This window comes from Engystomops pustulosus, chromosome 2, assembly GCF_040894005.1.
Source record: "Engystomops pustulosus chromosome 2, aEngPut4.maternal, whole genome shotgun sequence".
Lineage (NCBI taxonomy): Eukaryota > Metazoa > Chordata > Amphibia > Anura > Leptodactylidae > Engystomops > Engystomops pustulosus.
This window is the reverse complement of record NC_092412.1, coordinates 7,968,225-8,090,120: the sequence shown is the minus strand read 5'-3', so window position 1 is coordinate 8,090,120 and position 121,896 is coordinate 7,968,225. Positions and strand designations below refer to the sequence as shown.

The 121,896-nt window shown below is 47.8% G+C and overlaps 2 protein-coding genes across 2 annotated transcripts; one reads left to right on the top strand and one right to left on the bottom strand.

Annotated features, from left to right (window-relative positions):
* Nucleotides 1-1,131: 1,131 nt before the first annotated feature.
* Nucleotides 1,132-22,359, top strand: LOC140116862 (uncharacterized). Its single transcript, XM_072133297.1, has 4 exons — nt 1,132-1,138; nt 2,076-2,785; nt 19,145-19,247; nt 20,848-22,359. Exons 1-4 carry the CDS (start codon nt 1,132-1,134, stop codon nt 22,314-22,316), a joined length of 2,289 nt encoding a protein of 762 aa, XP_071989398.1. The 3' UTR covers nt 22,317-22,359.
* Nucleotides 22,360-30,688: 8,329 nt separating this feature from the next.
* Nucleotides 30,689-111,741, bottom strand: LOC140116861 (uncharacterized). The gene is made up of 10 exons (XM_072133296.1): nt 111,084-111,741; nt 110,102-110,970; nt 63,226-63,307; nt 51,445-52,554; nt 48,133-48,287; nt 41,452-41,631; nt 41,244-41,367; nt 40,838-41,130; nt 33,125-33,173; nt 30,689-32,576 (listed from the first exon to the last, which is right to left on the bottom strand). Exons 1-10 carry the CDS (start codon nt 111,166-111,168, stop codon nt 31,789-31,791), a joined length of 3,735 nt encoding a protein of 1,244 aa, XP_071989397.1. The 5' UTR covers nt 111,169-111,741; the 3' UTR covers nt 30,689-31,788.
* Nucleotides 111,742-121,896: the final 10,155 nt, after the last annotated feature.

Genomic DNA, 121,896 nt, shown 5'->3' with positions numbered 1-121,896 from the left:
CGAGGCCCAATATATGTGCGATGTTCTCCACATGACGAGGCCCAATATATGTGCGATGTTCTCCACATGACGAGGCCCAATATATGTGGGATGTTCTCCACATGACGAGGCCCAATATGTGCGATGTTCTCCACATGACGAGGCCCAATATGTGCGATGTTCTCCACATGACGAGGCCCAATATGTGCGATGTTCTCCACATGACGAGGCCCAATATGTGCGATGTTCTCCACATGACGAGACCCAATATGTGCGATGTTCTCCACATGATGAGGCCCAATATGTGCGATGTTCTCCACATGACGAGGCCCAATATGTGCGATGTTCTCCACATGACGAGGCCCAATATGTGCGATGTTCTCCACATGACGAGGCCCAATATGTGCGATGTTCTCCACATGACGAGGCCCAATATGTGCGATGTTCTCCACATGACGAGGCCCAATATGTGCGATGTTCTCCACATGACGAGGCCCAACATGTGCGATGTTCTCCACATGACGAGGCCCAACATGTGCGATGTTCTCCACATGACGAGGCCCAACATGTGCGATGTTCTCCACATGACGAGGCCCAATATGTGCGATGTTCTCCACATGACGAGGCCCAATATGTGCGATGTTCTCCACATGACGAGGCCCAATATGTGCGATGTTCGCCACATGACGAGGCCCAACATGTGCGATGTTCTCCACATGACGAGGCCCAATATGTGCGATGTTCTCCACATGACGAGGCCCAATATGTGCGATGTTCTCCACATGACGAGGCCCAATATAAGTGAGGTTCTCCACATGGCGAGGCCCAGTATATGTGGGCAGGGGAGAAGCCGTACTCATGTAATGAATGTGAGTAATTCCAGGGGAGGGGCTCAGCCCCTGTGTTTTTATTGAAATCCATATAACGAGTACCCAATGTTTTCCATTGTTCACATTGATAACATCCCTTTTTTGGGGCCCTTCTGATATAGAAAACGACCACCAGCCCCACAAAGAGGTCCAGAAATAGGACCTGCTCTATAATGTGCAGTGCAGGCAATCGGCTTCTAATACAAAGTAACGTGATTGTGAGTTATCTGCAGTTTGTGAGGCCGGAGGCAACAGAAAAGTCTTCACTGTCCTATACCGGCGCATGCGCAGTAGGATCATCCAGTCCTAGAACTGCCGACATTGTGCGAGCACGGTCCGTTACCCCAGTCATGTGCCGGTGACACATCAGCTCTCCGGATCAGCGCATGCGCACGTGGCGCTGAATAGAGACTCCAATACCCGAGGAACGGAATAGACGATAGGTAAGTATGAGGCGAGATCTGAGACCAGAATATTTAGAAATAAATAACCATTACAGGAAACTGGCGATGAGCCGGAAATATAAGATTATACCATGAAATGTATAAACAGAGACATAAAGTGACGGAGGAGGAAGAATTACCAGAACCTGAAGAGTCAGAAAACACATAATGAATAAAGTTCTAGAGTGCGAGACAAAGAATCTGTTATACTAAAATATAATACAATATAAAGGAGGATAAATAATGCATAAATCCTGTATGACTAAAGTCCCCACCACATTGTACATGATAATATAGTATATACATGTGTATAAATATATAACTGCATAAACCAGCAGCCGTACAGCTAATATACAAGTAGCACCTGATAAGTGGTGAATCCTCCAGTAGAAGCCCCTGTATATACGGCTGCCGGGGGCTTCTCCCACCCACTTTACTGGTTTTCTAGGACTACGAGGCTCCGCTCCAGGGGGGGATGGGAATCTCTGGTTACACAACCCTCTTATGTCTGGGAAGTAGAAGCGGTTAAGGATATGATTTCTTTGGATGGATTTTATTCACATTATATGTCAATGGGGTAATTAATATTCATGATCTCTCTCCATAGATGACTGTATGTTACTGACTGGCTGCTTCACTTCTACCTGTAACTGGAAAAGGAAACTTATAATATTGATTTCTTTAATATATTTTTCAGGAGATGAAAGTACAAGAGGTTCCCATGGACGTCCCCCCTCATCTCCTTGTGGTGAAGTAGAAGACAATCAGTCACATCTTTCCACAGAGGAGGGAAATCATGGGGATAAGGGGCAGTTATCATCTCCGAAACATGAGAAGAGTTTTATCCAGAAATTAAGTCTTGTTATTAATCAGAGAATTGAAGAAGAAGTAAAGCAGCCATATTCATGTTCTGAATGTGGGAAATGTTTTCGTGGGAAATTAGATTTTATAAACCACCAGAGAACTCACACAGGAGAGAAGCCATTCGCGTGTACTATATGTGAGAAATCTTTTTCCCAGAAATCAAGTTATATGCTACATCAGAGAATTCACACAGGAGAGAAGCCATTTACATGTACTGAATGTGGGAAAAGCTTTCTACAAAAATTTAGTTTTTTGAGACATCAGAGAACTCACACAGGGGAGAAGCCGTATTCATGTACAGAATGTGAGAAATGTTTTCGTACAAAATCTAATTATTTGCAACACCAGAGAACTCACACAGGAGAGAAGGCATTTTCATGTATCGAATGTGGGAAATGTTTTAGAGAGAAATCCCATCTTGTTACACACCAGAGAACTCATACAGGGGAGAAGCCATTTTCATGTGCAGAATGTGGAAAAAGTTATAGCTATAAGTCAGTTCTTACTGTACATGAGAGAACTCACACAGGGGAGAAGCCATTCTCATGTCCTGAATGTAGTAAAAGTTTTAACAGGAAATCATATCTTGTTTTACACCAGAGAACTCACACAGGAGAGAACCCATTTCCAGTTTAGATCTCGATTACATTTCTTTCCTTAGAAATGCTAAGTTACTCTATACTTCTTATTATTTTGCCTGTTCCTCAACTCTAAAACTAAAGGCATCACAAAAACAGAAAAACATTTTGTTGGTTGTAACCACCCAACTGATTGATCCAGAAGGCTGTTACATCTCTCTAAAAGGGATCTTGCACCATCCACTGTACCCCTGGTTGGGCTTGTATGCTCCCAATGTGGGCCGAACTACCATGGATCTCCAACTATTGTGCTCATGTAGTGAGGGAATGTGTCTAAGGGTCTATTGCTACCCTAAAGTCGCTCTTAGACTCCTCTTCCCAAAAACCTACTCCTAGGCCCCACGCATACGCACAAGGAAGTTTGATGCGTCCAGCTCGCATTGTGTGCTGTCTGGGACGTCTGACCTGAACAATCATAACTGAACTGGACTGGAACATCTGGCCCGAATGCTGACAACCAGAACTGAACCGGTTGCTTAGCGTTCGACATACACATTCTGTGAGTGTGACGTGAGTTGGACGCAACCCACTCGCTTGTGTGCAAGGGGCCTAGGAGACTAACCCTCCATCCGAGACCAGTCATCCCATTCAGCTCCACATAACACATATTTGTATCACACAACATCTCCATTCCATCTCCAGGGTCCATACTGGTCGTATAACCATCTCTGATCTCCCCTTGCTGGTCATTGACCCCCTTAGTGACCACCCATACAAATTTCTCCGTCGGTCACTAAGAGGCCTCAGGCTAGGCCGACGGGTTTCACCAATGGCCTAACCTAAGGTCTGCACTGGCCCCTCATCCAGGGAACACGTGACAGCCGGGACCCTGCTCTAACAGTCCGCATTGGAACGGAGTTCCGGTCTGGCTGTTAACCTCTTCACAGCGTTGGCCGCGGGATCAATGTACCTTCTCCTTCCCTCTCCTCCTGGAACCCCACGATGTAATCACAGGGTGCCTTCTTCTTAGCCGGGCAGCCAGGGACCTAATGAAGGTCCCCGGTGCTGCCATCGGCACATGCCGGATCGGTCTGCATAGGCTGACCCTACTAATTCACTGCAATACATGGCTATTGCAGTGCATTAGTATGCAGTAGTGAAATATGATCACTAGTTCATATGATAGTAATGTGAAAATTAAAAAAAAAAAAACTAAAAAAATAAATGTATAAAAATGAAAAATAAAATTCATCCTGTGCCATAAGCCCCTAACACACATAAAACAATAAGTAAAAACAAAAAAACACTTATCAGGCATCACCGAATGTCCCAAAATGTCCAATCAATAAAGATATAAAAACCCGTAAGGGAAAACTGCTCTCAAATATCCGAATCGCCACTTTTTTGCCATTTCGCAACACATAAAAAACTTCATAAATATTGATCTAAAAGGTCGCACAGTCCCCAAAATGGAAGCAATGAAAACGTCAGCTCGTCACAAAAAAAAAAAAAGTTTTTTCAAGATTTTTGAATTTGGGGAGCGATATACAGAAAGTAAAATGTTAAAGAGGGCCATCAGTGGCGAGGGGTTAAAATGCCCCCGAAACAACATGATAAAAAGTTTAAAAATTCTCTGGAATAAAGGTTTGAGGCCACATACACACCTGGCATTTTGGTAACGTTTGGAAACACAAAGGCTCCACCCGTGATCACGTATTTTGGTGACAAAGTAAATGCAATCTTACCTCAACGTGCGATCGCGGGTGGAGCTTTGTAAAAAAATTTATAAAAAATAAAAGGTTAAAGACCAGAATCTCATCCTTCAGAACTGGGCCGTGAGCCACAGAACCGGAGAAACAAGGACACGGTTGTAAATGGAAGCTGCGGACAACAATGTAATTCCCTTCATTCTCCTGTGATGAGATGTAATCCTGAGGAAGAGGCTTCTGTTACCTCGAAACGTGGAGATTCTTTTTAATGGTGAAACATTTTGTTAATCAGATAAAGCTTTTCAAACCTCTGGGATGATGCGGGAGAGTAATAGACTGTAAGCTCTTGGGAGCAGGGTCCTCACTCGTATGACTATGTGTGTTATGTATTATTATGTATGTTTCCCCTAAGCGCTACGGAATATGATGGCGCCATATAAATAAAGATTATTCGATTATTATTGATGGTGATTGGCAGCGTCTGGAGATGCTCCAGTATCCTAGGAACAGCTCTTATTTTTCGGATTAAAAACTTCATTTTCCTGCAGCGCAGAGAACAGTGTCAGGCTGGGATACCTTGGGCCCACCAGTAAAATCTGATCTTGGGGCCCACCACAGCTATAAGTATGTTAAATAATCTATTAATATAATCGTATAAATACATAGGATAGTTAAGATGCTCTATGCTAAATATATGTATAAATTACAGAGAGGATACGTTGTCCAGCACTACTTGTGCAGGGCCTGGGGGCCCACCGGTGGATCCACCTGTTCACCTGTGGGCCAGTCCGAGCCTTTCAGAGAACCACAAGCCCCATGCGAACCAAAAGACAAGACACATCTGTCATCCACAATATGACACCAAAGGCAGGTTCAAGATACCACAGAACCAAAGACAGATGCAACACTCCCCTCCCCCCCCCACCACAGCACCCAAACCAGACCCATCCCAGGAGAACGTGACGCCCCTCCCCCGGTAGTATCCACCTATTATTCCCAATGTCTGGGATTAGTTTTCTCACTTTGACTTTACCCTCTTTTTACACCGTCGAGAACCCCCTAGTACGGTATGAGGGAACTTTGGGTCTTGGTCTTCCCAAGAGCGCGTGGAGCCGCAGCCATTTCCGGTCGTGCTCGGCGACGAGGTTGCTGATGGGGATGTGAGAAAGGGAGAAGAATCCCAGATCAGAAGGTTTAGATAGAGACACAGTGCGGGGGATGTATTAATGTGTCGGACATAAGACCAGGGCAGAGCACGATTAGACAGATCTCCGGTGCTCCAGATGAATCCCTGTGTCTGATGATGATTTATACTCTGCTCCTCCTATTAGTTGACCTCTGTATTGATTAAGGTTCCGAATTAATAATAATTGGCTTAACTCCTCTTAGACCGCCCAATGACTTTAGAAGGTCCCGATTCTAGTTTTCTATCGGTCCCGTTAGAGTAGGACCTGGTCTTCAGGTGCCGGAGACCCTAGGGAGAAGGGAGATGAAGTTTGTTACCGCTACCCCTGTCCCTCAGGGGTCTTTTATGAACTCCATGGGGGACATTTAAAGTAAAAACACAAAAAAATATTAATAAATATTCATAAAAATACAATGACATTTCCCTGTATAATACAAAAACACACACTACACCCGTTTGCCCGAGACTATTTATAATATATATCAAAACGACCCAAACAAAATAGGGAATTCATTAATAATGTTCAATTTGAGTCAATTTGAAAATTAAAAAGAAAAGTACTATTTTTTCTAAAAAAAACTTTATTGAATTTTTTTCACAATACAAAAATATATAACAATAACGATGCGCTGTATTACAAACCCTAATAATATGTACAAAGTGCAAAGAGAAACTCTATAATATTGCATCATATCCAATATACATTAATATACTTCCATATAACCCTCACCCATACCACCCCAGAGGCGCCAATCAGGGAGAAGAAAAATACAAGAAAAAAATAAAATTAAAATAATAATAAGATAAAAATTTAAGCAAAATTATATAAAGTCGACAAACAGGAAATTATTTTTTCACCTAATATCTGATCTATAGATCCCTCCGGTCCATCCCCCATGTAAACAATCAGGGGCATGGAGGTTGCGCTCAGCTTCAGGCCGGTGTGGTTGGAAGCTGAGCGTACGAGAGATCACAGCGCTGGAGGCTGGGAGGGCGCCGAAGGGTAAGTACATGTTTGTTTTTTAACTTGCCCCATCCCGGCCACCCAATGGTTTTTTTTATAGCCCTGGACAACCCCTTTAAGGAAGCATTATGGAATAAAAAGTAGCACAACATTTTCACCATTATGGCATAATTATTATTTGAAGGAATTTCATGGAAGGATTTTTTTTGAAAAATAAAGGTATTAATCAAATTTCACAACTTTTTTTTTTTAATAGATGGTAGACTACCATATATACTCGAGTATAAGCCGAGGCCCATAATTTTACCACAAAAACCTGGGAAAACCTATTGACTCGAGTATAAGCCGAGGGTGGGAAATGCATTGGTCACAGCCTCCCCATTATATAGCCTGCTGGACCCTACCCCATAGTATATAGCCAGTACCTGCCCCCCAGTATATAGCCTCCCGGACCCTACCCCATAGTATATAGCCAGCACCTGCCCCCCAGTATATAGCCAGCAGCGGGGGAAGCCGGAAAGGTGAGGTTTGATATCTTTTTTTGACTCGAGAATAAGCCGAGTTTGGGTTTTCAGCACTTTTTTTTGTGCTAAAAAACTAGGCTTATCCTCGAGTATATATGGTAATATCTTTCACTATGATGAGAGAATTATATAACTCCGGTGAGAAAAGCCTTTTTCCAATATATGCAGTTATCTCACAGAGGTAGAAATAAAAGGAGAGAAGCAAATTCTAAAAGTAAACAAAAGGGTTGGATTTTCTAGAAAAAATGAGTCACAGATGTTCCCGTGACCCATATCCCTTGTCGCGGTTTCACCCGTGCCACTCGCTGCCTGCAGGTGCCACGCTCATGCTACTTACCAGTCCTTGCTCAGGTCCCAGCCTCAGCATCCCGGTCGGGATGTACAGGATTTTGTGGGTTCCTGCACTTCCTGTGCTCGTAATAATCCATCTCGCCTTAAACCCGCTGGTCTACTACTGCCGTTACCAATACCCAGCCGCCCCTGGCTGCACGGGGCAATGGATTTCATCACAGACCTTCCGCCTTCCTCTGGCAATTTTCACGGGTGCCCCCCCCCCCGATCCAAGTCACAGTGGCGGGGGTCACGCTGCCCTGGCCATGGACTTCCCTCTCCACGTTCCCACGCACGCGGCCTAGGGACCGGTACTCTGGGATTTAAAGGGCCAGCACACATGTGATTCACTTCCGGGTCTGTATTTAATCCGGCAGCTCCCATCATTCCCCACCAGATCTTCAAGCCATTCCTGTGAAGAGAAAGCCCCTCTGTGTCCCCTGCGTTCCCGTGTCTCCTGCGTTCCCGTGTTCCTGTCCCATGATCCAGTCCGTCCCTGCGTTCCGTTGATACCGGGGAGGGAAAAATGTCTCACAAATATGTAATTTTTCTGGTGAACTGAGAATGCGTACATCATGATACACATATGCCCCGAACTGGAAATCCACCTGCATCTGACTGTATTCTCACACCTTAGAGAAGACAAGTTTCTTATATGTACTCAGGATAACAAAATAACACATTCTTTAATTCACTGTTATTAACGAAAATGCAGCATCTCACAGCAACCTGTCTCCATCAGCCCTGCTGTGCTGCTGAGATTTCCTTCTGTAGCCCCGCCCCCTGCACGGAGCTCACACTGATTACTTCCTGCCAACACATCGTGAGCAGAGAGAAGCTGCAAACTACAAGCAGATAAGTGATCCAGGGGAAGGGGGAGGCAGGCACACATCTGTGAGAACAGAGATGTAGCAGAGCTGACAGTGTAAAAGTCTGTCACCCTCTGTGTAATAGGCATCTCATGCATCTCTGCTCTGTATCATCTCTCTTTCTATGTGTCAGTACAATGTCAGAAGCCATATGAAAGTGTATGTACCCCTGTACCCTGATAATCTAACCACATTGTCAGCCCTCAGAACTAGATGGATCATAATGTGTCTGCTTAGAGAGCCCCCCCCCCCCACACCCTGGGATTTGCACTGACCATCACTGAGTGATAGGACTAAAACTGAGTAAGGCTGCATTCACACGACCGCAAGGGGGGCGTATATACGGCCATGGGCGCGCGGCGCCCTTCGGGAGCGGTACGGTGCCGCACACGTCCTATTTTTTCAGGGCATACGGCACCATGTATCCCTATGGAGAGGGATGGGGGTGAGCAGCGCTCTCCCCGCGCGCTGCGGTGTGCCCGCCGTGCTATGGTACGGCGGGCACCGGTCGTGTGAATCCAGCCTTACATTGTAAAGTAAGGGGTTAAAATGATCTGTTCTGTGTTACCATCACCAGGGGATTGAGATGTGAGAATTTTCTTCGTGGGAAACCCCCTTTTAATGCAAAAATCACTTCTCACCTCTCCGCCCCTCCCACAATGTGAATAGAAAAGCGCAGGCCGCATGGATATTATTCTCCTTTTATGGGTTAATAAGGAAACAGGATTTCGCTTGTTTACCCAATGGGAATCTTGTACCCGGACAGAATATCCCGAATACTTCCCTACCCCAAAGGATTTGTTCTTTGTCTCCTCCTCTTTTCATTTCAAATTGTTCTATTGTATAAATTTCCACATCATCGGTTTTACCTTCATGTCTCCCATAAAAATAACACATATTATAATAACTACCCCCCCCCCCCGCCTCCGGAGCTGTCTGCTGGTTCTGGTACATTACACAAGTATTTATGTGGTAGGTACACGTGCCGGTGATATTCTCATCAGCTTTAGTTACATAGTGACGCGTCTTACAGGGGTCTCTCCACATTTATAGACCCCCTGACGTCAGACAGGTAGCAGACTCAGAAAGCCCGAGAGACTATTCCCAATAATCATGGAGTCTCCATTATCTAAGACTTGTAGTTGTGGAGAGTCTCCCGGTGACGGTCGTGGTCTCCTGGTGACGGTCGTGGTGGCGGTCGTGGTCTCCCGGTGACGGTCGTGGTGGCGGTCGCGGTCTCCCGGTGACGGTCGTGGTGGCGGTCGTGGTCTCCCGGTGACGGTCGTGGTGGCGGTCGTGGTCTCCCGGTGACGGTCGTGGTGGCGGTCGCGGTCTCCCGGTGACGGTCGTGGTGGCGGTCTCCCGGTGACGGTCGTGATCTCCCGGTGACGGTCTCCCGATGGCGGTTGCGGTGACGGTCTCCCGGTGATGGTCGTGGTCTCCCGGTGATGGTCGCGGTCTCCCGGTGATAGTCTCCCGCCAGCGGCCGTGGAGTCTCCTTACTACATGACATCCCCGGGTTTCTCCCCTCAGTGATATTATGAGGTGATTGTGGAGGAGATTTCTGTAAGCCGGTGACTATAATCCAAGCCCCGGGTCCGGTCCCTTCACCTCAGCGAGGACAAGCGGCGCCTGATCCGTGCACTGGCCGCAGGATCCACCTCTACACAGGGGGAAGACTAGGAGAGACCTGAGGCCTCCGCCATCACTACCAGCGCGTCACGTGACAAATCAGCCCCGCCCCCAAACACCTCATCAGTGTCCTCCCGCCTGTACTGGAGAATAACCCCGCCCATAGATCCCCAGTAACACGTGACCAGCCACATCACACCCCCACTACTGGTAACATCTACCAGAGGAGGCCCCGCCCCTCAGTGACATCACACTCACGGGTCACATGACTAGTGGATAGTGAGAGGTGACGTGTGTTCTGCACTGAGGAGAGAAGAGGTAAGTGACCAGAGGAGGGACTACAACTCCCAACATGCTCCAGGAGCACACATACTATATGGAGGGACTACAACTCCCAGCAGGCTCCAGGAGCACACACACTATATGGAGAGACTACAACTCCCAGCATGCTCCAGGAGCACACACGCTATATGGAGGGACTACAACTCCCAGCATGCTCCAGGAGCACACGCACTATATGGAGGGACTACAACTCCCAGCAGGCACCAGGAGCACACACACTATATGGAGGGACTACATCTCCCAGCATGCTCCAGGAGCGCACACACTATATGGAGGGACTACAACTCCCAGCATGCTCCAGGAGCACACACACTATATGGAGGGACTACAACTCCCAGCATGCTCCAGGAGCACACCCACTGTATGGAGGGACTACAACTCCCAGCATGCTCCAGGAGCGCACACACTATATGGAGGGACTACAACTCCCAGCATGCTCCAGGAGCGCACACACTATATGGAGGGACTACAACTCCCAGCATGCTCCAGGAGCACACACGCACTATATGGAGGGACTACAACTCCCAGCATGCTCCAGGAGCGCACACACTATATGGAGGGACTACAACTCCCAGCATGCTCCAGGAGCGCACACACTATATGGAGGGACTACAACTCCCAGCATTCTCCAGGAGCACACACGCACTATATGGAGGGACTACAACTCCCAGCATGCTCCAGGAGCACACACTATATGGAGGGACTACAACTCCCAGCATGCTCCAGGAGCACACACACTATATGGAGGGACTACAACTCCCAGCATGCTCCAGGAGCACACACTATATGGAGGGACTACAACTCCCAGCATGCTCCAGGAGCACACACGCACTATATGGAGGGACTACAACTCCCAGCATGCTCCAGGAGCACACGCACTATATGGAGGGACTACAACTCCCAGCATGCTCCAGGAGCACACACACTATATGGAGGGACTACAACTCCCAGCATGCTCCAGGAGCACACACACTATATGGAGGGACTACACCTCCCAGCATGCTCCAGGTCCCTCCATGTGGGGTCCATTATCTGCTATTAGTGAGGAGCTGTAAGATAAAAGAGAGCACAGGCGGCGCCCCCTAGTGTGATATGGTAATTAGAGTAATTATGTTGTGGCTGTGATAGCTGCTCACCTTGGGACACCTTGTGTCTTGTGCTTTGGAGCAGATATCAAAGGTTCAGTCTGGTTTTTTGTTTTCCGTAGTTTAGGACTGCTGCGTCTTCCCGGGATCCAGTACTGTAAATAGTAGGTAAAAAACCGGGTTGTTGTCAGACGCGCTGCCCGATATATTGTTGATTCAACACCAATTTCTTTGGTTAGAAATTTTTTTTTTGTATGGATAGTGGACTACGCGTTTCGGAGGTGGTCCACCCCCTTCATCAGGTCCGTATAAAATGCTAAGTAAAATAGACAAATATGTAAAATACAATATAAATAAAACTTGCGCGTGTGCTTGTACTGGTACACCGGTGTTAGATATATGTACACATAGGTAGTATGGTTGAAGTACGGTAAAGTGATCTACATAAATGAATAAATAAATCGGTACATGAACATTTTCTTCTATATATACACATTGTTGTAAGATAGGGAATTGAATATATAAAAATACATAAATAATTGATGTGTAATGTACACTCACCGGCCACTTTATTAGGTCCACCATGCTAGTAACGGGTTGGACCCCCTTTTGCCTTCAGAACTGCCTCAATTCTTCGTGGCATAGATACAACAAGGTGCTGGAAGCTCCTCAGAGATTTTGCTCCATATTGACATGATGGCATCACACAGTTGCCGCAGATTTGTCGGCTGCACATCCATGATGCGAATCTCCCGTTCCACCACATCCCAAAGATGCTCTATTGGATTGAGATCTGGTGACTGTGGAGGCCATTTGTGTCCAGTGACCTCATTGTCATGTTCAAGAAACCTGAGATGATTCCAGCTTTATGACATGGCGCATTATCCTGCTGAAAGTAGCATCAGATGTTACAGGGTACATTGTGCTCATAAAGGGATGGACATGGGCAGCAACAATACTCAGGTAGGCTGTGGCGTTGTACCAAGGGGCCCAAAGACACCATGACACCACCACCACCAGCCTGAGCCGCTGATACAAGGCAGGATGGATCCATGACACCAGCACCACCAGCCTGAGCCGCTGATACAAGGCAGGATGGATCCATGACACCACCACCACCAGCCTGAGCCGCTGATACAAGGCAGGATGGATCCATGACACCACCACCACCAGCCTGAGCCGCTGATACAAGGCAGGATGGATCCATGACACCACCACCACCAGCCTGACCCGCTGATACAAGGCAGGATGGATCCATACTTTCATGTTGTTGACCCCAAATTCTGACCCTACCATCCGAATGTCGCAGCAGAAATCGAGACTCATCAGACCAGGCAACGTTTTTCCAATCTTCTACTGTCCAGTTTCGATGAGCTTGTGCAGATTGTAGCCTCAGTTTCCTGTTCTTAGCTGAAAGGAGTGGCACCCGGTGTGGTCTTCTGCTGCTGTAGCCCATCTGCCTCAAAGTTCGACGTACTGTGCGTTCAGAGATGCTCTTCTGCCTACCTTGGTTGTAACGGGTGGTGATTTGAGTCACTGTTGCCTTTCTATCAGCTCGAACCAGTCTGCCCATTCTCCTCTGACCTCTGGTATCAACAAGGCATTTCCGCCCACAGAACTGCCGCTCACTGGATGTTTTTTCTTTTTCGGACCATTCTCTGTAAACCCTAGAGATGGTTGTACGTGATAATCCCAGTAGATCAGCAGTTTCTGAAATACTCAGACCAGCCCTTCTGGCACCAACAACCATGCCACGTTCACAGGCCACAAATCACCTTTCTTCCCCATACTGATGCTCGGGAGAACTGCAGGAGATTGTCTTGACCATGTCTACATGCCTAAATGCACTGAGCTGCCGCCATGTGATTAGAAATTAAGTGTTAACCAGCAGTTGGACAGGTGCACCTAATAAAGTGGCCGGTGAGTGTATATGGGGGCATAGGAGATGCTACGCTGGATAAACAATATACAAGGGTGGGGAACAGGTGATTATGTAGAAGGGTGGACATGGAAGCTAGGTGTTTGAAATATATGGAATATGTCAGATGAGATGGCTAGGTGTGTGTGCAGAGGCAGATAGAACAATGGTTGATTGTGATTGCAGTGGGATGTAGAGGGCTATGTGTGTGTAACAGAAATATAAACCATGTGTGGGCAGGATCAGTTTACCTTTGCGGATGTGTTGATTATAGATCGGCAGAGGTGCCGTCAGGTGGCGGCCCACAAAACTGGATAGAATGGAAATGAGAGGACAATAAAAAGTGGTCTGGTAAACAGTGGCATCTAAGGAAACTAGATGGGCGCTTACTCTGTCCGGAGTCGGAGGCTGCCTGGGGTGGCGCGCGTGATGTGAGCGTCCCGAATGGTTCAGGGGAGTTTATATGCTCGCGGAGCGGAAAGTGAAACTGCACGCATGCGCAGTAGGTGAGAGTGCCGCTCTGGGAGTTACCCCGAGTTACGCAAATGTTTTCGTGGGGTGTTTCGAACAGACCCACATCACAGGGAATATTACTTTCAATCTCCAAAGCCGCTTTTTTAAGAGATATATTGACGACCTCTTCATAATCTGGAAGGGTACAGAAGCTCAAGCCAGAAATTTTGTGAGGGAGATCAACCAAAAATACTTGGGCAATCGAACTCACAGTAAACACATCCCCAAAAGAAATAGAATTCCTGGACCTTTTAATACATGTGGATGAACAGGGCTCACAACTTATCACCAAGACGTTCAAGACTTCTCAAGTTCACATTACAAGAAATGGCTGTGCAACGTCCCATACGGGCAGTACAAAAGAATCCGTCTAAACTGTACCAATCATAGCACTTTTCAAACACAATCCCAAATCCTCAAAGACAGGTTCACGCAAAAAGGTTACCCACCACAACTATTAAAAAACGCCTACCAGAAAGTCAATCGACTAACACAAAAAGACTGCCTTGCTCCACCCCAGAAGAAAGATAATGCACTCTCCCACAAACTCAACTTTAGATTGTGAGCCCCATTGGGGACAGGGACTGAAGTGACAAGCTCTGTGCAGCGCTGCGTCATCTGTGTGCGCTATATACATAAAGAATTATTATTATTACTTTATTACTACATACACTACGGACCACAATCTCATTAGACAGACCCCAGACAAACATTGGTACAAACACCCACACATTGCAGAATTGCTCCCACCCTCAAGAATATCTTGGCCCCAACAAAAATGCGTACAGAAAGGAGCAAACCGCAACTTTTCCTGTTTCCAGAAATCAAAGGCTGGTGCCACACGCACCGCTTTGTCTGCGTTTGAAAACACAGACAAAGCCGCGCCTACCAGGGCATGTCGCGGCCCGATCGCATCGCTGATTCTATGGAAACGCCTGCAATCGCGAACGAGCTGCCGGTGTTTTGCATTGAATTAACACAAAACACCGGCGGCTCGTTCTCGATCGCAGCCGATTCCATAGAATCAGCGATGCGATCAGGCCGCGGCATGCCCTGGTAGGCGCGGCTTTGTCTACGTTTTCAAACGCAGACAAAGCGGTGCGTGTGGCACCAGCCAAAGGCTGTTACAAATGTAGCAAAGACAGGTGCAAAACCTGTGAAATTATGTGCAACAAAACGAAGGAGTTTAGGGCAAAGTCTACAGGCGAACTATTCAAGATACATTCATTTATAAACTGCAGTTCGGACTTTATTATCCATGTCCTGCAATGTCCATGCTCCTTACAATATGTGGGACGCACCATTCAAAGCGCGAGAGAACGCATGAACACCCATCGAAGCAAAATCAAATCCGGCTTCCCCTTACATAGTGTGTCCCGCCACTTTGCTTCTTACCATAATAAAGACCCAACCCCACTCAAACTAATTCCGATCGAACAAATTCCAGCCTCACATCCCGATAGACTCAATCAATTGATCCGCAGAGAAAATATCTGGATCTTTAAACTCAATACCCTAACCCCTAATGGCCTAAACGAAGGTGCCCTCATTTCACACTAATGTTTACCATTATATTCTATTCTATTTTATAACTCTTATCTACTCTTTTATACTACAGTACCCGAATAGTGCATTTCCAAACATTGTACCAATGACCGTATCAAGGATTGTTATACTATATATAAAATTATTTTTTTTCTATATTTTCTATACTGTATATAACACAAGTGTTACATTACTCATTTACTCTCTTCTATTTACTTTGCACATTATATGCATTATACACACAATACCATTTTTCATCATTATTTTTCTTCTCCCATCAATATCAATTCTCATCATCATTTTCTCCCCTTTATTTTCTCTCCCATCAATACCGTTTATCATTATCATCATCTTTCTCCTCTCACCTTCTCCCCCACCATTACTATTTCTCATCATCATTATTATTTTTTCTCCCAGAGCGACACTCTCACCTACTGCGCATGCGTGCAGTATCACTTTCCGCTCCGCGCGCATATAAACTCCCCTGAACCATTCGGGACGCTCACATCACGCGCGGCACGCCAGGCAGCCTCCGACTCCGGACAGAGTAAGCGCCCATCTAGTTTCCTTAGATACCACTGTTTACCAGACCACTTTTTTATTGTCCTCTCATTTCCATTCTATCCAGTTTTGTGGGCCGCCACCTGACGGCACCTCTGCCGATCTATAATCAACACATCCGCAAAGGTAAACTGATCCTGACCACACATGGTTTATATTTCTATGTTACACACACATAGCCCTCTACATCCCACTGCAATCACAATCAACCATTGTTCTATCTGCCTCTGCACACACACCTGGCCATCTCATCTGACATATTCCATATATTTCAAACACCTAGCTTCCATGTCCACCCTTCTACATAATCACCTGTTCCCCACCCTTGTATATTGTTTATCCAGCGTAGCATCTCCTATGCCCCCATATACACTCACCGGCCACTTTATTAGGTGCACCTGTCCAACTGCTGGTTAACACTTAATTTCTAATCACATGGCGGCAACTCAGTGCATTTAGGCATGTAGACATGGTCAAGACAATCTCCTGCAGTCCTCCCGAGCATCAGTATGGGGAAGAAAGGTGATTTGGGGCCTTTGAACGTGGCATGGTTGTTGGTGCCAGAAGGGCTGGTCTGAGTATTTCAGAAACTGCTGATCTACTGGGATTTTCACGCACAACCATCTCTAGGGTTTACAGAGAATGGTCCGAAAAAGAAAAAACATCCAGTGAGCGGCAGTTCTGTGGGCGGAAATGCCTTGTTGATGCCAGAGGTCAGAGGAGAATGGGCAGACTGGTTCGAGCTGATAGAAAGGCAACAGTGACTCAAATCGCCACCCGTTACAACCAAGGTAGGCAGAAGAGCATCTCTGAACGCACAGTACGTCCAACTTTGAGGCAGATGGGCTACAGCAGCAGAAGACCACACCGGGTGCCACTCCTTTCAGCTAAGAACAGGAAACTGAGGCTACAATTTGCACAAGCTCATCGAAACTGAACAGTAGAAGATTGGAAAAACGTTGCCTGGTCTGATGAGTCTCGATTTCTGCTGTGACATTCGGATGGTAGGGTCAGAATTTGGCGTCAACAACATGAAAGCATGGATCCATCCTGCCTTGTATCAGCGGGTCAGGCTGGTGGTGCTGGTGCCATGGATCCATCCTGCCTTGTATCAGCGGTTCAGGCTGGTGGTGGTGGTGTCATGGTGTCTTTGGGCCCCTTGGTACAACGCCACAGCCTACCCGAGTATTGTTGCTGACCATGTCCATCCCTTTATGAGCACAATGTACCCTGTAACATCTGATGGCTACTTTCAGCAGGATAATGCGCCATGTCATAAAGCTGGAATCATCTCAGACTGGTTTCTTGAACATGACAATGAGGTCACTGGACACAAATGGCCTCCACAGTCACCAGATCTCAATCCAATAGAGCATCTTTGGGATGTGGTGGAACGGGAGATTCGCATCATGGATGTGCAGCCGACAAATCTGCAGCAACTGTGTGATGCCATCATGTCAATATGGAGCAAAATCTCTGAGGAGCTTCCAGCACCTTGTTGTATCTATGCCACGAAGAATTGAGGCAGTTCTGAAGGCAAAAGGGGGTCCAACCCGTTACTAGCATGGTGGACCTAATAAAGTGGCCGGTGAGTGTATATACACCTCAATTATTTATGTATTTTTATATATTCAATTCCCTATCTTACAACAATGTGTATATATAAGAAAATGTTCATGTACTGATTTATTTATTCATTTATGTAGATCACTTTACCGTACTTCAACCATACTACCTATGTGTACATATATCTAACATGGGTGTACCAGTACAAGCACACGCGCAAGTTTTATTTATATTGTATTTTACATATTTATCTATTTTACTTAGCATTTTATACGGACTTGATGAAGGGGGTGGACCACCTCCGAAACGCGTAGTCCACTATCCATACAAAAAAAAATTTCTAACCAAAGAAATTTGTGTTGAATCAACAATATATCGGGCAGCGCGTCTGACAACAACCCGGTTTTTTACCTACTATTAGTGAGGAGCGGCACAGTCCAGCGCCATCACTCCTCCCTCAGTCCAGTGACCTCCCCTCCAGTGTCTGGAGAATCCCCATCTGGCACATCACACATGTCATGGACACAATTGCTTCATATAGAGTTTGCTCTTAGTTCTTCTCATGTTTCCTCAGGTTCTATAGATCCAGGACTCCCAGAGGTTTCTCCTAAAGATGATCCTTTCCATCAATGATCCCCCAGGGATCCGGGAGAAGGACAGAGAGCAGATGGCGGCCAGGATCCTGGAGCTCACCCTGGAGATGATCTCCTTGATAACCGGAGAGGTGAGAGTCTCCCAGGACACGGCTCTTATCTCTAGGAATAACAGCGGGAAATGACTGGAGAGGTGAAGGATTCTTAGGATCTATGTAGTGATCAGTGTCTCCCCATACACAGGATTACACAGTAGTGAAGAAGTCGTCTGGTGAGTGTGTGACCCCCCGTGTGTCAGGAGGATGGACCCAGAGCCCCATCACCGAGCCTCCACCTCATTCACTGATACATGAGCAGAAGATCCTAGAACTTACCTCCAGGATCACTGAGCTGCTGAGCGGAGAGGTGAGCGCTGCCGGGAATGCTGGGACATTGTACAATAACACAAGGGAGGGGCCTGGGTGATGACTGTGTCATTGTGGGTGTCAGGTTCCTATAAGGTGTCAGGACGTCACTGTCTATTTCTCCATGGAGGAGTGGGAGTATATAGAAGGACACAAGGACCAGTACAAGGACATCATGATGGAGGACCACCAGCCCCTCACATCACCAGGTAAGAGGAGACCTTCCTGATTATAGAGGACAGAGCAGGTGTGAGGTCACCTCCTCCATCATCTCATCATCACATATAGACAATGTATCAGTCACTGTGTATATTTCCTATAGATGGATCCAGTCAGAGAAATCCACCAGAGAGATGTCCCAGTCCTGGAGATTCCCGGGATATTACACAGGAACCAGAGAGATGTCCCAGTCCTGAAGATTCCCGAGATATTACACAGGAACCAGAGAGATGTCCCAGTCCTGGAGATTCCCGAGATATTACACAGGAACCAGAGAGATGTCCCAGTCCTGGAGATTCCCGGGATATTACACAGGAACCAGAGAGATGTCCCAGTCCTGGAGATTCCCGAGATATTAAAGAGGAGCCGGAGGAGAATGTCCCACTGGACCATCAGGTAGGTGGAGCTGAGGTTCCTGTGAATCCTCTATAGATTAATTTAACAAGGATAATTTCTGGATCCTTTTTCTCATGTCCTTCACGTTGGATCTTTCCAGGAAAGTTGTGGTGGAAGGAGGAGCGGAGAGGAAATCCCCTCATCAGTGACAGAGGAGGGTAAGAGCCTTTCATGTATCTTGTGGGTTATTCTTCCCTTATACATTGCAGGGAGAGGTCACATCCAGGGGAGGAGATGGAGATGACATGTGTCTCTGGTCTCCTCCTCCCGTCAGTCGGATCTCCACATGTTGTGTTATCGTAAGCCTGGTAGATATATTATCAGATAGTTCCGGTCATCAGACATTTCCGCTGACAGGTAATTCCAGGATTACTCGGCTCCGCTACAGCGAGGGATAAAACCCTGTACAGATACAATAACAACAAAGTGCAAGAGACAGAAGCTGAACCGTATGAAGTAACATCTTACATCCAAGCTCTCACCTTATCCTGTTGTGGTGTTTGGCTTAGTTTACCATCTTGGGATATCGGGCAGAATTTACCAGTCTTTAGTGGATATTAAGAGCGCATTGGTGGCCTCTGCTGTCAGGGTGCGGTGGTGGTCGTATCCAGGGACAGCTGTCTTGTTTCTAAGGGACAACATGAATATCCCTTTAAGTCGCCTGACCGGTGAATCTACCCCTCAATGTTTCTCATCTGCCTTGTGTCACTGCCCTCTGACCTAATCAGCCAGTACTGTACAATCTTTATAGCACCTTCTACTGCTATCTGTACCTATCACAACCATCTCCAGAACGTCTCCCGTACATCACCCATAGGCCTTGTGAACATGACCATAAATGGGCGCCATGAGCTTTCCATAAAAATGGCCGCTCTCACAGCCGCCATTTACTTCTGTCACCAGTTGCAGTGATGATATCTCCACCAGACCTGAAACAGGCCACAAAGTCTCCCCGATTGCAGAACGCATGTGGTCATGAGGCTGTACTCCGAAACTTTCTACCCAAACATGACTGTTCCCCATCTTCTGAATCTTCAAACATCATATGAAAACACATCTTTAGGATGCCCTACGCACAATAACTGCTCTGCTCCCTCACCTCGTATCTCCATCTCCCCTCCATATAGATTGTGTCCTCACCTCGTGTCTCCATCTACCCTCCATATAGATTGTGGCCTCACCTCGTGTCTCCATCTCCCCTCCATATAGATTGTGTCCTCACCTCGTGTCTCCATCTACCCTCCATATAGATTGTGTGACCTCACCTCGTGTCTCCATCTCCCCTCCATATAGATTGTGTCCTCACCTGGTGTCTCCATCTCCCCTCCATATAGATTGTGTCCTCACCTCGTGTCTCCATCTACCCTCCCATATAGATTGTGTCCTCACCTGGTGTCTCCATCTCCCCTCCATATAGATTGTGTCCTCACCTCGTGTCTCCATCTACCCTCCATATAGATTGTGGCCTCACCTCGTGTCTCCATCTCCCCTCCATATAGATTGTGTCCTCACCTCGTGTCTCCATCTACCCTCCATATAGATTGTGTCCTCACCTCGTGTCTCCATCTACCCTCCATATAGATTGTAGCCTCACCTCGTGTCTCCATCTCCCCTCCATATAGATTGTGAGGCCTCACGGGCAGGGTCCTCCTCTCACTTGTTCCAGTTCAATCTAGTTTTGTGTCTGTGAAGTTTCCGTTTCTCTGTTACAAGCAGAAGTAAAGTAACGAGTCCGTAACATTTGGTCATATTTTCCAGGAGATGAAAGTACAAGAGGTTCCCATGGACGTCCCCCCTCATCTCCTTGTGGTGAAGTAGAAGATAATCAGTCACATCTTTCCTCAGAGGAGGGAAATCCTGGAGATAAGAGGCAGTTTTCACGGCCAAAACGTGAGAAGCGTTTTACCCAGAAATCAGATCTTATCAGTCATCACGTGAAAAGTCACAAAGGAAAGAAGCCATTTTTATGTCCAGAATGTGGGAAACGCTTTAAGTATAAACCAAATCTTGTTAATCATCAGAGAACTCACACAGAGAAGAAGATATTTCCATGTTCTGAATGTGAGAAATGTTTTCCTTATAAATCACATCTTGTTCAACACCAGAGAATTCACACAGGGGAGAAGCCATTTTCATGTCCAGAATGTGGCAGACGTTTTTCACATAAATCATATCTTGTTCAACACCAGAGAATACACACTAAAGAGAGTCTATTTCCATGTCCAGAATGTGGGAAACGTTTTAAGCATAAAACAAATCTTGCTAGCCATCAGAGAATTCACACAGAGAAGCAATTTTCATGTCCTGAATGTGGGAAATGTTTTTCTTGGAAATCAGCTCTTGTTCAGCACCAGAGAACCCACACAGGGGAGAAGCCATTTTCATGTCCAGAATGTGAAAAATGTTTCAGTAGGAAAACACTTCTTGTTCAACACCAGAGAAGTCACACGGGAGAGAATCCATTTTCATGTCCAGAATGTGGGAAACATTTTAGCAATAAATCAAATCTTACGAGCCATCTGAGAATTCACACAGGGGAGAAGATATTTCCATGTTCTGAATGTGAAAAATGTTTTAACCGGCAATCGCATCTTGTTAAACATCAAAGAACTCACACAGGGGAGAAGCCATTTTCGTGTACCGAATGCAAGAAAAGTTTTATGTATCAATCAAGTCTTTTTAGTCATCAGAGAAATCACACAGGAGAGAAGCCATTTTCATGTAATGAATGTGGTAGATGCTTTAGTCAGAAAGTAAATCTTGTTCATCATCAGAGAAGTCACACGGGGGAGAAGCCATTTTCATGCACTGAATGTGGGAAATGTTTTACCCAGAAAGCCGGTCTTGTTCAACACCAGAAAATTCACACAGGAGAGAACCTCTTTCCATGTCCACAATGTGGGAAGAATTTTAAGCATAGAACAAATCTTGCTAGCCATCAGAGAACTCACACAGAGGAGAAGCAATTTCCTTGTCCTGAATGTGGGAAATGTTTTCCTTGGAAATCACTTCTTGTTCAACACCAGAGAACTCACACAGGAGAGAAGCCCTTTCCTTGTACTGAATGTGGGAAACGTTTTATGTATAAATCAAATCTTGCTGTACATCAGAGAATTCACACGGGGGAGAAGCGGTTTTCATGTACTGAATGTGGGAAATGTTTTACACAAAAATCAGCTCTTGTTTACCATCAGAGAACTCACACAGGGGAGAAGCTCCATTCATGAACTTAAACGTTTTATTCATAAAACAAATTTTGTCAGAGAATTCCCAATAATATTCATAGTGTAAGAGATGTTTCCAGTTTAGATCTACTGTTGGATTCCCTTCAGATGACCTCGGATGTGCAGAATATATTCGGTGTATAGTGTGACTTAGTAGTTTTAGCGCAGCATTAGCCTGAGATAACAATTCCTGTGATACCCATATCATGCCGCTGGCTTCTTCCTAGCATGACATTCGGCCTGCATAAATATTACCCAGGGGACACTGCGGTGTAATCCGGAATCGGGATGTACGTCAGGGAGTGTTGTCCACGATCTCCTGATGCTTCACAAATTCTTTTGCACTTTATTTGGGATATACGATTGTTCTTCTAGGCTCTTTCATGCCCCTTGTTACCCATCGGCATACGAGCAGGTAGTCGATACTTTTCATACATTTTTAGGCTACTATATTTAATAAAATAACTTTTATTGCAATCTTTGTTTTGGCCGATTTCTCTCTCTTTTTCTTTATCGCTATATTGTAGTATTAACTAAGAGATCCTGTCTGCCTTTCCAGCTTCTCCTGAAGTGGGCGGGTACTTCCTGGCCGTGACATCAATTAAAGAACAGAGCAGATTCCCTCACTTCCCATAATGCTAAGCTCTTTTTGTTGGCTGGAGGAAGCCGGGGTCTGGAATACCGGAGTGGCTGACAGGGTAGCTTCCGCTGGGGCAATCCCCGTGTATAGATAGGGAATCCCTGGGGATGAAGGATGGGGGCGCCCGTGATGCTGTACAGCCTGATCCAGGGATCACTCAGGGAAGTATAACTTACAGTTCTTTACTGGAACAGGCAACGGCCTTAACAGCAGCAAAATCTCAGCTGGATGGAGGTAGCTGGTTGTAACTCTGGAAAGTGTGCACACAGTCTGGTATATAGCTTCAGGCTGGGCTAAGAGAGTTGGAGCAGAGTCCTTGTGGTGGAGCTCCGCTGTGGATCTGGTCTTCTGTAGGCCAAGGTTTCAGGGCAGCTTGCCTCAGACACTTTTGCTTCCTGTGCGCTCCTCCTGGACTGACTCCCTGGTCAAGGACTTCTGGAAATGACCTAGAACAGTGATGGCGAACCTTTTAGAGGTCGAGTGCCCAAACTGCAACCCAAAACCCTGCATATTTATTGCTAGGTGCCAACCAAAAATTAAAGCAGTAACTTATTGCTTCCTGTTCAACATCTTTCAATCATATTGGCCTCCTGGGGACAGCAGCACAGTAGGAAGATGGAAGATTTTCATCATTTTAGCTTCTTTCCAGTATCCCTCTGTACACAGCATGAAGATTCTTTGAGTCTTGTCTGGGCTGCTGGGGTGCCCACAAAAAGGGCTCTGAGTGCCACCTCTGGCACCCGTGCCATAGGTTCGCCACCACTGACCTAGAACTTCCAGCCACAAGGGACTTTATAACCTCCCCTTGTGAGCTGGCAGCTCCCCTGGCCAACCAGCTTGCTCCTACCATCTCAGTAACACAGAGCATATAATTGGATAATACATTTAACTTGTGACCTCCCAGGCATAATCTTACAGCAGCAATTACCAAGTTACTAGTGAGGTGCGTAGGGTCACCAGAAAGCTCCCAACATGGAAAGGGACACTTTCGCAACACCTACCTACCGTATTCATCGGCAGGGGTGTTGCACAAGCAGCCCAGCCAATCAGGATACAGAATCCCAGACTGAAGCCTCTCCTCAGCGTTGCTGATGTACTGGCTTCTTCCTATGGTAATTCACTAAAAAAAAAGTTTATCAAAATCTAGTTCAACCAGAGCCTCCTACTGTATCTGGCGCGGCGCTTCTCCACTTCTCCTGAAAGTGCACATCCAGAAGTCATAGAGCACCCCCCAGAAGGGTGTAACTGCAGGGGTAGCAGGCATAACAGCTGCTATGGGACCACTGAGTCAGGGGGCCCCAGTACCTGACCTGCCACACTAAAGACTGGGTGGTGGACACCATTATAAACATATTCTGCTGCACATTTTACAGCATATTGGGGGTCATTCGCGGTTTCCCGACGTGTTACCCGAATATTTCCGATTTGCGCCGATTTTCCCTGTATTGCCCCGGGATTTTGGTGCACACGATCGGATTGTGGCGCAGCGGCACTGGCATGCACGCGACGCAAATCAGGGGCGTGGCCGAACGAAAACCCGACGGATTCGGAAAAACCGCCGCATTTGAAAAAAAAAAAAAAGTGTTGCGGGACTCACGCTTACCTTCACCAGGTATAGGCCGGTGAACTTCAGTGCATTCCGGTGGGCCTCGGCGGACTTTAGCGCAGCAGCACCACCTGGTGGACGTCGGAGGAACTACCTTAGTGAATCCCGGCTGGACCCGAATCCACCGGACCGGGTAAGTAAATCTGCCCCATTATCTATATAACAGTGCAAATCTTCCGCAGTACACAACGTTAAAAAAAGTTGAGGGAGGAGATAGCAGGACCAGCTATCTCTCATCTCTACTTCCTGCCGCTTACTGGGCTGCGTGAAATCAGATTTGTGGCCTCTGTCCTGCTACAGTGAGTATTTACATATGTCTGTGTACCTGGATTTAGGGATCCTCTGCCATTTTTCCTCTCCAGTTTTTAGGTTGGATGGTTAACATTGGTGGAGTCTTTTTTGGTATCACCGTGACTGTACCAAACTAAATAATAAAGTAGAAGTATAATTTGGAGCGCATGTTCTGCTATACACATGTAAGAGACACAGACATCAGCTACACAAGTACCTGACATGTTCTGCTATATACATGTGTAGCTGATGTCTGTGTCTCACACAACTACCTGACATGTTCTCCTATACACATGTGTGAGACACAGACATCAGCTACATTAGTACCTGACATGTTCTGCTATACACATGTGAGACACAGGCATCAGCTACACAAGTACCTGACATGTTCTCTCCTCCTATATACACGTGTGAGACCCAGACATCAGCTACACAAGTACCTGAACTGTTCTGCTATACACGTGTGAGAGACACAGACATCAGCTACATTAGTACCTGACATGTTCTGCTATACACATGTGAGACACAGGCATCAGCTACACAAGTACCTGACATGTTCTCTCCTCCTATATACACATGTGAGACCCAGACATCAGCTACACAAGTACCTGAACTGTTCTGCTATACACGTGTGAGAGACACAGACATCAGATACACAAGTACCTGATATGTTCTCCTAAAAACATGTGAGACACAGACATCAGCTACACAAGCACCTGACATATTTTGCTATACACTTGTGTAACACAGACATCAGCTACACAAGTACCTGACATGTTCTCTCCTCCTATATACACGTGTGAGACCCAGACATCAGCTACACAAGTACCTGAACTGTTCTGCTATACACATGTGTGAGACACAGACATCAGCTACACAAGCACCTGACATGTTTTGCTATACACTTGTGTAACACAGACATCAGCTACACAAGTACCTGACATGTTCTTCTATACACATGTGAGAGACACAGACATCAGCTACACAAGTACCTGATATGTTCTCCTATAAACATGTGAGACACAGACATCAGCTACACAATTAACTGACATGTTCTGCTATACACATGTGAGACACAGACATCAGCTACACAAGTACCTGACATGTTCTACTATACACATATGAGACACAGACATCAGCTACACAAGTACCTGACATGTTCTGCTATACACGTGTGAGACACAGACATCAGCTATACAAGTGCCTGACATGTTCTGCTATACACATGTGTGAGACACGGACATCAGCTACACAAGTGCCTGACAAGTTCTGCTATACACATGTGTGAGACACGGACATCAGCTACACAAGTGCCTGACAAGTTCTGCTATACACATGTGAGAGACACAGACATCAGCTACACAAGTACCTGACATGTTCTGCTATACACATGTGTGGGACACAGACATCAGCTACACAAGTACCTGACATGTTCTGCTATACACTTCTGCTATACACAGGTGAGAGACACAGGCATCAGCTACACAAGTACCTGACATGCTCTGTTATCCTTTACACATGTGAGAGACATACTCTCTTCTCCCGTACACATGCCTGCATCCCGTAGCAGTTGTGTCTCTCATATGCACAGGCTGCAGGGGACGTGGCCTCCAGAACCAAGAAGTATAAAGAGGCAGCCAGCAGCAGAAGTGTCACATCATTATACACGCTCTTAGTCAAGAACTGGGGGGTATGGCTGTGCCTGACCCCAGGGCCAGCTCCAGGTTTCAGCAGGCCCCTGGGTGACAGAGCCTCAGTGAGCCCCTTAGCTGTTAAATGTGGTGCCATTAAAAATGCTGAATCTGAAGATACCAATATACCATCCATTAATTAAGTATATAAAGCCCCCCAGACTCCATTAATTAAGAATATACAGCCCCCAGGCTCCATTAATTAGGTAATTACAGCCCTTTGGTCTGTTAATTAGGTATATAAAGCCCCCAGGCTGCATTAATTAAGTATAAACAGCACCCGAGGCTCCATTAGAATACAGCCCCCTGGTCCATTAATTAGGTATATAACTGGTGCTGGCCATGCCTGACCCTCATGAATAAGCTGGACTGCTGAATATGATAAAGGATCATTTGCATTCAGCTTGAAGACCTGATTGTTTATGTTTACAGGCATGTAACGGAACAATGTAGTGATAGGGGACAACGCTTTCTAATGGCAGTTTAAGAAAATATATTTAGTTTGGGGGTTAATTTTCCTGACGGGTTCTCTTTAATGAGCAAAAAAACAAAACAAACTTTTTTCTGCTTACTAACTGGCTGCAATGAAACAAAGAGTGAAAAACAGTCAAGGGTATGAATACTCTATGTGCCCACTGCATATACTGCATGTGTGTGCATATATGCTGTATACATGTATATGGTACTGTATGCATGTGTGTATAGTCTGTATGTGTCTATGAGATATGTATATACCGCATGCATAAGTGCATAAATGTGTATATGAGTGCAAACGTGTGTATGTAAGAATAGAAATGTATGTGATTGTATAAACATGTGCCGGTGTACAGATAAGTATATTTTTTAAGGTGAAGGGGGCCCCATTCAGAAGTCTGTGCTATGGGCCCTAGGCTCTCCAATCTACGCCCCTGCACTAATTATTAACTACCGATTTCTCAGACACCTCTCGCACACACGGATTCAGTAGGGTCTCGAGTTGTCCACACAAACCTCCAGTAAGGCTAAACACTTTCCCACAGCCCTAAATTAGAAGTCCCTTATTACTAGCTTTAGTGAACCCGAGCTCTTGCAGCAACTTCCCCGCGCTCTTGTTAGATATAACCCAATGTGATTATCAGTTCAGAACACAACCCAGGTAACTAATATATAACCAACAACATGGACATAAGAGAATGTTTTGTGTAGTGTGAAATGTACATGAAATCCTAACGTGTGGCCTTCCCCTCATCTTATGCTATTGCACTACACCCCATGCTCTAGGACAACCTTTTAGCGGCTGAGTGCCCAAACTGCGACCCAACCCCCCCCCCCTTATTTATTGCGAGGTGCCAACCAAAAAGTAAAGCAGTCACTTATTGCTCCCTGTTCTTCAACAACTTTCGATGATATTGGCCTCCTAAGGACAAGATAGAAAATTTGCATCATTTTGGCTTCTTTCCAGTTTCCCTAGAGGTCCTCCTCTAGCAGGAGGTCCTCCAAAGATAATTCGGCCCTGTCTACTACTTCTCCCTCTTCCTACAGTGCCAAGTTGCGAAGTAATTATCAATGTGTCCGGTCTTTGAGTCCGGTCTGGTGTGCTAGGGGGATGGCCTGAGTGCCCACAGAAAGGGCTCTGAGTGCCACCTCTGGCACCCGTGCCATAGGTTCGCCACCACTGCTCTAAGATCACTCTCCTAGCTGGGATTCTGTGGGCCATCCACCTGCCCCTGCCCCAGACAAACTTCCCAGATGCCCAACAACTTGAGTTAGAGGCTAAGGATGTGGCAAGCGAACCATTACAGATGAGGATGAGACCCAAGTGCTGACTGCTGTGGAGTCTGTTAAAATGAAGAGAGGAGCAAATATGACAAAGGGGCGTTGTCATCCGTTCTGCTGCTGCTGGTGGAGCTTGTACTGCAGGGAAAGGACGGGTCACATCTGTACACAACAACTTGTGTTGGAGGATGAATATAGCAGACCATTGCAGGATATCTACTATGAGGATGAAACCCAAGTTGCTACTGCAGCACGGCTTGGGCGACGTGGACAAGAAGGATGGGACGCCTCCCTCTGAGGACATATTGGGCCACATTTACTTACCCGTCCGGAGGAGTTCATGAAGTACAGAGTGACAAATGACAAAGCACTGTGCAGGGAGTCACTAAGATCAGCAGAGAGCAGCAGGAAACAGACTCCGGACCTTAGACGTCAGCGGGCGGTACAAATAGAGTTAATGGCACTAGAGTCGTTTCCAGGACTTTCACAAATAGCTTCAAATCCCAATACAATAAGGAAACAGGATCGGGATTAGGACACCAAGGAGAGTCTTTTCAAGGTTTGAGGACAACTGTACTAGAAGTCCGAGGGGTGTCTTTGGAAAGTGAAGGACCCAAAGGCAGCTGATAAAGCCACTGCAGGTCCAGTACACTAGCGATTTTTTTTGTAATGGGCTACAGAAAAACTATTGGGCCTGGGCTTTGTCTGTATTTCCTAAAGGTCCCTTCCACTATTACAATAAGTGGTGGCTGGAACGTCTGGACTGAACGCTGACAACCAGAACTGAAGTGACCAAGCCTCGGGCCGGTACACACTGTAAGTGTGATGTGACCTGGAAGCATCAGACTCGCTCCTATGTATGGGTTATAGGGGCCTCCATTGCCTCGGACTCCTCCATGTTCTAACATCAGGATTGGGAGTCTGTGATGTAGGGTGCTCTTCGTTCTTTTGAGTAACTTTTCTAGTTGGGCAAGTTCTGATCTCTGAATTTCAAGTCTTTATGATTCAACCTTGACCTCACACTCCGTCATCGACTCTACCACCGGGGTCACCAACGATTTCCCGGAAACAATCGCTGACATTTCAGCCACCCTGTGAGGGCATCAGATTAGGACACATAGGGGCGTAACTTGGGGGGGTGCAGTCGCAACTGGGCCCATGAGGTTTAGGGTGCCCTTATGTTGTCAATTTCCCATATGAGAAGATTATTACTATACACCACCATACATTATAGTCAGGGGCCTTGCACAGACTTTGCCCTGGGGCCCAACAGCTTCTAGTTACGCGACTGAGGATACAGTTACTTAGGTGTAAGTTACTGTACATCTCTCCCCAGGCTCAGGCATGCGAGCTCCTCGTGGGAGTAGGAGATCGTGTAGGGAGTTCACTGGTTTATTGCCTTCCCTGACAAAGGGGTTACATGTGCATCTGCCTTCTAATAACCTTTACCCTCCTCCATATATGTGTCCCTGGCCTTCCTTCCTCTCTACATAGCATATGTGTCCTCGTGCCCCCCCCCCCCATATATGATAATTCCATTATTTATATGGCGCACACACAGAGCTGCCAATTTGGTCATATAAAAACTTTCTCCAGTTCTCCTCTTTTCCACATTCATGTCCATGTAGCCCCTATATATAAACGTGTCCCCCACACTCCTCCATACCTAATAACAATGTCCTCCAACCACCTCCCCTGTAAGTAGTGTCCTCCTGCTCTCCTACAGCTATTTATAAGAAAGAAAACCATCCGTATTCTTATTTTAAGCTCATGTAACCCCTACGCGCACATGGACTTAACCTAGACCTGCTATTATGTTTCACTTCTGAAACCGATTCACAAGCAGAGGCGGTGACAGAAGCAGCGGGTGTCAGCTGTATATCGCAGCTGACACCACACTGTAACACACACGATCGGAGCTGTTGATGGGTGTTAACTGCTTACATGCCATGGTCAAGCATGAACACTGCATGTAAGCAGCTTTCCCCTAGGGGTCAGACCCCCCCATGCTGCTTACCGTTTCAGGGCAGCCGAGTCCAACGGGGCTGCCCGATGTCCGGGCAGTCAGATCCCTTCCAGGTCTGACTGTAAACTGTCTGCGCATGCGTCTGCACACTGCACTACAACACATAAGTATTGTAGAGTAGCGTCTTGGACTTGAACCAGCGATCAGAGCATTACTGGTTCATGTCAAAGGTTGTATAAAGTGAAAAAAAAAACCAAAAAACAAACTTCAAACAATTTAAAAATAAAACATAAACCACTAAAATGACACATTCCCATACAAAAACAATCAAAAATATAAAAGAAATCTGTATAATAAAACAGAATCGTTATTGGACCGGCAAGGTGAACGGCATAACATCCCCCCCCCCCCCCCCCAAAAAAAAAAATGCTCTTAAATGCAATCAAAAATTAAATGTGCCCCGAAATAAGACTGCTACAAAGAACAACACAAAAAAATAGCCCTTAATCAGATATTTCAGCCAAAAAATACAAGAAAAGTTGTGTCTCTGAAAAGATGGTGAAATTAACAAGATTTTCTCCAAATTTCTTTTATTCAGTAAATTGGGGGAAATTTTTTTTTTAAAAAGCCATATAAATGAGGTATTTCCGTGATCGTGGACGTAATCCATTGCAAATGTTTCATTTTCCGCCTAAAATGAGTGTATTGTCCAAAAATATTACAAATTTCTAGACCGCACCTCCATATTGTTTTAACCCCTATAAAACACCTAAAGGGTTAACAAACTTCTTAAAAGTAGTTATTTACACGTCAAGGGGTGCAGTTTCCATAAGGGAATACTCTACGAGTCTTGCTATTATTTCGGCCTCTCACAGCCAGTTGAAAGTTGAGCAGGTCCCTGTAAATATAAGTTTTGGCAGTTTTCTAAAAAATGTGAACAGTGGCCCCCAAATGCTAAGCCTCATAACGTTCTAGAAGAAATAAGTGGATAGCGACACAGTCTGGATTTTATTTTTTGCCAAAATTGCCAGGCAAAGTTAGGACTACAAGACTTTATGGACAATACTGATCATTTCAAAAACAGGGAGCGGCGGGCCCTGGTCACAAAGACACCCCCACCCCCGGGGAACGGCAGGCCTTGGCCGTAAGGATACCGCCAGCCTTGGGGAGCGGTGCGCCCAGGCCATGAGGACACCCTAACTCCCAGGGAGCGGCGGGTCCTGGTAACGAAGACGCCCCCAGAGAGTGTCGGGGCCATGGCCACAAGGATACCCCCACCCCCGGGGAGCGGCAGGCCCTGGCTGCGAGGACACCCTAACCCCCGGGGAGCAGCGGGCACTGGCTGCGAGGACACCCCTGGGTGCGGCAGCCCCTGGCCCCGGGGACACCCCTGGGTGCTGCGGACCCTACCCTAGAGCTTGAAATTGGTCACATTTCCTACAATCTAAACACCAACTCCCTTGTGTAGACCTCAAAGCATGATCTGCCCTGTGTACGTTTGTGCCATGGCACTGCCCATATTTTGATCATGTTGATGCCTTCTTCCCTGTATGGATTATCTTATGTTTCTCAAAAGAGCGTTTACATATAAAACATTTCCCACATTCAGCACATGAATATGGCTTCTCTCCCGTGTGAATTCTCTGGTGCTTCTCAAGAGAGCGTTTACGCATAAAACATTTCCCGCACTGCGCACACGAATACGGCTTCTCCTCTGTGTGAATTCTAAGATGATCACTAAGAGCAGATTTCTGACTAAAACACTTCCCACATTCAGGACAGGGAAAGGGCTTCTCCCCTGTGTGAGTTCTCCGGTGATTATCCAGACCAGATTTCTTGCTAAAACGTTTCCCACATTCCGCACACGCAAATGGCTTCTCCCCCGTGTGAGTTCTTAGATGTTCCAATAGATTCGCTTTCTGGCCAAAACATTTCCCACATTCGGGACATAAGAACGGCTTCTCTTTTGTATGAGTTCGCAGATGATTACCGTAAGACGACTTATGGGTGAAGCATCTGCCGCATTCAGAGCATGAAAACGGCTTCTCCCCCGTGTGAGTTTTCAGATGTTCCACAAGAACCGATTTTCGGCTGAAACTTTTCCCGCATTCCGTGCATAAAAACGGCCGCTCGTCCCGATGGCTTCTCTCGTGCATCGAAAGATTTGATTTCTTTTTAAATTGTTTCCCGCATTCAAAACATTCATAGATTTTATGTCCCGTTCTTTTTTGGGTAATCCAAGCATGAAAATCTTCTAGGTCAGAATAGGAAGCTAAAAGAAGGTCTCCGTGGGGGCCTCTTATCCAGCCCTCACCTGAAAAAAAAATTTGTTTCAAAAATTAATCATCAGAGAAAAAAAATTTCCAGATTGAAGCCACACACAGAGTCTCAAAAATGGAAATGACTCAAAGGGAACCTGTCAGCAGATTTTACCCCAGCTAAACTATCAGCCCCATGTAACAAGGAGCAAAGAAGAGTCAAATTTTGTGTGTGTGTGTGTGAATTCAGATGCCTCAATCTGCTGTTCTCTAGTACTCAGAAACCTGCTATTGGTGTCATATTAAAGATAAGAATCTCATGTTACAGATGGCACCGGGATTGTGGTTCTGTGAGCTACAGAACCCGAGATACAGGCAGCTAAAGAAATCGGTGGAAACTGAGCTTGGCTTTCCAACTATGTATCTCTGGTCCTGAAAATCACAGAACCACAAGCCTAATGTGCCGTTTATTTAGGTGTAAAGGTGAAAACCTGATGACAAGTTCCCTTGAAAGAGGAGGGCATTGGGAAGATTAGTAGGTTCTGTCCATCATAAAGTCCATCTACAACATATAAGATACATAAGATAAGTGACAGGATCTTACCATTCCCTAACGCCGATAGGAGTCCACTCGTCCTTCCCACAATATGTTCCTGCAAGAATCCTACAATTAGTTTATCTTATATTTAGGAAAAATCCCAAACCCCAAGAAGCCCCGATCTAGTCTGCCCTAAAAGGAGAAGTACCGTCTGATCAGACGGGATCAACATTGCATTACACATCAGTAGTATCATAGTATACAAGGCTGGAAGGAGACGCAAGTCCATCAAGTCCAACCTTTAAGAATTAAATAAATGTTTTATCCCCATAACCCGTGATATTTTTGCTCTCCAGAAAGTCATTCAGGCCTCTCTTGCACATGTACATAGAGTCGGCCATAACAACCTCCTGCGGCAGAGAGTTCCACAGTCTCACTGCTCTTACAGTAAAGAACCTCTGTCTATGGTGATGGTAGAATCTCCTCTTCTCTAGGTGTAGAGAACACCCCCTGTCTATGGTGATGGTAGAAGCTCCTCTTCTCTAGGTGTAGAGGATGCCCCCTGTCTATGGTGATGGTAGAACCTCCTCTTCTCTAGGTGTAGAGGATGTCCCCTGTCTATGGTGATGGTAGAGCCTCCTCTCCTCTAGGTGTAGAGGATGTCCCCTGTCTATGGTGATGGTAGAGCCTCCTCTCCTCTAGGTGTAGAGGATGCCCCCTGTCTATGGTGATGGTAGAGCCTCCTCTTCTCTAGGTGTAGAGGATGTCCCCTGTCTCTGGTGATGGTAGAGCCTCCTCTCCTCTAGGTGTAGAGGATGCCCCCTGTCTATGGTGATGGTAGAGCCTCCTCTCCTCTAGGTGTAGAGGATGCCCCCTGTCTATGGTGATGGTAGAGCCTCCTCTCCTCTAGGTGTAGAGGATGCCCCCTGGCTATGGTGATGGTAGAACCTCCTCTCCTCTAGGTGTAGAGGATGCCCCCTGTCTATGGTGATGGTAGAGCCTCCTCTCCTCTAGGTGTAGAGGATGCCCCCTGGCTATGGTGATGGTAGAACCTCCTCTCCTCTAGGTGTAGAGGATGCCCCCTGTCTATGGTGATGGTAGAGCCTCCTCTCCTCTAGGTGTAGAGGATGCCCCCTGTCTATGGTGATGGTAGAACCTCCTCTCCTCTAGGTGTAGAGGGTGCCCCCTGGCTATGGTGATGGTAGAACCTCCTCTCCTCTAGGTGTAGAGGGTGCCCCCTGTCTATGGTGATGGTAGAACCTCCTCTCCTCTTGGTGTAGAGGATGCCCCCTGTCTATGGTGATGGTAGAACCTCCTCTCCTCTAGGTGTAGAGGATGCCCCCTGTCTATGGTGATGGTAGAACCGCCTCTCCTCTAGGTGTAGAGGATGTCCCCTGTCTATGGTGATGGTAGAACCTCCTCTCCTCAAGGTGTAGAGGATGCCTCCTGTCTATGGTGATGGTAGAACCTCCTCTCCTCTAGGTGTAGAGGATGCCCCCTGTCTATGGTGATGGTAGAACCTCCTCTCCTCAAGGTGTAGAGGATGCCTCCTGTCTATGGTGATGGTAGAACCTCCTCTCCTCTAGGTGTAGAGGATGCCCCCTGTCTATGGTGATGGTAGAACCTCCTCTCCTCTAGGTGTAGAGGATGTCCCCTGTCTATGGTGATGGTAGAACCTCCTCTCCTCTAGGTGTAAAGGATGCCCCTGTCTATGGTGATGGTAGAACCTCCTCTCCTCTAGGTGTAGAGGATGACCCCTGTCTATGGTGATGGTAGATCCTCCTCTTCTCTAGGTGTAAAGGATTCCCCCTGTCTATGGTGATGGTAGAACCTCCTCTCTTCTAGGTGTAGAGGATGCCCCCTGTCTATGGTGATGGTAGAACCTCCTCTCCTCTAGGTGTAGAGGATGCCCCTGTCTATGGTGATGATAGAACCTCCTCTCCTCTAGGTGTAGAGGATGCCCCCTGTCTATGGTGATAGTAGAACCTCCTCTCCTCTAGGTGTAGAGGATGCCACTGGCTATGGTGATGGTAGAACCTCCTCTCCTCTAGGTGTAGAGGATGCCCCTGGCTATGGTGATGGTAGCCCCTCCTCTCCTCTAGGTGTAGAGGATGCCCCCTGTCTATGGTGATGGTAGAACCTCCTCTCCTCTAGGTGTAGAGGATGCCCCCTGTCTATGGTGATGGTAGAGCCTCCTCTCCTCTAGGTGTAGAGGATGCCCCCTGTCTATGGTGATGGTAGAGCCTCCTCTCCTCTAGGTGTAGAGGATGCCCCCTGTCTATGGTGATGGTAGAGCCTCCTCTCCTCTAGGTGTAGAGGATGCCCCCTGTCTATGGTGATGGTAGAACCTCCTCTCCTCTAGGTGTAGAGGATGCCTCCTGTCTATGGTGATGGTAGAACCTCCTCTCCTCTAGGTGTAGAGGATGCCCCCTGTCTATGGTGATGGTAGAGCCTCCTCTCCTCTAGGTGTAGAGGGTGCCCCCTGGCTATGGTGATGGTAGAACCTCCTCTCCTCTAGGTGTAGAGGGTGCCCCCTGTCTATGGTGATGGTAGAACCTCCTCTCCTCTTGGTGTAGAGGATGCCCCCTGTCTATGGTGATGGTAGAACCTCCTCTCCTCTAGGTGTAGAGGATGCCCCCTGTCTATGGTGATGGTAGAACCGCCTCTCCTCTAGGTGTAGAGGATGTCCCCTGTCTATGGTGATGGTAGAACCTCCTCTCCTCAAGGTGTAGAGGATGCCTCCTGTCTATGGTGATGGTAGAACCTCCTCTCCTCTAGGTGTAGAGGATGCCCCCTGTCTATGGTGATGGTAGAACCTCCTCTCCTCAAGGTGTAGAGGATGCCTCCTGTCTATGGTGATGGTAGAACCTCCTCTCCTCTAGGTGTAGAGGATGCCCCCTGTCTATGGTGATGGTAGAACCTCCTCTCCTCTAGGTGTAGAGGATGTCCCCTGTCTATGGTGATGGTAGAACCTCCTCTCCTCTAGGTGTAAAGGATGCCCCTGTCTATGGTGATGGTAGAACCTCCTCTCCTCTAGGTGTAGAGGATGACCCCTGTCTATGGTGATGGTAGATCCTCCTCTTCTCTAGGTGTAAAGGATTCCCCCTGTCTATGGTGATGGTAGAACCTCCTCTCTTCTAGGTGTAGAGGATGCCCCCTGTCTATGGTGATGGTAGAACCTCCTCTCCTCTAGGTGTAGAGGATGCCCCTGTCTATGGTGATGATAGAACCTCCTCTCCTCTAGGTGTAGAGGATGCCCCCTGTCTATGGTGATAGTAGAACCTCCTCTCCTCTAGGTGTAGAGGATGCCACTGGCTATGGTGATGGTAGAACCTCCTCTCCTCTAGGTGTAGAGGATGCCCCTGGCTATGGTGATGGTAGCCCCTCCTCTCCTCTAGGTGTAGAGGATGCCCCCTGTCTATGGTGATGGTAGAACCTCCTCTCCTCTAGGTGTAGAGGATGCCCCCTGTCTATGGTGATGGTAGAGCCTCCTCTCCTCTAGGTGTAGAGGATGCCCCCTGTCTATGGTGATGGTAGAGCCTCCTCTCCTCTAGGTGTAGAGGATGCCCCCTGTCTATGGTGATGGTAGAGCCTCCTCTCCTCTAGGTGTAGAGGATGCCCCCTGTCTATGGTGATGGTAGAACCTCCTCTCCTCTAGGTGTAGAGGATGCCTCCTGTCTATGGTGATGGTAGAACCTCCTCTCCTCTAGGCGTAGAGGATGCCCCCTTGTCCTGGTCACAGGCCTAGGTATAAAAAGATCTTTGGAGAGATCCTTGCACTGTCCGTTCAGGTATTTGTACATTGTAATGAGGTCTCCCCTCAGTCGTCTTTTTTCTAAACTGAATAATCCTAAATTTTTTAATCTGTCAGTGTATTCTAGTTCCCCCATTCCCCTAATAATCCTGGTTGCTCTCCTCTGCACCCGTTCCAGCTCTATTATATCCTTTTTATACACTGGTGCCCAAAACTGTACACAATATTCCATGTGTGGTCTGACCAGGGATTTGTATAAGGGCAAAACTATGTCTTTATCATGAGAATCTATTCCTCTCTTGATACATCACATAATTTTATTTGCTTTAGCAGCAGCCGCCTGGCTCTGGTCACTAAAATTAACTTTACCATCCACCAATACCCCAAAGTCCTTTTCAGCTCCAGTTTTACTAAGTAATTGACCGTTTAGAACATAATTATACTTTTTGTTTCCATGGCCCAAGTGCATAACTTTACATTTATCTACATTAAACCTCATCAACCATTTCTCTGCCCATCCCTCAAGCTTCCACAAATCCCTCTGTAATGCTAAATTATTAACCTCAGTATTTATTACTTTACACAGCTTAGTATCATCTGCAAATATTGAAACTTGACTGTGTAAACCCACTACAAGGTCATTAATAAAAATATTAAAAAGAAGTGGCCCCAATACTGACCCCTGTGGCACTCCACTGGTAACATCAACCCAATCTGAGAATGTGCCATTAATGACCACCCTCTGTTTTCTATCACTAAGCCAATTACTTACCCAAATACACAGATTTTCTCCTATTCCCAGCAGTCTCATTTTATATACCAACCTTTTATGTGGCACGGTGTCAAATGCCTTTGAAAAGTCCAGATATACAACATCCACAGCGTCCCCCAGATCCAGTCTTGAACTTACCTCCTCGTAGAAACCAATCAGATTAGTCTGACAGGACCGATCTCTCATAAACCCATGCTGACGCTTGGTTATAAGGTTGTGCACAGTGAGATACTCCAGGATAGCATCTCTAATAAACCCCTCAAATATTTTCCCTACCACAGCAGTTAGACTCACGGGTCTGTAGTTTCCAGGATCGCTATTTGTTCCTTTTTTGTATATTGGTACCACATTTGCTATGCGCCAGTCCTGTGGAACATAACCAGTCCTCAGTGAATCTTCAAATATTAAAAATAACGGTTTGTCTATCACCGTACATAATTCATGCAGAACCCGGGGGTGTATGCCATCTGGCCCAGGTGATTTATCTATCTTAGTGGTTGCGAGGCGGCGCCGTACCTCTTCCTGGGTTAAACTGTTGACATTCCAGAGAGAATTTACATTATTCCTCATTGTGTCTTCCACCAGGGGATTTTCCTGGGTAAAGACAGTTGAGAAGGCGACATTCAGTAGATTGGCCCTTTCCTCATCTCCTTCCACCATGACCCCCATGTTATTTCTAAGGGGACCCACACTCTCTGTTTTTAGTTTCTTACCATTAATATACTTGAAAAATAATTTGGGATTATTTTTGCTCTCCCTGGCAATATTTCTCTCAGTCTCTATTTTTGCGGCCTTTATCTGCTTTTTACAGGATTTATTTTTCTCTCTATAATCCTGTAATGCCTCATCGCTACCTTCACGTTTTAGCACCTTAAACGCTTTATCTTTCTCGCTTATTGCTTTCCTTACAAGACTAGTTAGCCACATAGGCTTTTTCTTGTTCCTCTTTTTCCCATAAGGTATGTGTTTCTCACAGGACTTTTTCAGAATATATGAGAAAAAGTCCCATTTTTGGGGGGGGCTTTTGTCTTTGAGAACATTATCCCAGTCTATGCCTTTAAGGTCTTCCCTTAGTTGCTGAAAATTTGCCCTCCTGAAGTTTAGAGTGTTGGTTGCCCCTTCACTAACGTGCTTAGTAAAGCGTAATACAAAATCAATGATATTATGATCACTATTCCCCAGGTTCCCCCCAACCTGTAGTTTTGATACCCTATCAGGTCTGTTGGTTAGGATAAGGTCCAGCAGTGCCCCCCCTCTTGTTGGCTCCAGGACTAGTTGCGACAAGTAATTGTCTTTTGTTGTTGACAAGAACCTGCTGCCTTTGAAGGACCTGCAGGTTTCTGCCCCCCAGTCAATATCTGGGTAATTGAAGTCCCCCATGATAAATCCTTCATGGGCTTTGAAGCCGCATCCATTTCACTTATCAGCATTTCCTCTGCTGCCTCCATTATATTTGGAGCCTTATAACAAACCCCTAGTAATATGTTATTATTCATTTTCCCTCCCCTTATCTCCACCCATAGGGACTCCCCATTTGCGTTACTGATGTCATCTCACAGGACGGGCTTGAGGCAAGAATTCACATATAAACAAACCCCTCCCCCTTTTTTATTTATACGATCCTTTCTAAAAAGACTATAACCATCTATGGTAACAGCCCAGTCATAGCTTCTATCCAGCCACGTCTCGCTGATTCCCACTATATCATATTTCCGCTCCAACATCAAGAGTTCCAGTTCCTCCATTTTGTTTGTGAGGCTTCTGGCATTTGTGTACATACACTTTATATGGTTTTCCCTGTCCGTATTCCTCTTGTCCTTATTCCCCAATCTCATTCCAGCCCCCCTTCCTCCCCCATGGACTATGACTCTTCCCAGCTCTCTATGTACACCGTCTATTTGCCCTGCACAAGTGTAGTTGCCCTCCCCCCAAGTCTCTAGTTTAAACACTCCTCCAACCTTCTAGCCATTTTTTCCCCTAAAACAGCGGCCCCCTCCCCATTGAGGTGCAGCCCATCCCTACTGTAGAGCCTGTAGCTAACAGAAAAGTCAGCCCAGTTCTCCATGAACCCAAAATCCTCCTTCCTACACCAACTTTTGAGCCACTTATTTACCTCCTTGATCTCCCGCTGCCTTTCTGGTGTGGCACGTGGTACAGGCAGTATTTCGGAGAAAATTACCTTTGAGGTCCTTGCCCTGAGCTTATGGCCTAAATCTCTGACATCATTTTTAAGGACCTTCCACCTACCTGTTACTTTGTCATTAGTGCCAATGTGGACCATGACCGCTGGTTCCTCACCAGCCCCTCCCAGTAATACGCCAACCCGATCCGCAACATGCCGAACCCGAGCACCCGGCAAACAACACACTGTTCGGTATGCACGGTCTTTGTGACAGATTGCCCTGTGTGTTCCCCTAATAATCGAATCTCCCACTACCAGCACCTGTCTGACCTTCCTGTGCTCCCATTACCCTTCTTACTGGAGCAGACAGTCCCCTGGGGCAGACAGTCCCCTGGTTGCTAGAGGCCACGTCTTTCTGCAGCATTGCTACCCCAGAGCTAATATCCCCCTCATCCGCCAGCCTGGCAAACTTATTGGGGTGCACCAGATCAGGACTAGACTCTCTACAACTCTTCCCTCTACCCCGCCTTCTATATGTTACCCAACTAGCTGCCCCCTCACTCTGCACCTCCATACTTCCTATTACAGTCCTATTACAGCATGATATGATCATCGTTGAAGGTAAAAGGTGTCACGAGACCAATGAACACCTCATAACGACCTTATATCTAAAGACCATGGGAAGCCATACATAAATCAGGTGTATTCGGCTAGTTCCGAAGGACAAATCAGTGGAAACAGCATCCTATATGGACAATAGAGGAGAAGACTTGGTGAACCAAGAGGAGCCCAAACATAAACTGCAATTACAGTCATAGAAATACAGATCCACAAGAACCAGAAGACATACGGAACCACAAAGCCAGGTGAGTGGATCACGGAGAGAAGAATAAGAATACGTTTCTGTATAGTGTAGAAAACCAGATTGGATGGAGGCGAGATAGTGGCCAAGTCCAAGACATCACCTTATTTTACTATAGGTTAGGAAACCAGGAACGATTCCAAGCCAAAATCTACCACAGCCACCGACACCATCATCCCATAGACCCTCCACCCACTGCTGCTGGAGAAGGTCAGTAGCTTCATTACATCCCTCTATAGAGGATTCACAGGAATCTCAGCTCCATCTACCTGATGATCCAGTGGGACATTCTCCTCCGGCTCCTCTTTAGTATCCCGGGAATCTCCAGGACTGGGACATCTCTCTGGTTCCTGTGTAATATCCCGGGAATCTCCAGGACTGGGACATCTCTCTGGTTCCTGTGTAATATCCCGGGAATCTCCAGGACTGGGACATCTCTCTGGTTCCTGTGTAATATCCCGGGAATCTCCAGGACTGGGACATCTCTCTGGTTCCTGTGTAATATCCCGGGAATCTCCAGGACTGGGACATCTCTCTGGTGGATTTCTCTGACTGGAACCATCTATAGGAAATATACACAGTGACTGATACATTGTCTATATGTGATGATGAGATGATGGAGGAGGTGACCTCACACCTGCTCTGTCCTCTATAATCAGGAAGGTCTCCTCTTACCTGGTGATGTGAGGGGCTGGTGGTCCTCCATCATGATGTCCTTGTACTGGTCCTTGTGTCCTTCTATATACTCCCACTCTTCCATGGAGAAATAGACAGTGACGTCCTGACACCTTATAGGAACCTGACACCCACAATGACACAGTCATCACCCAGACCCCTCCCTTGTGTTATTGTACAATGTCCCAGCATTCCCGGCAGCGCTCACCTCTCCGCTCAGCAGCTCAGTGATCCTGGAGGTAAGTTCTAGGATCTTCTGCTCATGTATCAGTGAATGAGGTGGAGGCTCGGTGATGGGGCTCTGGGTCCATCCTCCTGACACACGGGGGGTCACACACTCACCAGACGACTTCTTCACTACTGTGTAATCCTGTGTATGGGGAGACACTGATCACTACATAGATCCTAAGAATCCTTCACCTCTCCAGTCATTTCCCGCTGTTATTCCTAGAGATAAGAGCCGTGTCCTGGGAGACTCTCACCTCTCCGGTTATCAAGGAGATCATCTCCAGGGTGAGCTCCAGGATCCTGGCCGCCATCTGCTCTCTGTCCTTCTCCCGGATCCCTGGGGGATCATTGATGGAAAGGATCATTGTCTGTTGAAGAAAACCTTATCAGAGTCTTGTACATAAGGAACCTGAGGGAGAATCAGTAGGGCACAAGATTTCCGGGTTTGGAACCGAATGCGCAATATTCCTATTACGGTAGATCCGGTGGGAGGTTCAGCTCCAGGTAGCTGAGCGCTGAAGATCTCATAGTAGTTGGATGGAAAGAGGCTACTGGGGCGTGGAGTAGCCGCTCAGTGTAGCTTAGGCTCTGGCTACTCCGCCCCCAGTAGCATATTAGGGCAATAAAACTTTTCCAAACTCAGCGGCCACCCAAGGATTCGCCCTAAAAAGGCTTTCAATGACATTTATTAGCTGACCCTGCCACCAGATATAACTTAACCCCTAAACAACCGGGCCCTTTTTTTTGTTTTTTCATTTCCATTTTTCACTATCGAACTTCAAATAACTATAACTTTATTTCTCCATGTAGAGAGCCCAGTGACGGCTTGTTTTCTTCGTAACAAATTACACTGCATAGTGATGGTATTGAATATTCCATGGCGTGTACTGGGAAGCGGGAAAAAAATTACGAATGCAGTGAAAGTTGTGAAAAAACTTATTTGCGCCGTTTTCTTGTGGGCTTGGATTTTACGGCTTTCACCGTGCGCCCCAAATGACGCCTCTACTTTATTCTTTGGGTCGGTGCGATCACGGGGATACAGGTTTCATAATGTTTTTGTATTGAGCTGCAAAAAAGTAGCACTTTCGACTTTTGGCACTACCGGGAATTCATTGTAATGAATCGGGTAAAACGAGACAGTCTGGGGGTCCTCGCAGGACCAGAGGCTGGCATGGTGACTGATTGGCGCTCCCCGATGGCGTCATGTACTATTACAGCGGGTGTCGGTAAGGGGTTAATAGTTAGATCCAAGATTGGGGGTTTCCTTTAAAGATAATAAAATGATCCCAGAAATACCCAATTCTTGGACTGACAACTTTGTTTGCATCTTTTTGAGGCTTTTGGGTCCCCAGCACTGTGGATGGGGCACAAGGGGGACGCCCTGGAGCCTCCTGGCAGGTTACAGCTGATATACACCGGCTCCATGAGCGCCGATCAGTCTCACATCGGTTTCGTCCACCACGTCAGGATCCATGAACGCTGGATCAGGGCGTCAGTCTCACATCGTTCCGTCCACCACGTCAGGATCCATGAGCGCTGGATCAGGGCGTCAGTCTCACATCGATTCCGTCTGTCAGGATCCATGAGCGCTGGATCAGGGCGTCAGTCTCACATCGGTTCCGTCTGTCAGGATCCATGAGCGCTGGATCAGGGCGTCAGTCTCACATCGATTCCGTCTGTCAGGATCCATGAGCGCTGGATCAGAGGGTCAGTCTCACATCGGTTCCGTCCACCACGTCAGGATCCATGAGCGCTGGATCAGGGCGTCAGTCTCACATCGGTTCCGTCTGTCAGGATCCATGAGCGCTGGATCAGAGGGTCAGTCTCACATCGGTTCCGTCTGTCACGTCAGGATCCATTAACGCCGGATCAGGGCGTCAGTCTCACATCGGTTCCGTCTGTCACGTCAGGATCCATGAGCGCCGGATCAGGGCGTCAGTCTCACATCGGTTCCGTCTGTCACGTCAGGATCCATGAGCGCTGGATCAGGGCGTCAGTCTCACATCGGTTCCGTCTGTCACGTCAGGATCCATGAGCGCTGGATCAGGGCGTCAGTCTCACATTGTTCCGTCCACCACGTCAGGATCCATGAGCGCTGGAACAGGGCGTCAGTCTCACATCGGTTCCGTCTGTCAGGATCCATGAGCGCTGGATCAGGGCGTCAGTCTCACATCGCTTCCCTCTGTCAGGATCCATGAGCGCTGGATCAGGGCGTCAGTCTCACATCAGTTCCGTCAGTCACGTCAGGATCCATGAGCGCTGGATCAGGGCGTCAGTCTCACATCGGTTCCGTCTGTCAGGATCCATGAGCGCTGGATCAGGGCGTCAGTCTCACATCGGTTCCGTCCACCACGTCAGGATCCATGAGCGCTGGATCAGGGCGTCAGTCTCACATCGTTCCGTCCACCACGTCAGGATCCATGAGCGCTGGATCAGGGCGCCAGTCTCACATCGGTTCCGTCTGTCAGGATCCATGAGCGCTGGATCAGAGGGTCAGTCTCACATTGGTTCCGTCTGTCACGTCAGGATCCATGAGCGCCGGATCAGGGCGTCAGTCTCACATCGGTTCCCTCTGTCAGGATCCATGAGCGCTGGATCAGGGCGTCAGTCTCACATCGGTTCCGTCTGTCAGGATCCATGAGCGCTGGATCAGGGCGTCAGTCTCACATCGGTTCCATCTGTCAGGATCCATGAGCGCTGGATCAGGGCGTCAGTCTCACATCGGTTCCATCTGTCAGGATCCATGAGCGCTGGATCAGGGCGTCAGTCTCACATCGGTTCCGTCCACCACGTCAGGATCCATGAGCGCTGGATCAGGGCGTCAGTCTCACATCGTTCCGTCCACCACGTCAGGATCCATGAGCGCTGGATCAGGGCGCCAGTCTCACATCGCTTCCCTCTGTCAGGATCCATGAGCGCTGGATCAGGGCGTCAGTCTCACATCGCTTCCCTCTGTCAGGATCCATGAGCGCTGGATCAGGGCGCCAGTCTCACATCGCTTCCCTCTGTCAGGATCCATGAGCGCTGGATCAGGGCGTCAGTCTTACATCGGTTCCGTCCACCACGTCAGGATCCACATCCTCTCACATCGGTTCCGTCTGTCAGGATTTATTCGATACTTGTGGTTAGAAGGTAAAGAGGAGTCGGTTATATTGTTGCGAGAAATGTCTGAGGAGAAATATTTCCCGGAGGTGTCCAGGTCTCACCCCAGTCATAGCCACGTGTAGGACACATCTGCCGCTCACAGCCAAGGACAGGAGATTATAACACACAAAAAGAAACACAACAATGGCTGCTACCCATGTGGGGGAGGGGAGGGGGTTGGACTGCACGGGATATTGTAATGTTTAAAGTTCAGGGTCAGGTCCGGGAGAACTGAACCCACAAACTAACCTAAAAAACGTGATCATGATCCATAGACGTCCCACCACCGGAACCAATCGCAAGTGTTACCTCATCATAGTGTAAGGGACTGAGGAGGAAACTGCACAGTGTGACCGGAGCCCTAACAGCGCACTACAACTCCCACTGTACAATGTGTGCGCTCCTGGAGCATGCTGGGAGTTGTAGTCCCTCCATATAGTGTGTGTGCTCCTGGAGCATGCTGGGAGTTGTAGTCCCTCCATATAGTGTGTGTGCTCCTGGAGCATGCTGGGAGTTGTAGTCCCTCCATATAGTGTGTGTGCTCCTGGAGCATGCTGGGAGTTGTAGTCCCTCCATATAGTGTGTGTGCTCCTGGAGCATGCTGGGAGTTGTAGTCCCTCCATATAGTGTGTGTGCTCCTGGAGCATGCTGGGAGTTGTAGTCCCTCCATATAGTGTGTGTGCTCCTGGTGCATGCTGGGAGTTGTAGTCCCTCCATATAGTGTGGGTGCTCCTGGAGCATGCTGGGAGTTGTAGTCCCTCCATATAGTGTGGGTGCTCCTGGAGCATGCTGGGAGTTGTAGTCCCTCCATATAGTGTGTGTCCTCCTGGTGCATGCTGGGAGTTGTAGTCCCTCCATATAGTGTGGGTGCTCCTGGAGCATGCTGGGAGTTGTAGTCCCTCCATATAGTGTGTGTGCTCCTGGAGCATGCTGGGAGTTGTAGTCCCTCCATATAGTGGGTGTGCTCCTGGAGCATGCTGGGAGTTGTAGTCCCTCCTCTGGTCACTTACCTCTTCTCTCCTCAGTGCAGGACACTCTCTACCTCACACAGGTCTCCTGCTCAATATCCACTTGTCATGTGACCCGGGGAGTGTGATGTCACTGAGGGGCGGGCTCCTGCTCACTGTCCACTAGTCATGTGACCCGGGGAGTGTGATGTCACTGAGGGGCGGGGCCCCCTGCTAGTCATATTGTAGACTTTGATGTGTACAGGACCTGTGATGATGTCATGATCATGTGACCAGGCTGTGGGCGGAGCAGTGGTAGAGGTGACAGGACTGTGAGGTGATGGAGGTCGCTGAGGGTCTGGGAGGACAAGGTTAGGCCCCGGGCACACGACCATTGTGCCCACCGTGCCGTAGCTGTGGGAGAGGAGGAAGGGGTGGGCGCTGCTCCCCCCTCCATAGGAAATAGTAGCTGCAGGGCTGTAGATGCACTCACCGTATAAAGTCCGGGCGCCATGGCTGTCTATGGGCGGTGTATGTACAGGCGCTTACACGTGGGGCCTCCGTCAGCTCCATAGAGATGAATAGAGCGAAGGGTCATGCGAGGCGCCTGCTCCATTCATCTTACAGAGCGAGGAGGGGTCTGACGGAGGTACCTGGGACCCCCGTTATCACGACCTGTGGGGGTCTCGCTTGGCGAAAATCCCCTCGTTCACATGTTCCGCTAGCGTCGCATTCATCTCTGAAAATGCACATGCGATCGGCCTGAGCCCCGCCCCCTGTGCGCCAGCACCGCGTTATGAACGGACCCCTAGCGCAACGCGTGAACACGTCCTCAGGGGATGATAAAACCCTCTGACACCCCCAGTGCCGCAGCATTCACCACTCATGGCGCCTCCTCTTCTCTCCTGCCATCCATCGTTCTGCTTCTTATCACTCGTCTTCTTCTTTCAGTGCAGCGTGGGACACAAATGTGTTTCGGACCCTTCTTACATGCATGTGCAATCAGTTTGCCGCAAAGTTAGACAGAAAACTGGCGCAGGGGCTTTAACCCCTTACCGACATGTGAGGTAATGGTACGTCACATCCCAAGTGTGGGTGTATGGAGAAGACTCAGGGGCTGAGCAGTATGGCAGTATATGATAGGACCGATCAGACAACCTATGGTTAAAGTATCCAAGGATTCTGAAAAATAGTAAAAATAAAAAAAAGTTGAAAGAAAAAAATAATTTGAAAAAATCTAAAAATTCAAATAACCCCCCCCCTTTCCCTGGAACGGATATAAATAAACAGTAAAAATCATAAACACATTAGGAATCGCCGCAAAACGAGCAAAATCTAATAAGTTTTTCACTGCGTTTAACCCGGTAAAATAGCGCCCAAAGTCGAAAATGGCACTTTTTTGCCATTTTGAAAAATATAAAAAATTCTATAAAAAGTGATCAAAAGGTCATACAACGCCATTAAAAGTCGCAAATAATGACACCACCCACAGCTCCGGGCACCGAAGTATGAAAAAGTTATTAGCGCCAGAATTTTATTTTTTTCTACGGGAGGTTTTAATTTTTGTACATGTATGAAAACATTATAAAACCTGTACAAATTTGTTATCCCCGTGATTGCACCGACCCAAAGAATAATGTAGACCTGTGATTTGGGGCGCACAGTGAAATACGTAAAATTCAAGCCCACAAGAAAACAGCGCTAATGTGTTTTTCACCAATTTCACTGCATTTGGATTTTTTTCCTGCTTACCAGTACACGGCGTGGAATATTCAATGCCATCACTATGAAGTTTAATTTGTTACATAGAAAACAAGCCGTCACACAGGTCTGTACATGGAACAATAAGAAAGTGATAGATTTCTCAAGTTGGGGAGTGAAAAATAAAAACGCAAAAATGAAAAAGGGCTGCGGCGGCAAGGGGTTAATAAATGTGCCCCACAGTTTTTTTTTTACAGCCCCATAGATTTTGATGGGAGCGCAGAGCCACAAACAAGGCTAAGCATCGGGCGTGCTCAGAGTTTTTTCTAAGGGGTGCGAGGCTGAGGAATCCTCCGCCGTGTGTTTGATCCCATAGAAATACATGGAGACGCCAAACAGCCGCAAAAACATCGGCCGTAACCCCTGAGAAAAAGATGTTCGCGAGTGTGAGGCCCAGGTCCTATTCCTCCTACGTGTCTGTGGCCACTACACGGATGACACACAGCAACGTGCTGGGTGCAAATCACTTACTAGATAACACAGTCATGTGACCCTCCAGGGGTGGGAACGAAATTTTCCTGGGACTTGGCAATGAATTCCACACTGATGACGTTGTTTGCAATTTGAGTGAACGTTTCTGTGTAGGGAGCCTAAAGCAGTACAAGAAAGAGAGGACAAGGGGTATTATGTGTGTGGGGGGGGGGGGTCTATTGTCCCGAATGTAGAGGGTTTACTTGGGGGTCTGTCTATGGTGATGGTACATCCGCCTTTCATCTAGGTGTAAAGGTTGTGCCTCCGAGATCTAATACTAGGAAATATTGTCCACATTCTTGGGCACTTCGGCCACTTGTCACAAAATGTCCCATTACATCTTTGTCTCTCTTTGGTCTGATGGTGCTCCAGACCCATTGGACAAGGATGCAGGATTGTTCTTTCCAGTCTCTTTCCATGAATGATGAATGAGACTCGTAGCGAAGGACAAATATTTTTACAGCCAATTGCCCATGGTAGTCCTGATCCAACCCTGGTTAAAGGGGTGACCCAGCAGTTAATACAATAGACCAAGCCAACTGCTATCCTTATTCCCCTTCTATGTTAACCCCTTAACGATCTGCGCCGTAGCTCTACAGCGCAGAGGTATAAGGGATGTATGAAGAGGGCTCACGGGCTGAGTCCTCTTCATACAGAGGTGGGGGTTTTTGCATTTTGCACAAAACCCCCACCGCTAATAACCGCGGTCGGTGCTTGCACCGATCGCGGCTGTTAACCCTCTAAAAGACGGCGAACGGTTACCATGGTAGCCTCGGGTCTTTTTTTGACACGAGGCTACATGGCTTATGCAGGTTCGTTACAATGAGCCAGTGGCTCATTGTAATGTATGACCTGCAAAAATGCCATATATTGCAATACTGTAGTATTGCAGTATATGGTAGGAGCGATCTGACCATCTAGGGTTAATGTACCCTAGATGGTCTAAAAAATAGTGAAAAAAAAAAAGTTTAAAAAATAAAAAAAATTAATAAAATATTAAAAGTTCAAATCTCCCCCCTTTTCCTAGAACGGATATAAAACATAACAAACAGTAAAAATCACAAACATATTAGGTATCGCCGCGATCGCACCGAACCAAAGAATAAAGTAGGCGTGTTATTGGCGTGTGGCCAATATATAAAAAGGGCTCTAGAACTTCGCCTGGCAATTACAGGCCTGTAAGCTTAACTTCCATTGTGGGGAAAGTGTTGGAAGGGTTAGTAAAAGACTATATACTGGAGTATGTGACATCAAATAGCATAATAAGTGACAGCCAGCGAGGGGTTACTAAGAATAGAAGTTGTCAGACTAACCTTATCTGCTTCTATGAAGAGGTGAGCAGGTGCCTGGATAGAGGAGCAGCTGTGGATATTGTGTTCTTGGACTTTGCAAAGGCATTTGACACTGTCCCTCATAGACGCCTGATGGGTAAAATTAGGGCTATTGGTTTGGCAGAAATCATTTGCAATTGGATTGAAAACTGGCTGAAGGATCGTATCCAGAGAGTTGTGGTCAATGATTCCTACTCGGAATGGTCACCAGTTATGAGTGGTGGACCTCAGGGTTCTGTGCTTGGCCCACTACTATTTAATATATTTATTAATGATATAGAGGTAGGAATTAATAGCACTGTGTCTATTTTTGCTGATGACACCAAACTGTGTAGTGTAATACAGTCTATGGAGGATGTTCATAGGCTGCAGGTGACTTGGACAAACTGAATGTTTGGTCATCCACTTGGCAAATGAGGTATAATGTGGATAAATGTAAGGTTATGCACCTGGGGGCCAATAATCCAAAGGCAAAATATGTCCTTGGGGGAGTAAATCTGGGAGAGTCCCTTGTTGAGAAGGACCTGGGGGTACTAGTAGATCATAAATTGAATAACAGCATGCAATGTCAAGCAGCTGCCTCTAAAGCTAGTAGGATCATTACATGTATCAAAAGTGGAATGGACTCTCGTGATAGGGATGTAATATTACCACTATACAAGGCATTGGTTCGGCCACACCTGGAATATGCTGTCCAGTTCTGGGCACCGGTCCATAAAAAGGATGCCCTGGAGCTGGAGAGGGTTCAACGTAGAGCCACAAAATAAGGGGTATGGAGGGTCTGAGTTATGAGGAAAGATTAAAACAACTAGATTTATTTAGTCTGGAAAAGAGACGACTACGAGGGGACATGATTAATTTATATAAATATATGAATGGTCCATACAAAAAATATGGGGGTAAGTTGTTCCAGATTAAATCAAATCAAAAGACGAGGGGGCACCGTCTCCGTTTGGAGAAACGAAGGTTTAATCACCGGAGGCAACAGGGCTTCTTTACTATGAGAACTGTCAATCTGTGGAATAGCCGAGCTCAGGCGCTGGTCACAGCAGGGGCAGCAGAGAGCTTCAAGAAGGGTCTAGATGCCTTTTTACACCTAAATAACATTGATTGTTATGCTATATTGGATTGTTTCCCCTAAATCCCTTCCTTGATTGAACTTGATGGACAAGTGTCTTTTTTCAACCGTATAAACTATGACACTATTTGGAGCGAAGAGTGAAAGTCGTAAAAACTGAGCCCACAAGAACGTGACGCACGTGCGTTTTTTTTTCAATTTTTCCACATTTGGAATTTTTTTTCAGCTTCGCAGTACACGGCATGTTAAAATAAATAACATCACGGGAAAGTAAAATTTGTTACGCACAAAATAAGCCTCACACAGGTCTGTACACGTAAAAATGAAAAAGTTATGGATTTTTGAAGTTGGAGACCGAGAAATCAGCCGAAAAACCCTGCGTCCTGCTTCCCGATTCCTGTTCTATGTACAGGTGATCGGGTGAGGCTTGGTAGTCGGTCACCCACCAAGTAGATATTGATGAATAGGTGGAGCAAACTGTATCCCGAATCCCACACTATGTTATTTCCAGGTGGTACCGGTGATCGAGTGGATAATCACAAATTAGATATTTATGGGCCTCCCATACTAATCATAACAATAAAATATTTTTATTTATATGGTGCCGTCATTTGATCACAGTGCTTTACAATCATGGTTAGTTCCTGCACTTTTAAGCAGTCAGGCATTTCAATCATACAATGGGGCACATTTACTAAGGGTCAGCGGACCGCGATTCTGTCGGGTTTCCCGAACATTTCCTTTTTGAGCCGAAGTGCCCCGGGTTTTTGGCGCAGGTGATGGGATTGTGGGGCATCGGCGCCGGCTTGCATGCGAAAAAAATGGTGGGGGGAGGGGGCGTGCCTTCAGACAACCCGACGGAATTGGACAAACTGCAGAATTTAACAACGAAATTGTGTCGCAAGATCAAGCACTTACATGCACCAGGAAGAAGAAGGTGAATGAACTCCGTCAGACCTGAGCAGGGAAGCGACACATGCACCAGGAAGAAGAAGGTGAACTCTGTCAGACCTGAGCGGGGAAGCGACACATGCACCAGGAAGAAGAAGGTGAACTCCGGCGGATCTCCGTGGGGAAGCAACACATGAAGGAAATTGGACGCACGACCTTAATGAATCGTAGCAGACCCGAATCCTCGTCGGACAACGCACCACGGGAATGGCGACAGTGACAGGTAAGTAAATCTGCCCCATTATGTCCTACCTCAGAGCGGACACATTTCTAAGAAACTGAACCTTAACATGGGGTCTCCCCTGTATGACTTGTGTGATGTCTAAGAAAACTTGATTTCTGGGTAAAGGATTTCCCACATTCAGCACATGAATACGGCTTCTCTCCTGTGTGAGTTCTCTGATGCCTCAAAAAACTCGACCTCTGACCAAAACATTTCCCACATTCAGCGCATGAATACGGCTTCTCCCCTGTGTGAGTTTTCTGATGCTCCATAAAGTGAGATTTCTGACAAAAACCTTTGCCGCATTCTGAACATGAATATGGCTTCTCCCCTGTGTGACTTCTCTGATGTATGAGAAAATTGGATTTGTGTGGAAAACTTTTCCCACATTCTGAACATGAAAATGGCTTCTTCCCTAAGTGACCCCTTATATGTTTAACCAGTTCTAATTTATGGGTGAAGCTTTCCCGACATTCACTACATGTAAATGTCTTCTCTGCTGTGTGAATTCTCCGATGTTTTACGAGACTTGATTTAAATGTGAAACTTTTTCCACATTCTGAGCAGGAAAACGGCTTCTCCGCTCTGTGAGTTCTTTGATGTTCCATGCAAGTCGATTTCTGACTAAAACTTTTCCCGCATTCAGGACATGAGAATGGTTTCTCCCCTGTGTGAACTTTCTGATGTCGCTCAAGATTATCTCTTTGTCCAAAGGGTTTTCCACATTCTAAGCAGGAGAATGGCTTTTTACCTGTATGAATCCTCTCGTGTTTAAAAAGACTTGATTTATAGGCAAAACTTTTCCCACATTCTGAACACGAGAATGGCTTCTCCCCTGTGTGAATTCTCTGATGTTCTCTCAGATGCGATCTTTGAATGAAACACTTCCCGCATTCCAGACACAAAAATGGTTTCTCTCCTGTGTGAATTCTCTGGTGTTCGACAAGATGTGATTTACAAGCAAAAGATTTTCTACATTCCAAACATGAATATCGTGTTTTATGTCGGTAAATAATTTGGGGTATGGAAAAGTTCGATTTCTTTTTAAAATGTTTTCCACTTTCAGAACTTGAAAATATTTTACCCGGTTTATGCCCATTTCTTTTTAAGCTAATTTGTGATTTATCTTCTATGTCACAAGGAAGGTGTGCAATGGATCCTCTTGTGTTGTCATCACCTGGGAGCAAAAGAAATATTTTACTAAATCATTTCTACATCACAATCCAGAAAATTAACCATATGTGTATAAAAATACAAAAAATATAACCTACAAATCATCAATCCAACTCAACGGTATGGCGAGAGATGGAAGAGAAATTGCGCTGATAGGGTAGTATCGTTTTCTAAGGGAAAAATTAATCAAATAGTGGCAATACTTGCTCACCTTAGGTTGTGCAGGGTCAGGCACAACTGTGAGACGTCTTTTAATAGTCGGGGTGCAGCCTACCTCCTCTTGTATTGGAAGGTCTTGATCAGTGTAATTGTGGGGTAATAGTTGAGAAATATATGGGGGCGCACACCTCTAATAGTTGTCTTAAAAGGGGTTAATTTTGTTTAGTTGTCTCTGGATACAACACATTTCGGAACTCTAAGAATCAGGACTCAGGAATATCGAGCGCATGAATCAAGATTCTAGAATAAGTCTCTAATTTTACTTAAGAAAGGAACCTTAAAGAGGACCTGTCACCCAGAAATTGGGCACTGGGAGCTGCTTACTAAAGTAACTAAAGTAAGCAGCTCCTAGTGCTAAAGCAAACGCAGCGGTGTTACAATGATGGCGTTATAGGAGACACCGCTGCAGAGTACAGTAAAAACACCGGACCACTCTCAAAGTGGTCCAGCGTATTCATGAGGGGGAGGAATTGTGGGTGGGCGTGGCAGTCACTGCTGAGCTATGGAGCGAGTGGGCGGTCCAGGGAAGAGGCAGCGCCTCGGACCACCCCCTCATTATTATATACGCTGGACCACTTTTAGAGGTTTCGATAACGCTATCATTGTAACACTGCTGCATTTGTTTTAGCACTAGGAGCTGCTTACTTTAGTAACATCTCCTAGTGCCCAATTTCTGGGTGACAGCTCCTCTTTAAAATCCCTAAATGCATTGTATCCAGAGACAACAAAATAAAGTTAACCCCTTTTAAGAAAACTATTAGAGGCTTGCGCCCTCATTTCCTCCTACACTTTTACCCTACAATTTAAACAAGTCCGCTCCTCCTAAAGTCTTAACTCACTTTTAAATCTCTGCTGAATCCATCTTGCTTTCTCAAGAAATAGTAAACTAGTCACCTAAAAAGTCCTAATAGTAACTGTGACCCTTCCAGTACTGACCCCTGTGGTACACCACTAGTAACTTTGAACCCTTCCATTGCGGACCCATGTGATACCCCGCTAGTGACTAGTTCTCCTCAAAGTGAGTGATCTGATTAATGCGAAAGTAATTAACAAGATGTACAACATGAAAGGCTCTTACCCTCCTCTGTCACTGATGAGGGGATTTCCTCTCCGCTCCTCCTTCCACAACTTTCCTGGAAAGATCCAACATGAAGGACATGAGAAAATAGAAGAGAATCCAAATTCAGATAGCGGAAACCTATTTGCACAGAAGGGAGCAGGATCTCCTGAAGTGACTACAAGACGGGATCAACAAACGTTATCGGAGTAATTTTTTTTTAACAACTCAAGAATTAACAGCCAGGAGCTGATCACAGCAGGAAAGGGAGACAACATGTTTAATTTTTAGTAATTAGTAGTTAGTAGTTGTTTTCTTTTGCCTTTTCCTGGATCATTGGGGAATCACATTTCTCACATTTATCCATACAACAACCCCTGATCCATGTCCTCTCCGATCCATTGTTCAAGTAATGTTCTTAAGCAGCTTGATAAAGACTTATGGCAAGTTGGAACATGGTGATGTTGGGTGAATAAAAGAACATTACTATATCACAGAATTACCAAGGAGCTGAAACTTTTTCTTGAAAGCAGTTGTACCAGAAATATCCCATAGACCCTCCACCCACTGCTGCTGGAGAAGGTCAGTAGCCTCATTACATCCATCTATAGAGGATTCACAGGAACCTCAGCTCCACCTACCTGATGATCCAGTGGGACGTTCTCCTTCGGCTCCTCTTTAATATCTCGGGAATCTCCAGGACTGGGACATCTCTCTGGTTCCTGTGTAATATCTCGGGAATCTCCAGGACTGGGACATCTCTCCGGTTCCTGTGTAATATCTCGGGAATCTCCAGGACTGGGACATCTCTCTGGATCCTGTGTAATATCTCGGGAATCTCCAGGACTGGGACATCTCTCTGGTTCCTGTGTAATATCTCGGGAATCTCCAGGACTGGGACATCTCTCTGGTGGATTTCTCTGACTGGATCCATCTATAGGAAATATACACAGTGACTGATACATTGTCTATATGTGATGATGAGATGATGGAGGAGGTGACCTCACACCTGCTCTGTCCTCTATAATCAGGAAGGTCTCCTCTTACCTGGTGATGTGAGGGGCTGGTGGTCCTCCATCATGATGTCCTTGTACTGGTCCTTGTGTCCTTCTATATACTCCCACTCCTCCATGGAGAAATAGACAGTGACGTCCTGACACCTTATAGGAACCTGACACCCACAATGACACAGTCATCACCCAGACCCCTCCCTTGTGTTATTGTACAATGTCCCAGCATTCCCGGCAGCGCTCACCTCTCCGCTCAGCAGCTCAGTGATCCTGGAGGTAAGTTCTAGGATCTTCTGCTCATGTATCAGTGAATGAGGTGGAGGCTCGGTGATGGGGCTCTGGGTCCATCCTCCTGACACACGGGGGGTCACACACTCACCAGACGACTTCTTCACTACTGTGTAATCCTGTGTATGGGGAGACACTGATCACTACATAGATCCTAAGAATCCTTCACCTCTCCAGTCATTTCCCGCTGTTATTCCTAGAGATAAGAGCCGTGTCCTGGGAGACTCTCACCTCTCCGGTTATCAAGGAGATCATCTCCAGGGTGAGCTCCAGGATCCTGGCCGCCATCTGCTCTCTGTCCTTCTCCCGGATCCCTGGTGGATCATTGATGGAAAGGATCATCTTTAGGAGAAACCTCTGGGAGTCCTGGATCTATAGAACCTGAGGAAACATGACAAGAACTAAGAGCAAACTCTATATGAAGCAATTGTGTCCATGACATGTGTGATGTGACAGATGGGGATTCTCCAGACACTGGAGGGGAGGTCACTGGACTGAGGGAGGAGTGATGGCGCTGGACTGTGCCGCTCCTCACTAATAGCAGATACTGGACCCCACATGGAGGGAGACATTGTTGGCTCAGACATTGCCCCATGGGGGGGGGATTATTTGGTTATAATGATAAATCCTCCCCATGTGTACAATGTGTGTGTCCTCCTGGAGCATGCTGGGAGTTGTAATACCTGCTCAGTGCAGGACACTCTACCTCATACACATCCTCCTGCTTCCTATCCATAAGTCATGTGACCCTGGGAATGTGATGTCACTGAAGGGGCGGGGACTCATATTGTACATGCCATTTCCTGGTGGGTAAAGGACCTGTGATGATGTCATGATCATGTGACCAGGCTGTAATATGGGAGGAGCAGGGATGAGCTGCCAGGACTGTGTTGTGGTGTATAGGCCGCTGTCTCCTAGTTTGGGAGAAAAGGGATTGAACACGATGTGGAAAAAATTGGGCCCATTGTGTGTCTATGTGTAAGGAAGAAGGGAATATGTGGAATCGGCTGTGTAGGAGGAGGGGTTATGGGATAGGGGGGGTTATAGGGTAGGGGGGTTATGGTGTGGGCTGTGTGAGAAGTTGTCTGATAGCGTAAGGTTGTAAGGAAGCTCGGAGCATTTGGCCATGTTCCATTCTAGGGCTCTATACTACAATAATTTGTCCATAAAAGTAAATATCATTTGCATGTGCACCCCACGACCTGTGCAGCGCTGTGGAGTATTTTTGGGCTGTGTTAATAAAGATTTAAGATTTTCTGCTCATGAAACGAAGGGAACAACAAACAGAAATAGAATCTTAAAGGGGTATTCCCACAAAGACAAGATTCTTAATCGCTTCACATTCTGCGTCTGATATATCTGATGCTGAGCCCAATGACTTCCTGGTTTTCTGATGTCACCCTGGCAGGGTGACATATTGGTGGGACGTGTCGGCATGGCTAGCCAACACCTCTCGGTGACATCATTGGACCAATGTGATTGTGATGTCACCCTGGCCAATTACACCGACCTGTGATGCTGGGGGGGCAGATCTTACTAGCCCAACGCTTTCCAACATCGCCATTTTGTGTTTGGAGAGAGGAGTGCTAGCGATCTGTCCCTTTACTGTTCCCTAAAACACACTATTACCACCCCCCATTGTCTGTCTCCCCCCCCCCCCCACGACCGCACTTTTAAGTGCGATCTGTTAGGAGGAGGAGTAGTCGTGTGGGGAAGTAGTAGTCATGTGGAAGAGTATAAGTCGTGTGGAGGAGTAGTAGTCGTGTGGAGGAGGACTCCTGTGGAGGAGGAGTAGTCGTGTGGGGGGGGGGAAGAGGGGGGCAGGGAAACACAAAATAATTAACACATAACAAAACCCAAAAATCATGAATCATGACACTCGCTCATCATCTCATCCCCAGAGGTTACGCCCCCCCCCCCCCCAGTCCAAGCATGATGTATTATAGAATGTTATCACACTTGTTTGCTATTTACCACTACTACCTTTCCTGATCAGTCAACTTCCACAGGGATATCCCCCACAAGTTGTTGTACCTGGTACCACACCTGTGGAGGAGTAGGTCTGTGGAGGAGTAGTCGTGTGGAGGAGTTTGGCGTGCAGAGGAGGTTGTGTACTCCCTCCATCATGCATTTTTTTCAGGGAAAATCATGGCCTGGAAAACATACAAGGCCTTGGAGGCAAAGTGACTCCAAGGAACCCCAGAGAAGTGCCTGGAGCTTCTGCTGAAGTGCCTGGGACTTCTGACCACACATGGGTGACCCCCAATAACTATGCCCCTCAGGTCCCTGATTTTACTGGCAGTCCTGGAATATGCAGAGATATGGCAGGGATCAGACCAGTGGACTTTTTAAAGTTCTTTTTCAGTGAGGACCTAATTGGTCTTATTGTATCCCAGACCAATCTCTAAGATGCACAACATTGCAGAAGACCCCACAACCCCACAGGTGGACCCCTGTTACTGCAGCAGAGATGGAGAAATATCTGGGTATAGTGCTTCTTATGGAGCTAGTAAAGAAGCCTTCAATCAGGGACTATTGGAGCACAGACATACTGTACCACACCCCGATGTTCCGCGTGGCAATGAGCCGGATGCGCTTGGAAACCCCCCTTAAGTTTATGCATTTTGCGACAATGCGCAGTGCCAACCCAGAAATGACCCCAGATACCATAGATTATATAAGGTCTGGCCCCTTTTAGACTATATTAGAGTGCCAAATTTATTGAAATATAAACCCCCGAGAAGCACCTATCGATAGATAATTCCCTGGTACATTTCAAAGGGAGACTTCAGTTGCCAGTACCTGCCAAATAAGAGGAAAAGGTATGGCGTGAAGATGTACATATAAGCTGTGTGAGAGTGCATCAGGGTACACATATAAGTTCAGGGTATATGAAGGGAAGCACTCCAGAATAGTGCCCCCAGAATACCCCCCCACCTTCCTAGGAATTGCTGGAAAAGTAGTCTGAGATTTGGTGCACTGACTCCTGGACCAGGGCTTCTACCTTGACAGTTTTTATACAAGCATTACCTTGTTCAAGAGCCTCGCTTCCAGGAAATGTGCGGCACTGTTACAAGGAATCAGAGAGGTCTCCGGAAGTTTCTGCTAGGGGAGAAGCTCAAAGGCACGAGAGTCAAGCACTATGTAGAGACTATGTACAGGAGGGCCGAGCACAATGCCGAACTCAGTATTGTGTGTTAAGTACAAGGACAAGAGAAACGTCCTTGTATTAACAACATTACATGGGCACATCATTATCCCTGCCCCTGTACGAGGTACCAGTAAAGAAGCCCCCAAGCCTGACAGCATACCTACAATAGGTATATGGGAGGGGTTGACTTGTTGGACCTGGTGCTTCAGCCAGGGGGGGGCTTCCCATGCGAAAGTCGAGGGTGTGGTACAAAAAGCTGGCGAGGGTGTGGTACAAAAAGCTGGCCGTGCACATCATGCCGATGTATAATGCTTAAGTGCTACATCCATGTGCAGGCCAGAGGGGAACTTTCCTGGAATTTCAGGAGATGGTAATCATATATAATTTTACCCTGAAGTACTCTCCACAGCTTATACATCATGCCACATGCAGCACCTTCCCTACTGAGATTATTGCCACACATGGGGTATTGCCGTACCCCGGAGAACCTGCATCATGATTTTGTTGTGTTTGTCTCCCGTGGCAGGAGCTGGGCACAAGATGACATAATGGATATTTTATACTATGCACTATCCATTATGCATCATCCTTGGGGTCCACCTGTGGGGTTAAAATGGTCACTACACCCCTAGATAAATTCATGGAGGGGTGTAGTTTTCAAAAAGGGTCAGTTCTCAGGGGTTTCTACTGTACTAATCCCTAAAGGCATATGCACATTTTTCATGATGCCAAAAACAAAAAATATATAAAATGTCTGTGCTCCAAATGGCAGTTCTCTAGGACTGTAAATATTGATTCCAGTCACACTGATCAATGCTTCAGTGAGATTTATTGTTAATACAGGAAATTATTCAGTGCCCAATAAGGCCGTGGCAAACTAAAGAGAGCTCCCCAAAGATGATTGTACCATGACTTATAGGACTTACCCCTAGACAAGTTGTGGCTGGAAGAAGCTGACATGGTGGCCAGATTCTTAGACTCCTCAGATCTACAATGTCATCTTGTCTGAAAAAGATCAGTTAATGACCCAAAAGTGACTGAAGAGTTGCCTGTATTAACCATAAATCTTACTGAAGCATTGATCAGTGTGATTGGAATCAATATTTACACTTTAAGAGTGGATTGGGACCTTTTACAGCACCTGTATTTGATTACTAAGTGTGCAGCGTGTCAGGATTGGAGATAGTGGATCCTCTGTACCACTGCGAGCGATGACGTAAGCCAAAACCTGGGAGCGGAATCTAAGTGGCACCCAGTTTTCACCAGAGCCTGCCGCAAAGTTGGATGGACTTGTTGCGGCATGGTACCACCTGGTCACTCCACAGGCGTAACTTTGCCCGTGGTGGTGGCCAAGGTGAGGTATAGCCCGTGAGGCAGGGTTGGGGACAGGCAGCACAGCATCAATTTTAGGAACAAAGCAGGAGGTCAAGACAGGCTGCACGGAGTCAATGTCAGGAACGGAACCAGGCTCACAACGGGAATTCAGAAATACAGCAAATCACATGAAATAGCTTTCTCAGAGGCACTAGGTACAAAGATCCGGTGAGGAATGCTGGGAGAGGCCGGCTTTTATCCAACTTCCTGGGAATGGCCAGCACCAATCAGGCTCTTTAAATCTTCGAGCGTGTGCCCTAGTAAACGGGGATGCGCGCTGGGATACTGAAGCCGGAGTAGGAACACAGATAGGTATGGCAGCAGGGAGGGGATCTGGGGACCGGAGAGAGGCATGGGGTGTGCCCGCAACCCAGGAAGTGGGTCGCGGGAGCACCCGTGGCACAGCTACATTTCTACTAATAGATCTCTGGGAGTCCTGCACAGTTCAGGAAATAAATATAGGGCTCCCATAGTTCACAAACCAAAAATAACAGATGCAATATTTGTCAAAACTTTATTGATCATTTCAATAAATACTTCCACTTTCCTGGTAAACGTTTAACCCCTTAAGGATCAAGCCCATTTTCGTTTTTGCGTCTTTATTTTTAACTCCCCGCCTTCAAAAATCTATAACTTTTTTATTTTTACATGTAAAGAGCTGTCTGAGAGCTTGTTTTCTGCATAACAAATTGCACTTCATAGTGACGGTATTTAATATTCTGTGCTGTATACTTGGAAGCAGAAAAAAAAATTCTGAATGCAGTGAAAAAGATGAAAAAACACATATGCGCCATTTCTTGTGGGCTTGGATTTTACGGCTTTCACTGTGCGCCACAAATGACAGGTCTACTTTATTCATTGGGTCAGTACGATCACGGGGATACCAAATTTGTACAGGTTTTATAATGTTTTCATACATTTACAAAAATTAAAACCTCCTGTACAAAAAAAATTCTTCATTTTGGTGCTAATAACTTTTTATACTTTGGTTTACGGAGCTGTGGGTAGTGTCATTTTTGCGACTTTTTCAATGATTCTATTTTTAGGACTCTATGACCTTTTGATCACTTTTCATAAAATTTTTAATATTTTTCAAAATGGCAAAAAAATGCCTTTTGCGACTTTGGGCGCTATTTTCCATTACAGGGTTAAGCGCAGTAAAAAAACAAGTATTATGTTTTGATAGATCGGGCATTTTCAGATGCGGCGATACCTAATGTGTTTATGATTTTTACTGTTTATTTATATGACTTCTAGGGAAAGGGGGCGATTTGAATTTTTAGGTTTTTTAATATAACTTTTTTAAGACTCCTAGGGCACTTTAACCCTAAGTTGTCTGATAGATCCAGTATATGGGGATTTTGCACACCATCTATTACAATGTGCGATTTGCAGCCTCGGATTGCAAACATGACATCTTTGTGTGACCCGAGGCTGTCATGGCATGATGTCCCGGGGAGCGACGATCAGAGCCAACATGGCAGCCAGCACCGATCGCGGGTGTTAGCGACGGGCCTTTGCTTTATTGTGAAGCAAACGCCCGGTGAGTATGACAAGAGCCCGTGAGCCTTCTTGATACTCTCCCATGCGCATCAAGTCCTGAGGGTACGTCTTATTGCGCTATGGGGTTAATGGAGAAAATAAAGTCTCGATATTTCCGCGTTTTCTACTCCAGCAACAGATATTAGTGATGATTCTCGAGAAACAATTGACAGTTGACAGCACCGTGATCGTCCCAAACACCTCTGCGTTAAAGGGATATAACTTACACTATCAGAACTGTATTCAGAATTGCCAGTTCGACTGAAAGTCATGGGGCTCACTTCAGCCATTTAGTGGCCTCAATGAGACCCCGGGATGCCGAGACCACTGGATGGGCGAAGAAAGTCCTGTGACCCCGGCTCTATTGGCCAGGCCGAATGTATAGAAAACTAGGAGAACACTGTGATGTTGGTACTGGGGGCCAATGTGAGGTTCTTCTTACATTTATTGGGGGTTTTTTTTGGAGGCCTCTCCCATGGAAATTTTCCAGTACTAATATTTTTCCTTGTATAGCCCGGACTCATAATAAAACATCAGCAGAATGATGAGGCAATGGTTGCAACAATAGAGCTTTACACCGGCCACATTTTCGAGAATTTGAATGTCGCCAACGACGATCAAAATGTTTTTTATGGGTTAAACATTTCCCACATTCAAGACACGAAAATGGCCTCTCCCATGTGAGCTCTTAGATGCTTAAGGAAAGTTGACTTATGCCTAAAACGTTTTTCACACACCGAACAGGAAATTGGCTTCTCCCCTGTGTGAATTCTTTGATGTTCATTGAGACTTGATTTAACAGCAAACCATTTGTCGCAGTAAGGACACGAAAATGGCTTCTCCCCTGTGTGGATTCTTTGATGTCTTTCAAGGTGATCTTTCTGTAGAAAACCTTTTCCACAGTCTGGGCATGGAAATGGCTTCTCCCCCGTGTGACTTCTCAGATGTTTGTTCAGAGCGTCTTTACGGTGAAAGCATTTTTGACATTCTGCACACGAATACGGCCTCTCTCCTGTGTGGATTCTCTGATGATTAATAAGACTACATTTTTGGGTAAAACATTTCCCACATTCTAGGCACAAAAATGGTTTTTCATCCGTGTGAATTCTCTGGTGATTGAGAAGCATTAATTTATAAGTAAAACATTTCCCACATTCAGGACATAAAAATGGCTTCTCTCCCGTGTGAGTTCTCTGATGTTCAACGAGACTTGATTTCTGAACAAATCCCTTCAAACACTCAGTGCATGAAAATGGCTTCTTCGCTGTATGAAGCAGCAGATGTCGGTTGAGAGAATATTTATGTGGAAAACATTTCTCACATTCCTCACACGAAAATAGTTTCTCCCCCGTGTGAATTCTTTGATGTTTAATCAGCAATAATTTCTGGGTAAAGTATTTCCCACAATCTAGACATGAAAATGGCCTCTCCCCCGTGTGCAGTGTCTGATGCTCAACCAATTCTGAATGATGAACGAAACCTTTCCCACAATGGGAACATGAAAATGGCTTCTCCATTGCGTGACGTCTCTGATGGGCTTTCAGATTTGATCTTCTTGTAAAGGACTTTGGACATTCCAAACAGGGAAATTTCCTTTTAGTTTTGTGAATTGAATTGATGAAATGATTAGATTCCTCTGTGAAAGGTAAATCATATTCAGAACCTGCAGCAATTTCACCAGGTCCAAAATCTCCATTTCTTTCCTCAACAATTTCAAATTTATGCACTTGTATTTCTTCGAAACTGAGATATCTACTCAAGTCTCTTGCATAGGTTTCTCCTAAAGAGAAATATGAAAATGATGAATTAACACAAAGTCATAGAAACCTGGACCTAATATGACTCTTCCACTGATAAAAAAACAAGGTCTCATCAACACAGGAGAGACACCAGATGTCTGCACGACCCAGAGCAAGGCTTTGATATCAAGTAGAAAGAGATATCTGTGTCCTCTCCATCTCCTCCCCTGGATGTGACCTCTCCCTGCAATGTATAAGGGAAGAATAACCCACAAGATACATGAAAGGCTCTTACCCTCCTCTGTCACTGATGAGGGGATTTCCTCTCCGCTCCTCCTTCCACCACAACTTTCCTGGAAAGATCCAACATGAAGGACCTGAGAAAACAAGGAAATGTCTCCAGAGATTCTCTTATATCCAAGTGATGGACAGAAACCTCCAGAACCAGGAACTAAGGGGAATAATCTCCTGCAGGAGGAGACGGGATCCACATTCATCCCAATATTTTACACATCAACATCAATGTTTCTAATATTTTGCTAAGGCCTTCTGAGCTGGAGAACTTGGATACCAGATCTTAGATTATACAGTTAAGAAGGCTTTCATCACCGAAACTTACCGGAATTTTACCCGGGAACAATTCGTAGCCACGACCCAACACACTCACCTATAATGTCATCCCATAGACCCTCCAACCCAGAAGAGGATTTACAGGAATCTCAGCTCCATCTACCTGATGATCCAGAGGGACATTCTCCTCCGGCTCCTCTTTAACAACATGGAAATATAGAGGACTGGGACATCTCTCTGGTTTCTGTGTAATATCTCGGGAATCTCCAGGACTGGGACATCTATCTGGTTCCTGTGTAATATCTCGGGAATCTCCAGGACTGGGACATCTCTCTGGTTCCTCTTTGATATCTCGGGAATCTCCAGGACTGGGACATCTCTCTGGTTCCTGTGTAATATCCCGGGAATCTTCAGGACTGGGACATCTCTCTGGTTCCTGTGTAATATCCCGGGAATCTCCAGGACTGGGACATCTCTCTGGTTCCTGTGTAATATCTCGGGAATCTCCAGGACTGGGACATCTCTCTGGGTCCTGTGTAATATCTCGGGAATCTCCAGGACTGGGACATCTCTCTGGTTCCTGTGTAATATCTCGGGAATCTTCAGGACTGGGACATCTCTCTGGTTCCTGTGTAATATCCCGGGAATCTCCAGGACTGGGACATCTCTCTGGTTCCTGTGTAATATCCCGGGAATCTCCAGGACGGGGACATCTCTCTGGTGGATTTCTCTGACTGGATCCATCTATAGGAAATATACACAGTGACTGATACATTGTCTATATGTGATGATGAGATGATGGAGGAGGTGACCTCACACCTGCTCTGTCCTCTATAATCAGGAAGGTCTCCTCTTACCTGGTGATGTGAGGGGCTGGTGGTCCTCCATCATGATGTCCTTGTACTGGTCCTTGTGTCCTTCTATATACTCCCACTCCTCCATGGAGAAATAGACAGTGACGTCCTGACACCTTATAGGAACCTGACACCCACAATGACACAGTCATCACCCAGACCCCTCCCTTGTGTTATTGTACAATGTCCCAGCATTCCCGGCAGCGCTCACCTCTCCGCTCAGCAGCTCAGTGATCCTGGAGGTAAGTTCTAGGATCTTCTGCTCATGTATCAGTGAATGAGGTGGAGGCTCGGTGATGGGGCTCTGGGTCCATCCTCCTGACACACGGGGGGTCACACACTCACCAGACGACTTCTTCACTACTGTGTAATCCTGTGTATGGGGAGACACTGATCACTACATAGATCCTAAGAATCCTTCACCTCTCCAGTCATTTCCCGCTGTTATTCCTAGAGATAAGAGCCGTGTCCTGGGAGACTCTCACCTCTCCGGTTATCAAGGAGATCATCTCCAGGGTGAGCTCCAGGATCCTGGCCGCCATCTGCTCTCTGTCCTTCTCCCGGATCCCTGGTGGATCATTGATGGAAAGGATCATCTTTAGGAGAAACCTCTGGGAGTCCTGGATCTATAGAACCTGAGGAAACATGACAAGAACTAAGAGCAAACTCTATATGAAGCAATTGTGTCCATGACATGTGTGATGTGCCAGATGGGGATTCTCCAGACACTGGAGGGGAGGTCACTGGACTGAGGGAGGAGTGATGGCGCTGGACTGTGCCGCTCCTCACTAATAGCACATACTGGACCCCACATGGAGGGAGTTGTAGTCCCTCCTTATAGTGTGTGCTTCTGAAGCATGCTGGGAGTTGTAGCCCCTCCATATAGTGTGTGTGCTCCTGGAGCATGCTGGGAGTTGTAGTCCCTCCATATAGTGTGTGTGCTCCTGAATCATGCTGGGAGTTGTAGTCCCTCCATATAGTGTGTGTGCTCCTGGAGCATGCTGGGAGTTGTAGTCCCCCCATATAGTGTGTGTGCTCCTGGAGCATGCTGGGAGTTGTAGTTCCTCCTCTGGTCACTTACCTCTTCTCTCCTCTGTGCAGGACACTCTGTACCTCACACACATCTCCTGCTCTCTATCCACTAGTCATGTGACTCGGGAGTGTGATGTCACTGAGGGGGCGGGGAATATGTATAGAGGAGAGGTGCAGGATAAAGGACCTGTGATGATGTAATAGATCACATGACTCTAGTGCTGGAGAGGGAGTGAGGAGATTTGGTTGTTATGGTTACAGCAGTGAAGGCGGAAGCAGAGAAGTGATGGAGTCAGTGTGAGGTGTATGCTGGGAGTTGTAGTTCGCTCTTATGACATTTATATTTCGCTTTATTATTACTGACAGTCAGATATGCTGGGAGTTGTAGTGTTTAACCCCTTAATGACGGAGTTTTTTTCACCTATTTTTTACTCTCCATCTTTCTCTCATTTTTCCCTGTACAGAGCTGTGTGAGGGCTTGTTTTCTGCGTAACAAATGTCACTCTGATTGCGCCCCTGAAAGGACATCAGGATGGCAGCGCCCACGTGCCGCCGCTTTTTAAATGACATCAGCGGCATTGGTAGGGTTAACATCCGTGATCGCTGCTAATGCAGCACCCCCCCCCAACGGGACCTAGTCTTTTTCTTGGGGCCTGGAGGCAGCCGGGGCCCAGAATACTGGAGTGGCTGGCGGTTACAACTCCTTTTAGGCTTATATAACAATGCAATATCGGATCATGTTGGATCACGGCAATGTGATATTTCCAAAATGTGCAAAAATACAATAGATGGCAAAATGGCTCCTCAGGTAGTTGATGAAGACCGTGTTTGGAATTTTTCTAATAATCGGTTGTTTATTTTTTTTTTTTATTATCACTTTAGCGATGCATGACGATATAGATCGTCTTTTTCCGTGGGTACTTCACGCAAAAAGAAGATCTATATCGTCATACATTGACGATATACAGGGCTAATGATTAGGGCTAATGATTAGGGCTAATGATTAGGGATAGTGATCAGGGCTAGTGATTAGGGATAGTGATCAGGGCTAGTGATTAGGGATAGTGATCAGGGATAGTGATCAGGGATAGTGATTAGGGATAGTGATCAGGGCTAGTGATTAGGGATAGTGATTAGGGATAGTGATCAGGGCTAGTGATTAGGGATAGTGATCAGGGATAGTGATTAGGGCTAGTGATTAGGGCTAATGATTAGGGCTAATGATTAGGGTAATGATTAGGGCTAATGATTAGGGCTAGTGATTAGGGATAGTGATCAGGGCTAGTGATTAGGGCTAGTGATTAGGGCTAGTGATTAGGGATAGTGATTAGGGCTAGTGATTAGGGATAGTGATCAGGGCTAGTGATTAGGACTAGTGATTAGGGCTAGTGATCAGGGCTAGTGATCAGGGCTAGTGATTAGGGATAGTGATCAGGGCTAGTGATTAGGGATAGTGATTAGGGATAGTGATCAGGGATAGTTATTAGGGATAGTGATTAGGGCTAGTGATTAGGGCTAATGATTAGGGCTAATGATTAGTGCTAGTGATTAGGGATAGTGATCAGGGCTAGTGATTAGGGATAGTGATCAGGGCTAGTGATTAGGGATAGTGATCAGGGATAGTGATTAGGGATAGTGATCAGGGCTAGTGATTAGGGATAGTGATTAGGGATAGTGATCAGGGCTAGTGATTAGGGATAGTGATCAGGGATAGTGATTAGGGATAGTGATTAGGACTAGTGATTAGGACTAGTGATTAGGACTAGTGATTAGGGATAGTGATTAGGGATAGTGATCAGGGATAGTGATCAGGGCTAGTGATTAGGGATAGTGATTAGGGATAGTGATCAGGGCTAGTGATTAGGGATAGTGATCAGGGATAGTGATTAGGGATAGTGATTAGGACTAGTGATTAGGACTAGTGATTAGGACTAGTGATTAGGGATAGTGATCAGGGCTAGTGATTAGGGATAGTGATTAGGGATAGTGATCAGGGATAGTGATTAGGGCTAGTGATTAGGGGTAGTGATCAGTGATAGTGATCAGGGCTAGTGATTAGGGATAGTGATCAGGGATAGTGATTAGGGCTAGTGATCAGGGCTAGTGATTAGGGCTAGTGATCAGGGCTAGTGATTAGGGCTAGTGATCATTGATAGTGATCAGGGCTAGTGATCACGGATAGTGATCAGGGCTAGTGATTAGGGCTAGTGATCAGGGACAGTGATTAGGGATAGTGATTAGGGATAGTGATCAGGGCTAGTGATCAAGGCTAGTGATTAGGGCTAGTAATAAGGATAGTGATCAGGGCTAGTGATCAGGGCTAGTGATTAGGGCTAGTGATTAGGGATAGTGATCAGGGCTAGTGATCAGGGATAGTGATCAGGGCTAGTGATCAGGGATAGTGATTAGAGCTAGTGATCAGGGATAGTGATCAGGGATAGTTATTAGGGATAGTGATTAGGGCTAGTGATTAGGGCTAGTGATCAGGGCTAGTGATTAGGGCTAGTGATTAGGGCTTATGATTAGGGCTAGTGATGAGGGCTAGTGATTAGGGATAGTGATTAGGGATAGTGATTAGGACTAGTGATTAGGACTAGTGATTAGGGATAGTGATCAGGGCTAGTGATTAGGGATAGTGATTAGGGATAGTGATTAGGGATAGTGATCAGGGATAGTGATTAGGGCTAGTGATTAGGGGTAGTGATCAGTGATAGTGATCAGGGCTAGTGATTAGGGATAGTGATCAGGGATAGTGATCAGGGATAGTGATCAGGGATAGTGATTAGGGCTAGTGATTAGGGCTAGTGATCAGGGATAGTGATTAGGGCTAGTGATTAGGGCTAGTGACTAGGGCTAGTGATCAGGGATAGTGATTAGGGCTAGTGATTAGGGCTAGTGATTAGGGCTAGTGATTAGGGCTAGTGATTAGGGCTAGTGATTAGGGCTAGTAATAAGGATAGTGATCAGGGCTAGTGATCAGGGCTAGTGATTAGGGATAGTGGTTAGGGATAGTGATCAGGGATAGTGATTAGGGTCAGCGATTAGGGTTAGTGATCAGGGCTAGCGGTTAGGGATATACAGGCGGTCCCCTACTTAAGGACACCCGACTTACAGACAACCCATAGTTACAGACGGACCCCTCTGCCCACTGTGACCTCTGGTGAAGCTCTCTGGATGCTTTAAAATAGTCCCAGATTGCAATAATCAGCTTAAAATTGTCTACAATGAAGCTTTATTGATAATTCTTGGTCCTATTACAGCAAAAAAATTTGAAACTCCAATTGTCACTGGGGCAAAAAAAAAAAATTGTCGGGAACTACAATGATAAAATATACAGTTTCGACTTACATACAAATTCAACTTAAGAACAAACCTACAGTCCCTATCTTGTATGTAACCCGGGGACTGCCTGTATACTGTATACACAAAAGCCAGATACATAGGTAGAAGGAGCAGCACTGTGGATAACCGGATTAAATCCAATGTGGGTGCAGGCTTCAAGGAACTGACTCAGGATCCCATATGCATAAAACTCCAAGGAAGGAAGCAGCTCCAAGATAAATAGTGAATGTTTATTCCACCAGTGGTAAAATACAACGTTTCGGCTGACTCTATGCAGCCATTCTCAAGCATAGTGAAACAGTGATACAGGGCGGGTTTAAATCCCCCGCAGGATGTGACATCATAAATAAAAAGAAGCGCGCTCAGTGCTGGAGTATGACTTACTGCGCCAACAACAAACGGAGGCTCATCCTTACCAAGGTAGAGGAGATCCTGAGGTGACAGGCCTAGGCGGTGTGATCGCTACGCAGGGCTGTGATCAGCTCAGCTGCGATCCACCATGTCACATGGCTTGGTCAAACACTCAGGGATCGGACCCGCTATCTCGAGAACTACCAGGTGGGGCGGCAGACATCTTTGAAGTGGGCAAGCGCACATTTAGCTAATGAGCAATAGAGCTGTCAGAAAAACTATGGTATGACTGCGCTACGGTAAGTAATAACTTTTGGTGTATTCCCAAGGGTATCATGAACAAAAGGTTGTGATTCCAGGCGAATTCAGCCCAACATCATGTGGTCAGGCGGCACCCTGAAGGAAAATGTCAGGTCAGATGCAGGTCAAATGTATGATCTTAATGTTGATAGAATACACAATGTGGAACTCCCTTTTTTCCGGCAGCATCTGCTCTCAGATGTTGGGGAGGACCAGTGGAGTTCCTCTGGTGGGTTTAGGTCTAGAGAGCGGTGGTCACTGCCTATGTTCTGTCAGCTTCTGCTCTCAGATGTTGTTGAGGACCCGTGGAGCTCAACTTGTGGGTTTAGGTCTAGAGAACGGTGCTGACTGCCTATGTTCTGGCAACTTCTGCTCTCAGATGTTGTTGAGGACCTGTGGAGCTCCTCTGGTGGGTATAGGTCTAGAAAGCGGTGGTCACTGCCTATGTTCTGGCAGCTTCTGCTCTCAGATGTTGGTGAGGACCTGTGGAGCTCCTCTGGTGGGTTTAGATGTAGAGAACGGTCTTCACTGCCTATGTTCTGGCAGCTTCTGCTCTCCGATGTTGGTGAGGACCAGTAGGTTTCCTCTGGTGGGCTTAGGTCTAGAGAGCGGTGGTGACTGCCTATGTTCTGGCAGCTTCTGCTTTCAGATCTTAGTGAGGACCTGTGGAGCTCCTCTGGTGGGTTTAGGTCTAGAGAGTGGTGGTCACTGCCTATGTTCTGGCAGCTTCTGCTCTCAGATGTTGGTGCGGACACATGGATCTCCTCTGGTGGGCAAAAGCTGCCAGAACAAAGGCAGTGACCACCGCTCTCTAGACCAAAACCCACCAGAGCTCCAAAGGACCTCACCAACATCTGAGAGCAGAAGCTGCCAGAACAGCATAATCTTCCAGAACATAGGCAGTGACCACCGCTCTCTAGACCTAAACCTACCAGAGGAGCAACAAAGGTGCTCACCAACATCTGAGAGCAAAAGCTGCCAGAACATAGGCAGCTTCTGTTCTCAGATATTGTTGAGGGCCTATGGAGCTCCTCTGGTGGGTTTAGGTCTAGAGAGCGGTGGTCACTGCCTATGTTCTGGCAGCTTCTGCTCTCAGCTGTTAAGGAGGGCCGGTGGAACTCCTCTGGTGGGTTTAGGTCTAGAGAGCTGTGGTCACTGCCTATGTTTTGGCAGCTGTTGCACTAGGATGTTGATGAGGACCCATGGAGCTCCTCTGGTGGGTTTAGGTCTAGAGTGCGGTGGTGACCGCCTATGTTCTGGTAGCTTCTGCTCTCCGATGTTGGTGAGGACCTGTGGAGCTCCTTTGGTGGGTTTAGGTCTAGGGATCGATGGTCACTGCCTATGTTCTGTCAGCTTCTGCTCTCAGATGTTGGTGAAGATCTGGAAATCTCCTCTGGTGGGCCTAGGTTTAGAGAGCAGCTTCTGCTCTCAGATGTTGGAGAGCACTTGTGGAGCTCCTCTGGTGGGTTGAGGTCTAGCGAGCGGCGGTCACTCACTTTGTTCTGGCAGCTTCTGCTCTTAGATGTTGGTGAGGACCTGTGGAGCTCCTCTGGTGGGTTTAGGTCTAGAGAACGGTGCTGACTGCCTATGTTCTGGCAGCTTCTGCTCTCAGATGTTGGTGAGGACCTGTGGAGCTCCTCTGGTGGGTTTAGGTCTAAATAGCGGTGGTGACTGCCTATGTTCTGGCGGCTTCTGCTCCCAGATGTTGGTAAGGGCCAGTGGAGCTCCTCTGGTGGGTTTAGGTCTAGAGAGCGGTGGTGATTGCCTATGTTCTGGCAGCTTCAGCTCTCAGATGTTGGTGGGGACCTGTGGAGCTCCTCTGGTGGGTTTAGGTCTAGAGAGCGGTGGTCAATGCTTATGTTCTGGCAGCTTTTGCTCTCAGATGTTGGTGAGGACCTGTGGAGCTCCTCTGGTGGGTTTAGGTCTAGAGAGCGGTGATCAATGCTTATGTTCTGGCAGCTTTTGCTCTCAGATGTTGGTGAGGACCTGTGGAGCTTCTCTGGTGGGTTTAGGTCTAGAGAGCAGTGGTCACTGTCTATGTTCTGGCAGCTTCTGCTCTCAGATGTTTGCAAGGACCTGTGGAGCTCCTCTGGTGGGTTTAGGTCTAGAGAGCGGTGGTCACTGCCTATGTTCTGGCAGCTTCTGCTCTCAGATGTTGGTGAAGACCCGTTGAGCTCCTCTGGTGGGTTTAGGTCTGGACAGCGGTGGTGACTGCCTATTTTCTGGCGGCTTCTGCTCTTAGATGTTGGTGAAGGCCCGTGGAGCTCCTCTGGTGGGTTTAAGTCTAGAGAGCGGTGGTGATTGCCTATGTTCTGGCAGATTATTTTCTCAGATGTTGGTGAGGACCTTTAGAGCTCCTCTGGTGGGTTTAGGTCTAGAGAGCGGTGGTGACTACCAATGTTCTGGCAGCTTCTGCTCTCAGATGTTTTTGAGAACCCGTGGAGCTCCTCTGGTGGGTTTAGGTCTAGAGAGCGGTGGTCACTGCCTATGTTCTGGCAGCTTCTGCTCTCAGATGTTTTTGAGGACCCGTGGAGCTCCTCTGGCGGGTTTAGGTCTAGAGAGAGGTGGTCAATGCCTAGGTTCTGGCAGATTATGCTCTCAGATGTTGGTGAGGACCTGTGGAGCTCCTCTGGTGGGTTTAGGTCTAGAGAGAGGTGGTCACTGCCTATGTCCTGGCAGCTTCTGCTCTCAGATGTTGGTGAGGACCTGTGGAGCTCCTCTGGTGGGTTTAGGTGTTGAGAACGGTCATCACTGCGTATGTTCTGGCAGCTTCTGCTCTCAGATGTTGGTGAGGACCAGTTGGTTTCCTCTGGTGGGTTTAGGTCTAGAGAGCGGTGGTCACTGCCTATGTTCTGGCAGCTTCTGCTCTCAGATGTTAGTGAGGACCTGTGGAGCTCCTCTGGTGGGTTTAGGTCTAGAGAGTGGTGGTCACTGCCTATGTTCTTGGCCTCTACTAACTCTTTATTGACGCCTCCCGCTAAAGTACTGGAGAAAATTCTGACACCGTATGCGAAGGAAACTACCGCCTTCCTTCTAGACACAGCGTCTTTTCTTAATGTGATCAAACGTCTGGATGACATCACTCCCATCGACTTATTGGTCACAATTGATGTTGTCAGCTTGTACACATCAATTGAACATAAAACTGGATATCAAGGCAGTTGAGAAAATGCTGAGCTGCGATTCATCCATTTTTTTAGAAGTTAGATTCTTTCTGTTGGAACTGTTGGAAATCGTCCTCTCTGAGAATTATTTCCTCATAGAGGATAACTAATATCTACAGAAGAGAGGGACAGCAATGGTGTCCAATGTGGCCCTCCCTACGCAAACTGCTATATGGCAGCATTCTAAGAGGAATATGTGTATACACATCCTCTCTTTTCTAGACATGTTAAAGTGTGGCGTCGCTTTATCGACGATGTGTTTTGCTTGTGGACGGGGCCACAAGGGACCAGAGATGTATTTCTAAGACACCTCAATTTTATACGCGGTGAACTTCAGTTCACTATGACGAGTAATGATATGAGAATTAGTTTCTTGGACACAGTGGTGTACAAAAGGATTGATGGGACTCTGGGCACAGACCTGTATAGGAAAGATACAGATAGGAACAGTGTTTTACACTACCGCAGCAATCACCCTTATGCCACAAAGAAATCTGTTCCCAATTCCCAGTTTCAAAGAGTATGCAGAGTAGTGTCGGATGAGAGGACCAGGAAGGATAGGTTGGATGAGATGGAATCTAGATTTCGTGATAGAGGTTATCCCGAACATCTGTTGAAGGAGGCTAGAAGTACCGCGACCACAGGCACTATTAGACCCAGGGTACGAGCCGAAAAGAGGATAATTTTCAGCTACTAACACCATCCCTTTAATACCATCCCTTTAATCCCTTTAATCCCTTTAACACTGGCGTATACTTCAAACATCATTCCCTGAAGTTGAGGAATTTCAGAATCCACCACTAATCTGTAATAAAAGGGCTCCAAACCTACAGAACAAGCTGATACGAGCTGACATGGGAGGCATACAAAAACTACCAAAACAAGTCTTTTTGGCGACACAGAAGAGAGGCACTTTCCCATGTTTGAGCTGTTCTGAGTTCTCTAATGTTCTTCGTGGTGATATACTGCATCACCCCCACACTGGGCAACCCTTTAAGATACAGGGATATTACACTTGTAAGTCCTGGAATGTAATCTATTCCATAAAGTGTCCTTGTGGATACCTATACATAGGGGAAACGATGCAACCGGTCAAATCACGTATCAATAAACATAAATCGACCATTAGATGCAATAACAGACTATTGCCTATTCCTTACCACTTTCATGAAAGGAAACATTCCATCGCTCAGCTTAGGTTCCAAGTGGTCGAACAAATTCAAATCCCCCGTAGAGGAGGTAATATCAAAACTCTCCTTCGCCGCCGTGAGGCTTACTGGATACATACTTTGGGGACCCTGGAACCTCGAGGGTTAAATCGGGATTACGATTTAAGCAATTTTTCATAACTGGAGTGATAGTTCATCTGAGATGTGTTTATGATCTTGTAATTTCATATTTCTTTATTTTCTACTTCTGTTTTAACTATCTTCAGTCTTGTCCAAATGTTGATACACCAATGTTTTGATTCTGTTTAAATCTCTCTTTTCAGAAACGCAATCAAAACGAGGAAAATACCTAAAGCCACTACGTCACACCACGGAGGTCAGGATTCCGGTAGGATGTGACATCAGTGGGCGGGGCTTATGTCGCAACTTTGTATTTAATTATGTTATCTTAAGTGATGCAGTACGGTTGATAAAGGCTCGTGTACCGAACCGAAAACGCGTTCCCGTTTTGTGTCCCTGCACAGCATGCTGTAAGTTGATCTTACAATAAAATATTATCTGCATAATTTTGGCGAGTGCCGGGATCTCCTTTGTAATTTACATTGAGGCCGTACCCAGAGCACCGCATACCTACGGAGTGCCGTCCATCTATTGCCTTGTACTGCCTATGTTCTGGCAGCTTCTGCTCTCAGATGTTGGTGAGGACCCGTGGAGCTCCTCTGGTGGGCAAATGCTGCCAGAACATAGGGCAGTGACCACCACTCTCTAGAACAAAACCCACCAGAGCTCCAAAGGTCCTCACCAACATCTGAGAGCAGAAGCGGCCAGAACAGCATAATCTTCCAGAACATAGGCAGTGAACAAAGCTCTCTAGGTCTAAACCTACCAGAGGAGCAACAAAGGTGCTCACCAACATCTGAGAGCAAAAGCTGCCAGAACATAAGCAGTGACCACCGCTCTCTAGACCAAAACCCACCAGAGGAGCTCCACGGGTCCTCACCAACCTCTGAGAGCAGAAGTTGACAGAACATAGGCATTGACCACCGCTCTTTAGACCTAAACCCACCAGAGGAGCTCCACGGGCCCTCACCAACATCTGAGAGCAGAAGCCGCCAGAACATAGGCAGTCACCACATCTCTCCAGACCTAAGCCCACCAGAGGAGCTCCATGGGTCCTCACCAACATCTGAGAGCAGAAGTTGCCAGAACATAGGCAGTTACCTCCGCTCTCTAGACTTAAACCCACCAGAGGAGCTCCACGGGTCCTCACCAACATCTGAGAGCAGAAGCTGCCAGAATATAGGCAGTCAGTACCGGTCTCCAGACCTAAACCCATTCTTGAGAAAAATTCAACTGGAATCGAAACGTTGCAATTTTTATGCTTGGATGATGTTACAATAAAGACTTTTTGGAACTGAATCGTACTGGGTGCTGTGGCTCTCTCCATTCCTTATGCCTATGTTCTGACACCTTCTGCTCTCAGATGTTGATGAGCGCACATTGATCTCCTCTGGTGGGTTTAGTTCTAGAGAGCGTTGGTCACTGCCTATGCTCTGACAGCTTCTGCTCTCAGATGTCGGTGAGGACCCGTGGAGCTCCTCTGGTGGGTTTAGGTTTGGAGAGCGGTGGTGACTGCCTATGTTCTGTTCTGGCAGCTTCTGCTTTCAGATGTTGGTAAGGACCTGTGGAGCTCCTCTGGTGGGTTTAGGTCTAAATAGCGGTGGTCACTGTCTATGTTCTGGCAGCTTTTGCTCTCAGATGTTGATGAGGACACGTTGAGCTCCTCTGGTGGGTTTTGGTCTAGAGAACGGTGGTCTCTGCCTATGTTCTGGCAGATTCTTTTCTCAGATGTTGATGAGGACCTTTAGAGCTCCTCTGGTGGGTTTAGGTCTAGAGAGCGGTGGTGACTACCAATGTTCTGGCAGCTTCTGCTCTTAGATGTTGGTGAGAACCTGTGGAGCTCCTCTGGCGGGTTTAGGTCTAGAGAGCGGTGGTCAATGCCTAGGTTCTGGCAGATTATGCTCTCAGATTTTGTTGAGGACCCGTGAAGCTCCTCTGGTGGGTTAAGGTCTAGAGAGCAGTAGTCTCTGTCTATGTTCTGGCAGCTTCTGCTCTCAGATGTTGGTGGAGCTCCTCTGGGGGGTTTAGTTCTAGAGAGCGGTGGCCACTGCCTATGTTCTGGCAGTTTTTGCTCTCAGATGTTGGTGAGCACCTGTGGAGCTTCTCTGGGGGGTTTAGGTCTAGAGAGCGGTGGTGACTGCCTATTTTCTGGCACCTTCTGCTCTCAGATGTTGGTGAGGACCTGTGGAGCTCCTCCAGTGGGTTTAGGTCCAAAGAGCGGTGTTGATTGCGCTTGTACTTGCAGCTTCTGCTTTAAGATTTGGGTGAGCAACGGTGGAGCTCCACTGGTGGTTTAGGTCTAAAGAGGAGTGGTCACTTTCTATGTTCTCACACCTTCTTCCCTCAGATGTTGATGAGGACACGTTGAGCTCCTCTGGTGGGTTTAGGTTTGGAGAGCAGTGGTGACTGCCTATGTTCTGGCAGCTTCTGCTCTCAGATGTTGGTGAGAACATGTGGAGCTCCTCTGGTGGGTTTTGGTCTAGAGAGCGGTGGTCACGGCCTATGTTCTAGCAGCTTCTGCTCTCAGATGTTGGTGAGGACACATGGATCTCCTCTGGTGGGCAAAAGCTGCCAGAACATAGGCAGTGACCACCGCTCTCTAGACCGAAACCCACCAGAGCTCCCCGGGTCCTCACCAACATCTGAGAGCAGAAGCTGGCGGAACATAGGCAGCTTCTGCTCTTAGATGTTGGTGAGAACATGTGGAGCTCCTCTGGTGGGTTTAGGTCTAGAGAGCGGTGGTCACTGCCTATGTTCTAGCAGCTTCTGCTCTCAGATGTTGTTGAGTGCCTATGGAGCTCCTCTGGTGGGTTTAGGTCTAGAGAGCAATGGTCACTGCCTATGTTCTGGCAGCTTCTGCTCTCAGCTGTTAAGGAGGGCCGGTGGAGCTCCTCTGGTGGGTTTAGGTCCAAAGAGCCGTGTTGACTGCGTTAGTACTTGCAGCTTCTGCTCTAAGATGTTGTTGAGCACCTGTGGAGCTCCTATGGTTGTTTAGGTCTTAAGAGGAGTGGTCACTTTCTATGTTCCGACACCTTTTGCTCTCAGATGTTGATGAGGACACATTGAGGTGGGTTTTGGTCTAGAGAGCGGTGGTTTCTGCCTATGTTTTGGCAGATTATTTTCTCAGATGTTGGTGAGGACCTTTAGAGCTCTTCTGGTGGGTTTAGGTCTAGAGAGCGGTGGTGACTACCAATGTTCTGGCAGCTTCTGCTCTTAGATGTTGGTGAGAACCCATGGAGCTCCTTGGGTGGGTTTAGGTCTAGAGAGCAGTAGTCACTGTCTATGTTCTGGCAGCTTCTGCTCTCAGATGTTGGTGAGGACCTGTGGAGCTCCTCTGGGGGGTTTAGTTCTAGAGAGTGGTGGCCACTGCCTATGCTCTGGCAGTTTTTGCTCTCAGATGTTGGTGAGCACCTGTGGAGCTTCTCTGGGGGGTTTAGGTCTAGAGAGCGGTGGTGACTGCCTATGTTCTGGCACCTTCTGCTCTCAGATGTTGGTGAGGACCTGTGGAGCTCCTCGGGTGGGTTTAGGTCCAAAGAGCTGTGTTGACTGCGTTAGTACTTGCAGCTTCTGCTCAAAGACTTGGGTGATCACCGTTGGAGCTCCTCTGGTAGTTTAGGTGTAAAGAGGAGTTGTCACTTTCTATGTTCTGACATCTTCTGCTCTCAGATGTTGATGAGGACACGTTGATCTCCTCTGGTGGGTTTAGTTCTAGAGAGCGGTGGTGACAGCCTATGTTCTGTCAGCTTCTGCTCTCAGATGTTGGTGAGCACCTGTGGAGCTCCTCTGGGGGGGTTTAGGTCTAGAGAGCGGTGGTGAGTACCTATGTTCTGGCAGCTTCTGCTCTCAGATGTTTTTGAGGACCTGTGGAGTTCCTCTGGTGGGTTTAATTCTAGAGAGCGGTGGTCACTGCCTATGTTCTGGCAGCTTCTGCTCTCAGATGTTGGTAAGAACTCGTGGAGCTCCTCTGATGGGTTTAGGTCTAGAGAGCGCTGTTCACTCCCTTTTTTCCGACAGCTTCTGCTCTCAGATGTTGGTGAGGACCTGTGGAGCTCCTCTGGTGGGTTTAGTTCTAGAGAGCGGTGGTGACTGCCTATGTTCAGGCAGTTTTTGCTCTCAGATGTTGGTGAGAACATGTGGAGCTCCTCTGGTGGGATTAGGTCTGGAGAGCGGTGGTCACTGCCTATGTTCTAGCAGCTTCTGCTCTCAGATGTTGTTGAGGGCCTATGGAGCTCCACTGGTGGGTTTAGGTCTAGAGAGCAATGGTCACTGCCTATGTTCTGGCAGCTTCTGCTCTCAGCTGTTAAGGAGGGCCGGTGGATCTCCTCTGGTGGGTTTAGTTCTAGAGAGCGGTGGTCACTGCCTATGTTCTGGCAGCTTCTGCTCTCAGATATTGGTGAGGACCCGTGGAGCTCCTCTGGTGGGTTCAGTTCTAGAGAGCGGTGGTCACTGCCTATGTTCTGGCAGTTTTTGCTCTCAGATATTGGTGAGCACCTGTGGAGCTCCTCTGGGGGGTTTAGGTGTAGAGAGCGGTGGTGACTGCCTATGTTCTGGCAGCTTCTGCTCTCAGATGTTGGTGAGGACCTGTGGAGCTCCTCTGGTGGGTTTAGGTCCAAAGAGCCGTGTTGACTGCGTTAGTACTTGCAGCTTCTGTTCTAAGATGTTGTTGAGCACCTGTGGAGCTCCTATGGTTGTTTAGGTCTTAAGAGGAGTGGTCACTTTCTATGTTCTGACACCTTTTGCTCTCAGATGTTGATGAGGACACGTTGAGCTCCTCGGGTGGGTTTTGGTCTAGAGAGCGGTGGTCTCTGCCTATGTTTTGGCAGATTATTTTCTCAGATGTTGGTGAGGACCTTTAGAGCTCCTCTGGTGGGTTTAGGCCTCGAGAGCGGTGGTGACTACCAATGTTCTGGCAGCTTCTGCTCTTAGATGTTGGTGAGAACCCATGGAGCTCCTTGGGTGGGTTTAGGTCTAGAGAGCGGTGGTCAATGCCTAGGTTCTGGCAGATTATGCTCTCAGATGTTGTTGAGGACCCGTGAAGCTCCTCTGGTGGGTTAAGGTCTAGAGAGCAGTAGTCACTGTCTATGTTCTGGCAGCTTCTGCTCTCAGATGTTGGTGAGGACCTGTGGAGCTCCTCTGGGGGATTTATTTCTAGAGAGCAGTGGCCACTGCCTATGTTCTGGCAGCTTCTGCTCTCAGATGTTGGTGAGGACACATGGATCTCCTCTGGTGGGCAAAAGCTGCCAGAACATAGGCAGTGACCACCGCTCTCTAGACCGAAACCCACCAGAGCTCCCCGGGTCTTCACCAACATCTGAGAGCAGAAGCTGGCGGAACATAGGCAGCTTCTGCTCTTAGATGTTGGTGAGAACATGTTTAGCTCCTCTGGTGGGTTTAGGTCTAGAGAGCGGTGGTCACTGCCTATGTTCTAGCAGCTTCTGCTCTCAGATGTTGTTGAGTGCCTATGGAGCTCCTCTGGTGGGTTTAGGTCTAGAGAGCAATGGTCACTGCCTATGTTCTGGCAGCTTCTGCTCTCAGTTGTTAAGGAGGGCCGGTGGATCTCCTCTGGTGGGTTTAGTTCTAGAGAGCGGTGGTGACTGCTTATGTTCTGGCAGCTTCTGCTTTCAGATGTTGGTGTGGACCTGTGGAGCTCCTCTGGTGGGTTTAGTTCTAGAGAGCGGTGGTGACTGCCTATGTTCTGGCAGCTTCTGCTTTCAGATGTTTTTGAGGACCTGTGGAGCTCCTCTGGTGGGTTTAGGTCCAAAGAGCCGTGTTGACTGCGTTAGTACTTGCAGCTTCTGCTCTAAGACATTGTTGAGCACCTGTGGAGCTCCTATGGTTGTTTAGGTCTTAAGAGGAGTGGTCACTTTCTATGTTCTGACACCTTTTGCTCTCAGATGTTGATGAGGACATGTTGAGGTGGGTTTTGGTCTAGAGAGCGGTGGTTTCTGCCTATGTTTTGGCAGATTATTTTCTCAGATGTTGGTGAGGACCTTTAGAGCTCTTCTGGTGGGTTTAGGTCTAGAGAGCGGTGGTGACTACCAATGTTCTGGCAGCTTCTGCTCTTAGATGTTGGTGAGAACCCATGGAGCTCCTCGGGTGGGTTTAGGTCTAGAGAGCAGTAGTCACTGTCTATGTTCTGGCAGCTTCTGCTCTCAGATGTTGGTGAGGACCTGTGGAGCTCCTCTGGGGGGTTTAGTTCTAGAGAGTGGTGGCCACTGCCTATGCTCTGGCAGTTTTTGCTCTCAGATGTTGGTGAGCACCTGTGGAGCTTCTCTGGGGGGTTTAGGTCTAGAGAGCGGTGGTGACTGCCTATGTTCTGGCACCTTCTGCTCTCAGATGTTGGTGAGGACCTGTGGAGCTCCTCGGGTGGGTTTAGGTCCAAAGAGCTGTGTTGACTGCGTTAGTACTTGCAGCTTCTGCTCTAAGACTTGGGTGATCACCGTTGGAGCTCCTCTGGTAGTTTAGGTGTAAAGAGGAGTTGTCACTTTCTATGTTCTGACACCTTCTGCTCTCAGATGTTGATGAGGACACGTTGATCTCCTCTGGTGGGTTTAGGTCTAGAGAGCGGTGGTGACTGCCTATGTTCAGGTAGTTATTGCTCTCAGATGTTGGTGAGCACCTGTGGAGCTCCTCTGGGGGGGGTTAGGTCTAGAGAGCGGAGGTGAGTACCTATGTTTTGGCAGCTTCTGCTCTTCGATGTTTTTGAGGACCCGTGGAGCTCCTCTGGTGGGTTTAATTCTAGAGAGCGGTGGTGACTGCCTATGTTCTGGCAGCTTCTGCACTCAGATGTTGGTAAGAACCCGTGGAGCTCCTCTGGTGGGTTTAGGTCTAGAGAGCGGTGGTCACTCCCTTTTTTCCGGCAGCTTCTGCTCTCAGATGCTGGTGAGGACCTGTGGAGCTCCTCTGGTGGGTTTAGTTCTAGGGAGCGGTGGTGACTGCCTATGTTCAGGCAGTTTTTGCTCTCAGATGTTGGTGCGCACCTGTGGAGCTCCTCTGGGGGGGGTTAGGTCTAGAGAACGGTGGTGAGTACCTATGTTTTGGCAGCTTCTGCTCTTCGATATTTTTGAGGACCCGTGGACCTCCTCTGGTGGGTTTAATTCTAGAGAGCGGTGGTGACTGCCTATGTTCTGGCAGCTTCTGCTCTCAGATGTTGGTGAGAACCCGTGGAGCTCCTCTGGTCGGTTTAGGTCTAGAGAGCGGTGGTCACTCCCTTTTTTCCGGCAGCTTCTGCTCTCAGATGCTGGTGAGGACCTGTGGAGCTCCTCTGGTGCGTTTAAGTCTAGAGAGCGGTGGTCACTGCCTATGTTCTGGCAGCTTCGGCTCTCAGATTTTGGTGAGCACCTGTGGAGCTCCTCTGGAGGATTTAGGTCTAGAGAGCGGTGGTCACTGCCTATGTTCTGGCAACTTCTGCTCTCAGATGTTGCTGAGGACTTGTGGACCTCCTCTGGTGGGTTTAGGTCTAGAGAGCGGTGGTGACTGCCTATGTTCTGGCACCTTCTGCTCTCAGATGTTTGAGAGGACCCGTGGAGCTCCTCTGGTGGGTTTAGGTCTAATGAGCGGTGTTGACTGCGTTTGTACTTGCAGCTTCTGCTCTCAGATGCTGGTGAGGACCTGTGGAGCTACTCTCGTGCGTTTAGGTCTAAAGAGTGGTGGTCACTGCCTATGTTCTGGCAGCTTCTGCTCTCAGATGTTGGTGAGGACCTGTGGAGCTCCTCTGGCGGGTTTAGGTCTATAGAGCGGTGGTCAATGCCTAGGTTTCGGCAGATTATGCTCTCAAATGTTTGTGAGGACCTGTGGAGCTCCTCTGGTGGGTTTAGTTCTTGAGTGCTATGTTGTGGCAGTTTCTGCTATCAGATGTTTGTGAGGACCCGTGAAGCTCCTCTGGTGGGTTTAAGTCTAAATAGCGGTGGTCACTGCCTATGTTCTGGCAGATTCGGCTCTCAGATATTAATGAGCACCTGTGGAGCTCCTCTGTAGGGTTTAGATCTAGAGAGCGGTGGTCACTGCCTAAGTTCTGGCACCTTCTGCGTTCAGATGTTGGTGAGGACCCGTGGAGCTCCTCTGGTGGGTTTAGGTCTAAAGAGCGGTGTTGACTGCGTTTGTACTTGCAGCTTCTGCTCTCAGATGCTGGTGAGGACCTTTGGAGCTGCTCTGGTGGGTTTAGGTCTATAGAGCGGTGTTGACTGCCTTTGTTTTGGCAACTTCTGCTCTCAGATGTTTTTGAGGACCTGTGGAGCTTCTCTGGTGGATTTAGGTCTAGAGAGCAGTGTTGACTGCCTATGTTCTGGCAGCTTCTGCTCTCTGATTTTGCTGAGTACCCATGGAGCTCCTCTGGTGGGTTTAGATCTAGAGAGCGGTAGTCACTGTCTATGTTCAGGCAGTTTTTGCTCTCAGATGTTGGTGAGCACCTGTGGAGCTCCTCTAGGGGGGTTTAGGTCTAGAGAGCGGTGATGACTGCCTATGTTTTGGCAGCTTCTGCTCTTCGATGTTTTTGAGGACCCGTGGAGCTCCTCTGGTGGGTTTATTTCTAGAGAGCGGTGGTGACTGCCTATGTTCTAGCAGCTTCTGCTTTCAGATGTTGGTAAGAACCCGTGGAGCTCCTCTGGTGGGTTTAGGTCTAGAGAGCGGGGGTCACTCCCTTTTTTCCGGCAGCTTCTGCTCTCAGATGTTGGTGAGGACCTGTGGAGCTCCTCTGGTGGGTTTAGGTCTAGAGAGCGGTGGTCACTGCCTATGTTCTGGCAACTTCTGCTCTCAGATGTTGGTGAGGACCCATGGAGCTCCTCTGGTGGGTTTAGGTCTAGAGAGCGGTGGTGACTGCATATGTTCTGGCACCTTCTGCTCTCAGATGTTGGTGAGGACCCATGGAGCTCCTCTGGTGGGTTTAGGTCTAGAGAGCGGTGTTGACTGCGTTTGTACTTGCAGCTTCTGCTCTCAGATGCTGGTGAGGACCTGTGGAGCTCCTCTCGTGCGTTTAGGTCTAAAGAGCGGTGGTCACTGCCTATGTTCTGGCAGCTTCTGCTCTCAGATGTTGGTGAGGACCTGTGGAGCTCCTCTGGTGGGTTTAGGTTTATAGAGCGGTGGTCAATGCCTAGGTTCTGGCAGATTATGCTCTCAAATGTTGGTGTGGACCCGTGGAGCTCCTCTGGTGGGTTTAGTTCTTGAGTGCAGTGGTCACTGCCTATGTTCTGGCAGTTTCTGCTATCAGATGTTTGTGCGGACCTGTGGAGCTCCTCTGGTGGGTTTAGGTCTAGAGAGCGGTGTTGACTGCATTTGTACTTGCAGCTTCTGCTCTTAGATGCTGGTGAGGACCTTTGGAGCTGCTCTGTTGGGTTTAGGTCTAAAGAGCGGTGTTGACTGTCTTTGTTTTGGCAACTTCTGCTCTCAGATGTTGGTGAGGACCCATGGAGCTCCTCTGGTGGGTTTAGGTCTAGAGAGCGGTGTTGACTGTGTTTGTACTTGCAGCTTCTGCTCTCAGATGCTGGTGAGGACCTGTGGAGCTCCTCTCGTGCGTTTAGGTCTAAAGAGCGGTGGTCACTGCCTATGTTCTGGCAGGTTCTGCTCTCAGATGTTTTTGAGGGCCCGTGGAGCTCCTCTGGTGGGTTTAGGTCTAGAGAGCGGTGTTGACTGCATTTGTACTTGCAGCTTCTGCTCTCAGATGTTGGTGAGGACCTGTGCAGCTGCCTTCAGGCAGTCCATTTGCAGTATTTGAAGGCGCAAGATGCTACTCTTCAAGAGGACAAGTCGATTGACTGAAGTCGCAAGACGCAACCTTCAGAAGGTCTATAGATGCATGCTGAACGAGCAAGACGCTACCTTGAGGCAGTCCATTTGCAGTACTAAAGGCGCAAGACGCTACTCTTCAAGAGGTCAAGTCCAGTGACTGAAGGTGCACGAGGCAACCTTCAGAAGGTCTATGGATGCATGCTTCTGAAGGAAGGCAGGCAGTCCATTTGCAGTGCTTGAAGGCGCAAGACGCTACTCTTCAAGCGGACAAGTCCAGTGACTGAAGGCGCAAGACGCAACCTTCAGAAGGTCTATGGATGCATGCTGAAGAAGCGAGACGCTACCTTCAGGCAGTCCATTTGCAGTGCTTGAAGGCGCAAGACGCTACTCTTCAAGCGGACAAGTCCAGTGACTGAAGGCGCAAGACGCAACCTTCAGAAGGCCTATGGATGCATGCTGAAGAAGCAAGATGCTACCTTCAGGCAGTCCATTTGCAGTGCTTGAAGGCGCAAGACGCTACTCTTCAAGCGGACAAGTCCAGTGACTGAAGGCGCAAGACGCAACCTTCAGAAGGTCTATGGATGCATGCTGAGGAAGCGAGACGCTACCTTCAGGCAGTCCATTTGCAGTGCTTGAAGGCGCAAGACGCTACTCTTCAAGCGGACAAGTCCAGTGACTGAAGGCGCAAGACGCAACCTTCAGAAGGCCTATGGATGCATGCTGAAGAAGCAAGACGCTACCTTCAGGCAGTCCATTTGCAGTGCTTGAAGGCGCAAGACGCTACTCTTCAAGCGGACAAGTCCAGTGACTGAAGGCGCAAGACGCAACCTTCAGAAGGCCTATGGATGCATGCTGAAGAAGCAAGACGCTACCTTCAGGCAGTCCATTTGCAGTGCTTGAAGGCGCAAGACGCTACTCTTCTAGCGGACAAGTCCAGTGACTGAAGGCGCAAGACGCAACCTTCAGAAGGCCTATGGATGCATGCTGAAGAAGCAAGACGCTACCTTCAGGCAGTCCATTTGCAGTGCTTGAAGGCGCAAGACGCTACTCTTCAAGCGGGCAAGTCCAGTGACTGAAGGCGCAAGACGCAACCTTCAGAAGGCCTATGGATGCATGCTGAAGAAGCAAGACGCTACCTTCAGGCAGTCCATTTGCAGTGCTTGAAGGCGCAAGACGCTACTCTTCAAGCGGACAAGTCCAGTGACTGAAGGCGCAAGACGCAACCTTCAGAAGGCCTATGGATGCATGCTGAAGAAGCAAGACGCTACCTTCAGGCAGTCCATTTGCAGTGCTTGAAGGCGCAAGACGCTACTCTTCAAGCGGACAAGTCCAGTGACTGAAGGCGCAAGACGCAACCTTCAGAAGGCCTATGGATGCATGCTGAAGAAGCAAGACGCTACCTTCAGGCAGTCCATTTGCAGTGCTTGAAGGCGCAAGACGCTACTCTTCAAGCGGACAAGTCCAGTGACTGAAGGCGCAAGACGCAACCTTCAGAAGGCCTATGGATGCATGCTGAAGAAGCAAGACGCTACCTTCAGGCAGTCCATTTGCAGTGCTTGAAGGCGCAAGACGCTACTCTTCAAGCGGACAAGTCCAGTGACTGAAGGCGCAAGACGCAACCTTCAGAAGGTCTATGGATGCATGCTGAGGAAGCGAGACGCTACCTTCAGGCAGTCCATTTGCAGTGCTTGAAGGCGCAAGACGCTACTCTTCAAGCGGACAAGTCCAGTGACTGAAGGCGCAAGACGCAACCTTCAGAAGGTCTATGGATGCATGCTGAGGAAGCGAGACGCTACCTTCAGGCAGTCCATTTGCAGTGCTTGAAGGCGCAAGACGCTACTCTTCAAGCGGACAAGTCCAGTGACTGAAGGCGCAAGATGCAGCCTTCAGAAGGTCTATGGATGCATGCTGAAGAAGCAAGACGCTACCTTCAGGCAGTCCATTTGCAGTGCTTGAAGGCGCAAGACGCTACTCTTCAGGTGGACAAGTCCAGTGACTGAAGGCGCAAGACGCAACCTTCAGAAGGTCTATGGATGCATGCTGAGGAAGCAAGACGCTACCTTCAGGCAGTCCATTTGCAGTGCTTGAAGGCGCAAGATGCTACTCTTCAAGTGGACAAGTCCAGGGACTGAAGGCGCAAGACGCAACCTTCAGAAGGTCTATGGATGCATGCTGAAGAAGCAAGACGCTACCTTCAGGCAGTCCATTTGCAGTGCTTGAAGGCGCAAGACGCTACTCTTCAAGCGGACAAGTCCAGTGACTGAAGGCGCAAGACGCAACCTTCAGAAGGTCTATGTAGCAGGACGCTACTCTTCAAGAGGACAAGACCGGTGGATAAAAGTCCAATAATGGTGTCGTACTACGGAGGTAGCCGGAGACTTGCTTGGAGAATCAGGGAAGGAGCTGTCTATATATTCACCATAGTTCCTACTTTATGCATGACAAACTGTTGAAGAGTCTGCTGATCCAGCTCTCTCTGGTCTCTGTGATGATAGGATAATATTGCTTTGACCATGCTGGACATACGTAGCTGAACTGATGAAACTTCCTCTGTGGGATTCTTCTTCTGAGGATTGGTTCAGCGTAGTGCAGGGATTCTTCAGTATTCAGGTCAAGACGGAGTCTCTTCAGGATGAATGGTGGTTCCATTCTCCTGGCCTCCACATCTTCCCAGTTTATATCGGAGAAGAATGGATGTGTTCGGACATCTCCACTGACTCCCAGGCGCTGGTACTGGTCTTTACACAACAGGCCTTCCAAGATGCTGACTTGGTCAGGAGTTAGAGACTCTGGGAAGACTGGAGTATGATGGAGGACAGCGTGCTCACGTTCTCTACGATTATTTCCAGGGAATGCACTCTGTGATGTGAGGAGTCTGTAGAGGATCATGCCAATGGCAAAGTAGTCAGCTCCTCTCCCATGGGGCAAGCCGAGAATCAGTTCTGGGGCTGCATATCCTGGGTGACCTCTGCAACGGCTTTTAATACCATTGAATGCATCAGTCACAGCAAGGCCAAAGTCAGTGATTTTTATGTGGCCTTCAGTGGTCAGGAGTATGTTATTTAGCTTTAGGTCACGATGGAGAATTCCTTGCTTGTGTAGGAACTCTACGCCACAGACCACTTCTGCTGCGATGAATTTTACAGTTGCGACGTCAGGACGACGTCCTCGGAAGAAATGATTCAAGTCCCCTCTATCAGCCAGTTCCATCACGTAATAGACAAAGTTCCTGGTGTGGAAAGCAGCCAGGCCTTGGATGAGATACGGGCTTCCATGTGACATCTGGAGGATTTGATGCTCTACAAGACTGAAGCCATGTGTTGTATAAACCGCTTTGTCCATCACTTTGATGGCGACACGCTCTTTGAGGAAGTTGTCTGTCGCAAAGTAGACATTTCCAAAGCCTCCTTGACCCAGTTTCTGGTGGAAGTTGAAGCACCCAAGTGATAAGGGCACTGTGGCAGCTGATGGTCCTGCAGAAGTGCTGGCTTCTTCCACGGAGGTTACGGCTTTGGTGGTTTTAATGTCCTGGCACCTTCTGCTTTTAGATGATGACATAGACTGCATGATGCATAGCTCCTCTGGTGTGTTAGTGTCTAGAGAGCTGGAGTCAGGGCGGGCATCCTGCACAGGTCTGGATTTTCTGTTAGATGACGGATCATCTATAAAGAACATTCTGCTTTTAGATGGTGACACAGACCTGCGGAGCTCCTCTGGTGTGTTAGTGTCTAGAGAGCTGGAGACAGGTCGGGCATCCTGCACAGGTCTGGATTTTCTGTTAGATGACGGATCATCTATAAAGAACATTCTGCTTTTAGATGATGACACAGACCTTCGGAGCACCTCTCCTGTCTCAGGGTCTGCGTAGCTTTGGTCAATGGAGATTTTCCAGCCCCCACTGCTCTCAGATGATGACACAGTCCTTTGGAGCATCTCTGGTGGGTTTAGGTGTAGACAGCGGTGGTCACTGCCTATGTTCTGGCAGCTTCTGCTCTCAGATGTTGGTGAGAACCTGTGGAGCTCCTCTGGTGTGTTAGTGTCTAGAGAGCTGGAGTCAGGGTGGGCATCCTGCACAGGTCTTGATTTTCTGGCAATGTTTCTGCTCGAAGTGTTAGCAGTGTTCCCCCCATCTTTGTTAGATGACGGATCACCTATAAAGAACATTCTGCTTTTAGATGATGACACAGACCTTCGGAGCTCCTCTCCTGTCTCAGGGTCTGCATAGCTTTGGTCAATGGAGATGTTCCGGCCACCGCAGCTCTCAGATGATGACACAGACCTTTGGAGCATCTCTGGTGGGTTTAGGTCTAGAGAGCGGTGGTCACTGCCTATGTTCTGGCAGCTTCTGCTCTCAGATGTTGGTGAGGACCTGTGAAGCTCCTCTGGTGTGTTAGTGTCTAGAGAGCTGGAGTCAGGGCGGGCATCCTGCACAGGTCTGGATTTTCTCATACCTCTGGTGTCCACCATGTGGCTGGGTCCTGGGATCTCACTAGCAGGGTCTTCCTTGATGTGGTAGGTTCCTCTTTGGTTGAGACTAGAGATCCATCTCCAAGGTTTCAGGATCCAGGCTAAGAACTTGCTCTTTTTACCTCTCTTGGATTTCTTCTTCCCTGGTTCCTTCTCTTCCTCTGGTTCTCCATCCTCAGTGTTAATGTTCTCCAGTGGGTTTCCTCCATGTCGGTTGTCCTCCTCCTGTGCACCACAGTCCTGGGTGTACAGGGTATCCAAGCCTTGGAGCTGCTCCTGGGTGTTTTCCTCCAGGATGTGCTGCTCTACAGGGCTGGTCATGGTAGATGTTGCACCATTATACTCATTGTATATGGTATCCTCCAAGCCTTGGAGCTGCTCCTGGGTGTTTTCATCCAGGATGGGCGGCTCTACAGGGCTGGTTATGGTAGATGTTGCACCATTATACTCATTGTATATAGCATCCTCCAAGCCTTGGAGCTGCTCCTGGGTGTTTTCATCCAGGATGGGCGGCTCTACAGGGCTTGTAATGGTAGATGTTGCATCATTATACTCATTGTATATAGCATCCTCCAAGCCTTGGAGTTGCTCCTGGATCTGGTCAAAATCGTCCAGGATGGCTTGCTCCATAAGGCTAGTAGGAGATGTTGCTCTCTCCATGGCTCAGGAGAGAATGAGCAGGTGGGCACTGCGCGCGGGCTTTTATACCCTGGTGAGTGGGCGGGGCTAAGCTATCTTGATCCTGATTGGCCAGTTACCTACATAGCATTGTGACATCATCAGCCATGGTGGGCGGGTCTATGTCATTGTGACATCATCAGCCATGGTGGGAGGTTCTATGTCATTGTGACATCATCAGCCATGGTGAGAGGTTCTATGTCACTGTAAGATCGTCAGCCATGGTGGAAGGTTCTATGTAACTGTAACATTGTCAGCCATGGTGGGAGGTTCTATGTCACTGTAACATCGTCAGCCATGGTGGGAGGTTCTATGTCACTGTAACATCTTCAGCCATGGTGGGAGGTTCTGTATCACTTTGACATCATCAGCCATGGTGGGAGGTTCTGTATCACTTTGACATCATCAGCCATGGTGGGAGGTTCTGTATCACTTTGACATCATCAGCCATAGTGGGAGGTTCTATTTCACTGTGACATCATCAGCCATAGTGGGAGGTTCTATGTCACTCTAACATCGTCAGCCATGGTGGGAGGTTCTATGTCAATGTAACATCGTCAGCCATGGTGGGAGGTTCTGTATCACTTTGACATCATCAGCCATGGTGGGAGGTTCTATCTCAATGTAACATCGTCAGCCATGGTGGGAGGTTCTGTATCACTTTGACATCATCAGCCATGGTGGGAGGTTCTATGTCACTGTGACATCATCAGCCATGGTGGGAGGTTCTATGTCACTCTAACATCGTCAGCCATGGTGGGAGGTTCTATGTCAATGTAACATCGTCAGCCATGGTGGGAGGTTCTGTATCACTTTGACATCATCAGCCATAGTGGGAGGTTCTATGTCAAAGTAACATCGTCAGCCATGGTGGGAGGTTCTGTATCACTTTGACATCATCAGCCATGGTGGGAGGTTCTATGTCACTGTGACATCATCAGCCATGGTGGGAGGTTCTATGTCATTGTGACATCATCAGCCATAGTGGGAGGTTCTATGTCACTGTGACATCATCAGCCATGGTGGGAGGTTCTATGTCATTGTGACATCATCAGCCATAGTGGGAGGTTCTATTTCACTGTAACATCGTCAGCCATGGTGGGAGGTTCTATGTCACAGTAACATCGTGAGCCATAGTGGGAGGTTCTATTTCACTGTGACATTATCAGCCATGGTGAGAGGTTCTATGTCATTGTGACATCATCAGCCATAGTGGGAGGTTCTATGTCACTGTGACATCATCAGCCATGGTGGGAGGTTCTATGTCATTGTGACATCATCAGCCATAGTGGGAGGTTCTATGTCACTGTGACATCATCAGCCATGGTGGGAGGTTCTATGTCATTGTGACATCATCAGCCATAGTGGGAGGTTCTATGTCACTGTGACATCATCAGCCATGGTGGGAGGTTCTATGTCATTGTGACATCATCAGCCATAGTGGGAGGTTCTATTTCACTGTAACATCGTCAGCCATGGTGGGAGGTTCTTTGTCACTGTGACATCATCAGCGATAGTGGGAGGTTCTGTATCACTGTGACATTGTCAGCCATGGTGGGAGGTTCTGTATCACTGTGACATCTTAAGCCATAGTGGGAGGTTGGATGTTATGTTCATCGAAAAACTCGTAAAGACTGAACCCAAAGTGTGTAAAGAAGTCAGTGATGTGTGGTGGAGGAAGTGTCATGGTTTGGGGAATGTTTTCTGCAGCAGGAGTTGGACCTCTCATACAGCTACATGGCAGAGGGAATACAAGTATCAGAACCTTCTTCTAAAACACACGGCTCCTTCCTTGTGCGATTCACTCAATCAGCAGCAATTTCCATGCTGGGTAAAGCCCCATCACACGGCAAAACAGGTTTTATAATTGTAGCCCAAGACAAATTAATAAAGCTTCATTGCAGACACCTGTGATAACTGTTATAGCTGTTTATTGTAGGCTAAAGCACTGGTAATTACCAACATCCACAGGTCTGTTTGTAACTAGGGGTCATCTGTAAGTCGGGGACTGCCTTTATGAATGACGGACTGACAGTGTTAAATACCCCACCTCCCCCATTAACAGCCCCCGCGTCTATCTACAGGTGATCTCTGGTAATGACTCAAAGTGGAGCCGAGCTGCAATACCACATGTGACCTGAGGACGGGTGTGGCGCCACATCGAGAAAACCGGGCGTCCATTGTCACCCCATAAGGGTGATGGCACACATGGCGTTTTGAATGCGTTTTTAGCCCGTTTTTAGGCAGTCCTTTTTTAAGCAGGTTTGGCCGATTATCTTAATTCAAACTGGTCAAAAAGCATAGCTTTTTTGACGGACTGCATAAAAACGGGCCGAAACACGTTCAAAACGCTGCGTGTGGCATCATCCTAAATGGACAGATGGAAAAGAATCCGTCCAGGAAGAGAAGAGCGAGTGTCCGGAACTTAATGAAGTCATTTGGGGAGATTTATCAGAAACATCGGACAGCAGAACCGTTCTAGTTGTCCATTGCAACCAATCAGAGCTCAGCTTCCATTTTCCCACAGCTGTTAATAAAATGAAAGCTGAGCTCTGATTGGTTTCCATGGGCGACCAGAACAGTTTTACCTCAGACACCAGAGCTTTAAAAACAAAACGAAAAAAAAAATAACAACCCAGTTTTGGTTTTGTGTATTCAGATCTATGCGTCTCCATGGTTACAGACTACCAACAAGCCCCATGTTGTCTGATTACACATTCATGTGTTTTTTCAGGTACAGATTCAGTCCAGAAACATAAAAGTACAGAGAGAAGTCATCACGACCCATCCGACTACATTGAGGGACTGTTTGTAGTCTGTAACCACAGAGACACAGTCATATACCGCCACACAGCTGCCTAATGCTGTGAGATTTATGTAAATCCAAATCACCCCATTCATAGATTTACCTGTAAGTAAACGGAGGTAGGTAGCAAAATATTAGGGGAGATTTATCAGAAGTCTCTTAGAGCAGAGCTGTTCTAGTTACCCATGGTAACCAATCAGAACTCAGCTTTCATTTTCCCACAGCTGTTTATAAAATTTCACTCATCTAAAAGTTATTTTTTCTATAAAACACCACCGTTTTGTGTATGCAGCTCCAGTGCAAGCCTATGTGTGTAGCGAAGTTTAACTTGACTCTTACAAGCTCAAACGTGAACTTAAGTCTGAGGATTTTGTGGTGTTAAATATCAATTTAAAGCTTCTTACAACACCAAATTTAATGCATTATGTATGTGTTGTCATAGTAACAGACAACAAACATTACAAGTGTAGTCTGATTCCGCCTTTAGGAGTTATTTCATGGAGAAAATGGTGAAAACAACAAATGACCGCAGGATAAGACCACAGACAAGGTCTGGAATGGGGGAAAGTAGCTTTGCAGAGGAGCTGTGTACACGAAACGGCACATATCAAGGCCATAACAACAGTGTATCAGACAGGACTCTGCTTCAAAAAGGTGCATAGTCACACAAGTATACCTGAAGGATCCCCCTTGGTATTCCTGCGGTAACAGTTTTCCATTTCTTGCCTTTTGGGCCAAAACCTAAAAAACAACAACATTTATTTTATTATCACGTTAGCGACGCATGACGATATAGATCGTCTTTTTCCGCGGGTACTTCGCGCAAAAAGAAGATCTATATCGTCATACATTGAAACTGTCACCATGTGTCAACACATAGTGACAAGTCCGTGACGACAGCTGTCAACGACAGCGGATCGTCACGGACATCGGGCCAGGGACCTATCACAGCCGTCCCTGCCCGACGATCACTGTGATTGGTCAGGGAATACAGCCTGACCAATCACTGTTAAGGAGGGAGGGGAGAGCTGGTTCCCGGGTCTGATTCTGTCATATTTCGTGACAGAAGTGACAGGATCAGAGCCGTAAACCGAAGCTCTGCCCCTCAGTGTGTGGAAAGTGCCCCCTCACAAACAGATACCCCCCAAAACCCAATCCGACCCCCTTCACACCCCTGTTCCTCATCTTTATTCAGTGTGACAGCCGGAGCTTTCATTTTTTTTTTTGTGTGTGTGATCATGGCTAGTGATCAGGGCTAGTGATTAGGGATAGTGATCAGGGCTAGTGATTAGGGCTAGTGATCAGGGCTAGTGATCAGGGATAGTGATCAGGGCTAGTGATTAGGGCTAGTGATTAGGGATAGTGATCAGGGATAGTGATCAGGGATAGTGATTAGGGATAGTGATCAGGGCTAGTGGTTAGGGATAGTGATCAGGGCTAGTGATTAGGGATAGTGATCAGGGATAGTGAATAGGGATAGTGATCAGGGCTAGTGATTAGGGCTAGTGATCAGGGAAAGTCATTAGGGATAGTGATTAGGGCTAGTGATTAGGGCTAGTGATTAGGGCTAGTGATCAGGGATAGTGATCAGGGATAGTGATCAGGGCTAGTGATCAGGGATAGTGATTAGGGATAGTGATCAGGACTAGTGATCAGGGATAGTGATCAGGGAAAGTCATTAGGGATAGTGATTAGGGCTAGTGATTAGGGCTAGTGATCAGGACTAGTGATTAGGGCTAGTGATCAGGGATAGTGATCAGGGCTAGTGATCAGGGATAGTGATTAGGGATAGTGATCAGGACTAGTGATCAGGACTAGTGATCAGGACTAGTGATCAGGACTAGTGATTAGGGCTAGTGATCAGGGCTAGTGATTAGGGCTAGTGATTAGGGCTAGTGATTAGGGATAGTCATTAGGACTAGTGATTAGGGCTAGTGATCAGGGCTAGTGATCAGGGCTAGTGATCAGGGCTAGTGATCAGGACTAGTGATTAGGGCTAGTGAATAGGGCTAGTGATCAGGGCTAGTGATCAGGGCTAGTGATCAGGGCTAGTGATCAGGGCTAGTGATTAGGGCTAGTGATTAGGGCTAGTCATTAGGGATAGTCATTAGGGATAGTCATTAGGGCTAGTGATTAGGGCTAGTGATTAGGGATATTGATCAGGGCTAGTGATTAGAGCTAGTGATTAGGGCTAGTGATTAGGGCTAGTGATTAGGGCTAGTGATTAGGGATAGTGATCAGGGCTAGTGATTAGAGCTAGTGATCAGGGATAGTGATCAGGGATAGTGATCAGGGATAGTTATTAGGGATAGTGATTAGGGCTAGTGATTAGGGCTAGTGATCAGGGCTAGTGATGAGGGCTAGTGATGAGGGCTAGTGATTAGGGATAGTGATCAGGGCTAGTGATCAGGGATAGTGATTAGGGATAGTGATCAGGGATAGTGATTAGGGATAGTGATTAGGGATAGTGATCAGGGATAGTGATCAGGGATAGTGATCAGGGATAGTGATCAGGGATAGTGATCAGGGCTAGTGATTAGGGATAGTGATTAGGGCTAGTGATTAGGGATAGTGATCAGGGATAGTGATTAGGGCTAGTGATTAGGGTTAGTGATCAGGGCTAGTGATCAGGGATAGTGATCAGGGATAGTGATCAGGGATAGTGATCAGGGCTAGTGATCAGGGATAGTTATTAGGGCTAGTGATCAGGGATAGTGATCAGGGATAGTGATCAGGGATAGTGATTAGGGCTAGTGATCAGGGATAGTGATCAGGGCTAGTGATCAGGGATAGTGATTAGGGCTAGTGATCAGGGATAGTGATCAGGGCTAGTGATCAGGGATAGTCATTAGGGCTAGTGATCAGGGATAGTGATCAGGGCTAGTGATCAGGGATAGTCATTAGGGCTAGTGATCAGGGATAGTGATCAGGGCTAGTGATCAGGGATAGTCATTAGGGCTAGTGATCAGGGCTAGTGATTAGGGATAGTGATCAGGGATAGTGATCAGGGCTAGAGATTAGGGATAGTGATTAGGGATAGTGATCAGGGCTAGAGATTAGGGCTAGTGATTAGGGATAGTGATCAGGGCTAGTGATTAGGGATAGTGATTAGGGATAGTGATCAGGGATAGTGATTAGGGCTAGTGATTAGGGCTAGTGATTAGGGCTAGTGATTAGGGTTAGTGATCAGGGCTAGTGATCAGGACTAGTTATTAGGGTTAGTGATCAGGACTAGTGATTAGGGTTAGTCATTAGGGCTAGTGATCAGTGCTAGTGATCAGGACTAGTGATTAGGGCTAGTGATCAGGACTAGTGATTAGGGCTAGTGATCAGGACTAGTGATTAGGGCTAGTGATTAGGGCTAGTGATTAGGGTTAGTGATCAGGGCTAGTGATCAGGACTAGTTATTAGGGTTAGTGATCAGGACTAGTGATTAGGGTTAGTCATTAGGGCTAGTGATCAGTGCTAGTGATCAGGACTAGTGATTAGGGCTAGTGATCAGGACTAGTGATTAGGGCTAGTGATCAGGACTAGTGATTAGGGCTAGTGATCAGGGCTAGTGATTAGGGCTAGTGATCAGGACTAGTGATTAGGGCTAGTGATTAATCAAAGAAAAATGAACCTTGCACAGCAAAGTGTAACGCCAAGTAAAAGTAATGGTCGACACACTCAAAACAAGTAATCAAAAAGCCAGAAAAAGCAGTGTGTCACTGACATAATGGGTTCAGAAAAACATAACAACTTTTATTTGTATCAAACACTGAACACAAACACATATCTAAAATCAATTAAAATTGTACCGAAGTACATACAATTATCTACCATGTTGTGCACTGTAGTTGGTGCAGAAACAAGACACCTCCTGAATGGGCAAAATATACCCAAGCCACCCCTAAGTATTGAAAAAACAGGTATAAAGTGCAAATGCATATATCAAGCTGCCATAGAGGTAAATGCGAGGTAAATGGATGCCTACAATGCAATCATAGTATACATTCAATACAGGTAATGGAGGCAAACCCTAGTGCAAAATACAGATAACCTGGCAATAAGCCAGTAAAATAGCAGCATACAAACGGGGTGGTAAAGTGGTCAGGAGGTGGAGGGCTCCCCACGCGTTACGTCTCCAACTGGAGACTTCCTCAGGGGTAAAATATGCCCCCTGTGTTGCTGGGCTCCCCTTATATACCCCCTACATTTCACTCACCCTCAGCTGTAGAAACATGTGTTCAACATTATGTCCCTGAAAACCGGAAGTAGCATGTCACATGATCACGGAAACCGGAAGTAGCATGTCACATGATCGCGATAGGTCACATGATCAAGGTAAATATGGTTACTAGGTGACCGAATGATACCATACAGTGTTAGATTGGTCGCTTGACGATAGAAGCGCAAGAAGGCGCTATTGCGTAGGATACCATGAGAATAGTATTATTGGAAGTGTGAAAAAGATTTTTTACAATGATTGCCTTTAGTATGTAAAAAATGTGCAAAAACAGGGAGCCCCCCCTGTGGACAGCGTGTTTATGAGAAAGGATACTGACATTTAAAAGTAGTGAGAGTAGCAGCCAAACTTTATTATGCGGCACTAAATAGTTTACATGAGACGAACGGCGAAGCATCGGCCATCAAGTAGAATATGTGGTGAATATACATTATTATTATGAATAATAGATATATGGAATCAAAAGATGTAAATACCGATGAGTCTATCTAGACACAATGAAAAAAGTATTTTGAGAAAATAAATGGTGTATATTATAACCATTTATTGTGAACAAATAATAGTAGTATGTGTGATAATAGAACAAGTGATTACAAGTGATAGAATCTGTAGATGACAGAAGAAATATTTGTTAGCAGGTAAATATCATTGTCTAAGGGCAGTAGACAAAAACAGCCCTTGAAAAGCAATAGATTCCTAAAAAATATAAGTAGAAAAGCTCAGAACGACGGAAACACCAAAGTGCCAACATGTTAAGAGGTAAGTAATCACACGTAGGTGAGTGTAAGATATTATCATGGTATATAATGCAAATTGTCCAAGTGTATGGATTCAAAAATGATCACATATTCTTGCACTACTTGAGAGGTATAGTATATTGTTGTTAATACATGACGCTTATCAAAGTATAGTATCCATCGGAGATGGTTTGCAAAATATTGGTCTATTGAAGATATACATAGAGAATAATGGATGAAAAATATAAGGTTGAAAAGAGAGGATGAAGGGATACCAACAGGGTAAAGAAGGGGGTATGTAGGGGAGCCACAGCAAACCACGATATAGTTATCACACGAATGAACAAACCTGTGTTCAGTGGGTATGAACATAAATTGTAAAACAATTGTAGTAGGTTAAGTATGGTAAAAAGTCCTGAAGGGTATAGGTCATAGGTCCATGATGAAGAAGGGATGGATGAAAGTAACAACAGTCCATGTGGGTCAGAGACCCCTTTGTCGTCCTCCTGTTGTTATAATTTGTCTTCTTTTTATAGTTCTGAGAAGGCTGCTTCCAAACAGTAGATCCTTCTCAGTGATAGGAGGAGGGGCTTTGTCGGTCACTGCGAGGCACATCGGGTTGAATGGTCACATGGTAATGGTTAGTACTAAATTCGAGAAAATGTGGACAAGAATTAATTCAGTGTACAACAAATGAGTGGGGAAAAAGTGACAAGGGAAAGTGACTGTGTAAGTGATAGGGGGGCCATAAGAGTCCCAAGCTACAAGGGGTGAATAACCCAAAGGAAAAAGGTGTAAGACCCGTGAAAATAAAAAGTGTAAGGGTACCATATGTACCGATGGTGAAAGAAGAAAAGAGAGAGGTGAGAGATGGAAAAAGCGGATGAGGGAGTGAATAGTGAATGATGTGTGGGGTGCATGGGGTAGGTATTTAAACTTACCACGGAGTATCACATTGATCGTGGATGCTTTTTGGTGTCCTTCGTCTGGAGAGGATAACGTAAATGTCCTCGTTAACGTTTGTAGTAGCCTGTAAACAACAAATCCTCATTGATGCCCTCGGGTGCTCGGGTGCCCAATTGGTATATCCAACGGCAGGGCCGGCTCCAGGTTTTAGTGGGCCCCTGGGCGACAGAGCCCTAGTGGGCCCCTTTATGGGCCGCCCTCCAGTAGTCACACTGCCCCCCCCATCCCCGTGTACACATTCCTCCCCTCCCCCTGTATACACACTGCCCCCTCCTGTATACACACTGCCCCCCTCCTGTATACACACTGCCCCCTCCTGTATACACACTGCCCCCTCCTGTATACACACTGCCCCCCTCCTGTATACACACTGCCCCCCTTCCTGTATACACACTGCCCCCCCTCCTGTATACACACTGCCCCCCCTCCTGTATACACACTGCCCCCCCTCCTGTATACACACTGCCCCCTCCTGTATACACACTGCCCCCCCTCCTGTATACACACTGCCCCCTCCTGTATACACACTGACCCCCTCCTGTATACACACTGACCCTCTCCTGTATACACACTGACCCCCTCCTGTATACACACTGACCCCCTCCTGTATACACACTGACCCCTCCTGTATACACACTGACCCCCTCCTGTATACACACTGACCCTCTCCTGTATACACACTGACCCCCTCCTGTATACACACTGCCCCCTCCTGTATACACACTGACCCTCTCCTGTATACACACTGACCCCCTCCTGTATACACACTGCCCCCTCCTGTATACACACTGACCCCCTCCTGTATACACACTGACCCCCTCCTGTATACACACTGCCCCCTCCTGTATACACACTGACCCTCTCCTGTATACACACTGCCCCCCTCCTGTATACACACTGCCCCCCCTCCTGTATACACACTGCCCCCCCTCCTGTATACACACTGCCCCCCCTCCTGTATACACACTGCCCCCTCCTGTATACACACTGACCCCCTCCTGTATACACACTGACCCTCTCCTGTATACACACTGACCCCCTCCTGTATACACACTGCCCCCTCCTGTATACACACTGACCCCCTCCTGTATACACACTGACCCCCTCCTGTATACACACTGACCCCCTCCTGTATACACACTGCCCCCTCCTGTATACACACTGACCCTCTCCTGTATACACACTGACCCCCTCCTGTATACACACTGACCCCCTCCTGTATACACACTGACCCCCTCCTGTATACACACTGCCCCCTTCTGTATACACACTGACCCCCTCCTGTATACACACTGCCCCCTCCTGTATACACACTGACCCTGTCCTGTATACACACTGACCCCCTCCTGTATACACACTGACCCCCTCCTGTATACACACTGACCCCCTCCTGTATACACACTGACCCCCTCCTGTATACACACTGACCCCCTCCTGTATACACACTGACCCCTTCTGTATACACACTGACCCTCTCCTGTATACACACTGCCCCCTCCTGTATACACACTGCCCCCTCCTGTATACACACTGACCCTCTCCTGTATACACACTGCCCCCTCCTGTATACACACTGACCCCCTCCCTGGCCCCTGTCATGTCTCCCCCTCACCTGATGCAGCTCTCTCTCCGTGTTGTTACTGCTTTCCCCGGCATGTCATGTGACCATGACATCATCAAAGGTCCTTCAGCCTTCAGCAGTGAGTGCAAATGCTCTCATTGCGATCTGTGTCCGGAGGACACAGATCGCAATGAGAGAGGAAAGGAATCTCCCGGGCAGCGGGGCAGATGTCCTGCTGACCCGGGGAGATCCGTGGGCCCCTCCAGTACCCCGGGGCCCCGGCACTTGCCCGGGTTAGCCGGGTGCTGGCGCCGGGCCTGTCCAACGGGCCTCCCACCTCAAAAGCTCAGAAGTTATGTCTCCTCCTCTCACATTGGTATGTACCATGTCTAGGCCAATTACCTTGATCCCCCTGGTTTTGCTAGCGTGAAAGTTGTGGAAGTGGGCATTCCTGTGGGACAGTTTATCCGGGTAAAAAGAAATTGTACACAAGAGGATGACTTTCGCAGGAAGTGATTAGGGCTAGTGATCAGGGCTAGTGATTAGGGCTAGTGATTAGGGCTAGTGATTAGGGCTAGTGATTAGGGCTAGTGATTAGGGCTAGTGATCAGGGCTAGTGATTAGGGATAGTGATTAGGGCTAGTGATTAGGGCTAGTGATTAGGGCTAGTGATCAGGGCTAGTGATTAGGGATAGTGATTAGGGATAGTGATTAGGGATAGTGATCAGGGCTAGTGATTAGGGCTAGTGATCAGGGCTAGTGATTAGGGATAGTGATCAGGGATAGTGATTAGGGTCAGCGATTAGGGCTAGTGATTAGGGATAGTGATCAGGGATAGTGATCAGGGATAGTGATCAGGGATAGTGATCAGGGATAGTGATTAGGGCTAGTGATTAGGGCTAGTGATCAGGGCTAGTGATTAGGGATAGTGATCAGGGATAGTGATTAGGGCTAGTGATTAGGGATAGTGATCAGGGCTAGTGATCAGGGCTAGTGATTAGGGATAGTGATCAGGGATAGTGATTAGGGATAGTGATCACGGATAGTGATTAGGGCTAGTGATTAGGGCTAGTAATAAGGATAGTGATTAGGGCTAGTAATAAGGATAGTGATTAGGGCTAGTGATTAGGGCTAGTGATTAGGGCTAGTGATCAGGGATAGTGATCAGGGCTAGTGATCAGGGCCAGTGATTAGGGATAGTGATCAGGGCTAGTGATTAGGGATAGTGATCAGGGCTAGTGATTAGGGCTAGTAATAAGGATAGTGATCAGGGATAGTGATCAGGGATAGTGATTAGGGATAGTGATCAGGGATAGTGATTAGGGTCAGCGATTAGGGCTAGTGATTAGGGATAGTGATCAGGGATAGTGATCAGGGATAGTGATCAGGGATAGTGATTAGGGCTAGTGATTAGGGCTAGTGATCAGGGCTAGTGATTAGGGATAGTGATCAGGGATAGTGATTAGGGCTAGTGATTAGGGATAGTGATCAGGGCTAGTGATCAGGGCTAGTGATTAGGGATAGTGATCAGGGATAGTGATTAGGGATAGTGATCACGGATAGTGATTAGGGCTAGTGATTAGGGCTAGTAATAAGGATAGTGATTAGGGCTAGTGATTAGGGCTAGTAATAAGGATAGTGATTAGGGCTAGTGATTAGGGCTAGTGATTAGGGCTAGTGATCAGGGATAATGATCAGGGCTAGTGATCAGGGCCAGTGATTAGGGATAGTGATCAGGGCTAGTGATTAGGGATAGTGATCAGGGCTAGTGATTAGGGCTAGTAATAAGGATAGTGATCAGGGATAGTGATCAGGGATAGTGATTAGGGATAGTGATCAGGGCTAGTGATTAGGGCTAGTGATTAGGGCTAGTGATTAGGGATAGTGATTAGGGATAGTGATCAGGGCTAGTGATCAGGGCTAGTGATTAGGGCTAGTGATTAGGGCTAGTAATAAGGATAGTGATCAGGGATAGTGATCAGGGATAGTGATCAGGGCTAGTGATTAGGGCTAGTGATTAGGGCTAGTGATTAGGGCTAGTGATCAGGGCTAGTGATTAGGGCTAGTGATTAGGGCTAGTGATTAGGGCTAGTGATCAGGGATAGTGATTAGGGCTAGTGATCAGGGCTAGTGATCAGGGCTAGTGATTAGGGATAGTGATTAGGGCTAGTGATCAGGGATAGTGATTAGGGATAGTGATCAGGGCTAGTGATTAGGGCTAGTGATTAGGGCTAGTGATTAGGGCTAGTCATTAGGGCTAGTGATCAGGGCTAGTGATTAGGGATAGTGATTAGGGCTAGTGATTAGGGATAGTGATTAGGGCTAGTGATCAGGGCTAGTGATTAGGGCTAGTGATTAGGGATAGTGATTAGGGCTAGTCATTAGGGCTAGTGATCAGGGATAGTGATTAGGGCTAGTGATTAGGGCTAGTGATCAGGGCTAGTGATCAGGGCTAGTGATTAGGGCTAGTGATCAGGGCTAGTGATCAGGGCTAGTGATCAGGGCTAGTGATTAGGGATAGTGATTAGGGATAGTGATCAGGGATAGTGATCAGGGCTAGTGATTAGGGATAGTGATCAGGGCTAGTGATTAGGGATAGTGATCAGGGATAGTGATCAGGGATAGTGATTAGGGCTAGTAATAAGGATAGTGATCAGGGATAGTGATTAGGGCTAGTGATCAGGGCTAGTGATTAGGGATAGTGATTAGGGATAGTGATTAGGGCTAGTGATTAGGGATAGTGATCAGGGCTAGTGATCAGGGCTAGTGATTAGGGATAGTGATCAGGGATAGTGATCAGGGATAGTGATTAGGACTAGTGATTAGGGCTAGTGATTAGGGCTAGTGATCAGGGCTAGTGATTAGGGATAGTGATCAGGGCTAGTGATTAGGGATAGTGATCAGGGATAGTGATTAGGGCTAGTGATTAGGGCTAGTAATAAGGATAGTGATTAGGGCTAGTGATTAGGGCTAGTGATTAGGGCTAGTGATTAGGGCTAGTGATCAGGGCTAGTGATTAGGGCTAGTGATTAGGGATAGTGATCAGGGCTAGTGATTAGGGCTAGTGATTAGGGCTAGTGATCAGGGATAGTGATTAGGGATAGTGATCAGGGATAGTGATCAGGGCTAGTGATTAGGGATAGTGATTAGGGATAGTGATTAGGGCTAGTGATCAGGGATAGTGATTAGGGCTAGTGATTAGGGATAGTGATTAGGGATAGTGATCAGGGCTAGTGATTAGGGCTAGTGATTAGGGCTAGTGATTAGGGCTAGTCATTAGGGCTAGTGATCAGGGCTAGTAATTAAGGCTAGTGATTAGGGGTAGTGATCAGGGCTAGTGATTAGGGCTAGTGATTAGGGATAGTGATTAGGGCTAGTCATTAGGGATAGTGATTAGGGATAGTCATTAGGGCTAGTGATCAGGGCTAGTGATTAGGGCTAGTGATTAGGGGTAGTGATCAGGGCTAGTGATCAGGGCTAGTGATTAGGGCTAGTGATTAGGGCCAGTGATTAGGGATAGTGATCAGGGATAGTGATTAGGGATAGTGATCAGGACTAGTGATCAGGACTAGTGATTAGGGATATATAATGTATACACAAAAGCAGTATATAAAATCGTACGTTATTACATATACTTACGCCTACAAGACCTTCAGCGTTTGTTTCCCTTCCTGCGCTGACGTTTCATTTTTTTGTTTTACCATAAAATAAAAAAATACTAAAAAACTAAAAAAAACTAACAAAAAAAAATATAGTTTCTAGCATGGCTAAACGGGTGTATTCTGCGGATGAGGCCTGTGCCTTCATGTGTTGAGATACAGACACTGCAAGTGATGAAGAAACTTTCTAATGTCCTCCTCCAGGGACAGTGACGAGCCCTCACAAAGGCGCAGTAGTGAAGAGCAGTCACGTGACCCAGGCTGGGAGCCCCCAAATATGTTTTCTCCCCAAATTCCAGCATTCACTTCCAACCCAGGAATAAATATTAATACAGATGGGTACAGGGAACTTGATTTTTTAAAAAAATTTTTTACAGAGGAATTTGTAGACCTAATCTGTATGCAGAGCAGTTTCTGGCCGCTCACCCCACACCTTATTCTGCTAGAAGCCAGAGTTGTCACCCCACTAATGCCGCAGAATAAAAAAAATTCTGGGGGCTCTTTCTTAATATGGGACTTGTTAAAAAGCCACACATCCGGTCATACCGGTCCAGTGATGTTTTATACCACACACCAATGTCAAGGGCTGTAATGACAAGACCACGCTTTGAGGCGCTGTTAAAATTTCTGCATTACAGCGATCATAGTCAGTGTCCTGCTGCTGGTGACCATGGCCCAAGACCGTGTCCTGCTGCTGGTGACCATGGCCCAAGACCGTGTCCTGCTGCTGGTGACCGGGCCCAAGACCGTGTCCTGCTGCTGGTGACCGGGCCCAAGACCGTGTCCTGCTGCTGGTGACCGGGCCCAAGACCGTGTCCTGCTGCTGGTGACCGGGCCCAAGACCGTGTCCTGCTGCTGGTGACCGGGCCCAAGACCGTGTCCTGCTGCTGGTGACCATGTCCAAGACCGTGTCCTGCTGCTGGTGACCATGTCCAAGACCGTGTCCTGCTGCTGGTGACCGGGCCCAAGACCGTGTCCTGCTGCTGGTGACCATGCCCCAAGACCGTGTCCTGCTGCTGGTGACCGGGCCCAAGACCGATTGTACAAAATTAGGCCAGTAGTGACTCGTTTTAATGAGAAATTTATGGAGGCTTACACCCCACATAAAAATATGGCCATGGACGAGTCACTTGTACTTTTTAGAGAGAGGCTTAAATTTCGGCAATATTTTCCAAGCAAAAGAGCTCGATACGGGATCAAAGTTTACAAGCTCTGTGAGAGTGAAAGCGGATACACCTACACATTCCGTATCTATGAGGGAAAGGACTCCCAGATCCGTCCATCTGAGTGCCCCCCCTGTCCGAACCACAAGCGGTAAAATTGTGTGGGATCTTTTATTCCCCCTGTCACCTTTACATAGGTAATTTCTATACAAGTGTCCCTCTCTGTCAGTGGCCTGGGGAACAATAAGGAGGAATCAAAGAGGCCTCCCAAAAAATCTGGTGGACCTTAAATTGAGACGGGGTGAAAGCAAGTCCTCGTGTCAGAGTAACATCATGCTGACAAAATCTAACGACAAGAGAGATGTTTGTCCTCACATCTATCCATGCAGATTACGGCCCCGGTCTCTGTTAGAGGAACCAACGGCACAGTCCTCACGCTGGTGCATACAGGACTACAGCCAACACATGGGAGGGGATGATCTAGCCAATCAAATGCTACAGCCAACACATGGGAGGGGTGATCTAGCCGATCAAATGCTACAGCCAACACATGGGAGGGGTGATCTAGCCGATCAAATGCTACAGCCAACACATGGGAGGGGTGATCTAGCCGATCAAATGTTACAGCCAACACATGGGAGGGGTGATCTAGCCAATCAAATGCTACGACCATATAATGTGATTCGCAAGTCCGGCACTTGGTACAAAAAGTTTGCAGTGCATTTAGTACAAACTGCATTGTATAATTCCTTTATCACTTACTGCAAGACCCGGCAACAAGTCACCGACTTGGCATAACGAGACTTACTGTTCCACAAGGGTGAAGAGGGCGCGAGCACATCCCATACTAGTCACGGCAGCAGAATTGTCCCGGGATTTTGGCGCACGCGATCGGATAGTGGCGCATCGGCACCGGCATGCACGCGACAGAAAGCGGGGGACGTGGCCGAACGAAAACCCGACGTATTCGGAAAAACCGCCGCATTTTTTAAAAAAAATCTGTCGCGGAGCTTGCACTTACCTTCATTCAGCCCGACTCGGTGAACTCCAGTGCGTTCCGATGCTCTTCAGCGCAGCAGTGCCACCTGGTGGACGGCGGAGGAACTACCTTAGTGAATCCCGGCCGGACCCGAATCCACCGCAGAGAAAGCGCCGCTGGATCGCGAATGGACCGGGTAAGTAAATCTGCCCCAATGTGTCATGAAAAAACAAACAAACAATCTCAAAATAACATAGATAAGTTAATGTGGCAGATTTACTTACCCGGTCCATTCGCGATCCAGCAGCGCGTTCTCTGCGCTGGATTCGGGTCTGGCCGGGATTCACTAAGGTAGTTCCTCCGCCGTCCACCAGGTGGCGCTGCTGTGCTGAAGAGCATCGGAACGCACTGGAATATACCGAGCCGGGCTGAGTGAAGGTAGGTGCAATTTTCGTGACACGTCGGGTTTTCGTTCGGCCACGCCCCCCGATTTCTGTGGTGTGCATGCCAGCGCCGATGCGCCACAATCCGATCGCGTGCGCCAAAATCCCGGGGCAATTCAGGGGAAATTGGCGCAAATCGGAAATATTCGGGTAACACGTCGGGAAAGCGCAAATCGGGCCCTTAGTAAATGACCCCCAATGTGTTCTGAAGTTATTATCAAACAAAATGATACATGTCAGGTCTGAAGAATAGGCTTGTGTCCTGAAGGTGTTCAATAATTCTACTAGAAAAAGATAAATAAAAAAAATCTACTAGAAAAACACGTTTTGTGTCCTCTTGTTTCTCATTGAACCTGAGTAAGTGACAGACCAGATATATAAAAAATTATATAAAAAATAAAAAGCCGATTCCTTAAAAAAATTCCAAACACTTCTTCTTCCGCAACTATCACAGAGTCCTGAGGTCCCATTTTATTGTCTATTTTTGCATTTTAAAAATATCGCTCTGCTTTAGTGTTGGTAACCTGAAACGATTTATTAACCCCTTAAGGACCAGGCCCTTTTTCTTTTTTGCATCTTTATTTTTCACCCCCCACCTTCAAAAAACTATAGCTTTATTATTTTTCCATGTACAGAGCTGTGTGACGACTTGTTTTCTGCGTAACAAATTGCACTTCATAGTGACGGTATTTACTATTCTATGCCGTGTACTGGGAAGCTGGAAAAAAAATTCTGAATGCAGTGAAAAAGATGAAAAAACACATTTGTGCCATTTCTTGTGGGCTTGGATTGTACAGCTTTCACTGTGCGCCCCAAATGACATTTTCAATTGTTCTATTTTTAGAACTGTACAAACTTTTGATCACTTTTTATTGAATTTTTAATATTTTTCAAAATGGCAAAAAAGTGCCATTAGTGACTTTGGGACACAGTGAAAAACCGTTATTATATTTTGATAGATCGGCCATTTTTGGACACGGCGACACCTAATGTGTTTATGATTTTTACTGTTTATTTATATCAGTTCTAAGGAAAGGGGGGGATTTAATTTTTTTTTAAATATAATTAATTTTTTAAAACTTTTTTATAATTATAATTTTTTACTATTTTTCAGACTCCCTAGGGTACTTTGACCCTAGGTTGTCTGATTGATCCTACCATATACTGCCATACTACTGTATGGCAGTATATGGGGACTTTGCATACCATCTATTACAATGTGCAACTTGCACATTGTAATAGATAGTCTAGATCATGATAACCTCTGATCTTTGTGTGACCCGAGGCTGTCGTGGCAACGGATCGCCTCTCCCCGATGAGGTCACGGGAAGTGACAATCAGAGCTAAGATGGCGGCGCCCAAGCACAGCCGGCTCGTTTATGCCACCGGCAATCACAAGGTTAACACCCGCGATCGGTGTTAGCGACGGGCGTTTGCTTCATTGTGAAGCAAGCGCCCGGTGAGTATGAAGAGGGCTCAGCCCGTGAGGCCAAAAGGATGCGTCTTATTGCGCTATGGGGTTAAAGAACATTCCACAGTCGGCCACATTATGCTGAAGGTTTGTCGAAACTTTAGGATTAACTGTGGAAAAAAACCAAAGTGAGAAAAGAACGCTTCAGTAACGCAGCGACAAATCCCCGAAGCCGGGAAGAGAAAACCGATCTGTACGTGTCCATAGGACAAAATGGATTCAGTGAAAAGTCACTGATGAGAAAAAAAACCCACTAATGTGAGACCACCCGCCGCTTCATTGCTTCAACCCTCCAAAAATGTTCTGTCCGAGATCATAAGTGACAAACGAGATCATTCCAGAACTTGTCAGAGTGAGATAAGACTCATGAACTTTGTATTGCAAAATGAATATTTTGATATATGAAGATTCTGGTAACAATCTCTGGGCATCAACAATATCTTTACCCAAACCCAACAATGTGGAAGACGACGTGACTGGTATAAGAATCACAACGAGACAAAAAATACAAAAGAAAAAACCCCCAATCATGTAACAATCGAGTTGGCCATCCCTGGTAGACAAGGACATAGCATTAAAGGGAACCTGTCACCAGGAGAGCCATTTTTAGCCCTCCCCCAGTCCCCACAGAGCATAGTACATACACTGCCAAAGTGTTTTTGTATAAAAAATTGGTTTTACAGAAAAAAAAGCTATGTTATATTGTACCTTTCATTAGCATCTGCTGTGTGACTAGGCAGTGCCTTTTGGGAGGAGCTAGAAAGGAGCAGTTCCCCCCGCGCCCTTGGGAAACACCTTTTCAAATATATGAATAACTCCCCTCACTCGGGATTGGCTGTAGAGGAGCAGGGGGCGTCACTAAGCCCAGTGATGGGTGTTTTCATATATTTGAAAAGGTCACATGGAGGAGCTGTTTCCCAAGGGTGGGGGGGAACTGCTCCTTTCCAGCTCCTCCCATTTGGCAACTGCCTAGTCACACAGCAGATGCTAATGAAAGGTGCAATATAACAGATCTTTTTTTTCTGTAAAACCAATTTTTAATACAAAAACACTTTGGCAGTGTGTACTATGCTCTGTGGGGACTGGGGGAGGGCTAAAAATGGCTCTCCTGGTGACAGGTTCCCTTTAATAGGACCTCAGTCTGCTGATCAGTAGAGGTTTCAAGATCCCGCAACAAAATGATGACCTGGTCTAATAATTATTCCATCACTCTCTTTGGTTTGGCAGATAGTAAGCTTGTCAGGAGTAATTTGCTGATCAACGTGGGGGTCAAATAGAAACATTTTTGTATACTTTTGGACTTAGCCAACCGAGCTATCAGAATTATAGACAAGAAAATACCCTGAAGCCACAGGTTCTACGATGGAAGCTCCGCGCCAAGCAAGTTCCTACTAAACTGAATGTTATGAAGGCTTCTCCAATGCGTGACCTCTATGTTTTCACTCAAGATTAACCTTATTCTTAACACATTTCCCAAATTCAAGCATCATGGTGTGTAAATGCCTTCCCTCTTGTATGAACTTTCCGATGTTTAACAAGATCTGATTTATGGGTATAGCATTTTCCACATTCAGTGCATACAAATGTGTGAGTTCTCTGGTGGACCTGAAGTTGAATTTTAAACGAAAAACATTTCCCACATTCTGAACATATAAACGGTTTCTCCCCTGTGTGAGTTCTCCAATGTCTCCTAAGGTGAGTTTTGGACAAAAAACATTTTTCACACTCTGAACATGAATATGGCTTCTTCCCTGTGTGAGTTCTCTGATGTTCCTGAAGTTGAGCTTTAGATGTAAAACATTTCACACATTCTGAACATGAAAAGGGCTTCTCTCCTGTGTGAGTTCTTCGATGTGCCTGAAGCTGAGCTTGACATGAAAAACATTTCCCACATTCTGTACATGGATATGGCCTCTCCCCTGTGTGACTTCTCTGGTGTACCTGAAGATGAGTATGAAGTGAAAACGTTTTCCCGCATTGTGAACATGAATACGGCTTCTCCCCTGTGTGAGTTCTCTGGTGTTTCTTAAGCTGAGCTTTAAGCAGAAAGTGGTTCCCACATTCCAAACATGAAAACGGTTTCTCCCCTGTGTGAATTCTTCGGTGAACTGTAAGACTTGATTTTTGGGTAAAACATTTCCCACATTCAGAGCATGAGAATAGCTTATTTTTTGTATGATTCCTCCGATGCTCAACAAAAATGGATTCTGTAGGAAAACATTCCCCACGATTGGAACAAACAAATGACTTCTCTCCAGTGTGGCTTCTCTCATGTTGAACAAGACCCAATTTTCCTGTGAAAGATATCTCACATTCAGAACATTTCGAGATTTTATCCATTCTACGTCCGGTTCTGTCCAGCTCAATGTGTGACTGATTATCTTCTACTTCAGTACGTGGAGATAAACAGCGACATCCATGGGGTTCTCTTGTCATTATTTGATCTGGATAAAAAATATATTAAAGTACATTTATATGGAGTTCGTAAAATAACTAGAACAAAATACAAAAACATTCCAATAGAGTCGCTTTTTCTCTCTTACACAAAAAACCCCCCAAAAAAACCCCTGATGTCAGTAACGATGGAGTCAACCACATACAAAGACATCGAGCACATCTAATAATTCTATTATGAGATACATTATTGATTATGTACAGATAATTTTGGGCTTCAAGTTTCTGCCCCGTGGATTCGGACTTGGCCTTGATGTTGAGGTCATCACTCGTGTACCCGAGATGAACCTTCGAAGGAAAAAGGAAACACCGGGGTCTCAGAAGACTCTACGAAGCGAAGGAGTCCAGCACCTCCCTCACGTGGATACGTCTGTTACTGGAAAGTTTCCCATACAAGATTTATGAAGTTTCTCACCTTCCACCGACTCTAATTGGGGATTTTCCAGATGATTTGTTATTTCCAGCTCATATGTTTCCTCCTGCAAAACATAAAGCAGAAAAACAAAAATGGAATCCCGGATTATTATTTTATATCCATGATTGGGGGCTTCCTTGTCACAAGTGTTACTGTCATATACACGGAGCGAACATAAACGTCTAGTCACTGGAATCTGCATTATTATAAAATGAAAGATATATAGTATAAAAAACCCCATATCTGAACACATTATCAGATAGAACCTACCGCTCCTTGTCCCTGAGCCCGAACCAATGGTCTGGATTTCTTCTAAGGTCGTTTATTACAGGATCAACTATGTGCTTTATGTGTTATATATGTGATAATGTTATACTGTATTTTAGCCAAGTTTCTTTAAAATGTATATATACCAGAAACTGATGAATAGCTGACAAATTGCTGCTACTACTGGATCACAGTCCATTCTCTGGGAGATAAATGTAGACTTTTCTAGACCGGAATCTCAGCTCCATCTACCTGATGATCCAGTGGGACATTCTCCTCCGGTTCCTCTTTCACAACAAGGAAATATAGAGGACTGGGACATCTCTCTGGTTCCTGTGTAATATCTCGGGAATCTTCAGGACTGGGACATCTCTCTGGTTCCTGTGTAATATCTCGGGAATCTCCAGGACTGGGACATCTCTCTGGTTCCTGTGTAATATCTCGGGAATCTCCAGGACTGGGACATCTCTCTGGATCCTGTGTAATATCCCAGGAATCTCCAGGACTGGGACATCTCTCTGGTTCCTGTGTAATATCTCGGGAATCTCCAGGACTGGGACATCTCTCTGGTTCCTGTGTAATATCTCGGGAATCTCCAGGACTGGGACATCTCTCTGGTTCCTGTGTAATATCCCAAGAATCTCCAGGACTGGGACATCTCTCTGGTTCCTGTGTAATATCCCGGGAATCTCCAGGACTGGGACATCTCTCTGGTTCCTGTGTAATATCTCGGGAATCTCCAGGACGGGGACATCTCTCTGGTTCCTGTGTAATATCCCGGGAATCTCCAGGACTGGGACATCTCTCTGGTTCCTGTGTAATATCCCGGGAATCTCCAGGACTGGGACATCTCTCTGGATCCTGTGTAATATCCCGGGAATCTCCAGGACTGGGACATCTCTCTGGTTCCTGTGTAATATCTCGGGAATCTCCAGGACGGGGACATCTCTCTGGTTCCTGTGTAATATCTCGGGAATCTCCAGGACTGGGACATCTCTCCGGTTCCTGTGTAATATCTTGGGAATCTCCAGGACTGGGACATCTCTCTGGTTCCTGTGTAATATCCCGGGAATCTCCAGGACTGGGACATCTCTCTGGTGGATTTCTCTGACTGGATCCATCTATAGGAAATATACACAGTGACTGATACATTGTCTATATGTGATGATGAGATGATGGAGGAGGTGACCTCACACCTGCTCTGTCCTCTATAATCAGGAAGGTCTCCTCTTACCTGGTGATGTGAGGGGCTGGTGGTCCTCCATCATGATGTCCTTGTACTGGTCCTTGTGTCCTTCTATATACTCCCACTCCTCCATGGAGAAATAGACAGTGACGTCCTGACACCTTATAGGAACCTGACACCCACAATGACACAGTCATCACCCAGACCCCTCCCTTGTGTTATTGTACAATGTCCCAGCATTCCCGGCAGCGCTCACCTCTCCGCTCAGCAGCTCAGTGATCCTGGAGGTAAGTTCTAGGATCTTCTGCTCATGTATCAGTGAATGAGGTGGAGGCTCGGTGATGGGGCTCTGGGTCCATCCTCCTGACACACGGGGGGTCACACACTCACCAGACGACTTCTTCACTACTGTGTAATCCTGTGTATGGGGAGACACTGATCACTACATAGATCCTAAGAATCCTTCACCTCTCCAGTCATTTCCCGCTGTTATTCCTAGAGATAAGAGCCGTGTCCTGGGAGACTCTCACCTCTCCGGTTATCAAGGAGATCATCTCCAGGGTGAGCTCCAGGATCCTGGCCGCCATCTGCTCTCTGTCCTTCTCCCGGATCCCTGGTGGATCATTGATGATTAAGGGCTGAATCATATTTGGAGGAACATCTTACAGGAAGTTTATGGCTGGTTGATTTGGGAATTCTCCAGGACGGCTCCGGGCATACAATGGAGGGGCAGAGTTATGACGTTGGACTTTGTGACTTTTCATGTCATTTTATTAATATTATACAATATAGAAGCATAAACACTTCCCCCTTCCTATACAATTTTAGTGAGAATGATTTAATGTATATTTATATATTTACATATATGTGTGTGTTTACTTCTTTTACACAGTCATAAAAGACCCCAGGGGACATTTTTTCCTTTTTTTATATATATATTTTTTTTTCATTTTTTTCATGCCCTGTAAGTGGGGCATCTATAAGAGCCCTAGTTCCATAGAGAAACGACCCCCTATGGGGGGTAATGTCTGATCAGACCCAGCAGCTCTGATTAACCCCTGCAGACCTGCCGGCTCAGACGTGACTGCTCAGTCTGTAAAGCTGGCGGCAGTGCCGGCTCCTGCATGCAGTGAGGAGAGAGGAAGGAATAGTCGCTCATAAACCTCCTCTGCCTTCTCCTCGGGTCTCAGTCCTTCTCTGAGAAGCGGAGACCCAGTTCTGCCCCCGAGATTAGGCAGGAGCACGAGAAACTACAGCGACTTCGAAAAATAATAGTAACAAATCAATTAAGAAAAATTTTAACTAAAATCACCCCTTCCCATAGAACTCTAGAAAGATACATGGAATATAGAGACAGGAATCCCATGACGGGAACGTCCAGATGTGTGAAAGGTTTTGAGAAGAATCCAAACTGTATAAATATTTCTGTGATCACACCGACCCACAGTATGTGTGTGCCCTCCATATAGTGTGTGCCCTCCATATAGTGTGTGCCCTCCATATAGTGTGTGCTCCTGGAGCATGCTGGGAGTTGTAGTCCCTCCATATAGTGTGTGCTCCTGGAGCATGCTGGGAGTTGTAGTCCCTCCATATAGTGTGTGTGCTCCTGGAGCATGCTGGGAGTTGTAGTCCCTCCATATAGTGTGTGAGCTCCTGAAGCATGCTGGGAGTTGTAGTCCCTCCATATAGTGTGTGTGCCCCTGGAGCATGCTGGGAGTTGTAGTCCCTCCATATAGTGTGTGTGCCCCTGGAGCATGCTGGGAGTTGTAGTCCCTCCATATAGTGTGTGAGCTCCTGAAGCATGCTGGGAGTTGTAGTCCCTCCATATAGTGTGTGCCCTCCTGGAGCATGCTGGGAGTTGTAGTCCCTCCATATAGTGTGTGCCCTCCTGGTGGATGCTGGGAGTTGTAGTCCCTCCATATAGTGTGTGTGCTCCTGGAGCATGCTGGGAGTTGTAGTCCCTCCATATAGTGTGTGCCCTCCTGGTGCATGCTGGGAGTTGTAGTCCCTCCATATAGTGTGTGTGCTCCTGGAGCATGCTGGGAGTTGTAGTCCCTCCATACAGTGTGTGCTCCTGGAGCATGCTGGGAGTTGTAGTCCCTCCATATAGTGTGTGTGCTTCTGGAGCATGCTGGGAGTTGTAGTCCCTCCATATAGTGTGTGTGCTCCTGGAGCATGCTGGGAGTTGTAGTCCCACCATATAGTGTGTGTGCTCCTGGAGCATGCTGGGAGTTGTAGTCCCTCCATACAGTGTGTGTGATCCTGGAGCATGCTGGGAGTTGTAGTCCCTCCATATAGTGTGTGTGATCCTGGAGCATGCTGGGAGTTGTAGTCCCTCCATACAGTGTGTGCTCCTGGAGCATGCTGGGAGTTGTAGTCCCTCCGTACAGTGTGTGTACTCCTGGAGCATGCTGGGAGTTGTAGTCCCTCCATATAGTGTGTGAGCTCCTGGAGCATGCTGGGAGTTGTAGTCCCTCCGTACAGTGTGTGTACTCCTGGAGCATGCTGGGAGTTGTAGTCCCTCCATATAGTGTGTGTGCTCCTGGAGCATGCTGGTTGTTGTAGTCCCTCCATATAGTGTGTGTGCTCCTGGAGCATGCTGGGAGTTGTAGTCTCTCCATATAGTGTGAGTGCTCCTGGAGCATGCTGGGAGTTGTAGTCCCTCCATATAGTGTGTGTGCTCCTGGAGCATGCTGGGAGTTGTAGTCCCTCCATATAGTGTGTGAGCTCCTGAAGCATGCTGGGAGTTGTAGTCCCTCCATATAGTGTGTGTGCCCCTGGAGCATGCTGGGAGTTGTAGTCCCTCCATATAGTGTGTGTGCCCCTGGAGCATGCTGGGAGTTGTAGTCCCTCCATATAGTGTGTGAGCTCCTGAAGCATGCTGGGAGTTGTAGTCCCTCCATATAGTGTGTGCCCTCCTGGAGCATGCTGGGAGTTGTAGTCCCTCCATATAGTGTGTGTGCTCCTGGAGCATGCTGGGAGTTGTAGTCCCTCCATATAGTGTGTGCCCTCCTGGTGCATGCTGGGAGTTGTAGTCCCTCCATATAGTGTGTGTGCTCCTGGAGCATGCTGGGAGTTGTAGTCCCTCCATACAGTGTGTGCTCCTGGAGCATGCTGGGAGTTGTAGTCCCTCCATATAGTGTGTGTGCTTCTGGAGCATGCTGGGAGTTGTAGTCCCTCCATATAGTGTGTGTGCTCCTGGAGCATGCTGGGAGTTGTAGTCCCACCATATAGTGTGTGTGCTCCTGGAGCATGCTGGGAGTTGTAGTCCCTCCATACAGTGTGTGTGATCCTGGAGCATGCTGGGAGTTGTAGTCCCTCCATATAGTGTGTGTGATCCTGGAGCATGCTGGGAGTTGTAGTCCCTCCATACAGTGTGTGCTCCTGGAGCATGCTGGGAGTTGTAGTCCCTCCGTACAGTGTGTGTACTCCTGGAGCATGCTGGGAGTTGTAGTCCCTCCATATAGTGTGTGAGCTCCTGGAGCATGCTGGGAGTTGTAGTCCCTCCGTACAGTGTGTGTACTCCTGGAGCATGCTGGGAGTTGTAGTCCCTCCATATAGTGTGTGTGCTCCTGGAGCATGCTGGTTGTTGTAGTCCCTCCATATAGTGTGTGTGCTCCTGGAGCATGCTGGGAGTTGTAGTCTCTCCATATAGTGTGAGTGCTCCTGGAGCATGCTGGGAGTTGTAGTCCCTCCATATAGTGTGTGTGCTCCTGGAGCCTGCTGGGAGTTGTAGTCCCTCCATATAGTGTGTGCTCCTGGAGCATGCTGGGAGTTGTAGTCCCTCCATATAGTGTGTGCGCTCCTGGAGCATGCTGGGAGTTGTAGTCCCTCCATATAGTGTGTGTGCTCCTGGAGCCTGCTGGGAGTTGTAGTCCCTCCATACAGTGTGTGCTCCTGGAGCATGCTGGGGATTGTAGTCCCTCCATATAGTGTGTGTGCTCCTGGAGCCTGCTGGGAGTTGTAGTCCCTCCATACAGTGTGTGCTCCTGGAGCATGCTGGGAGGTGTAGTCCCTCCATATAGTGTGTGTGCTCCTGGAGCATGCTGGGAGTTGTAGTCCCACCATATAGTGTGTGTGCTCCTGGAGCATGCTGGGAGTTGTAGTCCCTCCATACAGTGTGTGTGATCCTGGAGCATGCTGGGAGTTGTAGTCCCTCCATATAGTGTGTGTGATCCTGGAGCATGCTGGGAGTTGTAGTCCCTCCATACAGTGTGTGCTCCTGGAGCATGCTGGGAGTTGTAGTCCCTCCGTACAGTGTGTGTACTCCTGGAGCATGCTGGGAGTTGTAGTCCCTCCATATAGTGTGTGAGCTCCTGGAGCATGCTGGGAGTTGTAGTCCCTCCGTACAGTGTGTGTACTCCTGGAGCATGCTGGGAGTTGTAGTCCCTCCATATAGTGTGTGTGCTCCTGGAGCATGCTGGTTGTTGTAGTCCCTCCATATAGTGTGTGTGCTCCTGGAGCATGCTGGGAGTTGTAGTCCCTCCATATAGTGTGTGTGCTCCTGGAGCATGCTGGGAGTTGTAGTCTCTCCATATAGTGTGAGTGCTCCTGGAGCATGCTGGGAGTTGTAGTCCCTCCATATAGTGTGTGTGCTCCTGGAGCCTGCTGGGAGTTGTAGTCCCTCCATATAGTGTGTGTGCTCCTGGAGCATGCTGGGAGTTGTAGTCCCTCCACATAGTGTGTGCGCTCCTGGAGCATGCTGGGAGTTGTAGTCCCTCCATATAGTGTGTGTGCTCCTGGAGCCTGCTGGGAGTTGTAGTCCCTCCATATAGTGTGTGCGCTCCTGGAGCATGCTGGGAGTTGTAGTCCCTCCTCTGGTCACTTACCTCTTCTCTCCTCAGTGCAGGACACTCTCTACCTCAAACACTTCCTCATACACTAGTCATGTGACCCTGGGAGTGTGATGTCACTGGGGGGCGGGGCTCTCATTCCACTGGTCATGTGATGAAGGACATTCGATCACTTCCATAATCAGAGGAGGACAGGGCGGAGAATTTACTCCTTACATAGACTGCAGCCATCAGTCAGTGTGAGCCAAGACCATGGAGCATGCTGAGAGTGATAGTTCTCTGCCCTTATCATACGATATATTTCACATTGTGCCCCTCGCTCTAAAATCTTCCTACGTTACATCCGCTATTGCACCCCCTCAGTACCGGGTCTCAGTCACACTATAGCCCCCTCAGTACCGGGCCTCAGTCACACCACAGCCCCCTCAGTGCCGGCCTCAGTCACACTATAGCCCCCTCAGTGCCGGGCCTCAGTCACACTATAGCCCCCTCAGTGCCGGGCCTCAGTCACACTATAGCCTCCTCAGTACCGGGCCTCAGTCACACTATAGCCCCCTCAGTACCGGGCCTCAGTCACACTATAGCCTCCTCAGTACCGGGCCTCAGTCACACTATAGCCCCCTCAGTGCCGGCCTCAGTCACACTATAGCCCCCTCAGTGCCGGGCCTCAGTCACACTATAGCCCCCTCAGTGCCGGCCTCAGTCACACTATAGCCCCCTCAGTGCCGGGCCTCAGTCACACTATAGCCCCCTCAGTGCCGGGCCTCAGTCACACTATAGCCTCCTCAGTACCGGGCCTCAGTCACACTACAGCCCCCTCAGTACCTGGCCTCAGTCACACTACAGCCCCCTCAGTGCCGGCCTCAGTCACACTATAGCCCCCTCAGTGCCGGGCCTCAGTCACACTATAGCCCCCTCAGTGCCGGGCCTCAGTCACACTATAGCCTCCTCAGTACCGGGCCTCAGTCACACTACAGCCCCCTCAGTACCTGGCCTCAGTCACACTACAGCCCCCTCAGTACCTGGCCTCAGTCACACTATAGCCCCCTCAGTACCGGGCCTCAGTCACACTATAGCCTCCTCAGTGCCGGCCTCAGTCACACTACAGCCCCCTCAGTACCGGGCCTCAGTCACACTACAGCCCCCTCAGTACCGGGCCTCAGTCACACTATAGCCTCCTCAGTACCGGGCCTCAGTCACACTATAGCCTCCTCAGTGCCGGCCTCAGTCACACTACAGCCCCCTCAGTGCCGGGCCTCAGTCACACTATAGTCTCCTCAGTACCGGGCCTCAGTCACACTATAGCCCCCTCAGTGCCGGGCCTCAGTCACACTATAGCCCCCTCAGTGCCGGGCCTCAGTCACACTATAGCCCCCTCAGTACCGGGCCTCAGTCACACTATAGCCTCCTCAGTGCCGGCCTCAGTCACACTACAGCCCCCTCAGTACCGGGCCTCAGTCACACTATAGCCTCCTCAGTGCCGGCCTCAGTCACACTACAGCCCCCTCAGTACCTGGCCTCAGTCACACTATAGCCCCCTCAGTACCGGGCCTCAGTCACACTACAGCCCCCTCAGTACCGGGCCTCAGTCACACTATAGCCTCCTCAGTGCCGGGCCACAGTCACACTATAGCCTCCTCAGTACCGGGCCTCAGTCACACTATAGCCCCCTCAGTACCGGGCCTCAGTCACACTATAGCCCCCTCAGTACCGGGCCTCAGTCACACTACAGCCCCCTCAGTGCCGGCCTCAGTCACACTATAGTCCCCTCAGTACCGGCCTCAGTCACACTATAGTCCCCTCAGTACCGGGCCTCAGTCACACTACAGCCCCCTCAGTGCCGGGCCTCGGTCACACTACAGCCCCCTCAGTGCCGGGCCTCGGTCACACTACAACCCCCTCAGTGCCGGCCTCAGTCACACTATAGTCCCCTCAGTACCGGGCCTCGGTCACACTACAGCCTCCTCAGTACCGGGCCTCAGTCACACTATAGCCCCCTCAGTGCCGGCCTCAGTCACAGTACAGCCCCCTCAGTACCGGGCCTCAGTCACACTATAGCCCCCTCAGTGCCGGCCTCAGTCACACTATAGCCCCCTCAGTGCCGGGCCTCAGTCACACTATAGTCCCCTCAGTGCCGGCCTCAGTCACACTATAGTCCCCTCAGTACCGGCCTCAGTCACACTATAGTCCCCTCAGTACCGGGCCTCAGTCACACTACAGCCCCCTCAGTACCCGGCCTCAGTCACACTATAGCCTCCTCAGTACTGGGCCTCAGTCACACTATAGCCCCCTCAGTGCCGGGCCTCAGTCACACTATAGTCCCCTCAGTGCCGGCCTCAGTCACAGTACAGCCCCCTCAGTGCCGGCCTCAGTCACACTATAGTCCCCTCAGTACCGGGCCTCAGTCACACTATAGTCCCCTCAGTACCGGGCCTCAGTCACACTATAGTCCCCTCAGTACCGGCCTCAGTCACACTATAGTCCCCTCAGTACCGGGCCTCAGTCACACTATAGCCCCCTCAGTACCGGGCCTCAGTCACACTATAGCCCCCTCAGTGCCGGCCTCAGTCACACTATAGTCCCCTCAGTACCGGCCTCAGTCACACTATAGTCCCCTCAGTACCGGGCCTCAGTCACACTATAGCCCCCTCAGTACCGGGCCTCGGTCACAGTACAGCCCCCTCAGTACCGGGCCTCAGTCACAGTACAGCCCCCTCAGTACCGGGCCTCAGTCACACTATAGCCCCCTCAGTACCGGGCCTCAGTCACACTATAGCCCCCTCAGTACCGGGCCTCAGTCACACTATAGCCCCCTCAGTTACCGGGCCTCAGTCACACTATAGCCCCCTCAGTGCCGGGCCTCAGTCACACTATAGCCCCCTCAGTACCGGGCCTCAGTCACACTATAGTTCCCTCAGTACCGGCCTCAGTCACACTATAGTCCCCTCAGTACCGGCCTCAGTCACACTACAGCCCCCTCAGTGCCGGCCTCAGTCACACTACAGCCCCCTCAGTGCCGGCCTCAGTCACAGTACAGCCCCCTCAGTGCCGGCCTCAGTCACACTATAGTCCCCTCAGTACCGGCCTCAGTCACACTATAGTCCCCTCAGTACCGGGCCTCAGTCACACTATAGCCCCCTCAGTACCGGGCCTCAGTCACACTACAGCCCCCTCAGTGCCGGCCTCAGTCACACTATAGCCTCCTCAGTACCGGGCCTCAGTCACACTATAGCCTCCTCAGTGCCGGCCTCAGACACACTACAGCCCCCTCAGTGCCGGGCCACAGTCACACTATAGCCTCCTCAGTACCGGGCCTCAGTCACACTATAGCCCCCTCAGTACCGGGCCTCAGTCACACTATAGCCCCCTCAGTACCGGGCCTCAGTCACACTACAGCCCCCTCAGTGCCGGCCTCAGTCACACTATAGCCTCCTCAGTACCGGGCCTCAGTCACACTATAGCCCCCTCAGTGCCGGCCTCAGTCACAGTACAGCCCCCTCAGTACCGGGCCTCAGTCACACTACAGCCCCCTCAGTACCGGGCCTCAGTCACACTATAGTCCCCTCAGTGCCGGCCTCAGTCACAGTACAGCCCCCTCAGTGCCGGCCTCAGTCACACTATAGTCCCCTCAGTACCGGGCCTCAGTCACACTATAGTCCCCTCAGTACCGGCCTCAGTCACACTATAGTCCCCTCAGTACCGGGCCTCAGTCACACTATAGCCCCCTCAGTACCGGGCCTCAGTCACACTATAGCCCCCTCAGTTACCGGGCCTCAGTCACACTATAGCCCCCTCAGTACCGGGCCTCAGTCACACTATAGCTCCCTCAGTACCGGCCTCAGTCACACTATAGTCCCCTCAGTACCGGCCTCAGTCACACTACAGCCCCCTCAGTGCCGGCCTCAGTCACACTACAGCCCCCTCAGTGCCGGCCTCAGTCACACTATAGTCTCCTCAGTACCGGGCCTCAGTCACACTATAGTCTCCTCAGTACCGGGCCTCAGTCACACTATAGTCTCCTCAGTGCCGGCCTCAGTCACACTACAGCCCCCTCAGTGCCGGCCTCAGTCACACTATAGCCCCCTCAGTACCGGGCCTCAGTCACACTATAGTCTCCTCAGTACCGGGCCTCAGTCACACTATAGCCCCCTCAGTGCCGGCCTCAGTCACACTATAGTCCCCTCAGTACCGGCCTCAGTCACACTATAGTCCCCTCAGTACCGGGCCTCAGTCACACTATAGTCCCCTCAGTACCGGCCTCAGTCACACTATAGTCCCCTCAGTACCGGGCCTCAGTCACACTATAGCCCCCTCAGTACCGGGCCTCAGTCACACTATAGCCCCCTCAGTTACCGGGCCTCAGTCACACTATAGCCCCCTCAGTGCCGGGCCTCAGTCACACTATAGCCCCCTCAGTACCGGGCCTCAGTCACACTATAGCCTCCTCAGTGCCGGCCTCAGACACACTACAGCCCCCTCAGTGCCGGGCCACAGTCACACTATAGCCTCCTCAGTACCGGGCCTCAGTCACACTATAGCCCCCTCAGTACCGGGCCTCAGTCACACTATAGCCCCCTCAGTACCGGGCCTCAGTCACACTACAGCCCCCTCAGTGCCGGCCTCAGTCACACTATAGCCTCCTCAGTACCGGGCCTCAGTCACACTATAGCCCCCTCAGTGCCGGCCTCAGTCACAGTACAGCCCCCTCAGTACCGGGCCTCAGTCACACTACAGCCCCCTCAGTACCGGGCCTCAGTCACACTATAGTCCCCTCAGTGCCGGCCTCAGTCACAGTACAGCCCCCTCAGTACCGGGCCTCAGTCACACTATAGTCCCCTCAGTACCGGCCTCAGTCACACTATAGTCCCCTCAGTACCGGGCCTCAGTCACACTATAGCCCCCTCAGTACCGGGCCTCAGTCACACTATAGCCCCCTCAGTTACCGGGCCTCAGTCACACTATAGCCCCCTCAGTACCGGGCCTCAGTCACACTATAGCTCCCTCAGTACCGGCCTCAGTCACACTATAGTCCCCTCAGTACCGGCCTCAGTCACACTACAGCCCCCTCAGTGCCGGCCTCAGTCACACTACAGCCCCCTCAGTGCCGGCCTCAGTCACACTATAGTCTCCTCAGTACCGGGCCTCAGTCACACTATAGTCCCCTCAGTACCGGCCTCAGTCACACTATAGTCCCCTCAGTGCCGGGCCTCAGTCACACTATAGTCCCCTCAGTGCCGGCCTCAGTCACACTATAGTCTCCTCAGTACCGGGCCTCAGTCACACTATAGTCTCCTCAGTACCGGGCCTCAGTCACACTATAGCCCCCTCAGTGCCGGGCCTCAGTCACACTATAGTCCCCTCAGTGCCGGCCTCAGTCACACTATAGTCTCCTCAGTACCGGGCCTCAGTCACACTATAGTCTCCTCAGTGCCGGCCTCAGTCACACTACAGCCCCCTCAGTGCCGGCCTCAGTCACACTATAGCCCCCTTAGTACCGGGCCTCAGTCACACTATAGTCTCCTCAGTACCGGGCCTCAGTCACACTATAGCCCCCTCAGTGCCGGCCTCAGTCACACTATAGTCCCCTCAGTACCGGCCTCAGTCACACTATAGTCCCCTCAGTACCGGGCCTCAGTCACACTATAGTCCCCTCAGTACCGGCCTCAGTCACACTATAGTCCCCTCAGTACCGGGCCTCAGTCACACTATAGCCCCCTCAGTACCGGGCCTCAGTCACACTATAGCCCCCTCAGTTACCGGGCCTCAGTCACACTATAGCCCCCTCAGTGCCGGGCCTCAGTCACACTATAGCCCCCTCAGTACCGGGCCTCAGTCACACTATAGCCTCCTCAGTACTGGGCCTCAGTCACACTATAGTCCCCTCAGTACTGGGCCTCAGTCACACTATAGCCCCCTCAGTACCGGGCCTCAGTCACACTATAGCCCCCTCAGTACCCGGCCTCAGTCACACTACAGCCCCCTCAGTACCGGGCCTCAGTCACACTATAGTCCCCTCAGTACCGGGCCTCAGTCACACTATAGTCTCCTCAGTACCGGGCCTCAGTCAC

Coding starts and splice junctions, on each gene's coding strand:
- LOC140116861 (XM_072133296.1), bottom strand. CDS start 111,168: ATGGAGGAGTGGGAGTATATAGAAGGACACAAGGACCAGTACAAGGAC. Junction 63,308..110,101: donor ATGTCCCACTGGATCATCAG/GTAGATGGAGCT, acceptor TTGTTTTCTCAG/GTCCTTCATGTTGGATCTTT. Junction 41,131..41,243: donor CCAGCCCCTCACATCACCAG/GTAAGAGGAGAC, acceptor TATTTCCTATAG/ATGGTTCCAGTCAGAGAAAT.
- LOC140116862 (XM_072133297.1), top strand. Junction 2,786..19,144: donor CAGGAGAGAACCCATTTCCA/GTTTAGATCTCG, acceptor TAACAAGGATAA/TTTCTGGATCCTTTTTCTCA. Junction 19,248..20,847: donor CTCATCAGTGACAGAGGAGG/GTAAGAGCCTTT, acceptor CATATTTTCCAG/GAGATGAAAGTACAAGAGGT.